Genomic DNA, 144,179 nt, shown 5'->3' with positions numbered 1-144,179 from the left:
ATAACCGCCACGTCTTCTATGTGTCCATCTTCAGACAAATGTCATCATCATCGGCACCATCCTATGACTAACATGATGATGTAAGAAAAATAACCGAAAAGTAAATATACCACAAAACTCAAAAAATTTAGGTAGGTAAGTAGGTATATTTGAAACTAGCTGTCCTCTACGGTTTCACCTGCATCCCGTGGAAAGTACTTCCGATACACGGATAAAATTAAATTCATTTTGCCTTTGCCACCCCGGGACAGTGTAGCTGCCTAAAAGAGAAAGAATTTTTATTATTTATTAAAATTTATATAAAATTTCAAAAACGGCCACCAAATACTAAGTAGCGAAAATAATATATATTTAGTGTCTTTGATGACCATAAAACTCTCAAGCGAAATCTCAACTGCTAATTATTATGTAGAGAGTCCCGCCAATCGTTTTTTCTGGCTACAATTTGCGATAATACCTGATATGTCGGTCGCTAAACGATTTTGACAGATCAAGGATATATTTCTGCACTAAGTTTGTAGCCTCATGTGGCTTTTGTTGACATAAAGGGCTTAAGAAGAAACAAGGGTGGGTTTAAAAGAAATAAATAAAATATATACATTATTTGGCACTTGAAATATCTCTATATATAAAAAAGAATCCCTATATCTCTTGGTCACGCCATCACGCGCAAACAGCTGGACCAGTTAAGCTAAAAATTAGAGGGGAGATAACTTAAACCCAGGAGAAGAACATAGGATAGGCTTTGTCACCATCCGGCTACTTGAAGCAGTTATCTCGGGACGCGAGTGAAACCGCGGGCGGAATCTAGAAATTACAAAAAAAAACTATAAAAAGAAGGTTGTGCCAAATATTCTCCAGTTCAGCACTTATGCCAGTCAGTAACAGCTAGTAACTATGTGAAGAGCTCGTCAAAACCACGTGGATCGCTCATAAGGTTAAGCAACCATGATTGGGTGACCTCATCTTGTCATGACGAGTTCTTCCGTGTTTCGGAAGGCACGATAATCTGGCTTGTCCTAACTGTCATTTGAAATCTTTGGCAGTTGTTACTGATAGTCAGAAGCCTGAAAGTATTGGGTTGCCCGGGTAACTGGGTTAAGGAGGTCAGATAGGCAATCGCTCCTTGTAGCACACTGGTACTCAACTGCATCCTCTTAGACTGGAAGCCGACACCGACATAGTTGGTTTTTAGGTCGGTTCAGTAGTTTCAAGCAAGGAAGGTACAAACAAACCAAAAAAATATTTCCTCTTTAGTATATTCATACAGAAAAGCATAGATTTAAATAAATGATGGCAGTTTTAACACTTTTAAGTTCACACCCAAGTACATTGAAATCATTGGCAGAATAAATGTATTATATTAATGCTATTCTTTAGAAAAGCTTATTCATAAAATCTCAGGTAGGTAACATTTACTAGTGAATGTAGCTTTTTAACAAAAGACTGAGGTGACAAAAACATTTTTGGCATTTCCTGTTGGGTAAAGTTATTCAAGTATTTTTACACAATTTGCTATGCTTTGAAATATAGCTTGACTAGATTTTGCCGACGATTTCGTTTGCGTTTTGAGGGAACTGTTGATTGAACTAGGTATATTCTTCTGATCTGGGGCTTAATTCTGCTAATTTTATTGAATCGATACGATTGTAGAGCGGACTGTAGACCAACGGCAGACCAATGTCAAACCGAAATGTCATTGGAATAAGATTGGTCTTAAGTATATTAGTAGCAGAATGCCCGCTTAGGTTAAAACTGCTATTGAGATACAATTGTTATCCAATTGTCACATTATTAAATTAGCAGAGTCAAGCCCCAGTTCCTACTTAGGTACCTACAGCCAAGTGGTGGCAAGTCTCATCAAAATTAGACACAAAACCTTCCAAAATTCACAGATTCGTCCATTCTTAGACCGAACTCGTATGTGACTCGTGTGTTTGTTAATAAACTTCCTCATAGTCAAATTGCTATACTGATTTTAATATAATTTCGTGTGCAGAAAGATGACATCACGTGTCTAGACAACTACAGTCTACTTTTTTATCCTAGTGTCTAGAGAGTTCCCACGTAAGTATCTAAGACGCAGCCACGTAACGACGCTAGAGTTAACTAAAGGGCTGCTGTTAACTAACTATCAATACTTGCTAATATAAAATAAAGAGGAAAGATTTCATGGTTCGTTTGACTAAACTACTTTGCTGATTTTAAAAATTCTTCACTCTTCCCGAGTACCTAACATAGGCTATATTTTATCCCGGTACAGACAGTAGTTCCCACGAAAATATGGCCAAAACTACAGGAACCAACTAGTATGTTAAAAAACCTACCTACAGATGACAAAGCAAGGCTTAATTCAATTATAACAATATTTACCTATCGCTCGAAGAACATAATATAATATAGCATAGCGGCGGCCATTTTTTTGTTTGTTTTTTTTCAAAATGCCGGTTCATTTAGTTCTTATTGTTGTCTGTGGTGTGTTGTATTCGGCTGGCGAGGGGATCGGACATTCGTATTATAATAACACGCTTTTATTAGGTCGATCTGTATGTAACGATGTAATGGAATAAATGGTTAGTTAGGTAACTAACCACCGTCCAAGAATCGTAGCATCCTGAAAATTGGCAGCTACTGCTACTGTCGAATTATTCTGATGATAAAGTAATTTCGTTGGTAAGTAAGGACTATCTAAAAGCGAAAAACTTATCAAATCGGTCTGATCTGAGATTAGCTCTTTCAAGGAAACAAATATACAAACTTCAGTTTTTTTATTATTAGTGTAGATATCCAGGCACAAAAATGGCTGATCATTATCTCCCGAGCATTTTCTCAACTATGTTTTGGTCGGCTTCCATTTCAACCGGATGCAGCTGAGTACCAGTGTGCCACAAGGAGCGACTGCCTATCTGATCTCCTCAACCCATTTGCCCGGGCAAACCAATACCCCTTGGTAAGACTGTCGTCAGACTTACCGACTTCTGACTACACGTAACGACTGCCAAAGTTGTCCAATGACAGCCGGGACCTACAGTATAACGTGCCATCCGAAACACTGAGCCACGGCTGATTACTAGCAGATAAATAATTTACTACTTATCACTACTATGTCCATGTGACTCGCCAGTGTTCTACCAGTAATGTTTACCCAGTCGCGGCTACAGTCAGACGACAGAAGGCGGACTAGCTTGTCAGACGTATTTAGACGACTTCATACACTGTAGGAAGATACGTTATAATGTATGTACAGAGCATAGATAGATGTACTGAGCATTCTGTTCAGATCTGCGCTGCTTATTTTTGATGAACATACATTTAAAAAATCTCCACCATCTTGGAAAGTCGGTTAAAAATGGGGGTTAAAAATTCTAGAGACAGTTTTTGAAATAAGTAAGTTCCTGCATGATGGCGATTCCACGCATCTGTCATTGTTGGTATCGAATGTTGGTCTGAAACTCTGAACAAATGTACCCTACTATCAAAAAAGGTAGTATGTTTCAAACTTTCATCGAATTAGAATTGCCATATGAGAAATTCTGTAGGTCTCTACGAACGTGGCTAATAGAAGAGAGCTTCTATTCTGTAGAGGAGTTTATAAGAAAGTTTTCGTCTCATTCCTGTCATTTAAGAAATGCATTGTGATTTCTCTGATCATATTTTGAATTATTGTGTTTCTTTTGTTTGAGTCTTACAACTGATAACTTTAGTCTGTGTTTTTCTTTTTTTCTGACAATATTTGCATGCTGTTTTATAACTGCGGAATGTGTCTAGCACTATAATTAAATTTTGTACCAACTCTTGTACCACATTTTATGCAAATAAATGAAATTATTATTATTATTCAATAAAAATCATAACTTATTTATTTAGTATTAAGGCACATCAACATCATAAAGACAAACAATTATAAGAGACACCTTAATAAGAGTTAACTTTTACATAATTAAAACAATACAATGGGTAGGTAGGTATTATAATCATTTCAATTAAGGCGACGAATTGGTCAACAATAATTCCATAACCGGCATGCGCATATAAGGCGCCAAAAGGGGTCGTCTGAGCGGGGCGAGGATAACAATACGCGCGCTAGCTTATAACTAAAAGTCGTAAGCGACAAAATGGTTTTGTAATTTTATTATTTAGAAATGATAATTTGATAAAAATTCCTTCTACAATTTTAAAGAGTATGTATATACTCAACTACTAAAAAAGTTAAGAGGCTTAAATCGGTCCCGTTTGCCCATAATATGTGAATCTCTTTTTAACAAGAGGTATGTTTGATATATTTTTCTCTGTTATAAAAGTTACCTAATCATGTTTCTACGTCTAACAAAATAAGGTTTATATCATGAACTTTCAGGTAACCAAGTTGTATTTTGATCCGTTTTGTATTTACTGAGAAAAATTGAGATCCTTGGCGCCAAAAATTCCAATTCGTCCTCTTAATGTCAACATCATCAATAGTCTAGCCTTTTCCCAACTATGATGGCCGTTGGGGTCTGCATTCTGCATCCAGTCAAAGTTTCCGACTTTTTGGACTGCTGCTGTCTAGATATTCATGTCTGTGATGGTTGCTTTTCTCCTTCCATCCTTGGGAACTAACGATGACAAGCTCAAACTCAAACTCAAAAACGTTTATTCAAATAAGGCTGATAAATCAGCACTTTTCGAACGTCAAAAACAAAAGACAGCCCCCAAAACGCCCGGCCTTCACCACTTCCTATGTGTTTTTGCTGGTAAGAAGGAGTGACGCAACAAACTCCCCAGCAACACATGTCTGTCTATTAGCTGGTCACCTATCCACGGAAGCGCTGCATAATCTGCTTATGATCATTTGGTCCATACAGCTTTAAATTAGTCGAATATCCTAAGTATATTGAACCCTGCCTTCAAGAGACTTTTTTTTTTTTTTTAATTATTATTCTATTTTTTTTATTTCTTTGTGTATGTATGGCTTGTGTCAATAAATATCTTTTCTTTCAAAAAAAAAAAAAAAGACCAAATAAATTATTTCTCAAAAACTCATTTTGAAACATCGGTCTAAAATAAAATATAAGTAACTTGTGTAAGTGAAAAAAAATAAAAAATAAATACGGAGCAAAAATTGATCCCAAGAAAATACAATTAGTCGCTGGAAAATGAAAAGATGTGTAATTTTACAAAATGGCTGCCAAAAAAAGTTTAGTAGGTACCTACTATATGTCACATATACTTACGAACAACATTTTTGTACATACAAGCCAAAATCATCCTAATATCTGAAACATAAAGTTCGTTTTCAATTGACACTCAATTGTATCGGCGAAAATTTCTCCCATTCATTTGTCAGAGAAAATACGACTTTATATAAAAAGACTTAAGGTTGATTTTTGATTGTTAAAGTGTGGTATGAACAAAATTTTTCGGGCACGGCCAATTAAAAAAATCTTGTTGAGAAAAACGCCTGGATTCAGATGAAACTATAGTGATTTCCCGCGGGTTTGCCTGTGTGGTTTATTATTAGAGTCTTTGGGAATATTGCAAAAAAAAAATCTCTTCTAATATGATGATGATGATGATGTCCTCCTAGCCGATTATCGGCTACGGCGGCTGTTCTCATGTAAGGAGATATTATAGTGCACAAGCATTTGCGCAGACACAGGTGCACTCACTATTCCTTAACTCTCATAGCCCGATGGGACGGTAATCCGACACGACCGGAAAGAGATCAGGCGCACATTTTCGTGCTCTCCGATGCACGGGTGAATCAATCACCAACTTCCAGACTACGGGCTGCTTTGTGAAAGTCTTCTAAAACCCACAAAGCGATTTCGGCCCGACTCGGGAATCGAACCCGAGACCTCGTGCTCAGCAGCCACACTTGCGACAACTAGACCAACGAGGCAGTTATCTCTTCTAATATATTCAAACAACGGCCACTGTTCTCATATAAGGAGATCAGCCAGCTGCGCAGGACATATCTGTGCACGAGCATTTGCTTGGACACAGGTGCACTCACTATTCCTTCACTCTCATAGCGCGATGCGACGACAATCCGACACCACCGGAGAGAGATCACAAGTAGGACCGACATTAACGTGCTCGCTCTCCGATGCACAATATATGTAATTGCCTACTTGAAGGGCGGGCGTTTTGGGAGCTGTCTTTTGAAAATTTGACCTGTAAACAGTGCTGATTTTCAGTCTAATTAGAAGAAATGACTTATTTTCTTTTATTTTTATTTACTTATATAAAACATGGGTCCTTTTGCAACAAACAAACACAACAATTATTTATTTAAGTGGAACAATTTAAGAAACTCCAAAGGGTTTGGGATTCCAACGACTTGTATTAAAACATTGTTTAAATATATAAAATAGTAAGATGAACGGACGGACTCGCCCGCAAATTATAATTATAGCGATACTTTTGAAGAGGGTCATAGATTATTGAGCAGAGAAGCCAACTTTATACAAATATGTTGGGGTTGACTTCTAAGGCCCGGTTGTTCGAAGCTCGGTAACGTCAAGGTTAGGGTTAAATTCCAGTTACAGTAAAATTAACAGGGTCTAAATTCAAAAAGCGTCGTTGAACGTTAAAATTTCATAACAAAAATGTCAAATAAACCGTGGTAAAAATTGACAACGGTAAAATTTTGACTTCAACTTTAAAGTAACGTACGACGAACAACCGGGCCTAATCCAAATAGATGCAGTTGAGTACCATTATTTTACATGGAGCGACTGTCTATCTGACCTCCTCAACCCAGTGACCGGATGACAAGGAATCTTTTCGAAACAGATCAATATTTATTGTCTATCATGAGTACATAATACAGGTGGTAGGTACATAATAAATTGTGAATAGCTATGTCCCGTCCGTAGGGTATAGGTACAATAGTATATGTATGGGGAAGTTAGTAAAGTATTATTATTTTGAGAAGCTTGCATAAGAATGTGGGTGATTTTAGTCCATAAGAGCCTGATACTCCCTTGCCTTCCTACTTTATATTTTACTATATTCCGCCAGTGGTCTTACCCATGTCCCGTAAGAACTTTATACTTCTTGTAACCTGATAAAATTGCCTTACGCTTATTACATTCCTCAAAAAATAGGATTTCAAGGACTGAAAGATTTTTACTAATCGGACCAATAGTTCCTGAGATAACCTCGTTCAAGGAAACAAAAAAACTCTTCATTCAGCAAAGATAACCAGATAGCCAGTGACACTCCCAAATAACGTGCCATTCCAGTGACAAAAAAAATAGTTTAACAGATTCAATTATTACAAACTGTAGGAACACATATTTTCCCAAACATTGTTATGTATTTGATTTCCGCAAAATAACGTCTGATTCCAGTAGTTATTTTGACAAAGCCTAACGTCCCATCTACACCACAAAACTTAATCTATGTTCCAACAGACAGAAGTTTGACATAGTGCGCGTTCCATCTTGCCTGTCATTAGCGGCCGCTAAATGATTTCTGATATGCCTTTAAAAGCGTAGGCAAAGAACTACCAGTATCGTCAAGTAAGTTTAATTACTCTTTGGACTTTGTAAAGAATTGCTACTGTAGAAAAATGTTGGGAAAACTGCTGGGGAATTATCAAAATTAAAGAAAAAGAAGGGACCTGTCAAAAATCCTAGCTTAATCCAAATATCGTCATATCCTACTAGTCCTGCTTCCTACTAATATTCCTACTTTTCTACTAATATCGTAGTAACTATTATAGTAATCTGTGCTAATATCCTATCCTTCTATCCTAGTAATATTGTAAATGAGAAAGTTTGTGAGAATGTATGGATGTATGTTTGTTATTCTTTCACGCAAAAACGCGACTTCGCCCGCGTATAGTTCGGTTATATCGCGTTTCCAAGAGAATTATTCAAAAGTCCGGGATAAAAACTATCCTATGTTCTTTCTCAAGCTCAACTCTATCTCTGTACCAAATTTTAATAAAAACAGGTCAGTGCTTTAGACGTGAAAGCGTAACAGACAAACAGAGTTACTTTCGCATTTATAATATTAGTAGGCATTATACAATTCTGTAAAACAGTAAAAACTATGGCAGTATTATAATCAGTTAAATATTTGTACGAACTTAATAACTCTGTGACTGGTTGAACAAATAAATCCTAAACAAATAATGACGTGGTTTGATCCTTGTATTCAAATGTCTGTAGTTTTTCTGTTATACTTTCATACTTAGTTATAAAGTTAAGTATGTAAATCTACTTATTTTGGTTTGTAGTTGTGTTGTGTTGTGTGTCTAAAATCTAGGAGTTTCAGCCGCGTTTTTAGTGAATTTCTTCTCGTATCGGGATACATTATAGCCTATGTCACTCGAGGATAGTGAAGCTTTCCAACAGAGAAATTATTTTTCAAATTCGGAGCCTTTAGGGTACAACAAACAAGCAAATTATGATTATTCCTTATAAGCCTGTGATACTCACAGAGAAAGTAGCTTTCTATTGATAAAATAAAAAAACTAAAATCAGTTCAGTTCAGTAGTTTCATAGTAATAACCCCCTTAAGCTTATAAACTTGGTACAGAAGGATTTTTAATAAATGAAACACGACTACAATATCAAATTATTAAGAAAATAGACCACTCCCACTATTATATTGCATCAATTTGCACAGCCAATATTGTTAAACAATATTAAAAATACCCTAATTGTACAGAACCCTTTCAAACCCACTTTAATTAACACAAACTCCGTCAATATTGACATTTACTAATAATATGCAACATGAAAAACAATGTATTCTGTAAACAAAGAAAAAACATCTACCTGTTTGTTAACCACGGATTACAAAGCGGAATGCGCTGAGACAACACCCTGGGGCCCGATTCTCCTAATTTTACTTAAGCGACATACGATTCACATTCGACTGAGATCCAATCACGACTCAATTACGATTGAAGCGTATGTGGCATTCCGCTATTTTTTCTTTTAAATAAACGTTTTTATCCTTTTCTGTCATTCAATAATGAATCATTTTGTGTGTTGAGCAAACTACCGTATAGACCAAAACCACCAAAATAGCAGACCAATCGCAAACCAATCGAAAGTTGTTGGAATACGATTGGTCTTATATTAGTAGCAGAATGCCCGATATGGTTAAAACTGCTATTGCGATCATATTGCGATTCAATTTCTATTCGATTTTGACATTATTAACTTAGGAGAATCGGGCCCCAGTACATTATGATTGTAAAACAAAAAACCGACCACCAACACTCAGGTGATAAGTTATACATGGTGTTCAGTAATAAATAATGACATAAAAGCCAATTTTCGGCTGTTCTCATATAAGGAGATCAGCCAGCTGCGCAGGACATATTATAGTGCACGCACATTTGCTTGGACACAGGTGCACTCACTATTCCTTCAGTCTCATAGTCCGATGGGACGACAATCCGACACCAACGGAGAGAGATCAGGCGCAGGACCGACATTAACGTGCTCTCCGATGCTCGGGTGAATCAATCACCAACTTCCAGACGCACAAAGCTATTTCGGCCCGACCCGGGAATCGGAAAGCATCTAAAAATATTTGAGCGACTTACCATAATTTTTAACAATAGGTAACTAATCTATTCTCATACACTTTCCTTTTATTTATCAATTCAGTTTTTCTATACTAAACCAACCTGTATATAAAATAAGGCCTTGTTTACACTGTCGACAGGCTACGTGCGACATTTGTCGTCAAACACGCGACTAGTCGGAATTGCCGACACTAATGTGTAGAGACAACAAACTGTCACTCTAGTGTCAGTAATCTCAATGAATAACTTTTAAGCATATTGTTACCTATATTAATCATCTGTCTACTTTCTAAGTATATCTTAGACACCAATCATCATCATTATCATCATCTCAGGCATAGGACGTCCACTGCTGAACATAGGCCTCCCCCTTTGATCTCCACAGATACCTGTTGGAAGCGACCTGCATCCAGCGTCTTCCGGCGACCTTTATAAGGCACCTTTAGACACCAATAGCTGATAAAAAGGTGAAGGAAAACATCTTGAGGAAACCTGGATTATATAAAGTCTGAAATCACCAACCCGCATTGAGCAAGCGTGGTGATTAATGCTCAATCCTTCTCCGTGTGAGAGGAGGCCGCAGCCCAGCAGTGGGACGATAAAAAGGCTGTAACTTAATCATCTGCCTAGCCTTTTCACAACTATGTTGGGGTCGGCTTCCAGTCTAATAAATGCAGCTGAGTATCAATCTTTTACGAAAACTCTATCTGCCTATCTGTCATTGAACATCTTTGGCAGTCGTTACAGGTAGTCAGAAGCCAGTACGTCTGACACCAGTCTTACCTAGGGGTCGGGTTGTCCGGGTAACAGGTTTGACGAGGTCAGATAGGGCAGTCGCTCCTTGTGGCACACTGGTACTCAACCGCATCCAGTTAGACTAGAAGCCGACCCCAACATAGTTGGGAAAAGGCTCGGCAGATGATGATCTAGTCAGAATTCTTAGTCCTTATAACCTTAAGATACACGGAAGCCATTTTGTTTTTTTTTTTTTCTCTTAATTCCTTGGAAAAAAAAATATAAAAGTAGCCAAATCTGCCAGAAACATCTGTTGTTTTTTTTCTTTTGCTAATTCCAAATTCGAATTTCAAAAGTATAGAGTTACCTTAAAGTAACGCCGAATTACAAAGGCCTTTGAAATTTCGAAAAAGGAACTATTCTCTCGGGATTAAGATTGACGAAGGAACTGTGAAAACAAATTTATTAATGCAGCTGTGTAACAAAATATTACGCAAAAATAGACTTTATGTAGTAGGCATAAGGACTACAAGTATTTTTTCGAACTGTATTTTAAAAATTATCTCTATAAAGTTCTATAGAATTTTGTTTATCAATAGCCAAGTATTTAATGCTAGTATTAAAATTAATTTTAGACCAAAATCGACCTTATTTTTTGCAGCATAAGATTGATGACACATTTTCATAAAAATAAATAAAAGTTGGTTTAAAAATGCGAATTTTAACAGATGTATTTACGATATTCTAAATACAAATTGGATTCGACGCGAAATAAGTAAATACAAAATACTTAGAAGTTTGAAATTGGAACCTTTGGCAACCATCTTTAATTTAGAAAAAAAACTAGATAAAAGCCGAAAATCATGATATTTAAGGATTGAAATTGCAGAAATATGGTTTAGGTTCTGAAACTACTGAACTGACTTGAAAAATTCTTTCACAATTTTCGGTAAGCTACACTCTTCCCGAGTAACATAGGCTATATTTTATCCCGGTACGGGCAGTAGTTTCCACTCATAGATATAATATACTAAACAAGATTGCGCACGCTCAAAATATATATTTACGAAAATGAACTCTATTCCAACGCAATAAGGCACTAAATTGGCTGCATAATACACAGAGGCAAATCCGAGCCGAGAGGGATAGTTAGAACGGAGGCCGTTTGTCACTTTCTAACACCTTGCCAGCATAAAAAAATGTTGTGATCAACAGTTTTGTCTTCCCAAAAAACAATTTTTATTTATAACTTATATTTTTATCTTATTTTAACAATTGTAAGTCAACAAATTAATAACAATCGCATTAATTTATTCGTATTTATTCTTAAAACATAAACAACATAAATTTTTATTTTGCTTTTTTTTATTTTCTAGCGGTAACCCTGAACATTCTTGGCGCGTAATCAGCATTTAAAATGTTGTTTATATTTTTTTGTATTAAATCAATTTAGACTATTAAAATGGTGAAAAAGTGTTGCGTTTATACTTGTAAAAGTGAATCCTATGGGGGTTGCAGTATATCGTTCCACAGGTTAGCTAATATTAACATTTTCGTAAATCAAACAACTAGGGTGCCCGTGAATTCTTGTAATGAGTCAAAATATGGGTGATGGATTTTAAAACTGTTGTACTATTGTTATAGCTTCCCAAAAAATTAAGGAAGGCGACATAAATGGCTTAGCAGTCTATATGTGAAGCAAAAATACAAACAAATCAGTCTTCACTTCGAATCTTCCTGCTTTTATACGGCTAATTCCCGCTAATTTTTAAAAGCCTATATAAGTATCTTAAGGTCACAAACTGCGTAAGTTAAAACTTCAATACGAATCTGTGTTTAATACCTAATCTTAGCAAATTCGGATTTGCCTCACATAGCTTAATCTCATAGTCACCCTATTAGAAAGGGACAAACAGCCTCGGTACTAACTGTTTCACTCGGCTCGTTTTTTGGGTATAGGTCCTGTTTACTATATTATGTCTATGTTTCCACTAGACACGCGTGAAACAGCTAAACTGTTTTTTTCTACTCATAAATCTGTTATTATTTATACTTCTACTTACCCAATTTTGTTTAAATAGCGGATATCGGAACGCAATCATATTGAACCTTACCAATAGTTTTTTCCAACTTATTGTATTTAACAACCAAAATTACTAGAGCTGCAATCTCATTTTATAGGACAACAGAGGTCAACTTATAATGGTTATGTTCAAAATTATGAAACACAACCAAAGTTAGTATGATTCAAATCAATTGAATTTTATATGAAAGGAAAGCTCTATTATATTTGGTCGTATGTGTTACACAGTTCCATTATAACTTGACCTACGATTTCGAACAATTTTCATACAGGTAGAGGTCAACTTATTAGGTACTTGAGAGGAATTGTAAAGGATCAGGGGTCTTCTTAAATTGGTAGGTGTCTTGGTATTCCTACCATACAAAAATGGGTTTTTGTAAACGATTTTGACAAAAGCGTTTTTGAATTCAGTTAGTTAAGATGGTCACAGTTATTTTTTTTGGGTTCTTATTATTATTGAACTTTTGGTTTAACCGCTGTCAAAATTTAACCCGATATGGGTAACTTGTTTAGACTTTTTTGAGTTTTGAGTGTGAAAATATCGCCTAGTAGCCTAGTGGGTAAAGAACCAACCTCGCAAGTGTGAATGTAGGTTCGATTCCAGGTCAGGCAAGTACCAATGCAACTGTTCAAAGTTTGTATGTACTTTCTAAGTATATCTTGGACACCAATGACTGTGTTTCGGATGGCACGTTAAACTGTGGTTCCCGGCTGTCATTTGAACATGTTCGGCAGTCGTTTCGGGTAGTCAGAAGCCATTAAGTCTGACACCAGTCTAACCTAGGGGCATTGGGTTGCCCGGGTAAATGGGATGAGGAGATCAGATAGGCAGTCGCTCCTTGTGGCACACTGGTACTCAGCTACATCCGGTTAGACTGGAAGCCGACCCCAACATAGTTGGGAAAAGGTTCGGGAGATGATGATCTAGTCAACATTTATTGGGTTGGCCGGGTTACTGGGTTGACTAGATACTTAGATTAAGAAAATTGGCTGAAATTTACCATTGCCTAAACAAAGTTGTAGGATAGGTACACATACAATTCATTCAAGTATAGTTCCCACAGGACACGAGTGAAACCGCGGATCACAGCTAGTCAATAGACAAAGATATTCAGCCCGTCACGGAGGAAAGAAAGATAGCGGAGATACCATAAGGAAGGTAGGTCAGGCGCCTTCTTGTAGGTCAAGCAACGATATAATACTACGTCCAAGGCCGATGTCGGCCACGGCAGCTGTTCTCATATAAGGAGATCAGCCAGCTGCGCAGGACATATTATAGTGCACGCACATTTGCTTGGACACAGGTGCACTCACTATTCCTTCACTCTCATAGCGCGATGGGACGACAATCCGACACCACCGGAGCGAGATCAGGCGCAGGACTGACATTAACGTCCTCTCAAGCAGCGTACGGTAGCCGTGATCAGTTACTAGAACTAACGAGACGTTCGGGTTCGTTGTCAAATCAAAACCAATCTATCGAAGGTCTTGATTAATTCATCACCATCCTCCGAGCCTTTTTCCCAACTATGTTGGGGTCGGCTTCCAGTCTAACCGAATTCAGCTCAGTACCAGTGCTTTACAAGAAGCAACTGGCTATCTGGCCTCCTCAACCCAGTAACCCGGGCAACCCAATACCCCTTGGTTACTTGTGTCAGACTTACTGGCTTCTGACTACCCGTAACGACTGTCAAGGACTGTCATGTCTTGATAAATTGGTGATTTTATTTTGATTAAATAATAAGGCGTATAAGGGCGGAGCTAGTAACGTTCTTCGTCCCCCGCACACCCGCATGTTGTCGCGCTACTTTCTTAGGAGATTTTGCGTTATGACATCTCCGCTAGTCATTTCGTTCTCTGTGGTTCTTCACTATAATGATAAATAACATTATTAAGTTCAAATATATGTGACTGGCTGTACTTAATCTTTACATTTGTATCTTTACTAGAAGTGTGAGCGTTATTTTAGTAATAAGGTTCCGCAGTTAGTTACGTGAAAGTTACGGAGAATAATATGTCTAGATAGTTGAGTAAATAGGTTAGCAATTTTAAGTCGTTCCTCCCGTTTATATGAATGTTAATAATGAAACTACATTCCGCATATGGATAAAAAGCTTTTAGGCTATCTAGCTTATGTTACATTGTTATATAATATGTGTTCATGTCTTTTCTCAGGCCATGAAGGCCAAAAATTTTACTACTTAAGGCGTGAAAAAGCGACAGGCACTTAGGCAGAGTTGGTTTTGCATGTATTATATTTTAAAGTTTTCATACTGAAGAGGGGCTCGTGGCTAAAAAACAGCCTCACGAGTGAATCGATGAAAGGTAAGCAACTCATGATGCGTTTATGAGTCAGTCAAAACAAGCTTCTCTGTATTTCCGAACATAAAAAATATTCTGTATTTTTTCTAGGTTGGTATTAAAAAAAAATCTATAAAATCAATTCACCTTCCAAGGAACCCTAAAACCTAAAATAAATAAAGCATAACACAGCTAGTACCCGCTGAGACGGTTTGGTCGTGTGACGTCATATTAGTAACTCGCTAGTGATTAATCAAAATAAATAATAACTATTATACTTAACTGGGAATGAATAGTCTTGATACTTTTCATTTAAGCGCCAGCAGAGCTTTTAAAGCTGAGAAAGGATTGATAATATACTATTTTTCAGTCACACTTCCATATTACTTTGAGAAGTATGTCTTCTCAAACCATCACGCCATCACCTACAGCTGAGTACCAGTGTTTTACAAGGAGCGACTGACCTCCTCAACCCAGTTACCCGGGCAACCCCATACCCCTTGGTTAGACTGGTGACTTACTTGCTTCCGACTACCCGTAACGACTGCCAATGACAGTCGGGACCTACAGTTAAACGTGCCTCCGAAACGCAATGATTGGTGTCTAAGATATGCAAAGAAAGCAAATACAAACTTAAAAAATAAAAATTAAAAGTATCAAAATCAAAAGTTCCGACTACAAATCACATAATGAAGCGTTTTGAGTCGGAACTAAACAGAGCCGTTTCATGGAATAGCATGCAAGACATACATACATAGTACACATTTAAAACTTTATTATTTATCGCACTGCTAATGTGGACTGCAAAAATAATAGATATGTATGTCTAAGCTAACAATGGCAGCCGATATTCGGCCATCGGCTGTTCTCATATAAGCTCAGCCAGCTGCGCAGGACATATTATAATGCACGCACATTTGCTTGGACACAGGTGCACTCACTATTCCTTCACTCTCAGCGCGATGGGACGACAATCCGACACCACCGGGGAGAGATCACAAGCAGGACCGACATTCACGTGCTCTCCGATGTACGGGGTATATCACTCGTAGTTTCTGAGTTAGAAAAACAAACTTTTCAGCTTTATAATATTGCTATCCGTTTTCCCGCGGTTTCACCCGCGTCCCGTGGGAACTACTGCCCGCACCGGGATAAAATATAGCCTATGTTACTCGCAGATAATGTAGCTTTCTTATGGTGAAAGAATTTTTAAAATCAGACCAGAAGAAGAGTTTTTGAATGTATCCATTACAAGTAAAAATACAAATATTTCCTTTTAATAATATTAGTATAGATTTGTATAGATAAAAGTTAGGATACAGAATAAATAATAGTTAGGACCCATTATCATAATTTTACAATATAATAAAGACTTAATATAATAAAAGTAATATATTTTATGATAATATTATCATAGTTTATCTAAGATCTTTGTGATTTAATCATATTAGGTTTTCAATAGTTGTGTTTATAATAAATTGTAGTTTCAATATTTGTTCAAATATTAACTATTTTACTAGTTAATTCCGTCTTGTGGGAACTACCTACTGCTCGTACGGAAACAACATATACCTAGGTAAATAGCCTATTTTACTCGGAGGTAATGTACCTTCCCAATCAGTACAATAAACAAACACATGATAGAAAAAAAATATAGAAAAAAAAACCTCATTATTATCTACTACCCGTTTTCCCGCGGTTTCACCCGCGACCCGTGGGAACTACTGCCCGTACCGGGATAAAATATAGCCTATGTTACTCGGGAAGAGTGTAGCGCCCCAACAGTTTATTATAAGCAAAGTCTGGAACTACTGAAAGATTTTTAAAATTATTTCTCTATTGGCAAGCTATACTATCCCCGGGCCACATATTTAGGCTATATTTTAACCGGGCGCAGGAAAACATAATCATCCTCCGAGCCTTTTTCCCAACTATGTTGGGGTCGGCTTCCAGTCTAACCGGATGTAGCTGAGTACCAGTGCTTTACTAGGGTGCAAGAAAACAACCAGTAATAAATAAAATGTAGACAGAATAAGGTGACAATACTAGTGTTTCACACTTGTGACTTAATTTTAAGAGTTTTATAACGTGTCATAAAAACTTATATGTAGAGGTTTTTACGTTCCAGAGGTCAGTGGGGACAGACATGCATACATATATATATCTTTTGAATACTAAGTTTACCTACCTGAGTATAATAAAAATAATACCTACCTACTTAGCTGTTTCTAGAATCTATATCTAATATTATAAAATCGAAGAGTATGTTTGTTTGAACGCGCTTATCTCAGAAACTACTAGTCCGATTTGAAAATCTCTTTCAAGGTTAGATAGCCTATTTATCGAGGAAGGCTATATGCTACTTTTTATCCAGATGCGGTAAGTTGTTACAAAGGAATTCGGGTGAAATCGCAGGAAACAATTAATAATAAAATTCGAGCTAAAATACAAAAACGTTAGATAGAGTGTTTGTTAGTCTGTCACACACACAACTGCAAAACTAGTTTGTCCATTGATTTGTGTAATAAATAATTATCTTATTTAAATAATTCGGCAGTTACGGGCTCACTTCACTAATAAATGGCTTTTCACATGAATTTTGTAATACACTTTTTGGAGAAGGCATTATTAACTTACCCTAGTGTAGGGCTGCCATCCGTCCGGGTTTCCCCGGATTTGTCCTCGTTTGGAGGCCGTCCGGGGACCGTCCGGGCGGGCTTTCAAGAAGTGTCCGGGGAAAACCCGGACACTTTTCATGTAAGGAAGCACCTCATTGAATTTAAGTAAAATATGTTAATAGTAAATGGATTACAAATTAGGTATTATTTTGTTTAAAAAATCGTACTCGTTCGGGGAAAAAATGCGATTTACGCCAAATGTCCGGGTTTTTTAAATGTTAGTCCGGGTTTGGCGAAATTCAAGATGGCAGCCCTACCCTAGTGGCTTTAACACCAATTTCTCGAGTACAAGTGTGTGGGTTTAATTCCAGATCAGGCAGTCAATAACTTTTCGAAGTTACCTATATGAACTTCCATGTATATGTATGTATATCTCATTGCCTAGACTTTTCCCAACTATGTTGGGGTCGGCTTCCAGTCTAACTGGATGCAGCTGAGTACCAGTGTGCCACAAGGAGCGACCGCCTATCTGACCTCCTCAACCTATTTACCGGGGCAACTCCTTGGTTAGACCGGTTCTCAGACTTTCTGGCTTCTGACTACCCGTAACGACTGCCAGAGATGTTCAAATGACAGCCGGGACCACTTTATCGTGTCTTCCGAAACACAGAGGAACTCGTTCTGACAAGATGGTCACCCATCCAAAGATTGCACCCAGCTTTGCATCTTAACATAGTTGGGAAAAGGCTAGAAAGATCAGTCAGAAAATATGCACAAAAATTTGCTTTTTTGTAAAAACGATGTAAATGACCAACTTACAAAATAAAATATTTGATGATTTTATCCAAATTTCCAAAAAAAATACTTATAAATACCTTGTCTAAACTTTTAAACACCTTCGCACGTCGAAGTAAAATGATTTGTCAAAATGTTATATGCGTCTGCCATTTTGAATTGAATAATGTTCTAGACGCAACCGTTTGACTCGACCATTTGTTATAAAACTATATTTAGTTATAGCGTGTGTAAGAACTACTATATACGTGGTTCATGTTACAAAAATGTTGGGAAGTTATTTTGTGTAAGAGGTACTCACCAAAGATATATAATACTTAACTTTAAAACGGCTGAGCAGATTTTCATGAAAAATATGTCGGGACACCTTTTCACACACGGTTGGATAGCCCCATGCTAAGTTATTAATTAACTTGTGTTATGGGTGCTAACACAACTGATAAACTACATATAGCTACACATATACATATTTATAAATACATATTGTAACACCCAGACCACGGCCAACATGCATGCAGTGCTCATCACACAAATGTCAACCGATCCGGGAATCGAACCCGAGACCTCAGATTCTGCAGTCCGGCTTGGTAACCATTGCGCCATAGAGGTCGTCAAATTCCTAAGAATCCCTGCTAAAAAAACAGCATTCAACTAAAAAAAGCCGTGTGGAAGTCGATTTATTTGTTTCAGAGCTATGGTGTCACAGACATACACGTAGTGTTCAAACATTTTAAAGCACCATCCATCCTCCGAGCCCTTTTCCCAACTATGTTGGGGTCGGCTTCCAGTCTAACCGGATGTAGCTGAGTACCAGTGTGCCACAATCAGCGACTGCCCCCCTATCTGACCTACTCAAAGTTACCAGGGCAGCCTAATATCCTTTGGTTCCGTAACGACTACCAAGGATGTTTAATGACAGCCGGGACCTATAGTTTAACGTGCCATCCGAAACACACTAATTGGTGTCTAAGATATACTTAGAAAGTACATACAAACTTAGAAAAGTTGCATTGGTACTTGCCTGACCTGGAATCGACCACACTCATACTTGTGGGGTTGGTTCTTTACCCACTAGGCCACCACGACTTTTTTCTTTCAAAGACTCCTCTAAGGAAACGGCTAGCCAGATGATGGTACACAGGTATTTAGTGTATCAATATACCGGGTGGCAGTTTACTAAGCTTTAGTGGCACGGTCGTCACTTACTGGACCTCCAAGCAAGTGGATTGGTGCATAGAGTAAGTATTTGTAGAGGAGACTGTTTTGAGTTTAGTATTATGCCTATTTTAAGTTGGCATTATATAGGGTCGGGCCGAAATCGCTTTGTGGGTTTTCTTAAACTTTCACAAAGCAGCCCGTAGCAGACTAGAAGTTGGTGATTGATTCACCCGTGCATCGGAGAGCACGTAAATGTCGGTCCTGCGCCTGATCTCTTTCCGGTCGTGTCGGATTGCCGTCCCATCGGGCTACGAGGGTGAAGGAATAGTGAGTGCACCTGTGTCTGCGCAAATGCTCGTGCACTATAATATGTCCTGCGCAGCTGGCTGATCTCCTTAAGTGATCATCAGCCGCCGTGGCCGAAATCGACCGTGGACGCCATTATACATATAGGCATGATCTTTTCTTTGGAAAAATATTGTTCTTATATTTTTGAAGCACTGGTAATATAAGTAGTCTTTTTAACAGTCCAACCAAGCTATTATTTGCCTTGATTGGGTTTACGTTAATCGCTCAATGGATGAGGGCCAACCCCTCGGTCCCTAGGTAAACGAGTTGACTATTGAGGTATTTTTCCTTTTGAATCGATACAACAACCTATTTTGTAGAGTATTTGGATCATTTATTTTCTCAAGAGGACCCAATTACAATTACAATGTATGATTTAATAAAACTATGTTTCCCTACTTTTCACGCAAAAACTACTGAATGGACTTTGATGACACTTGTATTTAATATAGCCGACATATCAGAATAATCTATACTAATATTATAAAGCTGAAGGATTTGTTTGTTTGTTTGAACGCGCTAATCTCAGGAACTACTGGTCCGATTTGAAAAATTCTTTCAGTGTTAGATAGCCCATTTATCGAGGAAGGCTATACGCTACTTTTTATCCGGGTTCATGTAGAGGTTCCCACGGGATGCGCGTAAAAACCGCGTGCAGAGGCTAGTATAACATAATTATATAGGCTCTTTTTATCCATGTGCTGGAAATAATTCCCTCGGGAAGCTGGTGTAATTGCTGGCAGAATCGTCGCAGGTGAAATCGCGGAAATAACCCTATGCTTACATTAATGACCACTTTAAATCCCTCACTTATTTCACCTTGCAATAAAAGTAGGCATAAAACCAGCCATAGGTACAAACGTTTGTCGGCATGTCGGGTCTACATATTAACTCTTTGAGTGGCACTTATCAAAAAGCCTTAAGATTCTGATAACGGATGATTCATAAGGTATCGTTTTTTATTTAATGCGCCTGCCATTAGGCTGTGTCCTAGTGGTGAACCTTTAGGAGCCCGTGAGCGGTGTTGAAAAACCCTTAGGTATTTTAAAATGAAAACATAGGTACCGCACTTTTTTTTTTATTATTTAATCGTCTTTTTTAATATAATGTGTTGGGGTTGTAATTGGCTGGTGGACCCAGAAGATAAATGAAATCATTAGTAGTAAGTTTTATTATCGAACAATAACTGAATTTGGTTCGGATTTTTAAAAGCTGAGAGCCGAAATAGAGAAATTAACGAAAACGGTTTTACGCACATCCTGTGGAAACTACTTCCCTCCCCCGTATAAAAAAAGCTTCCCAAGAGTTTTCAAATGTATTCAGTAGTTCCGGACGCAGACGAAAATGCACCGAATTGAGAACCTTCTCCTTTTGGGAAGTTTTTATAAATCGGTTGATAAAATGTTTCCTTGTAGATTTGGTTAGGATATCAAAATACGATGTTATTTTATTCAATTACTATAAGAATGACATTGACTTGATTTCATCATCACACCTCAACTTATTACACTCTTTCCCCAAAATCACATCTACTTTTACCTACCGAACCCATATCGAAAATCTGGATCACTTTTACCATAAATACTCATGTAATCGGTCACCCACCTTCTTAAGTGCCCGTAGTAAAGTATACACGTCTGAAAGGACATAACTACACAGCGTTATCGAAAACTGTATGTCTGTACGTCACCTTCATAATACCAAACGGTCAAGCTTTTTTTAATGTGGTGCTTATCTCAAAAATGTGATGGGGGTATTTTAATTTGGCAATGTTTGGTGATTTGGATAATTGTTTACTTGTAATTTTGAATAACAAGCTGTTTCTAAAGGTTTTGCTCGTATTCTGTGGGAACAATTTTGCGCACTTGGATGAGAGTCACCTTTCATCTTCGTCGGTAAATGAGGTTTGTAAGACTAGAAATTATTTTTAATTCATGCCAGAAATTCTTGAGGTAAGAACGATTTAACAATCTCTTCAGTTTCATAATAGGCACATGATGAGCTTTTTAAATAAGTACTATTTTTTTTTTTTTAATCACCATTTACCATTAGTTCTTGAGGTTAAAGCGATCAAACAAACAAACTCTTCAACTATATAATGGATAGATATATACTACTACTTTTTTATAGGTACAAGTTGAAATAGTCACAATTTTGATCCGACAGTCCCCCTTTTGGTAAAACTAGTGGTTAGACTTTCTGGCTTGGACTGTGGGATTGTTCGCGCTCATTACCGCGGCGCTGGTACATAAAGGGCTTAAGAAGGAACATGATGGGTTTTCCTCACGCTGCACCCATGGCGGGAGGGGTCATTTGATGATTTCCCATTAAAAAAGAGTTTCTAGCTTTCACGCCAAAACTACTGAATCGGTTCAGTGGGTTAATGAAAGGTACCTAGATACCTATAATAAATACTTAGGGTACCTAGAGTGATAAAGGACATAGGGTAGTCTAGAGCCTGAGAAAGGACATAGGCTACCTTTTATCCAGATGCGAGAAGTAGTTCCCTCGGGACGCAGGTGGAACCCCGGGGAACCGATAATAATCTCCATAATATGAGCTTTTCATAATCCCATGAGTAAAATTTTGACAGCTGTCAAATATGTCAAAATATGTAGGTATTAATACCTTTTTTGCGAGTTGCCCAGAAGCTTAGAATTTATTAATTCAATATTGGGTTATAAAAGTAAAGAGGAGGGGGCTCATGGCTAAGTGACAGCCATACGGGTCGATGATGACGAGTTCCTCCGTGGTTCGGAAGGCACGTTACATTGGTGGGTCCCGGCTGTCATTTGAACATCTTTGGCAGTCGTTACGGGTAGTTAGCAGCCAGAAAATGTGACAACCAGTCTTACCACGGGGTATTGGGTTGCCCGGGTAATAGGGTTGAGGAGGTCAAATATTCAGTCGCTTCATAAGGCAGACTGGTATGCAGTTAGACTGCATCCAATTAGACTGGAAGGCAACCCCAACACAGAAATGGCTAGGCTTAACTAGACTATGCATATGATGGGGAAGTAACTATAGGTATACCTATGCTCATATTATAAATTTGAAGAGTTTGTTTGGCTGATTTCTCTTAGGAATATTTGAAAATGATTTCAGGTTTAAAAAGTCAGTTAAGTTTTCTCAGCAATTTTCTTTATACTTGTTATAGGTATACTTACTCCTTACTTACCTGATTCTTGGCTGGTCTGGTATACCGGTCACATCCTGGAATGCTTATAGATTCCTGAATTCAATCTTAGTTGTGGAATTTCAGTGTTTGAGACGTTGGTATTGTTTTACGTATTACGCAGGCACCATAAAGACCCGATTGAGATAAAATGTTTCTTTGGAATTTCAGTTTTGTCTACAAACTAATAAGTACTAAGCTCTTCAAAACATTTAAGTATCTTTTGGTATTTTCTTTTTTGTCAGCAATAGTGCATTCTTTTGAACCTTTAAAGTTGTTGAATTATTTACTGACTAGCTATTCCCCGCTGTTTTACCCGCGTCCAAAGAGAGTTTGGTTAATCAGCCGCCTACCAGTAAAAGACCCATCCAAAGCGATTCAGCCATTTCAGAGATTTTGGTACCTATGTGTACTATCCATATTTCATATACACTTAGTAAAATGCATTTATTCAAATATTTCAGACAGATACCTACTCGAATCTTAGTTGTTTTTCTAAATAAATATTTGTATTGAAAATCTCGCAAGAGTTTTCTTGCTTGTACAGGGAAAACAGACAAAACACACACATTATTATTTGAATTTCAATTTATTTTCATTTTATTTGTAGGTACATACATTTTTACAAATTATTTACAAAAAACATTCATTTTATTTAAAGCTTGTCCTTAATTTGAAAAAAAAAACAATCACGTTTTAAATTAAGAAATTACCGAAAAGACTATATTTATTTTTATTATAAAAGTGAAAAAGTACATAAGTATGGGCAGTTTGATTTCTTTCACATATTTTCTGAATTTTTCTTCGCTTGAAAATATTATTAGTCCACATTTATCGAATAAATTATTGTTAATAATATACATATTTATTTATTTATACAAAATTAAAAAGTTACCTATCTAGAAAATATCACGATATTCGTTGTTAGATCGAAAAAATATGCTTTTCTCACTTGGATACAAGTTTATAATCGTCTTATATTTTTTTATAAAAAAGCAGATTATTATTTCAATAAAATAATATAATGAATAAAAACTCTTTATTTGAACATTATAAAATGTTATTTCAGTGTAATTCAGTCCATACAATACAAAAGATTTTCTTAATAAAATATATTTTTTCGATCTAACAATATCAACTGGCACATTCATTTATTTATTACAACTAATCGTATAGTTTTTACAATAAATAATAATTATTATTTGGCATCAAAATAATGTTAGAGTATCACACTTTTTTCTCGCACTAACGAAAACCAATACAATATTAAAATCAATAATTTTTGTGATCATAATTGAAAATACAATATTTATTTATTTATTCAATAATCTTTTATTGAAATAATAATACACTACTATTATTTATTGAACCAATAATGACAATTTGTAAAACTGATTTTATTACTGTCAGTTTTCAGTGCGAGTTCACAAGAAAAAGAGTGCTATCTAAAACTCATTTCACATTTTTCAACTTGATTCAAAACTTTACCTATTCTTTCAATTAGAATCTTAGAATTCTTCTCCGGCAGAGAAGGAAGAATATCCCTAATGATCACCGAATTCTTTTTATGGAACATATCACTCAATAGCGAGCCAATTGATTTTAAACTGTAAAGCTTTTTCATAGAGTCTATAGTCCTTTTTCTGAAGACACACAAATTGTCTAACATTAAACTATGATAGACATTATACTTCTTCAAAAGTCTATACCCGTGTAAGAGTCCTGATTCATTGTCTAGGAAGATTAGAAGTCCACTATCCATTTTCTTAGCTAAATTATGAGCAGGACCGTCCATTATATTGACATTCCATTGGTAATTGAAAAGGTTATTGACTATCCGATCCAAATTGGCTGTCAAATAATCAAAAATGATCAAGTCTGACCACTGAGCTAGTTCCAAAAATCTATCTACAGTCTTCTTGTTAAGTTTCAAATCAATATGGCTGAAATTCTGTTGTTCCTGTTTCAATTTCAATTCTTTTACTCTTAACTTGTCTAATAGAAGCTGTTTAGAAATATCTGTATCATTTTCTCTGAGTGACATTTTAAGTATGTCTAGTTTATTCAGATGTCTGTTTGTAGGTCTGAATATATCAGGTATTGACGCGGATTCTAGACTGGGTATGTACTGTGTTAACACTACAGCCCTATTACTACTCCATTGGGCACTAGCTATATCGTTTGCCACATTTTTCCAAAGCCTATCTTTCAAATCAACGATTCTAATAACAGAAGGGGCTAGATTCGTCAGATTTAACAATCTTCCTACGTAGAAACTGAATATTTCTCCTTGAATCTGGTCTGTGTTTTGCCTGTATCTGACACAAGCTTGCACCCCATCCTTGAAAGTGACTAGCCGGTTCTGCATTCTCCCACATCCAGGCTCCATCTTCACCACTTCAGCATCATCTATGTACTTCTCCCAGATTTCTGAAGAACTGTCTCCGTACCCTTGAGGCATGGCATCTTCGATCTGAGGTCCCCAGTACACATTGTCATACAGAACTGTCGCTCCATCTGGTATGAAAGTCTTATTCAGAACAATTGCATGTCTATCACTTTTCGTGTCCTTTAAGATATCCTTCATAACTTCTGTCAATCCTTTTGGATATATATCTTTATTGTACTTATTCTCCTGTCCTGTGAAAGATACGGCTAAAAATTTGTTCTTTTCTGTCTTAATTTCTGGTTTAACTGTGCTGATATCTCGAGGTATTGATCTATCTTTTACTAGTATTTTTCCTTCGTATTGTCCACTCATTACTACTATCCCTATTGCTAGACCAAAGATAAAACTTAGAATTACACTTAGAAAACAGTAAGTTACTTCTTTTCTGTAATTCTTTTTAGTACTAAAGTCGTTGTATATTACATACGGTCTATTTCTGAAATCTATAGTACTCATAGTGTTTATCTTTTCCTTTACATTGATATCTTTTAATGTTGGTATTCTTTCGTTAAAAGATTGAGTGGGATTGAATTCTTCTTTTGTTTTGTCCATTTTTCAATTGTTTTTTTAGTTGTTGCTCTTTATTCTTCAACTGCTGGCATGGTTTTAGTTACTGTAACAAAGAAAAAATTTGAGTTAATTACAAGAAATTTGACTAAAGATTGAATGAAAGCTTGGAGAGGTAGTTATTTCAGTGTTTGGGTTAAATCAAAACACTATAATCGTTTTTATAAGTCGACTAGCTTCCGCGCGTGCTCTCACTCGCGTCCTGTGGGAACTACTGCCCGTACCGGGATAAAATATAGCCTATGTTACTCGGGAATAGTGTAGCTTTCCAACAGTGAAAGAATTTATCAAATCGGTTCAGTAGCTTCGGAGTCACAAGCAAATAAAAAAAAACCTTTTTATTACATTAGCGCGGATTAGTAAATAAAAAATAAAACACTTAACACTTCTACCTAACAATTTATAATAAAAAAGGTGTTTATATTCTCAAAAAAACATTAACTGACTGAATGATTACTAAATAACTAACTGTGTAAACTGTGGGCGGGTTAACCGTACTGTGGGCGGGTTTTAAACCTACAATTATCTTTAACCTTCCGATTTAACTGTGAGGTTTAAAGAGTATTGTTTCTTTTTAACTGACAATTGTCACAAAACTTGGTTAAAAATCACGCCCCCTTTTAAAAATATTAGTTTGTTTTAAAACAAATAAATATGAAGAAGAATTAAGTTGTGTTTGAACGCGTTAATCTCGGGGACTACTGATCCGATTTGAAAAATTCTTTCAGTATTAGATAGTCCCAGTTACTTTTGCAGGACGCGAGTAAAATCGCACGAAAAAGGCTACCTAGTATTTTATATAGGTACGAATATACGAATGTTTGAAATTCCATTGTACCACAAAAACTTTTATACGTCTGTTCAACACTTGTCAAAAAAATGACAGATTATGACTTTGAAAAAAGGTCCGTTTTGCTGTTACAGTTTTTTTAAACAAGTGTTCAACAGATGTTTCAATTTTTGTAGTAAGGTTGTTTTTTAATGTATTTTAAAAAGCAGGTCTGACCTAAGAATCCATTGTATCCGGACGTTATCAAAGTTACATACCTACCATCATAAAATCAAATACAATTTTTCAAAATGACTCAAAATCAAAAATAGGCTATTTCTATTTGGGCTCGCATACCGAAATCAGCGGGAACCAATATAAATATATCCATTGAAAACATCTTAGATCATATAACCTACTGGATACGCCACTGTCGTGATTCCCTCAGGGAAAGATAATAAGACCACCCGTCGACCATACTAAGTCCCTATCTACATGTGGACCTAAGTAAAGTTTATATTTATTTTAGTTGCTAAGCTAAATATGTCTTATTGAAATTAAGCTATGTGTCTGGCCGTTTTTTAGTACAGTTTGTAATTTTGTCTTTTTGAAAACAAAAATTTTATAATAGACATTATTAGTTCAATAAATAAAATATAATAGTGTATTATTCATTCAATAAATGATTATTGAATACATAATATTTTCAATTTTGATCACAAAAGTAGGCTTGATTTTAATAATGTATTGGTTTTCAATAGTGCGAGAAAAAAGTGTGATACTCTAACATTATTTTAACATGGAAAAGTGCTAATCTAATGAACCAAGGTTCAATAAATGACTTGACTTTTGACGGTTCCAGTTATTAAAATGCTCTAAGAAACACATATACCTTAACAAGACGTTTTTTTGTGAACGACCAACGTCGAAGAGTTATTTTTTTATGTTTTTTTCTTGCGCTCAATTTAGAGATCCGTACAGTGGCTAAATTTAATTCGATACACCTTGTTTGGACGTTTTTTTTTAATAGTCATAGTGATGCCAGGGGGTGGCCTAAGCAAATTGTAGAATTAAAAAAATCGGCCCAGTGCGAGTCGAACTCGCGCACAAAAGGTTCCGTAACAGAGCAAAAATGAGCAAAAAAATCACGTTTGTTGTATGGGCGCCCCCCAAAATATTTATTCTATTCTAGTTTTCAGTATTTGTTGTTATAGCGGCAACAGAAATACATCATCTGTGAAAATTTCAGCTCTCTAACTATCACGGTTCATGAAATACAGCCTGGTGACAGACGGACGGACGGACGGACAGAGAAGCGAAAACAATATTGTCCCGTTTTACCCTTTGGGTACGGAACCCTAAAAAGGTATTTTTTTGAAATGGTAGAGATTTTCGTGTGTGAATCGAATCGGGGTTGGGATTGTCAATGAATGTTTTTTTGAAAAGATGTTACTTGTTAGTTTCGGTTTGTAATCGTTAATAAGGTCTTTTTAAAGATTTGTAGTTAATTAAGGGTTTTTTGTAAGACGATATTATGATAGGAACCTACTTAAGTAATGGTTATGTTACTCGGCGAGGCAAAATAGTTTAAGATGGTTGTTAACCCAACGTAGTTAGTTATATCTGTATTTTTTAAGGTACCTGATGTGTTTATTAAATAATCTTTGGAAAATACGAAAAACCTTTATAAATTAAAAATATTTTTCTTGGTAACAGAATGCATCTGACTAGCCAAGTGAAATTCATAATAGAGAAAAAAATATTAGTCTATTTTCTTTCTAAATGTATTTAAAAAATAATCGCATCAATACTCTACATTCTTTAACTCCATTCAAAAAAAAAACAAAAAAGTATAATTATCTAAAAAAAACCTACGGAACCCTTTACTTCTTAATCAAACACGCTTCACCGTATTTACCTTTTTTTTCTCATGTCAGTTTGTAGGAATTTTGTTCGACACAACTCGGGGACAAGAAACGACCCTTTTTTTATAAAAAAAAAACTCTCTTTAAATAAATTTGTAACCATACTGATTTGGGCCTAAACAACTGTTTTAGAAATGACTTTTGATTTATTCGTTTCCTTGTTGACCAAGTCCCAGCTGTCGTTTGAACATCTTTGGCAGTCGTTACGGGTAGTCTGAAGCCAGTAAGTCTGATACCAGTCTTACCTAAAAGTATTAGGTTGCTAGGTAACTGGGTTGAGGAGATCAGATAGGCTGTCGCTCCTTGTGGCACATTGGTACTCAGCTGCATCGTTTAGACTGGAAGCCGACCCCAACATAGTTAAAAAAGGCTGGTACTTAGTCAGACAAAGATCCGACTCCAACAAAGGAAAAGGCTAGGCAGATAACCCAAAAAATTAAAACAAAATTAATTCTTTTTACATACAACAAACCAGTTTTTAGATTTAACGATAAAAATGAGTGACAGTGACAGGAGACGTTTTTTTGCATACAATATGGCCGCCGATCAATATTTTTATGACATTAAGAATTATTTAAAAATACCAGCTTATTGACGCTTGGAACTACCGGTTGTCAAGTTTGTAAAATAAAAGTAAGACTGTAAGACAAGCGGTTAGACAGAATTCAGATGTGTTTTTCGACTAAATTCTTTTGGTGACTTCTCATTATTGATCAACTTCATAAAAGAGTATGTATGTTTAGGCACGATTTGGCTGAGCCGATTTATATCAGCATAGTATTGGTCAGACTTATGAGAAGGTTTTGGGTATATTATAGAAGTCAGATAGTTTAAGATCAGATAAAATCTATTCTCTAGGATACACAGGGTTTCAATCTACTCCAATCTAGGTTCAATGGAAGAATATTTGCAGTGTTAGACAGTCAAATTATCGAGAAAGGTTGCAGGCTACTTTTACCATGAGGCGCAAAGTACTTCGGTAGTTCCCACAGGATACGGGCGAAACCGCAGGCGGAAGATAGTTTATTTTTTAAGCATGGCTTTCTAGGTAGGTGTCCTACATTATATACCATCTCAGTCCGGTGGTGTCGGATTGTCGTCGCATCGCGCTATGAGAGTGAAGGAATAGTGAGTGCACCCGTGTCCAAGCAAAATATGTTCTGCACAGCTGGCTGATCTCTTTATATGAGAACAGCCTAGACCTACTACCAATGTATAGTTACAGTAACAGCCTTTTTATCGTCCCACTGCTTTCAAATGGAGAAGGACTACAGTACCATATAGGTACCATATACATAGTTATAGTAAAATTTCTATGTACATTTTTGTTTTTTTTTTCTCTAAATCACGACTCAACAAAGTATTTGAGCCAATCAAAGAAATATAGAAATCGGTAACATCAAATGTTTGCAGTTCCATCGAATAGAGATCGCAGCTGCAGACAAAATCGTTCGGATCACAATACTGATCAATCGATTCGACGAAACGATACATCTCGAGTAGATTCACAATCGATACTAAGTGGCACTGTGTAGGGGAATGCGGTATTTCAAGTCTGGGCAATAATATGTGGCATATTAAAGTTACATTTTATAATTGCTTGCAACGATATGAAAAAATATTTCTTCATCTGCTTAGTCTTTTCCCAACTACGTTAGAGTCGGTTTCCAGTCTAATCGGATGCAGCTGAGTACCAGTGCTTTACAAGGAGCGACTGCCTTTCTGACCTCTTCAATCTAGTTACCCGGGCAACGCAATACCCCTTGGTTAGACTGGTGACAGACTTACTGGCTTCTAACTACCCGTAACGACTGCCGAGGATGTTCAATGACAGCCGGGACCTACAGTTTAACGTGCCATCCGAAACACAGTCATTGGCACCCAAGATATACTTAGAAAGTACATACAAACTTACTTAAAAAAGTTGCATTGTTAGTTGCCTGACCTGGAATCGAACCCAAACCTTCATACTTGAGAGGTAGGTTCTTTACCCACTGGGCCACCACGACTGATAAAAAATGTACCTTTATAAGAAGTAATATTCGTTTTTGTTAGATAACTTGTTCTACTGCAAAACTTGCACAATGACACAAGAAATAAGATAGGTACCCCACGATTGTAACTCCGTGCGCTCAAAACCTTATTGTTTGTATTTAATTCATATCCGGGTCCGGGTCAAGAGGGTAAGCGACAATCCGAGGCTAGGATTGTGATTGGTCGCCATTTTTGGATATATTTAGTGATCCTATTATGTTACAAATTATTGTAAACGCCATTTGTATGTTTAGATGTTTGTTTCTGTCTCATGCAAAAACTGCTGGATGGGTTTTGATGAAGCTTATCTTATCTGTATGTTACAGATTTCATTGGATTTGGCATTATGGCCAGTTTTTATCCGGGTGCAGGAAAGAGTTCCCTCAGTACGCAGCCGGAAGCTAGTACGTATAATGAAGATTTATAACCAGTAGCCCATATCCTTTTTCAGGCTTCAGACTATCTGAGTTGTACCAAAAATTATAATCAGTTAAGCAGTTTTCGCTTGAAAGCCCGACAGACTGACAAAGTCACTTTCGCACAAAATAAAGATCACATTTGCTCGAAATAAAAAAACGAGACATAACCAATGCACATCATGATAAAAACAGTTACTTGAAATAAATGTCAAGTACAACACTTAACCAACTTCGAAAAAAACGGTGTAATACCTTTTGTACCAAACAGTCATGTCATCGACATTAACAAGTAGAAAGTTCAAGTCAAAATAACTTACTTATTGGGTAGGCAATTAAAAGAAAATATTAATTAATAAAATTATGTATCCTGTATAGAAATATGTGAAAGTTTTGTTCGTTTGTTTATCAATTACAGTAATGCTTGATTGGAATTCTATGAAATTTTTGTAGCATTATCGTAAAGTGTTACTTCTACGTTTGATATTTTTCTTATACTCATTCAATCAAAAGTCATTAATTCAAAGTAGGCTGAAAATCAGCACTTTTTGAACGTCAAATTTACCAAAGACAGTCCCCAAAACGCCCGCCCTTCACCACTTCCGATGTGTTTTTGCTGGGAAAAAGAAGTGGTGGAACAAACTCCCCAGCAAATTGGCACCACAGACATATTAAAGCTCATTTTCACCGATAATATAAACGTCAGTTACCCGCTTTAAAATCATGGAATCTAAGCGTAAGTAGTAACTTTCAAAAACCGTTCGGAAAATCTCCTAGTACGACCCTGTTTATACATTTAGGTTGCCGACTTCTAGACCGATACGACAAACAGTTTTTTTTTTTTGTTTTTAGAATTTTTACGACGGTTTCTTTTTGTAAATAGTTTTTATTTTTAACTTTCCAGTGATAAGCATATTTGTCAACCCCTCTACTTGATGACAATAGGACCATTTGGGAATAAGTACAAAAAAAAAGAATTTTGCAAATCAGTTGGTAAACGATGGAGATATGCCGACAAATATATATAAAATACAAACATCCTAATAAAGAACCTCCTCCTTTTTGAGATTTCATTTAAAAAACGCATTCAAATTCTATGCGCCACTAGTAGACGTTAACTGCGAATATAACGTCCAGTGTGAACATAGCCTTAGAATTCCTGAACCCTAAACATCTATATGAATTTTGTTGGCATATTTAATGTATAGTTCTTTAGAAATATTATTAAAGAAATACAGCCTTACTACAAAAACTTTGAAACGTCTGTCAAATAAAAATATCAGATTATGACGTTGAAATAATTTCCGTTTTGCAGCCACACTTTTTTAGACAAATGTTCAACAGATGTTTAAGTTTTTGTAATAAGGCTGTATTTCTTTAAAAGTAAAATTTCTAAAGAACTATACATTAACTACTCTAACGAAATTCAGTGAACACGGAAGCTATGTACCTACAATACTATATTTACGAGCTAACTTCACGTGGGTGGACACAACCACGAGGCATTGTGGGGAATATTAAACCGAAGTAAATCTATTGTCTAAATTATTGACTAGATCTTAACTTTAGATTTGATAAGCTGTAGGTAATAGGTATGGTTTTAGACAGTCTGAAATTTCGTCTGACTTATGGATAGTCTGACTTGGCTACCTATCTATTGAGTTTTAAGAGATAATCTGTATTAATATTATATAGATGAAGAGTATGTTTGCTTTAACGTGCTAATCTTAGGAACTAATAGACCGATTAGATAAATTATTTCAATGTTAAATAGCCCGTTTATTTAGGAAGGCTTTGTGATATTATTTAGCCGGGTGCACGAAGTAGTTACTACGGGACGCGGATAGACCCGTTGGTGAAAGCTAGTCTGTAATAAGTGTCAAATATTCCTTTTTCTACTAAGAAAGTGGTCATGATCACCCATCAACATACTGAACGGGTTAAGCAAACTCTACATATTGTCAGAGTCAGAAATATTTATTTGTTAAACATAGGTATTTTAGCAAACTATTCAGTAGATACAACTGTTTATATGTCTAAACTAGAATATATTAATGATCCTACTGTCACAAAAAAAAAACAGTTTTAACAAACACAAACTTCAAAAGTAAAAAAAAATAACCTACCTACATGCTTAAATATATCATTCATACCAAAAGTCAAACGCGGTAAGTCTGTACAAAAAACGATGAATTCCTACAAAAGGTAGGGCCCGAACAATGATATTATCTATGCTTCGATCCCGACCGTTCTTTGTAGACAGTGATAAATTGATCAGACGGGTCGGTAGGTACAATACTGCATGATTTAAAGGCTGGTGATTCATCATCTGGCTAGCCGTTTCCTTGTGGTCGGCTTCCAGTCTAACCGGATGCAGCTGAGTACCAGTGTGCCATATGGAGCGACTGCCTATCTGAGCTCCTCAACCCTGAACAACCCAATACTCGTAAGACTGGTTGTCAGACATTATACCCCAAAGACTACGAAACTACTGAACTGATTTGAAAAATTCTCTCACTCTTCCCGAGTAACATAGGCTATATTTTATCCATGTACGGAAAGAAGTTCATATGAAACGCGGGTGAAACCGCAAGCAATAGCCAATTCATAATATTAGTAAGATTATAAGCAAGGCTGTCATTGAACATCTTAGGCAGTCGTTACGGGTAGTCAGAAGCCAGTAAGTCTGACAACCAGACTTGCCTAGGGGCATCGGGTTGCCCGGGTAACTGTGTTGAGGATTTCAGATAGGCAGTCGCTCCTTGTGGCACACTGGTACTCAGCTGAATCCGGTTAGACTGGAAGCCGACCCCAACATAGTTGGGAAAAGGCTCGGAGGATGATGATGTATTATAGTCAAGGAGTTACCTACTCTTTGAGCCTCGATCTGTATCAATAATTATTTGAATTAAGCTCATCGACTCTTGCACTATCATGGTGATGGTACAAAATTACTATTTTTTGACAATCATTCTGAAATCTGTACCATCTGTCTTTTTAAACTTGGAGTCAATGAAATCGGGACAGTTTCTATATTTATTTATTTAATTTTGTATTAGGTACGAATTTTCAAGCATTTTTCTCAAAAAGGGATATTATTAACTTCTGAGTATGTCTGTCTGTGGCGCCGTAGCTAGTGTAGCAATTTAATTGCTTGTAGGGTAACAAAAGCAAAAAAGTAAAAAAGTCGTGGTGGCCTAGTGGGTAAAGGACCAACCTCTCAAGTATGAGGGCGCGGGTTCGATCCCAGGTCAGGCAAGTACCAATGCAACTTTTCTAAGTTTGTATGTACTTTCTAAGTATATCTTAGACACCATGGACTGTGTTTCGGATGGCACGTTAAACTGTAGGTTACGGGTAGTCAGAAGCCAGTAAGTCTGACACCAGTCTAACCAAGGGGTATCGGGTTGCCCGGGTAACTGGGTTGAGGAGGTCAGATAGGCAGTCGCTTCTTGTAAAGCACTGGTACTCAGCTGAATCCGGTTAGACTGGAAGCCGACCCCAACATGATTGGGAAAAGGCTCGGAAGATGAGGGTAACAAAAGTCTTTGTATACTTCTATGCTAATATAATACAAAGGAATCATTTTTCTGCATGTATTAATGGACGGAAACGCGATACATTTTTATATGTAGGTTAGATATGTATTTTTTAGTTAGCATTACTTTTTATACCATCCGTTTCTCGCGTTTTCATTCACCTGCATAAAATATGGAACGCCTGACTTCCCAACTGTTCGGAAACCTCTAGAACATAGGAACGACGTCGATGGAGGCGCCACCGGCGATGGCATCGGAGGGGGGACAGCGCGGCGCGGGGGGCAGCCACGTACGAGGATCGCGGGCCGCTCACACACCTTACCGATCAGCTGTGAAAATTGTACGCGTCGCGCGCCGTTTAATTATATAATTTGTTACAAATCATCCGTTGGAATAAACCAGTACCTATATTTCGGAAACAGCCTCAGTCATTTCTACAGCCCAAGAATTCTCCCTAACAAAGTGGTCCTTCGCAAGAAAGAAAAAACAACGGAGGCAGGCGTGCAGTGACGCGTGCGTGGCGATTTTGCAGCGCAGGAAAAAACCAACGTGGCGCACACGTCTCCAAGAAATATATCGACGAGAACGGATAACTGTGGCTACGGATCGGTAAATAGTGTGTCGTTCCAATTAATCATTGCCCTTTATCACTTCTTAAATTCTTCCCGCTTTGTTGGCCATTTAAATCTGTTCCATTTTTTTTCCCCATATTTATTAGTCATCGCATTCATTTCGTTGCACATATTTCAAGCCTGGTTATCGCTCAAGCCTATTATTGTAGGTGCATCGCTGCATAATTAGTAGCAGGCAAAAATAAGAAACCTGTTTACACGGATACGTGTTAGCTTGACCGCTAATTCACTCAAGGTCAACATCTGTCGCTTTGCAATTTATTCAACGCAGTGCTTGCTCATTAGTTACGAATTAACGTAATTATTATTTATTTGAATAATGGACTCTAAACTTAAAGAATTAGTTAAGAAACGTGCAAGCTGTAAAGCTAAACTTACGCTTTTCAGCAATTATTTAAATGTAGTCCTTTCTTGTTCACGATTAAGTGATTTACAAGTAACAGAACTGGAAACCCGACTTGATAAAATGGATTTATTATACAATGACTATGATAAAATACAGGGGGATATCGAGCTGCTGATGGAGGACTCCGCCGAGGCATTGGCTGATCGCGAAGCCTTTCAAAACCAATACTTCTCCTTGGTGTCATCGGCGCGCGAGGTGCGACGTCAGCATAGCGAGCGAAGAGCCAGCGTGTTGGTGAGTTCCGTACAAGCTTCAGATAATAATGACGCCACACAGTCGAAACATAGTGTTGTGAAATTACCACAGATTAGTTTACCACATTTTGATGGAAGCTATCAGCATTGGCTCGAGTTTAGAGACACGTTTGATTCTCTTATACACAAGAACACATTGTTGGATGACATAAGTAAATTTCATTATCTGAGGTCCTCGTTAAAGGGTGCTGCTGCCTTAATTATTAGAAGCTTGGATTTTAATTCTGGTAACTACAGCATCGCCTGGGATTTATTGACGAAACGTTACAATAATAATCGTCTTTTGGTAAATAATCATGTTCAATCGTTATTTAATGTCGATCAAATAGAAAAGGAGTCCAGTAAAGCAGTACGTCATTTAGTCGATAGTACTACAAAAAATCTCAGAGCTTTAACAATTTTAGGACAACCGACGCAGCACTGGGACACCTTAATTATTTATATAATGGCTCACAAATTAGATACTAAAACTTACGTTCATTGGGAAGAATTTAGAAATACGTTATCCGAGGCACCTACATTGTCTAAATTTTTAACTTTTTTAAATAACAGGGCAGACTTGTTGGAATCAGTTGAGGACTCTGAAGCTATTAAAAACAAGACCTCAAACAATAAATCAAATAAGCAAAAAAGTTTTGCCATAACATCAACTGATAATAATAATATTTCAAATAAGGTTTCGAGCTCAAATTGTCCAATGTGCAAACAAAGTCATGTTTTATTTAAGTGTGATAGTTTTCGAAAACTGACGTCAGATGTTCGTAATCAGAAGGCTAAAGAATACAAGGTTTGTCTTAACTGTTTAAACCCGGGCCATTCCGAACAAAAATGCAAATTGTGGGCTCGGTGCAAGTATTGTAAGGCAAAACATAATACACTGTTACACGTAGACAAAGACAGCGAGCCGACTACCAGTAGTCAAATAACAGATAATGTTACTTTAACTGCCAAAGCTATACAGAATACTACTTCGTCCACCGTATTGCTTTCCACAGCGAGGGTGAAGGTGCGCGACAGCAGCGGCCGCAGCCACGTAGCGAGGGTGCTGCTGGACAACGGCAGTACCGCAAACTTTATAACTGAGGAGCTGTGTGGTAAGCTGGGTTCACTTAAACGTAACGTAAACTCCAGAATAACGGGTATTAACCAGCAAACTTGTAAAAGCACACAGTCTTGTTCCTTAACCTTAGAATCTTACTCGGGTAAATTTAAAACAACAATTGATTGTTTAGTATTACCAGAGATAACCAAATCATTACCATCGACATTAATTGATATAAGTACTATTCCACTTCCATCAGGCATCTGTCTAGCTGACCCTCACTATTATAAACCGTCAAGCGTAGACATTTTACTAGGTGCTGAACAGTTCTGGAATATTTTAGGTACTAACACAATAAATCTAGGCAAATGTCAACCTAGGTTATACGAATCTAAATTAGGATGGCTTATTTCTGGGTTTATTGCGCAACCTAGTCCATCCCGTGACCAACCAGTGTGTAATTTTGTGCAGGAAATAAAACCTGAACTCACTCGGTTTTGGGAACTAGATTCAATATCAGAAAAACATTCGTTGTCAGCCGAGGAACGTGCATGTGAGGAACATTTTTTACGCACTACTACTCGTGGCGAAGACGGGCGTTTTATTGTTAAAATGCCATTTAAACAGTCACCAGATGTTTTAGGTGACTCATACCAAATGGCGAAAGTTCGATTTCTTTCGCTCGAACGTAGGTTTGAACGTGATCCCTTATTCAAAGGTAGGTATATCGATTTTATGCACGAGTACTTGCAATTAGGGCATATGTCTGAAGTTAGTAACTCAAATGATAACATAAGTTACTATTTACCACATCACGGTGTTACGCGCGAGCAAAGTACTACAACTAAATTAAGAGTTGTCTTTGACGCGTCAGCTGTGACGACTTCAGGTATTTCTTTAAATCACCTACAAATGATCGGTCCGACTGTACAGGACGATCTTTATTCTATTTTACTTCGTTTTCGAAAACATAGATACGTTGTATCAGGAGATGTAGAGAAAATGTATAGAGCTATAGATTTAAATAAATCTCAACGCTCTTTACAAAAAATCCTATTTAGATTTAATCAACATGAACCGCTTAAAACCTTTGTTCTTAATACAGTTACTTATGGCACCGCTTCGGCACCATACTTAGCGACAAAGGCACTCGTAAGTCTCGCTTCACAGGCGTCTAATGATGACGTAAAGCAAGCTATACAACGGGACATGTACGTTGATGATTATTTGGGAGGCAGTGACACTGAGTCAGCAACCATACTGTTATGCAAGGAGGTGAGTTCGATTTTAGCATCAGCTCAATTCAAATTAAGAAAATGGCAATCTAATAGCCCACAAGTGATGAAGGCTATGTTGTCATCCCTTGATCAGAATGATAATAACATTCTGGATTTAAATCGTAATCAATCTCATAACACTGCTAAAGTATTGGGCTTAAACTGGGTTCGCGATTTAGATCAGTTAACTTTTTCTATAAATCTACCTCCAACTAATAAAATAACTAAACGTTACATTTTATCTTGCATTAGTCAAATCTTTGACCCATTAGGGCTAGTAGGGCCGTGTGTCGTATTGGCAAAGATAACAATGCAAAAATTATGGTTAGAAAAATGTTCGTGGGACGAACCGGTTTCTCGTGACACTCAAGAATGTTGGTCGTCATTCGTCACTACGTTATCGTGTTTGAATAATTTAAACATACCACGGCATGCATTTAGTGTTAATCATAAAATAATTGAGTTGCACATTTTTACAGATGCATCCGAGTGTGCCTATGGGGCATGTGTGTACGTTCGTTGCCTAAATAATGATGATACTATAACCGTTCACCTTTTAACTTCGAAAAATAAGGTAGCTCCCATTAAACATACAACCATACCCCGTCTTGAACTGTGCGGGGCCTTGTTGGGAGCAAGACTGAGTGCAAAGGTAGTAGACTCACTAACTATTAAAATAAATAAGTGTTATTATTGGTGTGATTCGACGATAGTTCTCTGTTGGTTATCTGCATCGCCGAATAAATTAAAGCCTTTTGTTCGTAACCGTGTCAGTGAGATACAAGAAAGTACCGGGGAAAATTCTTGGAGATACGTGTCGTCGAAAGAGAACCCGGCCGACTTCATATCTCGCGGGCTGAGGGCCGATCAAATCGGCACCTGTAAATTGTGGTGGTCGGGCCCAGAGTTTTTAAAATTAGGCGAAGATCGTTGGCCTAAAATGCCAAATACGGGTTCTAATTCCGACATACCTGAATTTAAAGTTCATTTAGTAGATAACTGTCAATCAACTCAATCAGTTATCAGTCGTTTGATTAGTAATAAATCTAACATAAACAAATTAAAACGTATTTTCGCTTATGTACTTAGGTTCATTTTTAATTTAAAAAATCCTAACAGCAGGTTGTGTGGTCATTTATCCTGTGATGAATTAAATGAAGCATTTACTGTTATGTTACGTTTTAGTCAAATGGAAATGTTTTCTGACGAATACAACACACTTAGTTTAAAAAGGCCACTATCCAGCAAAAATAGGCTTGCTTCACTGTCTCCATTTATGGATGATCGAGGTGTAATTCGCGTAGGTGGCAGGTTAGATAACGCTAACTACAGTTACGACACAAAACATCCAATATTGCTAGATAGTAAGCATCACATTACGAAAATATTATTTCGTTGTGAACATCTTAAGCTTATGCATGCAGGGCCACAACTTCTTTTATCACACATTCGTCAAACTTACTGGCCTTTAGGAGGTAGAAATTTATCTAAAGGTACATTCAGAGAATGTGTCAAATGTTTCAGATTTAGGTGTCAAGCGGTGCAACCAGTCATGGGTCAGCTACCACGCACGAGGACACAGCTTGAATTTCCGTTTTATAATTGTAGTGTCGACTACGCCGGACCAATGCTGATAGCTGACCGTAAAGGCAGAGGTGCCAGACTCATTAAATCCTATATCTGTGTGTTCGTCTGTTTGGCAGTAAAGGCTGTTCATCTGGAGCTTGTGACGGATCTCACCAAAGACGCCTATCTTGCCGCGTTAAAGAGATTCGTTGCTCGTCGGGGTAAACCACACAGTATCCTCTCTGATAACGGCACAGCTTTTGTGGGCGTATTTAATGAGCTTGCACAATTCTTGGCTAATTCAAATTTAGAAACCTATTTTGCACAAGAAGCGATAAAGTTTAGCTTTACTCCTCCTTATAGTCCACATTTTAATGGTATAACAGAGGCCGCCGTTAAGTCTACAAAAAGACACTTAAAAACCATTGTTCATTCTTCTCATCTAACATATGAGGAGATGAACACATACCTAGTCCAAATTGAGGCTATATTAAATTCCCGTCCCCTTGTTGCTCTTTCTTCGTCTCCTGACGACCTTACCGCTCTCACTCCTTCGCACTTTTTAATTGGACGACCGCTAATATCCGTTTCTCAGCCGCAGGTACACTCCGTCAACATCACTCGATTGGACCGCTACAAAAGAATTGAGCATCTACGGCAACACTTTTGGAACCGATTCAGTCATGAATATGTTGTCATGTTGCAGCAGAGAACCAGATGGCATGCGTCCACAGGCGAAATTAAGCTGAATCAGTTAGTTCTGATCAGAGAGAAAACGCAACCACCACTACATTGGCTATTAGGCCGTATCGTCAAGGTGTTTCCTGGTGCTGACGGCATCACGAGGGTGGCGGAAATCAAAACCAAGAAGGGCAACATCACAAGGGCCTTCAACAACATATGTCCTTTACCTATTGAAGACGATGTTTCAACCCGGGCAGGATGTTCGGAAACCTCTAGAACATAGGAACGACGTCGATGGAGGCGCCACCGGCGATGGCATCGGAGGGGGGACAGCGCGGCGCGGGGGGCAGCCACGTACGAGGATCGCGGGCCGCTCACACACCTTACCGATCAGCTGTGAAAATTGTACGCGTCGCGCGCCGTTTAATTATATAATTTGTTACAAATCATCCGTTGGAATAAACCAGTACCTATATTTCGGAAACAGCCTCAGTCATTTCTACAGCCCAAGAATTCTCCCTAACACCAACAGTGAAAGCAGTTTTCAAATCGGACTAATTTCTCATATTAGCGCGTTCTAACAAACAAACAGCTTTTTAATATTAGTATATGTAAATTATAAATATTGTCTCTCGCTACCATACACTAATGCACCGTGTATGGCACATACACGGTGTATGCTACATGCACGCGTGTATATATTATCGCTTATGCCTTTGGGCGCTCGACAGCAAAATAAAAAAGTTGGCCCAGGTAGGCTTCAATGATACGAGCTTGACGGTTTTTGGTAGCGATGGAAGAAAAATACGGTTGAGACATAAAGGAATATCAAAAGTAACATTATAAATAAACAGTGTGCTGAAACTGAAATAAACATTGAATTGGATTAAGAATCCCAAAATAAATGAATTTTTTAGGTTTTTTTATTATTTTTATCCTCTTATATTGTTCTTTTTAATTATTTTTACAATGTTTTTTTATGCAATAATACTTTAAAAATGTTAGTCATAATTTTGAGAAATAAATAACTTTAATAATTATGGATTAACCTAAGCATTTTTTTTTTGTTTTTTATCGTAATTAATTCTGTCTATGATTTCAATACATAATAATATGTACTTACATAAGAAGGATAGCAATACTTATGGCTCTTTTGAATTTTCCAAAATTCAAATTTACCTACATAAGTAATTTTACCCACACAACAATAACTTTTCAATTTCAAAACACACTCTTCACTTTAATCTTTAAAAAAAGAGTCCAAAACTCTAAAATCCTTTGGTCCCCTGCTGACGTTACTCAGTATCTCTGTCAGGAATAGTTGGAATTCCTGCGCAGGCGATGTTATCAGTGCGGGTTCGATTCCCGACCGGTCGGTTAGATGTCTCTATAACACTGGCCATCACAAATATTGAATTTGTTAAGTTTAACAAAAATATTCTTTGAGTCTCGACAAAATTTTAAGGTACCTGCTATAAGTATTACTATAGGTATTATCAAATCATCTGCCTAGCCATTTCCTAAGTATGTTGGGGTCAGCTTGCAGTCTAACTGAATGTAGCTGAGTACCAGTGTTTTCCAAGAAGCGACTGCCTATTTGATCTCCTCAACCCAGTTACCCGGGCAACCCAATACCCCTTGGTAAGACGGGTCGTACTTACTGGCTTTTGGCTACCCGTAACGACTGCCAAAGATGTTCAAATGACAGTCGGTACCTACAGTTTAACGTACCTTCCGAAACACAGAGAAACTCGTCATGACGTAAACGGTCACCCATCAAGGTAAACGCAGCTTAACTTCAATCGATGTTTAAGACAAAAAAGTAAAAAAATCGTTACGATATAAAAAATAACTTATTTGACATTTGTATAGGAATTTTAATATGTCAAAGTCGACCCCCTTGTGTGAAACCTCTTATGAAAAAAGGTCTAAATTTACGACAGTGTACAAATAAATGTTTTGTGTAAAAAAAAAACAAAAAAGAACAGTTTTTACGACCTTCTTTAAATTACTTACAAACAATATGTTAATTTTGGATTTTTATGTCTCATGTTTTGCTACTGATACATTTTTTTGTATTTTGTGTATCCATACTAGCTTCCGCCAGCGGTTTTACCTGCTTCCTGAGAGACTTATGCCATCTTCGTCAACTAAAATTAGGGGTCCCCTAAAAGCATTTAGGGAACACTTAAGACGGTACAAAATAAAATTACCATAATATTCGTTATTAAATTACCTACCTATTAGTTTTGGTTGCATATACAAATAATAGTTACTTTACGAAGAGATGCATCTTATTAGTGAATATTTCTCATTTCTGTGGTTTTTGTTGTGACCCTATAATATGACATTATTCTGCTTAAAACTAAAAAAAAAATTACCATTCAAGAGTCAAGAATGTCTAAAAATTTATGTATTTTTTATTAGTTGGTATTTGTTTTAGACAAAGAGAAGTTGACTTCAAAAAACAGTACAATAAACGGCTTCCGCTGCGTTTTGCTCGGGGACGCGCCTTAATACGAATTTCGTTTTCACCAAAGTTTAAGTGTCCCTTATAACCTTTATTATTGGGAGAGCCCTTATTCTAAGTGACACTTAGTTAGGGAAACGTTAAGACATTGTTGGTGAAAACGGGCATAATTCCTTCATATGGATCAAAAGTAGCCTATAGCCTTTCTCGATAAAAGCTCTATATAATAAGCAGCTAATTCTTCCTCGTATTTATCTATGTACTGATGAAAACCGCATAAAGAGCCGTTCATTAATTTTTGAGTTGACCGCGAACAAACTGGCTCATGCAAAGTAGGTACATATATTATTAAAAAAATACCTACCTACATACTTTACTATTTTATGTAAAATCTCATATTGATAAAAACAATACTGAACTTCAAAATTGTGAAATCATGTCCTCCTTTCGCGTACGTGGTGACTAACGCTCACTCCTTCTTTGTATGAGAAGAGGTCGCAGCCTGCACGTGGGTCAGTAAAAAAGTAAAAGAATCAAGTCTATTGACAAAAGACACCCATCATTTGTCTAGCCTTTTCCCTATATTAAAGTCATCTTCCAGTCAAACTAGATATAGATAAAAACCAGCATCTACTTACCGTATCGACTGTCAAAGATCTACTAATTGACAGTCTTGACTAACAGTTTGACATATTATGACAATTTAATAACTATTAATAATCATGTAGGCATATCTCTACTAATATTATGAGCTTGTATGTAGTGTGCTATCTATGGAACTGCTAGATCGATCTTAAGTTTATGTCAATTATAGAAAAGCTTCGACATCTTAAAGTGCTACCTTCTTTCTCTATAAAATTGTACAGCAACGAGTCCTCGCGATTTTATCCGTGTACTGAAGAAACTACTTTCCACACCTGGATAAAATTTAGCCTATGATTACCCAGATGTATGAGCTATATAACTGCTAAATTCCATCAAAATCTGTCTAATAGTTTTTACGTAAATGAGTAACAAACTTTCATGAATCACTTAAAAAATTACTTCGAATAAACTATCACCTAGACTTTGCTTCACTCAAAAACATTTAGTTTTACAACCTAAAAATTCGTAATACCTAACTTTTTCTGCACTCTACTTAGTGTTTTAACAAAAACTTAAAACGTCTAGTTTCAAACCGGCATACCTATATGTCGCAGTTGTAAAAACGCCAGCCAAGTCACTAATGACTAAGGAATCTCTTTGTGAGCTGTAGTTCTGAGAAAACGATCGGACTAACAATTATGCGTTTTGCCCAACCCGGACTCCGAACCTTGGACCGCGCAAAATTCTCATTGTTACTTTTTAATTGATCGAAATTATTCGTTAGGTTTTTCTTTTGTGGTCGTTTTTTTTTTTTTGCAATGCAGTGTATGTTCTAGTTTTTCTCTAACCTAATATTACTTAAAAGAGTTTTACTTACTAGAAACTACTAAAAAGTCTTGGTGGCCTAGTGGGTAAAGAACCAACCTCTCAAGTATGAGGGCGCGGGTTCGATTCCAGGTCAGGCAAGTCCCAATGCAACTTTTCTAAGTTTGTATGTACTTTCTAAGTATATCTTAGACATAAATGATTCTGTTTCGGATGGCACGTCAAACTGTAGTCCCCAGCTGTCATTGAACATCCTTGGCAGTCGTTACGGGTAGTCAGAAGCCAGTAAGTCTGACACCAGTCTTACCAAGAGGTATTGGGTTGCCCGGGTAACTGGGTTGAGGAGATCAGATAGGCAGTCGCTCCTTGTGGCACACTGGTACTCAGCTGCATCCGGTTAGACTGGAAGCCGACCCCAAAATAGTTGGGAAAAGGCTAGCCAAATGGTCATGACGATTGCACGCAGCATGCGAAACTGCAATTTAAGAGGTATCAGTAAAACTCCTATATATCTCTTAACCTGGACATTTTATTTCAATTGTAAGTGCCCGGCATCGAACCTGGGGCTTTACGACGGACAGGTCATATGGCACACAGTAAAATAGATAGCTTACTTACTTATATACCTATCTATATAAATGTATGTCTGTATGTGCGTTTAGAAGAGAGTTAAGTAGCGGAATACCAACTATGACAAGTTTGAGGTTCGATTCCTGACCCAGTAAGGGTGATAAATTAAACGTTATTGATATCTTAGGTTGGTCTATGACACTCGCATATAGCGTGGACTTTAAGGGTCAATCCCCACTGAAAGAGCAGCGGCCGGCAGCGGCCGGCAGCGGCCGTAATGCAAGTGATTGAGCGCGAGCGCGGCGGGCCGCGCGGCGCCGCGCTGGGCCGCGCCGCGCCGCGCTCTTACATTGTCCGTGCTCTTACGGCTGCTGCCGGCCGCTGCTCTTTCAGTGGGAATTGACCCTAATTGGTAGAAGAATTTTCAAAATCGGTTCAGTAGATCGAGAGATTACCACATAGCTAAGTCAAATACATACAAACTACCTCTTCGTCTACTATAGGTACAAATTTAATAAAGAGAAAACAGTTTTTTGTTTGTGTGTACCCTAAAGGCTCCGAAACTAATGAACCGACTTGAAAAATTCTTTCACTGTTGGGGCGCTACACTCTTCCCGAGTAACATAGGCTATATTTTATTCCGGTACGAGCAGTAGTTCCCCCGGAACGCGGGTGAAACCACGGGTAAACGGCTAGTTACAAAAAAAACAAATTTTATTCAGCGTCTTTATATTAAAAGAGATTATTTACTTAATGTAACCGTCATAATTTCACATTTAATAAGATTTTAGACAGAATATTATAATATAACTAGTTTCTAAATAAGTGTTATTATCTACCAATAAACATTTTGTATACAGGCTGTTCTTTTATCAACGAGACCTAAAAGCATTTAATTATATTAAAAAAAAAACAGAAAACTTCTCATCTGCCTAGCTTTTTTTTATAAATAAATAATAATGTCGGGACACCTTTTCACACACGGTTGGTTAACCCCATGGTAAGTTATTAATTAACTTGTGTTATGGGTGCCAACACAACTGATAAACTACATATAGCTACATAACTATGTTATCTATGTTATCATAGTAAGCAGAAAGTCTAACAACCAGTTTTACCAAGGGGTATCGGGTTGCCCGGGTAACTGGGCTGAGGAGTACAGATAGGCAGTCGCTCCTTGTAAAGCACTGGTACTCAGCTGAATCCGGTTAGACTGGAAGCCGACCCCAACATAGTTGGGAAAAGGCTCGGGAAATAGAAAACATCTTGTATGAACACATATAAATGTCTATTTAACAAAATAAGGCCGTTACCATACTTACCATACTGTGCGACAATTTATTGCGACAAACTGGTTGCAATTACGACTATTAATATTTATAGTGTTATTTGAATAATTCTTTATTTCTTATTAATATATTATGTAGTTTGTTATTTCTTTTATTGGTAATGGTAGAATGTAATGTGATAATCTATGAGAAAATAAATATATTTCAATATTATAATAGGTACCTAAGTAGTAGGTAAATAAAGTACGCATCTGAGTAACTGACTGATCGAAAAGTGTTTCTTCTTAAGGAAGGATAAGAAATACCAACGTCTTCTAGTTTTAAAATATTGTCATGTTTAAGTACCTAATTTGTGGCACTTCATCATCTCCCGAGCCTTTTCCCAACTATGTTGGGGTCGGCGTCCAGTCTAACAGGATGCAGCTGATTACCAGTGTTATACAAGGAGCGACTGCCTATCTGACCTCCTCAACCCAGTTACCCGGGAAGCCCAATACCCCTTGGTTAGACTGGTGACTTACTGGCTTCTGACTACACGTAACGACTGTCAAGAATGTTCAATGACAGCCGGGACCTACAGTTTATCGTGCTATCCGAAACACAGTCATTGGTGGTCAAAAATATAGCCATACAATTATACATATCTGTCTGTATTTTCGGTAAAAAAAATCGTCGAGTGAGAAAAAATCCTTATTTTATATGTCTAATTTATTTCAATATGTTAATATATACATAAAAAAATGTGTTACCTCTTGTATTTAATCGTATTATATAAACCATGAGTTTTTTTTTCATATTTACTTTTCTATATAAAATTACTTGTTTTCTAAAAATGGTGTTATTTATCACATACGAAAGTAATTTTCAATAATTTTTATGGATTTTTTATGAAAATTCTTCACGGTATTTGAACATATTTTAATTTATTTATACCTACTTAGCAAAAAAGTGTATATTTTTTATTTTTAAGTAGGTGCTTTAAATTAGTATTAGATTGAAGAATTTATACTAATATTATAAAGCTAAAAAATTTGCTTAAACGCGGTAACTAGACAGACATGTTTTACTGGGGAGTTTGTTGCGCCACTTCTTCTTCCCAGCAATGACACAGGAAGTGGTGAAGGGTGGGCGTTTTGGGGACTGTCTTTTGTAAATTTTTGACGTTCGAAAAGTGCTGTTTTGCAGCCTAATTTGAATAAATGACTTTTGATTTTGAATTCCAGTAACTACTGGACTGTTTTGAAAAAATCCTTCAATGTTAGATAGCTGATTTACAGAGGAAGGCTATATTTTACTTTTTCCACGGGATACAGAAATCGGCGGGTGGCATTTTTATGTCATACTATTTCCCACATCCGGATAAATACAAACTCAATGTTATTCAGGGATAATGCCTTTGCACATTGATATGTAATATTTGTGCAATAAATAAGAAATAAATAATGTAGCATAGTAATAAAAAGATTCAGATAGACATATTTTTTGTAAAGTCTAGCAGTTTAGAATTATTTTTTTTCCGAAAAAAACATAAAATGGTTTTTATGCGAAAAAGCATTAGTATTAAAATGTAGGTAATCTAAGTTAATTCATATTGATTTATTATTTAAAACGCGAAGGAAATGATATAAATGGACTTTGTGGACTCGTCAAATTTATTGCTAGTGATGTGATTAAAGACGAATATAGAAACCGAGGACGAAAGCCAGACATAAGCCGAAAAAAGTAATTGTACTTTTTTTAAAAAAAGAATTAATGTTATATTAGAATCGAGACAATGAAATACATATTAGAGGGAAACAATTGTGGTTTACTAGCGTTATTTTTAAATTACGTTATTTACAATAGCTAGTAGTAAATTACGTTATTTCAGAAAAAAAATATTTTTTACAAAAATAATAAATTCTCAAAATAAAAAAGTTTCTTTTAGAGTTAAGATCTGCTTAAAACATGAAATTATCGAGATTTTCGCCATATAGAAACATCAACGCGAATACCACAAAATAAATATTCAAATCTCAAGTAAGGCCGAAAATTATCGATATTTATATTTCCCATCACTACACTACTGATCCGAGGTCAAGAAACCAGTTTCAAAAGACGTGGATTTTTAATATTAAAATGCGATAATTCGTATGACTATTTCACTTAATACAAATATTGATAAAACACGTATTTATTCGCTCAAAAACTATTAACACACACTGCAAACTAGTCGGCCGATAGTTTGTTTGGGCTCATAAATCAGTATGAAGATGAGTGGTAGTACGCACATTACAAAGATCAGGTATTTAGCCGGTATCAGACCGACTGAAAACTTTGATTGGAATCAAGATTATCTTTAAAAAAAAATTGTCAACCGTTGGGTCAACTATCGGCCGACTGTTTAGTGACTGTGCCTGAATACTAAGAATATTGATATACCTAGTGGGTTTTTTGGACACCATCATATATTTTTAGTTAAAATTATTGATTTCATGACACGTCAAATAGAAATTTCACTTCATTTAAACATTTTTGAGATGAATCATCAACATCCATTTTACTGTCCCACTGATAGGCTGCGGTTTTGCTGATTTAATACTTTGTAATCCAGGTTTCCTCAAGATGGTTTTCTTCACCTTTACTCAGTCATTGATGTCAAAGATATAACATGACAAATATCCTCATCTCCCAAGCCTTTTCCCAACTATGTTGGGGTCGGCTTCCAGTCTAACCGGATGTAGCTGAGTACCAGTGTGTTACAACGAGCGACTGTCCTATCTGACCTCCTCAACCCAGTTACCTGGGCAACTCAATAACCTTTAGTAGGACTAATTGCCAAACTTTCTAGCTTCTGACTACCCGTAACGACTGCCAAAGATGTTTAAATGACAGCCGGGACCCATCAATTTATCGCACTGCCTTCCTAAACGCGGAAGAACTCGTCATGAAAAGGCGGTCACCAAAGGTCGACCATACCAAGTGTTGGCTAACCTTACGATCGATCAACCCACGGCTTTGACTTAGCTTAATACAAAATTCCATTCAGTATCTAATCAAAGACTGGAAAAAAGTACCAAAAAATGCATCTCTTTGTCCCCTAAATCTCCTGACCCGACCGTAACAATGTCATGAAGTCAAAAAAATATCGATTTGAAGTCACCGTCACACGATTTTGGTTTACGTGACCTCAAATTTGAAGTCTAAAGGTCAAAAGTCACGATTTTACATTGTTGGACCTCTGGTTGACCGATTCTTCATAATTGATTTAGTTTTGGAAAGTGTTGCTTGAACGAAAAAATTTCTACCATTTTGGGCAAGCTTAAATAATAAAAATGGGCAGTTCATTTCAAATACTTTAAATATGATTCTTAAGTACTAAAACTAATATTAGAAATGCGAAAGTAACTATGTCTGTCTGTTTGTCTTGGCAAAACTGCTGAACTGTAGGACTCTCTCTTTCGTCTTGCCGTAGAGTTTAACCTATCTTTACATAGATAAACATACAGAATACAGACACATTTAGACTCTTCGATATAAGTATTTAATTATTCTGTTGCCAATTCGCTACTTCTCTTAACTTCTTCAAGTAGAGCACATTTCTTCTCTTTGTGAGAAGGGGCCAAAGCCCGAATGAAAAAAAAGTATTTCAACTCTGTATTCAGAAATCAGAACATTTACATAAGTGTCAAGACATTAATTGGTAATCATACTCAGCCTCCATAAAAGTTTATTTTTTTAAATCTTAATTTAGTTCGTCACAGTTGTAAATATGTTGTTATTGAATACCTACATTATAATTATGTTTCGGTTCTGATTTTATCACCAAATGCCTTAATTCGATACATCGTTACTTTATGTAGGTGTTTTTACGCACGTTATTTTATAAAGCAAACATGTTTTTGTTACTAATTTTGAATTTGGACAGTTTTGGGTCAACCTTTTTATCTTCCCACTGCTGGGCTGTGGCCTCCTCTCACACAGAGAAGGAATAAGCGTTAGTCACCACGTGTGCGAGGGGTAAATTGGCGATTAACTAATTATTACCTAATATTGAAGAGGCCTTACCATTTTGTATGTTTGTCATGTAAACAGATAGTTTAAAGTTTATTTCAATAAATTATTTCATACTTAATAGGTACCTCCGCAATGTTTCAAGGTACTTACTTTTTTTTTAAGCACTAGCTTCCGTCAGCGGTTTCACCCTCGTCCCGAAGCCGGATGGTGACAAAAACTATCTTATGTCCTTCTCCCGGGTCTAAGCTACCTCCCCTCTAATTGTCATCTTAATCGGTCCAGCCGTTCACGGTCGATGGCGTGACCAAGGGATACAGAAATTCATTTTTATATATTTACTCATAGATTAGCTTAGACCTAATTTTACTAAAGGATTAGTATATATATAATTATTATTACAAAGCTTAACAACAACAGCACCCAATAGATCACGATTAGCTTAGCATATAAATATCCAGTTATTTCTCAATCGAAGCCGGGTGATAGTCATTAGTCAAAACTATTGTGTAAGCATTGTTCTGACTAACGCTATCGGAATCTAGGCTCACTGTTACCTAACAGTCTAGACTTTAGATGTAAGCTTTCAAAATATGCCTGAGTTATTGTCTAAAGTAGGCGATAAGTTATATCTAGGTATACTAATATATTATAGAGGATTTTTTTATATATTTGTTAATTTGTACCCTAATCCTCTCCTCCAATGACTTAGTTTCGGAGGGAACGTTTAACTGTAGGTCCCAGTTGTCATTTAACATTCTTATCAGTTTTTACGGGTAAATAGTCAGAGTCCTGGTTACTGAACCAACTGGGAACTGGGTTAAAAGTCTAGGCAGATGAATCATCTGCCTTGCTTTTTCCAACGATAGGTTCGGTTTCCATCGGATGAAGCTGAGTACCAGTGTGCTACAAGGAGCGACTGCCTATCTGACCTCCTCAACCCAGTTACCCGGGAAACCCGATACCCTCAGTAAGACTGATTGTCAAACTTTCTGGCTTCTGACCACGAAACTACCAAAGATGTTCAAATGACACATGAAGCGACTGCCTATCTGACCTCCTCAACCCAGTTAAAGCAACCCGATACTCCTTACACTGGATCATACCAGTTGTCAAAATATGACCTAAGTTAGCTCGAATCTATTTACAAATGATATTATAATATGAAGGTAAGAACATTACTTATATTTACAAAGGGAACTAATAATAACTATTCCTTATAAGATATGAATGTTTTGAAATCAAATGGCGGACCCCCCATGCTTAACTTGATCTAGTATATTTATAGCGAAACCCAAGGTTTTCTTGTGTACCCAAGGTTTAATTTTATGATGTAGCTGATTGCCACGGTTTCACCCGCGTCCTGTGAAAACTACTGCCCGTATAGGGATAAAATGTAGCCGATGTGATTTGGGGATAGTGTAGTTTTTTAAGAGTGAAAGAATTTTTTAAATCGGTTCAATAGTTTCGGAGCCTTCAGGGTGCAAAACAAACAACAAAATCTCTTAGTTTAGTGGAAGATGATTTAAATCTTTTCAGGCATTCAGAAATTATGATGGCATAAAGTAAGTTAGTATTCGTATACATACCTACATGACTGAAAATATGATACTACTTTTTTGTAAGTACGCACGTCACAATTAAGGGAACTTTAAGATCATCTGCCAAGTGTTTTCCCAACTATGTTGGGATCGGCTTCCAGTCTAACAGTATGCAGCTGAGTACTAGTGTGCCACAAGGAGCGACTGCCTCACTGATCACCTCAACCCAATAACCAGGGTAACCCAATACCTAAATTTTTTAACATATTTAGGGAACTTGAACACAGTTTGAAAACACAAAAATTGCTTAAGTACGATCAGCATCTAAAATGGCTGAACAAATCAATATTTTCAAAAGTGCCCAACCTAACTAAAACCTGATAACTTTTTCTCATATTCTTGTTAACTTTTAGTAACTTTTTACCAAAACATTCGCTTCCGGCTTTCGCAAGACTATTCAAATGCAAATTATAATATTATACACACATCTTACTGTGCTTTTATAATTTTTTTATGTTCACCAAATAAATGGGTCGTAAATTATTATAATTTATAGTTAACATTGGTTAAAAAGTGGTTTAGGAAAGTTATGGACCGAAGGACCAATTTTTCTGGTCCTTTTCCGTACGTAAAGGGTAAAACGGGACCCTATTACTAAGAATTCGATGTCTGTCAGTCACTAGGCTGTATCTCATAAACCGTAATAGTTAGACAGATTAAATTTTCACAGATGATGTATTTCTGTTGCCGCTATAACAACAAATGCTGAAAACTATAGCAAAATAAATATTTTAGGGGGCTCCCCCATACAACAAACGACTAATGTTAACTATTGGCCGTTTTAGTGGTTTTTTAATAATATTTTGGTCCTGTTAATTTACCAGTAAATTCAATGGTGTTTAATTATGATAATTATGGAATTCTGACTTGATGATATCCCGTGGTTTTGCCCGTTTCTCAAAGCTTGTAATAGTTAACGGTATCGCGACACTGTGTAAGGCAAACATTGTCATTGGTTTAGAACTAACAACTGTGTCCCCCAGTTTCACCCGCGTTCCGTGGGAACTACTGCCCGTACCAGGATAAAATATAGCCTATGTTACTCAGGAAGAGTGTAGCGCCCCAACAGTGAAAGAATTTTTCCAATTCATCATCATCATCATCATCATCAGCCTATCGCAGTCCACTGCTGGACATAGGCCTCTCCTTTTTCCAATTGGTTCGCTAGTTTCGGAGCCTTTAGGGCTTAAAAAATATATACTAGGTAAGTAATAAACTATTGATATTTACAAGGCTTATGATAACTTTATTCAAATACCCAAAATGGTTATGTGGAATGTATGTTTAAAACGGTGATTGAAGATAATTTAATCACCACGGTTGTCGAAATAAATTGGTGATTAATAACTGTAATTTATACCAATACAATAAAGAGGTAACATTCTTTTGTTTTTACCCTAATGGCTCCGAAACAACTGAACGGATTTGTAAAATTCTTTCACTGTTGGGGCGCTACACTCTTCCCGAGTAACATAGGCTATATTTTATCCCGGTACGGACAGTAGTTCCCACGGGACGCGGGTGAAACCGCGGGATATCGGCTAGTATGATAAGTTGGAACAAGAAAAGCTGTTATAGTCTGAGTTCAAAAGTTTATGTTGTAAGTTGTCACATATTTTTTTTGTTTTGATATTTAAACAAATATGTTTTTGTTTGTAAATGATTGTAATATACGGTGAAGAGTGAATAGATATCATAGATAGCTATTGATATTATTCAATAGTTTATAACTTTTTATAATGAAAATTCGATTTTATTGTAAGAACTTAAATTAGTTTTTGTTATGAGAACATTTTTTACGTTTATTTTGTTTATGTTTTAATAGTGTATGTTAAGTTTCATAAACTGTTATATCTTGACAATAGAATAAAAAGCTTAGCTCTGAAACTTTGTAAACGTAAGTAAATATCATAACTTAAGACTTAAACAATATAGGTAACTAAGTATAAAATACTATGAAAAATGAAACCAACCTTTCAGAAAATAAATTCCAAAAAATCTCCAAAGAACTCAAAATCTATATTAATGTCACTATTCACACACACACGTAAGTTTTCAAAAAACACATAAAAAACGTTCAAAAATATCGTATTTTTCTCTTTCAAAAACAAAAAATTGGAAATTCAAAAAATGGAACGCGTTTGCACTCCTGCGCAGCTCGTTTCAAACTAAGAATGCCCGTACTTTACACCGGGGATAAAGACGTATATCTTACTCTTTCTAACCTTCGCTTAACAACAAGAGGGAAAGAGATAGCAACAATGGCATGCATTATGGTAGACTAAGTGGAAGTTTTTTTTTTAATTTCTTATAGATCTTTATAGCGAATGTGAGTTATGCCTCCGTAGTGAATCCATTGACTATAGACTGTAAAACCAAAGATTATTATTGTTTTTTTTTTTTATATAATGCATGTTTGTTTTCTATGGGCGGTTAAAATGATAGGTTAAGCCGAAGATTGGTTTAAGTTTAACTGATTAATTAAAGACTGGTAGTTATAGCAATTTCTTATGTCAGTATTAATTAGTTTTGATGTTTATTGCGTAATATTTTTGTAGTTTTAGTTAAACTTAGTTTATGGTATAGGTAAATACATATGTTTTTCTGCGGTTTTAGCCGGTTATGTTTCCGGAAACGAAGTACCCGTTCTTCTTTATGTGTCAATCGAATTTTATTGCTTTTTGTTTTGTTTGAACATAGCACACTATACTTATTTGTAAGATCTACATTTTATTTTACCTATGTTTTACAAATAATAAATACTTTGACTTTGACTTTCAGCAATGGTTATACATATAAGAGAGAGTGCATAGAAGACATTTATTTTTGTAAATGTTTGTAATACCTATTAATTACCTGAGAAATAATTATCATTATGTTACTTTCCATTTACTTTAGCCTACGGCTTCGCCTGTGTCTTGAGGGACCTATTTCCCGAACCCGGATAAAAACTAGCCTGTTTATTATTTTGATCATTAGGTAAGCTGCACTTATTGATGACAAGATTCATAAAAATGTCTTCAATAGTTTTTAAACAAAAGAGCATCAAATAATCTTTTGGAAACCAGTGAAAAAGCTAGGTCATAGTATAGTTACTGTTACAGCTTTTTTTATCGTCCCACTGCTGGGCTGCTGCTTCCTGTCACACGGAGAAGGCTTGAGCATTAATCAACACGCTTGCTCAATGCGGGTTGGTGATTTCAGACTATATAGTCCAGGTTTCCTCAAGATGTTTTCCTTCACCTTTTATCAGCCATTGGTGTCCAAGATATACTAAGAAATAGTATAGTAGTCCGGACTAACTAGATACGGGGAACTAACTCTATGAACCGGTCGATCGTTTGGTTAAAACCACATCAATAACAGTGCATCTTGTTTGGATAAATAATAACGTCTCGTTTGTAAGTGTTTTTACAATGGTAGATATAAAAATGTGCTGTGTCGGTATAGGTGGATAGAAAAGTGTTTTATGAGTAAAATATAATGAATTATTTTTGATATTAGATGTTCTTGGGTTTTATGTAAACGAATAAGTATTAAAAAATAAGCATTTTTTTATTAAAAAGGCTCCGAAACTACAGAACATATTTGAAAAATTATTTCGCTTTTGGAAACACATAAACTTTTTGAAAACACTATAAAAAAGTTAACATAAACTAAGTATATTTTTTCCGGGGGCGGTGAAAAGTTCTCTCGGAACGCGGAAACGGCTAGTAAGCTATATAACTGACAAGTTTCATCTAAATCTATAAAGTACCTACTTTTTTCGTGAAAGAAACTAACATCCACCCACACATATGTACAACCAGTACAAACTTTCACATTTATATACTAAATAATGATTTTTCAATAATAATTGTAACATGTCAAGACCAACATTCTACACCACACCAAAATTCCCCGAAATTTACTCTTAATAAAGAATTAACAATACATTATTATGAGAAAGTGTCATTAAGGTCCCCGAATTCTCATTATTCCCCAATCTTGGGGAGCCCGGGACTGTCGGTGTCAAATTAACATAGCATCCGTGATGAATCTTACACCTGGGAGCGTTAGGGTACAGACATACTGAGGCAAGAAGGACCAGGATTTTGGAGTTTCTGGTCCTTTTGTACGAAATGCAGGAAAAAGTTTGGGAGGTTTTAAAAAAGAGGTTTGTGTTTATGGTAAATTGAGAGCGAATGGACTTTTTTGTCATCAGTCGATTCAGCGATTTATCGTAAAAAACATATAAAAAAATAGAGTCAGTGAAGTGATCTATGTAAAGTATGTAAGGATTATTGAATTGAATTGTCCTCAACGATATTTTCAATATCGTAAAGTTTCTTGTAATGTAATTGATACAAGCAAAAAAACTTGAATTGGTAACTCTTTGCATACTACATCATAAGGACCAAGTATAGTTACCGGCACGGATATTGAGCTCTCGGCGGAAGAGTGGGGATCGCTTTGCGCACTGTACACATAAGGCAATAAACCAATAAATCGCTTCTGCGCAGGTGAAGGTCAGGGCTCAATATCTGTGCCGATAACTATAAGAGCTGCAATTTTTTAAGAAGTGACTAATACCCGATTGCTATAAAACAAAACCCGTTTTTTTTACGATTGGTACTTTTTTGCCTTTTAAGCCTCTTAGAATAAACGTCAAAAAGCTAGCGTTCTTAAGCAAAACCAACCGTTTCTTTTTCACACCAACCAATAAGTAAATATTTCGCAAAATTTTAGCCAACACACACCACTATGGAAACGCCTTAGCTCATCAATCATTATCCAAAAACTCCGATTCATTGATATAATTAGATTTGGCGAAAAAAAAATAAAAAAAAAAACGTCAAAACCAAGATGGCCGACCATTGTACTGTTTGAGGTATATTAATGATATTTTTGACGGATTTTAAATAAAAATTCTGGTCTTAATACTTGATTAATTACTGCCAGTACAATATTAGGTGTCTTTACGGTAATTATGAAGAATGGGAGAGCAGTCTGGATTCATATTAATTAGTTTTTACTTTTAGATTAAATTTTGGGAAAAAGGACTAACACGCGTCGTGCGAACGAATTGGCTAAATGATGAATGTGCGTGTCAGAAATTTTGGCAGTTTCTCTCGTATCTTGAACACCAAGGTAGCTGAGGAATTTAAGTATTTTGCATAAGTACTGCTTTATTACTAAAATATCTATAATTTGACAAATAAATCACTTTTTGGTTTTACCCACAACCTGAGGGAGCAACTTCTTGTCCCCTAAAATATAGCCTATCACACGCAAAAATATCTAAGCACTAGCTTCCGGCTTCGCCCTCGTAGAGTTCGGTTATATCGCGTTTCCAAGAGAATTCTTCAAAAGTCCGGGATAAAAACTATCCTGTGTTCTTTCTCAAGGTTAACTCTATCTGGTGGTTTAGACGTTAAAGCGTAACAGACAGACAGACAGAGTTACTTTCGCATTTATAATATTAGTAGGGATCACACTCAAAAATAACTAAAACTTCTATTGGTACAATATTTTTCAAAATTGTTTCAGAGATAGTTCCGTACTTACAATCTCATAAAACAAAACATTATCTCTATATCATTAGGCTATGCATGCTTTTAGTACAGTCATCGTAGTTTCATAGAAAAATGAACATTAAACTGCCGAATTTTACGTAAAAGTTAACAAAAAACAATCATTTAACTTCTAAAACATTGAAAAGTAACTAAAACCCAACAGATTTCAAACAATGTAGGTACCCTTCATATCTTTACCGACATTCTTGAGCCATGTTTCACCGAAAACTTCTGTCCTTACTCATTTAAAAACTTCAAAAAAAAAAACAACACTAAAATGTAGGTAGAGTCCGATTTTATCTTGATTAGTCGAACATATAGAACCTTTTTCCTTTGAAAGAACTTTTAAAGGTTAACTGTCATTTGTTATTCGTAAAGTCGTGGTGGCCTAGTGGGTAAAGAACCAAACTCTCAAGTATGTATGAGTGTGGTCGATACCAGGTCAGGCAAGTACCAATGCAACTTTTCCAAGTTTGTATGAACATTTTAAGTATATCTTAGACACCAATGACTGTGTTTCGGATGGCACGTTAAACTGTAGGTCCCGGCTGTCATTGAACATCTTTAGCAGTCGTTACGGGTAGTCAGAAGCTAGTAAGTCTGACTGACACCAGTCTTGCTTAAGGGTATTGGGTTGCCCTGGTAACTGGGTTGAGGAGATCACATAGGCAGTCGCTCCTTGTGGCATACTGGTACTCAGCTGCGTCCGGTTAAGCTGGAAGCCGACCCCAACATAGTTGGGAAAAGGCTCGGGAGATGATGTCATTTGTCATTGGTCCTTTTGTCCGAACGCAAAAAATGACCTATGACGTATTTTCGGTTTATTGTTCGAAATATGAACAGGTTTTGACCTGTCTTTAAAGGTGAACTATGGTTTAGAAATCTAGGATTTTTATACGTTGGTTGTTTTGCTGTAAGGTGTCTTATCTTCTTTTTCCATAATTCTCTGTCTGAAGTTATATGTCTTACATTGTGGCATATACCTATTTTTTTCAGCCGGTTCTTTGGTCGTGACCATTTCTACATAATATCCATCTGTGTTGTCTGTATGTAAGCTCGTCTTGTAAGGAGAGGTTTTAAAAATATTATTTAATATCATAATATGTTGAAATAGCAGTGAAAGATATACGAGCGCTCGGTATGTAGTATTATACCCGAAATCCCACGAATGACTCTATCTCTTAGTAAACCGCATAATAATCCGTGCTGTAGTATTTGAGTTTTTAGCGAATAGATCGACAGACAAGGACTTTTTTTGGTAATAAGGTAAATAAATATTAATTACATTTAGAGAGTCTGCAATATTTTCACCAAATCATTATAACTTTTAAAGCGGACCCATTTAAACAGCCTATTTCTATGTTTTCATTAATAAAGAAAAACATTAGTATTAAACTAATCTAAACTACCTAATTATATTCACAAACAGATTCTTTAACTATTCAGAAAATGCAAAAACATTTAAAAATCTATATAGCCTTAATCATTGTGAAGTTTTGTCAGCGACTGTACAAAATAATTTTTATTTTGACAGTGCGTCGATGGCACTTCGGATGCCAGTACGTACAGTACAAGTAATATGAAATCTTACTATCACGCTTACTCTTATAAGGAGATCCTACTAATATTAAATTAAGGAATCAGGCTTTACTTTGCGGAAATCCGTGACATGAAATGTGAGGAAAAATATGTGGCGTTAATTCCGCGAGAAAATAAATAGCGGCTCGGATGTTGTACCTACCATTTTCATACAAATATGACTTCGACTGCTATATTATAATAGCAAAGGTTTTTATGTATGGATGTTTGTTCCTCTTTCTCGCAAAAACTACTGGATGGATTTTGTTGAAAATTGGCAGTAGGTAATATAGGTAGCTAAATATCACATTTTTATAGGCTACTTTTTACCCTTTTTACGGGAAGTATTACGTACCTTCGGGATGCGGATGAAACCGCGGTCTAATGGTAGTGTCATTACTCACACCGTAGTCGATAGGAAGAGTGTAGCTTTCTGTCTGTGAAAGATTTTTTCAAATCGGATCAGCGGTTTCGGAGCCATTAGGGTATAAACAAACAGGACTGTTTTGTCTTCAACAAAGCAATAAAAGTGAAATCTCTATTACCTATACTGTTTACAAACAAGACAGTTACGTATTACAAAACTATTTAAAAGAAGGCCGCTTCCCAAAGTTTTTACATGTTACAGCCTTTTACATAACTCCAATAAAATAATTAATATGCGAAAATAACAAAAGAACAGTTATTTTCGCCTTTCAAAACCAAAAACAAAAGACCAATTCACTTGAAAATTAACTGTTACCCTTTTGTGAAACACTAGAACCGTTTAAAATAAATTTAAATTAACTAAATGAGTCATTTTCCAAAACAATAAATTTTACACCAGTCGAGCATCGAACGCCCGGTCTATGCAGTCGTAAAACTTTAACGGGATCATAGGAAGTTATACCGTTATGGGTAGCTATTGAAAATATCCTTTGTTTTACGAATTGGTTCTTGTTAAGAGATAAACAAATTCTATACTAATATAATACCTATAGAAAAAAAAACATTTTTTTTGTCTGTACCTACCCTAAAAGCTCCGAAACTACGGAATCGAAAAAAAATCACTGTTTGGAAAGCTACATGAGTATGAATAATTTACTAGCCCGATTTTTGAAAATTATTTTACAAATAGAAGCTACGTTATTTTTGACTGTCATCAGCTATATTTTAGCCGGGTACAGGAAGTATAGTGAACCTCAGAACGTGAACATAGAAGTCTTAGTTTTTGGTGTCAACCTAGCCTTTCCTCTACTATGTAGGGGTCCACTTTCAGTCAGTAACTACATACTCAGTCATTTTACTACTTCGATGGTCTAGTGATCGACAATTTCGGACCAACCCGGGTTTTCGAAACTTCCACGAAGCAGCCCGGAGCCTGGAAGTTGATGATTGATACACCCGTGCATCGAAGAGCACGTTAATGTCGGTCCTGCGTCCTGATCTCTCTCCGGTCGTGTCGGATTGTCGTCGCATCGCGCTATGAGAGTGAAGGAATAGTGAGTGCTCCTGTGTCCAAGCTAATGAGCGTGCACTATAATATGTCCTACGCAGCTGACTGATCTCCTTATACGAGAACATTCGCCATATCTGTCTTAAATCTGCAATACCGTACTATTTTAAAAAAGAGTAACCATGGAGTTTCTTGCCCGTTCTTCTCCACAGGAAGCTACTTTTGGAATGGGCAACTAGAATCAACCATAGTTATATTCTTGAAGTTCATAAGTGCTTGTAAAGGCCTAAATGAAGTAAATGATTTGACTTTGACTTTGAAAGCTTCAAGGGGGTAGGTAGTTACCTAATCAAATTCTTGTATCTACGTTACTGAGAACTATACTTACTTCTCATAATAAAGAACTCAAATATGCTTTAACCTCTTCCGACACGACGGGGACAGATTATGTCCTCAAAAAAAGAGCTATTTCCAAACAAAAGTTTTATCGTAAACTGACCTGCCCTAATCTTTGTAAAAAATGTGGGGGATTGTGAAGCGGTCAGTTTTTGAAATGGTTCCGTAGGTTTTGAAGATGGGAAAAACTGTTTTATTTATTTATTCTGTTGCTATTCAAATTCAAATTCATTTATTCAGTAAGATATCGGAGATCCACTGTATTAGTAACAAAACAAATAGACTTAAACCTATGTTAACCATTGACACACATTTTTTTTAGCTTTAGCTTTTTTAACTAATTCTATGAGTTCTCTATTTATATTGGAAATGTGACACAAGCCGGGATTTAGTATTACATAATCTGTACTTTATATTATTTTAATGTTATACAACTGTAGAGTTTGTTTGCTTGAACGCGTTAATCTCAGAAACAGCTGGACTGATTTAAAAAAATGATTAGTGTTAGATACCCATTTATCGGGTAAAGCAATAGGCTACGTATAAAGTTAATAACATTAACTTATTACAAAACCTCTGGCGGAAGCTAGGCTAAATAACGGGTGTGTCGTTCACAATCACATTAAATTCTATCGCATATACTTTATGATATTCTATGGCGAATTGTAAAAAACTAAACTAACTAACTGAATGGATTAGGTTATCCTAATCCATTCAGTGGTTTGGCCACAGGAGTCATTTTTCGTTTTTATAATTTACAACATCATGTGTAAAGCAGAGATAAAGTTAGGAGTATCGAATGTTTTGATCAGTTGACAGCTGTCAGTTTTCAAGGGAGAATTTCAGTTATTTGTAATGTCTGACTTTTATATGGTGTTCTAATTTTCGCACATTTTTATTCTATTTACTTTGTTTGAAAAATTCATTTTTTTATTTTTACGTATTTTTCTTTTTCCTTTGTGTTTATCGACATATATTAACCAGTATATTAACGCATTTCATTTAATGTGATTATGAACGACACACCCGATATATTATTTCTGATTATATATTACTTACACATGATTTAACAAATCTACAATAGGTAGGTATTTTTGCTCTTATATTACATAGCTGTAATCTTCATATTTTAATAAAATTATGCCCACCAATAATCACCCAAACTCCACAAAAAAGGGATTTTCCTCACGGAACCCCAAAACATGAGTCACACTGCCCCCTCGGGGTTCCGCGTAGAACTACTTATTATGATAAATGATCGTTAGAAAAAACGACTCTAAGTTCAGTGGACACTTTGTTATAAGGTACGACTATAGTGCTTAAGCGGAGCGACGAGCTGGAGCGATTTTTGAAAAATGCTAGTGACTTTCTGCCGTTTTAGGGAAAATATACCTATAAGTTAAGTTAAGTTAAAAGTTATATACCTGGCAGGAGCTGGATGCGAGCAGCCGAAAATCGATCTCAGTGGCGTGCAGTTGGAGAGGCCTATGTCCAGCAGTGGACTGCGATAGGCTGATGATGATGATGATAATGATACCTATAAGTTAAAGATATAAATGATAGTAAATAGCAAATACTTATCTAATGTATATTGTATATCCAAATAATTTATTACTACTATCTAGCATTAAACGCCTTCCTCTCTTCTAATTATTTTGCTGTGGCCATCAGGGTCCATAATTGTGACTATCATTTTATTTTTTCCACCTAATGTCAGTAAGTATAGGTACATTATGGAATACAATAATATGCGATACTTCCTTCCAATACTATAGAATCAGCCTTTACCACTGATAGATAACTTGGTTTTTTAAGGCGACGAATTGGTCAACTATAATTCCATAACCGGCACGCGCATCTAAGGCGCCAAAAGGGGTCGGAGCGTCTGAGCGGGGCGAGGATAATAATACGCGCGCTAGCTTATAACTAAAAGTCGTAAGCGACAAAATGGTTTTGTAATTTTATTATTTAGAAATGATAATTTGATAAAAATTCCTTCTACAATTTTAAAGAGTATGTATATACTCAACTACTAAAAAAGTTAAGAGGCTTAAATCGGTCCCGTTTGCCCATAATATGTGAATCTCTTTTTAAAAAGAGGTATGTTTGATATATTTTTCTCTGTTATAAAAGTTACCTAATCATGTTTTCACGTCTAACAAAATAAGGTTTATATCATGAACTTTCAGGTAACCAAGTTGTATTTTGATCCGTTTTGTATTTACTGAGAAAAATTGAGATCCTTGGCGCCAAAAATTCCAATTCGTCCTCTTAACCGAATTCGAAAAGGAAGAGGTTTTTAGGGGATAGGATTTAGAGAGGGAAAGCAACGATTGACGCGGTACTTCCGTGGATGGTTGACCATCTATGCTATAACGCCCGGAGAGAGATCAGGCGCAGGACCGACATTTACGTGCTCTCCGATGCACGGGTGTATCAATCACCAACTTCTGGACTACAGGAATTTTGAAAGTGTCAAAAAACTCAAAGAGGAAATCGAACCTGAGCCCCATTCTACGGCAGTCTCACTTATAACTACTAGACCGACAGGGGAAACAGTGAAAAATAAAAAAATAAGCTTATATATGTATATTTTATGCTACTGTTTACATGACTAAGTTTCTTTAGAACGCGAGCAAAACCGCGGGAAACAGGTAGTCTTTATATTCGCATGCAACATTGTAACTGTGGTTTTAGATCATACATAGATTTTATTGAAGTGACATTCAATTTTATAGACCTATTAGAAATTTCCCGCGGCTTCACCCGCGTCCCGTGGGAACTACTACCCGTACCGGGATAAAATATAGCCTATGTTAGTCGGGAAGAGTGTAGCGCCCCAACAGTGGAAGAATTTTTCAAATCTGTTCTGTAGTTTCGGAGCCTTCGTGTAGTCAGAAGCCAGTAAGTCTGACACCAGTCTAACCAAGGTGTATGGGGTTACCCGGGTAACTGGGTTGAGGAGGTCAGATAGGACAGTCGCTCCTTGTAAAGCACTGGTACTCAGCTACATCCGGTTAGACTGGAAGCCGACCCCAACATAGTTGGGAAAAAAGGCTCGGAGGATGAATTTCGGAGCCTTTAGGGTACCTACAAACAAAACTATGTTTTCTTTTTATTATATTAGCAAGATATTAGTATATATAGAACTATAGATATACGCAATGGCTAAACCGCAAACGATGCGCAATTGCATTGAAAGTGTACAATATGGGACCCGCATTGAAAAACAATTTTTACGATAAAAAAACACTCGATTTTAATACATTTTTTGTTTCAATATAAAACCAAAACATAGTATACTTTATTACGAAGCTATAAGGTTTCAATTGTAACGTGGGTTTTTGGGTAATTTTAGTCATAAATATAAAATTTTGAAACCCGTATTGGATTGGTATGGATAAGACTTTAATGGCTAATTTTACGCGAACGAATGTTTTTACAACGTTTAAAGATATTTTTGCGAGTTTTTATTACTTTCCAAATGTTTATAGTCTTACAGTGCATACTGCAGACTAAACAGTCGGGCGACAGTCGACAGTAATTGGCAAATTGTTTTTAAAGAAAATTTTTATTCCAATCAAAGTTGTCAGTCGGCCTGATACCGGCTAAATACCTGATCTTTGTAATGTGCGTACTACCATTCATCTTCATACTGATTTATGAGCCCAAACAAACTATCGGCCGACTAAAAGTTTGCAGTGTGTGAGTATTATTATATTGGAATGTTTTTGGAAGGAAAGAAAGAAAGAAATGACCTTTATTTTTACGGAAATTGTGAAGAATATAAAGATACATTGTATTAAAATTTTTGTGACTAAGGTGTGTGACTTATTAAACCGGTATTTTGCCTGATTTTTGTATAGTGTAGTTAATAAAGATTTTGTTTACATATAAAAAAAAAACTAATTTTGAAGTACCCAAGTATGTTGTGTTGTGTGTTATCATACCAAAGTTTTGTTATTTTTTGCAGTTTATTATTTAATGTGACTTTTTGTGTTCTGCTATTTTCATATTGTGTAATTGTTAGTTTCTAACCTACATTTATTACTCATATTAGTACATTGTTCATTTCATTCAAATGACTTACACTATTGAAACCTTGGGACCATGGGGCCCAAGTGCCCACAGACTCTTTCGAGAAATCAGTAAGCGATTAGTGGAGTCCACGCGTGACCAAAGGGCTGGCCTATACTTCGGCCAAAGGATATGCATTGCCATCCAGCGTGGCAATGCAGCCAGCCTTTTGGGCACGATCCCAGCTGACAGCGATGCGGATGAATATTTTGATACTTAGTTTTAATATTTCCCTATCATAAGATCATTTGTAAAACTATTGAATAAAAATTTTACCCGTTCTAAAAAAAAAAACTTTCATCAGGGACTTACACTATTTATTTATTTATTTTATTTATTGCTAACTCTGAAACTGCTGAACCTATTAGAAAAATATTTTAGCTGTTTGGAAACTTCACTATTCACAAGTGTCACAGACTGAATTTTTTCCAGGCTCAGCATGTATTTTCTACAGAACTTGGGGAAAACCGCGGATAACAGCTGGTACAAAAATAAAATCAGGATCATAAGTAAATTAATCTTTATTGTATTGATTGTGTTGGTTACAGGTGTTAGTAGGTATATAGTTACAGTACAACCGTCAGCCATCCATATTTCATCAGATCATACACATATCATATCAGGAGGATATATCTTATCACTTTAGCTAACTTTTTTACAATCTTAAAATGCCTTCACACAAACGATGTACTCCTTAAGTCTTCCATCATCAGAACCTTCATCCCCCGTAGCGGCAGCAGCCTCTAACTAAGACATGGAGACATGGCTCAGGGTACAGATATAGTACGACAGGTCTTTGTAGCTACATATGTTTCTGTATTAGGAGAAATGGTGTTTATCTGTTTGTATGTTGATTTCTGAAGTGAAGAAAATAATTTGGATCTATTCCCAAAACACTGAAAGGCCCTAGGCCTAGCAGGACTGAAATGGGCTTAGAAGTCGGTATCTGCAGGTCTATTGACTGTGTTTATTTTGCCATCGACTTCTAGAGTGATATCAAAAGTTTTATCTTATTCCTTTCAGTGTTTTGTGAAGTCGGTTTTAATATCTATTCTGTAAAAATGTTCACGGTTGAATACACTCTTTAATTAATAATATTAGAAACCCGCGACTTTTTCCGCTAAGAATAAACGCAGTATTATTTCTTAAAAAGCTTCGTCTAACTAGAATGCTTGATCCGAGAGCCTGGATTCTTAGTAGCTATATTCCAACTATTAAACCAAAAAAACTTTAATTGTACTTTTACACTATAAAAGTATATAACAAATTAAAACTTACCTAACATATCAAGAAGTCAATCGTCTAATTACCATATCTCTTAAGCAAGGAAATCACATACTGAGAAAATTACTTTTCCACGTCACGGTAAACGTTTAGAATACGAAGCGAATATTTTTTGTGCTGGCAATACAGAGTAGGTAAAGAAAGATGAGCGGAGATGCAATAATGCAGGTAGGTCAGCCGCCTTCTTCTAGCTCAAATAGGTACAGTGAACGATCAGTTATGAGTGAACTAATGAGGTGTTCGGGTTCTTTGAGACATCTGTCAAAGATTTTTGGTATTACAAAAAATGACCGGGTCCAAAGAAGGCGTATAAGGGCGAAGACAGTAACGTTCCTCGTATCTCGCACACCCGTATGTTGTCGCGTTACTTTCTCAGGAGATTTAGTATGAATGTGGAAGGATGGAGACGCAGAGGTAGACCGAAGAAAAGATGGATTAATTGCCTGAAAGAGGACATGAAGCAGAAGGGAGTGAATGTAAGTATGACGTCTGACAGAGAGGAATGGAAGAAAAGGACATGTTGCGCCGACCCCAAATGACTTGAGAACAGGGCAGGAAGATGATGACTTTCTTAGGAGATTTTCCGTTATGTATGGCACCTTTGCTTGTCATTTTGTTCTCAGTGGTTGGTAACATCTTCTAGAGAAACAATATTATCGCAGCTAGTTAACTGTTTGTTGACTTGGCGAAGCCTTGTAAGGGCGTTGCGGTTTAGTTTTTATAGAGAAACATACAGGGAGGGAGTGAGGACTGGTAGAATCTAAAAATTAATCGGGAATGCATTTATTTAAAATAGGTTGAGGAACAGGAGTTTTCGAACATCGAATATAATATAAGGCACCCAACTTTCATCACTTCCAATGTGTCTTTGCTGGGAAGAAGAAGTGGCGCAACAAACTCCCCAGCAACACATGTCTGTCTGTTAGGAATTATGTGATAGGCGGGAAAGAGAGAGGTGGGTTCGGCAGTTGGTAAGCGATTGTCGTCACCCATGGAGGTGGCCAACAGCAGAGGAGTTGCTAGTATGGTGCCGGTCTTTCTGAAGGAAGGATCTTGGGAACAACGAGAAATTGATACCCTGGAGTTGGTGGGGGTGTTTTAATGGGAAAGGGTTTCTCGTAGGCATTAAAATTCACATTTTATTTCACTTTCGCCGTTTCTTTTATTTTCGCTTACGTCCAGAATCGTGCATCTGGTTAGATCTTATTGATAAATAGATATTTCAATATTTTTTTTCTGGTTAGACCGAATGTCCTCACAAATAAACGAACTATATCTCTTCCGGTTAGAAACTTCAGTATATACAGATAGATAGATTCAGTTAAGTACCTTCAAACTATGATGAGTCGCTTAAAAATACAAATCCAAAATACTAGAAATCCAAAATACTAGCGTTCTTTAATCCGTTCCTGCAAAACATCCAAGAACATACATATTACTATATTAGTCCCGTAAGTAAGTATATCCTCATTTTTCTTCAACGCGCATACTTACAAACTCTTCCCTAGCGAATTGCATAGCTTATTTAGTCAAGCTATTTGTAGCTATAGGCATTAATATGTTTTTTCGTGTGAACTTAGCATATGTGGGTACATGCTTCGTTTTGCATAATTAGTTAAGACTATTATCTTTATTTGGATGGTAATAAATTCCATTCTAATGGGATTCCCTAATACGATGTAATTATTAGTGCGTATGGTGTCTGACTCTGAATAATACCTATGTACTACCGTTTTCCAATTAGATAAGTTGGAGTCGGTTGCCAATTGTTTCAGAAAAGTTACACTGCCACTTGGCTGCCATGGAATCGAACCCTGCGTACTTTAGAGGCAGGCGGTTAAACCCCTGGAAAAATAAAACTTATTTCAAAAATGTAAATATTTTAATAACCAATAAACCTATAACAGTTATATAAACCGAATTTCAACAATATTCCTAAAACCTTCTCCTAAGTCTGACAAATTCTATGCTGAAAACTGCATCAAATTGGTTCTGACAAATGAGACGTAATTGCTGCATACCTACATACAGGAACCCTTTTTATGAAGTAAGTTAATAAATATAAAAAATCCACACTATTCTTTCGATATCTTCAAACGCACTAAAATAAAGGGACACTCCGATATAATTGAAAATATGTATTTCTCGAATTTGTATATAAATTATTATTTTGTATGTGTGTTACAAATTATGACTGTTTCTCAGAAACTTTGCCCAAATTTCGCGTAAATATAGGTACTTGCAAGGTTTTGGCAAATTGGGTGGGCAGTTAGTAACGCAAACTGCAAACTTTTAGTCGGCCGATAGTTTGTTTGGGCTCATAAATCAGTCGACTGCCTCGTTGGTCTAGTGGTCGCAAGCGCGGCTGCTGTGCTCGAGGTCTCGGGTTCGATTCCCGGATTGGGCCGAAATCGCTGTGGGTTTTCTTAAAGTTTCACAAAGCAGTCCGTAGTTTGGAAGTTGGTGTTTGATTCACCCGTGCATCGGAGAACACGTAAATGTAGGTCTGCGCCTGATCTCTTTCCGGTCGTGTTGGATTGCCGTCCCATCGGGTTATGAGAGTGAAGAAATAGTGAGTTCATCTGTGTCTGCGCAAATGCTCGTGCACTATATACTTAGTATGTCCTGCGCAGCTGGCTGATCTACTTATATGAGATAGAGCCGTGGCCGAAATCGGCCGTGGACGCCATTGAATCAGTATGAAGATGAATGGTAGGTAGTACGCACATTACAAAGATCTGGTATTTAGCCGGTATCAGACTGACTGATTGATTGGAATCAAGTCGTTCTTTGAAAAAATGTTGTCATCGACTCAACTATCGGCCGACTGTTAAGTCTGCAATCTGTGTGTACTCTAAAGTCTGAGATGAATGAGTGTTATATTATAATACAATATTTATGAATGAATCGCTATTTGTTTTTGAACAGTTTTAAAGTAAAGAATAAGCCAGTAAGTCTTGATGACGTATTTACATTGAAAAGAGCTTAAATATGTCTGAATCATCATTTTAAAAATAACGGTGTCTGCGCCCATCTTCTGAAGTGACTTCACCCATAACCGGATGCAGCTGAGTACCAGTGTGCCACATAGAGTGACTGTCTATCTGATCTCCAAAACCCAGTTACCCGTGCAACCCGATCCCTATAAGACTGGTTGTCAGATTTACTGGCTTCTCACTAGTAACGATTACCAAAGAGGTTCAAATGACAGCCGGTACCTACATTTTAACCTGTCCTCCGAAACACAGTTATTGGTGTCTAACATATACTTAGAAAGTACATACAAACTTAGAATAGTTGCATTGGTACGTGTCTGGCCTGGAATCGAAGTATCGAACACACATTCACACTTGAGAGGTTGGTTCTTTACCCACTAGGCTACCACGACTTTTTTGACGCGACCATATTGAACGTGCCTTCTAAAACACAAACTTCCGTATTGTTTTGAAATACTTGAAGCGTTAATATAATCAAAAAAATTATCCCACTGTGAAGGTTTTGAACCCAAAATAAAGTTAGTAATAAAACTGTTATATTTATTTGAAGTTTTTGTTAAAGAACATTGTTTTTACGACCCCTGCTGGGGTAAGGATTATTGCTAATCTTATAAACAGTGGGCTCGTGGCTAAGTTAACAGCCAGATGAGTCGATCGACCATAAGGTAGGCAAAGCTTGGTGCGGACAGTCCGTGGATGGGTGACCATCTATTTCATAAAGAGATGTATGTTTCGATAGGCACGTTAGTGGGTCCCGGCTGTCATTTGAACATCTTTGGCAGTCGTTACGGGTAGTCTGAATCTAGAAAGTCTGATAACTAGCCTTGCCAAGAAGTATTGGGTCGCCCGGGTAACTGGGTTGAAGAGGTCAGATAGGCAGTCGCTCCTTGTGGCACACTGGTACTCAGCTGCATCCAGTTAGACTGGAAGCCGACCCCAACATAGTTGGGAAATGACTAGTCAAGCCAGATGATAGAAGCAGTTACTAACTTCAGAGCTGGTACCTAAGTTCTTTGACAATAACATGTACCTACTATAAAACCCTTAAACCCATGGCAATGTAATAAAGAAATACCTCCCTTAAGATCAAAAGATGTTCAAAACCAAAATACCCCAGGACAGGATAAAAATTAATTTTGACAAGCTGAAACTCGAGGGGGTCTTAGTCAATCAATAAATAATATCTCAAACTATTTCATAGTCCGCCATATTTATTTATGGTAAAGCAGAGATAGGATCGTAATTTTTTCTCTCTGGTCATAGGGACACAGATGTCAAAAGGACCTTCTTTTTTAATGTTGTCTATGAATGAGTTTTTATTTGATTCCGTTGTGGATTTTGAAAGGGTTCTGCAGTATTGTGATTTACCTTTGCTTGATAGACAGTTTTATAGAAGCAAAAAAATATTTGGGTTAGTCTATTTTGAATATCTTTCTACTCGTGCTCAAAGCTTATGTTTTATGCTTTTTAAACAAGGTACAAATGTTATCTGAAAATTCATCAAAAGCGAAATTCCTATTTTAATAGAACTTCAGTATCAACACTTATTATTTTACATTGAAATTGAAATACCTAAAGCTTTTATTTTAAAAAAATAGTCCTTTGCAGGCCTGTATGTACTGCCGGCTCGTGTGAAAAGTCGAGCCAGGAATCGAACCCGAGATCATGAAACCACAAAGCGATTTAGACCCGACCGACCCGGGAATCAAACACGAGACCCTACGCACAGAAGTCGACCCCAGCACTACTGGACCGATACCAAAGTCAAAATACCATTTAAAAAAAACCACGGTGAACCCCAAATTTTAATATCAACCGATATCAAAGTAAACATCCTAAATATTTAAGTAATATTCATTTTTATATTTTTACGATGCACAGGACGTTTCAAAAAGAGATATTGCTATCCCTCTTTTATTGCTAACGTTAGAAAGAGATGCAATAACGTCGCAGGCACAGGAACAGAAACAAAACTGTGTGTGGTTGTTTTTTTTTTGTTTAGGGTTCCGTGGGAAGGTTGGGGAAACGATTTGAATGAGTTGGATGGGTCATGTTAGGTATTTGTCAATGTAGTGTAATTAGGAAATTGTGTTTTGTGCTTATGTTCGTAAATAAACTAGAAAGTAGTCGCAGATTCGCCCTAAGATAAATTATGCTAAAACGTTCGTTATTAATTACTGTAGGTATGTTATAGGAAAACTGCGTTAAGATATTCTTTTTTTAATGTTTTGACGTGAAAAAGGTTTTAGTAGGAAAATTAATAGAATGGCAGCTTTCTATCCAAATGCAGAAAATCTACACCTTTATATTACAATGCTGAAGGATTTGTTTGTTTGCTTGTACCCGCTATATTCTCAGGAATTACATAGCCGATTTCAAAATGTATTTCAGTGTTAGATGCCTTTTTACTGAAGAAGGTTTACGTTTGCGAAGAGAACTCTCAGGGTATGTGAATGTCACCGCTGACAAAAGCTGGGTTTCTTATATTATTTTTACTAAAACTTATTAATACGGAACCACAAAACCATAACAAAATCGTAACATAGCCTTACAATATTATCAATATAAATAAAGTTGGTGCACCACTGCGAGAGTAATGCGCCTGAGTTTATCACTCGCTTTTATGTTATACAATATCACTTATTTTTATTATATTATAGCCCTTTTTTAACTTAAAAATATTTAGAATAAAATTGAGGAAAAATGATGTTTTATTTGCTGGAACTAGGCTCGTGTAAGTCATTTGTTAAAAGTAGGCTGAAAATCAGCAGTTTTTGAAGGTCAAGTTTTCAAAAGACAGCCCCCAAAACGCCCTTTACCACTTCCTATGTGTTTTTGCTGGGAAGAAGTGGTGGATCAAACTCCCCAGCAAAACAATTCTGTCTGTATGGTTTGAAGAACTGGTAAATCGCTGTAAGGGTATATGTGTTTCTATCAAAATCATTGACATCAAATCCTATTCAAATCATTATCCTATTTCCAATATGTTGGTGTCGGCTTCCAGTCTCACAGGATGCAGCTGAGTACCAGTGTGCCACAAGGAGCGACTGCCCTATCTGACCTCCTCAACCCAGTTACCCGGGCAACCCAATACCCCTTGTTTAGACTGGTGTCAGACTTACTGGCTTCTGACTACCCGTAACGACTGCCAAAGATGTTCAAATGACAACCAGGACCCATCAAATTAACGTGTAAAAAATCATTATGGTCACTTAAACAAATGACCGTCTGATTTCAAATCGTGTTATTAACTAAATATAATTAGAATATTAAGAATAACATAATCAACGCAATTATTAAACGCCATAAAAGTTAGGAACGCGAGTTTGACTGTCGTTTTGGTTATAAAATTGATTGCAATGTGAATATTTAGGTACTTTGAAAGTTTTCTCTTAATTATTGCGGACTAAAATTTTCCTTTTTAAATAAAATTCTACTAAATGGTTACATATCTTAAGAACTGCATTATGTATATAACATTACTATTAACCTACTAGTAAAGAAGAAACATTTTCTTGTTAGTAGGTACCCTAAAGGAAACCGCTTTGAAAAATTCTTTCACAGTTGGAAAGCGACACTCTTCCCGAGTAACATAGGGTATATTTCATCCAGTTACGGGCAGTAGTTCCCACGGGACGCGGGTGAAACTGCGGGAAATAGCGAGTCCAAAATAAAGTTAATTTCAATTTATTTTCCTCGAAAACAGAATTCCATTTCAGTTACGTCATTTTTGCCGCGCAAAATCAATTTCCATAAATATGACAAAATGTCAAAAACAATGAGTAAACGCAAACGATTTAAATCGACTAAGTTTTGATAAGAAATCGACTAAAAAGGAAAAATGTTACCATAAACCTTTTTTTGTTTTGTTTTTTATTTCTTTCGTCTTTTTGTAACGGAATATAACTTTTTATGTGTTATTAAATTATTATCTTTTGATTAAATCAAATTCATGTTTCCTTTTTGCCTTATGTGACCTACATCATCATCTTCATCTCCCGAGCCTTTACCCAACTATGTTAGGGTCTAGTATAATCGGATGTAGCTGACTACCAATGCACCACAAGAAGCGACTGACTATCTGATATCCTCAACCTGGTTGGCTGCAAGACTGGTGTCAGACTAACTGGCTTCTGACTACCCGTAAAGACTGCCAAGGCTGTTCAATGACAGCCGGGACCTACAGTTTAACGTGCCATCCGAAACACAGTCATTGGTGTCTAAGATATATTTAGAAAGTACTTACATACAAACTTAGAAATGTTGCATTGGTACTTGCCCGACCTTATTGCCATTTAATAAATGATTGAACTTCTTACTTCAATACTAACTAACTTAGATTTTTCCTTACCTATTAAGTAAGCAAATATATAACTACAATTAAATTAAAGTGTTCAATAAAACAAACAAAGCCAGGCGAGACTACTAATATTATGAATTCTTAACAAGTCCTGCGAATACCATGTATGTCATTTAAAAGGAATCGCAAGCGACGCCACGGGGCGCTGCGATGTCATTTGTAAAATTATTTATATCTCAATGTTGCCATACAAAATATGCGATTTTTTTTGTTTTCAACCTTTTTCTTTTTAATTTATTGAGATTAGATTATGGTTCTTTCTAAGTATGTTTTTGACACTACTGAATAAAACTGAAGGATAATAATACTATCGCAGAGCAGATGGCCGATGGGGTCGAAAAGTGCTGGAGTGGAGACCACGGACTAGCAAATGCAGCGTAGGACGTCCACCAACAAGGTGGACAGACGGCCTTATAAATGTCGCCGGAAGACGCTGGATGCAGGTCGCCTCCAACAGGCATCTGTGGAGATCTAAGGGGGAGGCCTATGTTCAGCAGTGGACGTCCTATGGCTGAGATGATGATGATGATAATATTATGAGGAAACCTGAACTTAAAAGTTTGAACTCGCTCAGTCCTTCTCTTTGTGAGAAGAAGCTTTTACTCACTTCATCACCAGTAGTGATCCGATCTTTCAGCAAGGCTTAGAAAGTTAGGGCGAGCGTTTCGAAGCTGTCTTATGGAAAATACTGATTGAATAGCTGAGTTTCCGCCCTTCTAACTTAACAACTACTTCTACTAAACATCCTAGCCCTACCTATCAAATTATTTAAAAAATCTCTGAGTCTATTTAAACGAGTAAAGAATGCTAAAATACTACGAAAGAATGCTCTTGCTCTCGTCTTGATTCCATCCATCCTTTTTTTTTTTTTTTTTTTGTTGTCGCTGTGCTAAAAATGCTATTACGCATCCCCTTCCCGTCGGGGGACGGGAGAGGGGTATGTGGGACTCCCCGGTAAAATCGTTTCGGGTATACCCACTAAAAAGGCCCAGCGGCACTCCGACCTCGCCTGAGTGGAGGGGGTCTGGGAATCTATGGCGTCCAGTCCCCCACCGGCGATTGCCCGCCTTACGGCAGGCCCCTCATACCTCCCCCTAGTGGAGAAGGGTCCTTATAATGGCCGGAGCGCAGGGGTTGATCCTTGTGATGCAGGCGGTGGCGCCCCCGCGCCTGTCGCCTGCTGATCGCCCCCCGGGGCGGATAGGGACGGACGTCGTGTTTGTCGTCTTCTGCCCCTTCTTCGTCTGCGGAGCGGCACCGCGAGAGGGTCGTTCTCCCGCATGCGCTCCGCCGCTTCCTTCTGTGACATGATGTCCTCACAGAAGGAGGCTACTGCTTCCCATGCCTCCTCACTTCCCAGCATGGCGGCAATCACGCTGGGAAGCGAGAGGTCGTTCCCGACCACTGCCATCAGGGCGCGGCGGGGTTCAGCCCACGATGAGCACACCTGAAGTGTGTGCTCTGCCGTATCCACCGTGGCTTCGCAGTGGTGACACTGTGGATTCTCCTCCCTCCCAATCCGGTGCAGGTACGATCCGAAGCAGCCATGCCCGGACAGCACCTGCACCAGACGCATCGAAAGGCACCCGTGCCGCCGATCGAGCCATCCCTTCAGGACAGGCCCGACGGCATCCAGCGTCCAGCGCCCGTACGTTGCCGAGGCAAGGTCTTCGGCCCAGTGCAGTGTTATTGCCTCCCTTGCCTCCTCACGCACCTCTTCCTTTTCTATCGGGTCTGGGCGCCAGTTTAGCGCCTTCTGCGCCACCGTCCAGTCGTACACTCTGGCCAGCACCCATGCCTCGAGCTCCCAGGGAGGGGTTCCTGCCAGAACGCACGCCGCCGCGAAGCTCACCATGCGATACGCCCTCGCCACCCGCTGTGCAATGACCCTTTGTGGCCTGCGGATGGCAGCGGCGTTCACCCGACTGGACAATGAGTCTGCCCAGATTGGGGCCCCGTACAGTGCCATACTTTTGAGTATGCCGGCGTATGATTCCATCCATCCTCCGAGCCTTTTTCCCAACCATGTTGGGGTCGGCTTCCAGTTTAACCGGATTCAGCTGAGTACCAGTGCTTTAAAAGAAGCGACTGCCTATCTGACCTCCTCAACCCAGTTACCCGGGCAACCCAATACCCCTTGGTTAGACTGGTGTCAGACTTACTGGCTTCTGACTGCCCGTAACGACTGCCAAGGATGTTCAATGACAGCCGGGACCTACAGTTTAACGTGCCATCCGAAACACAGTCAATGGTGTCTAAGATATACTTAGAAAGTACATACAAACTTAGAAAAGTTGCATTGGTACTTGCCTGACCTGGGATCGAACCCGCGCCCTCATACTTGAGAGGTTGGTCCTTTACCCACTAGGCAACCATGACATTTTCTATCATTGCTCTCGTCTTGATTCAAACAATGTAAAATTACCTAAACGCTCCCATTTTGAAGAGCATCTATGAAGTTGTTTGCTGGTTCTTCTATATAAGACCTAGTCCTTGGAACCGACCTGTAGGTCTATATAAACTAAACACCTTTGACTAGGTCCGTTTAGTCAAAAGACACGAAAATGAAGTTATTTTAAACTACTGATTAAAAACGAATCATAATGTCAAGCAACTAAATAAACAAACTTAATTTGATAATCATTAAGAACTCTTTACAAACACACTACTAGCTCGGTATAATCGTAGGCTGTATACAAAAAGTGCCGCTAAACCATCCTTGTAAGTTGTGTTCGAGAATGTTGGGTTTTGCCGTTTTAGGGCACACGACACGATTGCGACTTGGTTATAATAAGCAATGAACTTCAATTTCAATTATCAAAAAAACTAGCAAACAACAGACTTATGATTTTACATGAATCTTGTAAACCAAAAATATGCACTATACATATACGTAATTGGAATCTGTAATGTCGGTCCTGCTTGTGATCTCTCCCCGGTGGTGTCGGATTGTCGTCCCATCGCACTATGAGAGTGAAGGAATAGTGAGTGCACTTGTGTCCAAGCAAATAATCCCGATATAGGAAGACATCATCACTCATATAGAAACAATTGAACCAGATATGAAAGAATACAAGACTTCTCGCACCTGGATTTCGTAATAATCGTAGCTTGAAATGGCTTATATTCCGGAAAAAAAAACTTAGGTACTTTCACACATCCTTGATAAATACTAAAATATTCTTGAAGTCGGACCAGTAGGTAATTCCTGAGATATAAAACATCACCTATAGCGATTACCATAGATTATTATAATTATTTCGCTGGGTAAATAATTCAAATCGTATCGCATCCGTCCCGTGCCCTCTAAAGCCCGCATAGCTCATATTATTGATGAGTCTAGGGCAGCATACACGGAATATCTTACCCGACAACAAAAAAACGTCCAGTTATGTATTATATTATCAATGTCCGTCGTTTTGTGAGCCCGTATCTCAAAAACGGAATCTTTGTTTTTTATACTTTTTTGTATATTTTAGTTGATAATAATCAGATCTTTTGTCAGGGAGCGTATTTTTGTGGCTTTGTAAGAGTTTAAGGATATAATTCATCATTTTTGAAATGGTGTGTTTGGAAGGGTAAAGTGGGCCGAGGTATTTGTATTTACGTAAATACCTACAATAAAAGTTTAAAAGGGTACCATTTCTCATTCGTTGTGGGTTGGGTAAAATAAAATGTTAATCGTGTGTACCAGTGCGATTTTTGTGACAAATATTAGCACAGATTACTATATTAGTCACTACTATATCAGTTCTAGAATTGCTTCCAGGCTAATAGGGCAAATTCAGAGACAACATAAACGTCAATTTTTTTTTTCTTAGAACTACTGATTGTTCTGAAAATTGTATTTGAAAGTTCATAATAAACAGTTGTTTAAAACAAAACTCGCGTTCATGTTAGGCCTTTGAACGAAAACCTCGTAAGTGGTTTACACTTACTAGTTCACTTAACTTTTCAGGTCAAAGATAGGTAGGTACCTTAGTATTAACAAACTTACAGCCAGTTTCTTCATCAAAAGTAAAAGCCAAAGTATAAGTCAAAGTAATGTCTAAAGTAAAAATAAATTCATTTTTTCTATTAGTTTTGCTGTCACTTTAGCCTTGAAAAAACGAATTTGACCGTTACTTTTACTTTAGACGTTACTTTGACTTTTACTTTTGATGAAGAAACTCGCCGTTAGTAGAAAAGAAATTGCATTTACGAGATTTTAACTATTGCCTTTATCTGCATATTTTTTTATACTTAGGTAAATAAACTATAAAATAATTAGGTAACTCCGTTTTTTTTATTCGCAATACTTAAAGCGAACGGGGAAGCACCGAAACATGCTACCTACATTCAACAACTCTTCTATGAAGTCGGCTAAAAAAATAAATAGTTAAATACTTTTTCAACATTATGTCAAGCTTTTAATATGCAATAATTAGTGAAAACACCGGCGTAAGTAAGTATAGTTGACACGAAAACCATGTCTGCCAAAAAATGTGTACTTCTTGCGTTTCACAAGAAAAATGTATGAAACGAGTTCCGACTTACAGTGCACTGTTTTTGGGAGATTTACGAAATGTGCGGACGCGGTAATTGTTACTTCCTTACTTTAATAAATGCAAAAGAAACTATATAGCTGTATGTCTGGTTTTCAGGCCAAAACTACTGACCGATTTAAATGTTACACAGGTAGCATCTTTAGCAGTCGTAACGGGTAGTCAAGAGTCAGTAAGTCTGACACCAGTCTAATCAAGGGGACCTTGTGACACAATGGTACTTAGCTACATCCAGTTAGACTGGAAGCCGACCTCAACATAGTTGGGAAAAGGCTCGGAAACTGATGAACTCTATAGGTGTATGGCTGGCTTTCGCGCCAAAACTACTGAACTGGGGCCCGATTCTCCTAAGTTAATAATGCCAAATCGAATAGAAATCGAATCGCAATATGACCGCAATAGCAGTTTTAACCATATCGGGCATTCTGCTACTAATAAAAGACCAATCGTATTCGATTGACATTTGATTGGTGTGCGATTGGTCTGCTATTTTGGTGATTTTGGTCTATACGGTAGTTTGCTGTGCAATCATTTTGCAATAGTTAATCATTTGCAGACAAAATGATTCATTATTGAATGACAGAAAAGGATAAAAACGTATATTTCAAAGAAAAAAATAGCGGAATGCCACATACGCTTCAATCGTAATCGAGTCGGGATTGGATATCAGTCGAATCGAGTCGAACGTGAATCGTATGTTGCTTAAGTAAAATTAGGAGAATCGGGCCCCTGATGGGACTTTAATGGGATCACAGGTAGCCTAGTTAGAGCCTGAGAAAAAATATAAGCTACTATGTACCCATACCCAGTTGTGGTTCTCCCCCCGTGACGTGAAAACACGAGTAAAAGAGCTAGTAGGAAATTAAAATCTACGATTTTGTCGGTAATGTCACGGGCTGCTTTTCCTCTATATACCTGCATAATTACTAGCGACTTCCCGCATCTGGATGAAAAATAGCTTATGCCTTTTTTTGGGCTCTAGGCTACCTGTGATGCAAACTTATTTTAGTTAAATCGGTACAGTAATTGGCGACAAACAGTGTTATTTCGCATTTATAATATGTATTACAAAGTAAAGATCTACACACTCCAAAAATCTTCACAGCTCCAAAACGCCTAAATATTTGCTTCACAACAAAAAGCAAACTGCACCAAATAATGCTTGGAAAAACGCTTAAACGTTACTCCGAACAAGAAAACCACGTTCATTACTTAACAATTACTTCTCAAACTACCAAATTATATTGAACTATACCACCTTTAGTTTACACACAAATTTCAACCTTAAATCTTAGAAAATAAGGTGGTTTTTACCCGTTGTGTGAAGCTCAAGCAATTTTGGTACTTGTTCAGGGCCAAAATATGGTTTTTTGTTCCAAAATTACTTGTGAAGGTGGAGTCAAGCAGGCCACTCCCAAATAATGATATAGTACTAATTTGTGGGTTTACTCGTACAAATGGGGGTGGGTATTAAAGTTATTTTGTATGTGACATGTCAAGGTAAAGCTGTGAAGGTTTTATTTTGGTGACTGTTTATTTGGGTGACCCGTTTCTAGGGGGGAGGTTGATGATAAGAGGCGTTTTGCGGATTCTTATAAGATAAACGTCCGTTTATATGTATACTATGATAATAATTGAACGTGAAAATTTATAGAAAACGTAGGTAATGGTAAATTGCAATTATAAAACAATATCGTAAAGAATTGTTTGATGTAGCAGTAAAATTATGAAAATAGTAGAAAACGTGTTTTCCGTAACTTGGACCTTAGTAGTTTTATCTAACTTCTTTTATGTTTATTTTAAGAGGCAGAAAATACCTAATCTTTGTCTGTCTTGTTTACAAACACTGGAAATCTTAGAAGAAGCGAATAAAACCAATAAGTATTCAAAATTGCGGGATGCTTTGTGAATGTTGAAATGCTCCCCGCATCCCGGGGGAACTTAATCTAATCTTAACTGAAACTGAAGAGGAAAACTTTGTTTCTCTGTAATGGATATGTCATAGGAAAATAGCAAAACTCGTAAGTTGATCAATTTTCTAGGTAGTTGATCAACTCTGAAAATAATAAACGGCATTTAAAATGTACTATTAATGTATTATCTGCGAATAGCATAGGCTATATTTTATCCCGTAACGGGTAATAGTTCACACGGGACGTGGGTGAAACCCCGGGAAAACGGCTACATATCGATATGTTAGGTACTATACACATAAACCCACTTTCTTTTTCCGACGTTTTTACCGAATTGACCGTCTCCGTGAAGTGCAGGGTTTTATAACGACCCTAGCTTGGTCCTGTTGTAACTACCCGTAAAGACTTAAACTTAGGAGAATCGGGCCCCTGGTTGTCTTTGACAGTCGTTACAGGTAGTTACAATAGGACCAAGCTAGGGTCATTATAAAACCCTGGGGCCCGATTCTCCTAAGTTTATAATGTCAAAATCGAATAGATATCGAATCGCAATATGATCGCAATAGCAGTTTTAACCATATCGGGCATTCTGCTACTAATATAAGACCAATCGTATTCCAAAGACATTCGATTGGTCTGCTATTTTGGTCTTTACGGTAGTTTGCTCTACAATCATATTGCAATCGTAAATTATATGCAGACAAAATGATTCATTATTGAATGACAGAAAAGGATAAATACGTTTATTTCAAAGAAAAAATAGCGGAATGCCACATACGCTTCAATCGTAATCGAGTCGGGATTGGATCTCAGTTGAATGTGAATCGTACGTCGCTTAAGTAAAATTAAGAGAATCGGACCCCAGGTGGGTCCCGGCCACGGGCGACCTCTTGTAAGTGGGCGGTTTCCGCTGAAAGCAAATATGGGAGGAAAGAATGTATTTTGTATAACATATGTATGCTAGTTTTTAAGGTATGGGCCATTTATCATCCTCCGAGCCTTTTTCCCAACTATGTTGGGGTCGGCTTCCAGTCTAACCGGATTCAGCTGAGTACCAGTGCTTTACAAGAAGCGACTATCTGCCTATCTGACCTCCTCAACCCAGTTACCCGGGCAACCCGATACCCCTTGGTTAGACTGGCGTCAGACTTACTTAAGGTATGGGCCATTGATGCCTGAAAATAAAAATGATTTGATTTGAAAGAAGTCAGTAATTAAACCGTTGCACAAAAAAGACGACAAAGAAGTAATACAAAACTACAGGCCAGTTACTTTAATTCCAATTATTTCCAAAATTTTTGAAAAACTAATGTACACACGTTTAGTAAAGTTCCTAAATAAACATAACATATTATCAGAAGAACAGAATGGATTCCAGAAAAATAAGTCTACCACGCTGGCCACATTTTCGCTTATAAAAAGTGTAACAGAAGCGATCGATAAAAAGAAGCGTGTTTCAGCAATATTCTCTGATATGTCCAGCGCAATCGATTTCGTAGATCATAAAATTTTAATACAAAAATGTGAATATTATGGGATTAGAGGAAATGCTCTACAGTGGATTGAGAGCTACTTAAGTAACCGGAAACAATGTGTGGAGATTACTGGCATTGATGTAACTTAAACTGTGCCTCAAATAGATCAACCTACGAATTTAACAGATTTGGAGTTCCCCAAGGGAGTGTGTTGGGGCCACTCCTTTTCTTGATCTACATAAATGACATTCCAAAAGCAACTAAACACAAATATACGTTATTTGCAGACGACATATCTGTCATTATACCCGATCCTAACAATGACATCGATAACTATAAACTAATACTAAAAAGTGCAGTAGAAAACATAACAAAATGGCTTGCTGAAAATAACCTAACCGTAAATATACACAAAACAAAATTTATACAATTCCGTAACTACAAAAGTACACATCAAAGTTTAACAATAGTTCACTGTGAGCAAGGTATAGAAGAAGTAAATGAAACAAAATTTTTGGGTATATTATTAAACAAAAATTGCAATTGGAAAGCCCAGGTTAATAATGTGTGTACGCGAATAAACAGATTTGTCTATGCCCTTAGAAAAATAAGAAAATTGGCAAGTGACAAAACGGCTTTGTTGGCATATCATGGATATGTGGGATCTGTTTTAAATTACGGTATACCTATTGTTATGGGGTAATTCGACAGATATAAATAGGGTTTTGATCTCTCAGAAAAAATGTATACGAGCAATATGTGGGATGGGGCCACTAGACTCTTGCAGGCCCTTATTTAAAAAACTAAAAGTTCAGACTGTTGTTGGCCTATACATTTATGAAATCGCTGTGCTTGTTAAAAAACATGGCCATCTTTTTGAGAAAGCGAATGTTAATAAAAAATATTCATCTAGGGATCCTACCAGATTGATTGTCCCAGGTAAATCCACAACTCTGTTCAAAAAAAATTGCAGTTGCATGGCAGTTCAGATTTATAATAAAATTCACAGACATTTCCGAGAGATGACACTTGCAAAATTTAAAATTAAATTTAAGAAATGGCTAATTGACAAATGTTTTTATTCAATAGCTGAATTCATGTCTTGTGCGTCGAGAAATATAGAAAGTTATTTGTAATTTTTTTTTTTTTGTTTATTCTCATTTATTTATATAGGTACATATAATTTGGTTTGTCAAATATGCCTAGAGACTTTGTTGTAATATTGTATTTATTGTTGTTGACTTGTTTTAATATTCAATATTATTTTAGATTTTTTTTAATTGTAATTCCACATTATGATAATGGTCATAATAATATTTGCATGCCGGTTAAACGGCGAGACATGTGAAACACATACCTACTGTAACATCTTGTAATACCATACCATGTTTCTAGCAAATAAAATTTCTGATTTCGTATAAGGGCGGAGCTAGTCATTTCCTTGTCCCCCGAACACCCGCATTTTGGCGTCGCTAGTTTCTTAGGAGATTTTGCGTCATTTCGTTCTACATGGCCTTGTCTTTATCAATTGTAGGTAATTACTAATATTATAAATGCGAAAATAACTCTTTCCGTCAGTTTGTTCTACTGAACTGAGTTAAATAAGGTCAATAAATAATTAAAAGCCACAGAGAGCTATTTCTATAACAGATTACTTTTATCCGGCTGCGGGAAGGGGCACCAGCGGAGCGCGAGTAGAACTTCCAGGAATAAGTAGTGTCTCAATTTGTCCAGGAATAGGTGTAAATAAACAACAGTAATTTGTGTAAAAGCATACTTTATTCTTAATGTTACTCAACTTTCTTTACATTATTTCACAGCTTTGGTCTATATAGAGCGCGTTAAAATATAACATATTTCTCTCCGCCATTAATATCCAAAATACGACCGAAAACAAATAATTACAAAATAACACAAAAAAATAACTAAATACGCGCTCTTTCTTCCTTACAGCTACGTTCCCACATTCCTTACTTATCTTAATTTCTAGAGTAAATAAAAGATTTTTTTTCATCAAATCTAAAAAAAATGTTATAAAAAAAATCTAGCGATCTTCCTACTGTGCGTTCGAAAATTCAATATATTGTACTCATAAAGAAAATTCTAAAAAAAATGCAGATACAAAAATTCGGAAAATATTTCAACGAGCACCAAAATTATTAAAATTAAAAAAAGTCAAAAGTCATGTTTACCCACCTCCCATAACTTTAAACTTATAAAACTATATAATTTCTTAAAAAAATGACTATTGATCACCCTACTTTTAACAATCAAAAACGAAAAAAAAAATACAAAAATTAAAAAAAAAACAAGACTTTGGCAAGATTTTTTCTTTACAAAATTCAAATTTTTGTTGTGACCAATTTTTTTTCTTTCTAACCTACCATTTTTACACTTTTTATTAATTGCCACGTAAATTCGATAAATTATCACTTTTAAAAAATATCTCCTTTTACATTATAATTTCTTTTAGAAGTTTTAGCAAGCATAATTTTCATTTTTGACCAATAGTTTTTAAATATAAAAAGTTGTTAAATTACGAATGACATTTTGCACTTTTCTATTGAGATAGTCACTGGAATTGACTTTAATTTTATTTTAATTTTAATAAATCAATAAAAAGAAATGTAATAGTAGTAGTACATTTTTAAATATCTTAGTCAATTTTATATTAAAACTAGCCGTTTTCCGTGGGAGCTACTGCCCGCACCGGCATAAAATATAGCCTATGTTACTCGCAGTTAATATAGCTTTGTAATGGTGAAAGAATATTTAAAATCGGTCCAGTAGTTTTTTAGTTTATCCATTACAACCAAACAAACAAAGTTTTCCTCTTTATAATATTAGTATAGACTATTTACTAAAATTAAGTTTTAGGAATTTTCACACGATTATACTTCTAGCAGAAATGTTGATTTAAATATTTGATCGAATCGCAGTGTTTTCAATTCATTTGATAAAGTTACTACATATAAAAATTTCAAATAAATCAAAAGTACTATATACCAAGATATTTAAAAAGTGCATTACCATCTAAAATCACCAGAATATTAAACACATACTTATAATACAAAATGGCATTCGCAATATAAACTACGTACGATTAGAAAAACGGAACGTAATGGAATTCTAGTTGCACCACAGTCGCGCTACAGTCGCCCCACTATTGTCCGACTATCCAAAGCTGTTACATAGTTGTCGTCGCTTACGATGTTTTAATTACTAAATATGAATAATAGTTATTTTCAATACCCTATTTATATATATATTTTTTTTATTAAAATTAGGTTTTTTTTTGAAGATCATGGATTGCCCGAAAGATGACATGAATAAGAAGTAAGTGGATGTTAGTATGACGACTGACAGAAAGGAATGGACATTTTTTTTCTAAAAAAAATGTATTTTTGAGAATAAAACCAGTATTTACAAGCTTGTCAAGTCTCAGAAGTTTTTTAAGCCACAAAAAAATCGATTATAACTTAGTTACTTTTTCTTGATCATAATGCAGAAAAATAAGGAAGATAAATAGGTTGTTGAAAATAACCGTAAAACTATATTGTTACAGTTAAATGGTAACTGATGACTCAATATTTAGCTAGTTTGACTATTCGTTTAACTAGTCTAGTTGGTAACAAAACTGACTAAGTATCTTGTACGTTAAAAAGTTAGTTGATTATATTTTTAATAAGAAAAAAATACTATCTAAAATGAATGATGATGTACTTTTAACCGACTTCCCAAAGAGGAGTATTCTTAATTCATCGGAACATTTTATTTTTACAATCATTATTAAGACTGACACATAAATGTTTTTTAATTGCGAAATATCGGATTTTTTCATTTTGAAATGAAAAAATATTTTTAAATGGCTTATCCTTTTCACACGAAACCGCATAAAAAGAGTAGGGGTCTGTTTTTTAATAATATAAGTATTAAATTTATTTTTTTCAATAGTCAGTTATAATTCAATCTCCCTAACCAAAGTAACTTACTTTTATAACAAGTTATTAGTGTCAAAACATCGTAAGCGACAGCAAAAAAATAATAAAATGTATACAAAAGAGCATTAAAATGGCAAAGACATGTACGATACTGGTAACTATCCGTCATTAATTAAAAACTATTCATTGTTTTACAAAATAATATCAAAGTTTAAAAAAAAACTTTTCGGACGAAAAAAGTGACCTATTCACAAAAAAAAAAATAATCAAAAAGTCATAAGATATAAAAACCAAATAAATAATTAGCACTGGCAACATTTTTGATAGAAAAAAATAATGTTATAACAACATTGGGCCCAATTTTTTTGCCAGATTTTTTTCAAATTTTTGATGAAATTTTAGCAAAAAAGATAAAAAAAAATGCAATCTTAGGTCACTTTTATCCAAACAGTCATTTACATTAAAAATATGCGAAAAAATAACTTGGATTGTGTATTACAAGTAAACGGGACCTGCCTATTCACTTTAAAATTGGCATAATTTTTTCGACAATTCCAAGAAATTTTTCACATTACAAAAAAATCACATAAAACATATTTTATATATATTATTATTTTTTTATATAATATAACAAACAAAGAAACTAAAATACTAAACAAAACAACGGTGAAAATAATCAGATTTAGATTTAAATTATAAATAAAATATTAAAAAGATACGTTTTGACTAAACGAGACGATTTTTTTCTTAATTTTAAGAATGGCAACAACACAGTATTTATAGAAATAATTTATATTTTTTATAAATAAATATCAAAATACACCCTTCTATGTAATTTTTACATAAATAAATATTTTCACATAAGAAAAATACAAAAAAGTCACGTTATTTGTCTGGCCTTTTCCCAACTATGTTCTTTACCCGGGTAACCGAATATCCCTTGCTAAGACTGGCGTGTCAGACTTACTGGCTTCTGACTACCCGTAACGACTGCCAAAGATGTTCAAATGACACATATTCTTTGATGAAAGTGTACAATCTTTACACGTCTCGTCAAATATCTTTGCGGCTGTTAAGTTTTTACACTTAGAACACTTGTCTGATGTCATCTAATATAACGCTAACTTCAGAGCAGTCATTTTATTTGACGAGAATTGTAAAATACATGAAAATTTATTTGATCATATTTTTTTTCAAAACGCAAAATATTTTTTTTACACAAAAGAAGGGCTCATGCAATTTGATAAATAAATAATTTTCAAATGAAATAAATACTTTGATTATTATTAAATATATAAAAAAGCGACACAATTATCCATTTTTTCCCGACGATTTGTACAATTTTTGCTTTTATTCATTTATATTTATATATTATAATAGTAATTATTATAAAGATATTAATTTACATTACTATGTTATTATTGCGTTTAATATAAGACGGATTTAAATATGTTTTTTTATTTGTATTTTAGAACCCCAGTGAAGGAATTTTCTTTAATTTAATTCTAATTTAATTTCATATCGCAAAGCTGAAAATTTTGTTCGTTTGAACGAGCATATCTCTGGAATTACTGGTCAGATTTGAAATGTAATTCGATTTTTAACGTCTGGAAAGGATATAGACGTAAATATGTTTCTCCTTCAAGGGGTACCAAAATACAAAAAAAAATACTTAAAACATTCCGAAAAATTCGACTTATATTAAACTCAAAATTATATCACAAGTAGCATAGTAATCTAACGGTTGGTCCCTCGAAAAATGACTAAATAATAAAAAAATAATATTTAAAAAATAAATAAAAAACATAGTTATACTTTATTTTCGACAAGGGACCGCACGCTTAATATTCAAAAATATATTATTATCGTAACCATTATTAATAATTATTAAAAAAATAATAAAAATAACCATCTAGAGATTACCTATAGTGTTGTCAAGAGAATTATATTTTTACAATAAACCTTTTTTTATATTTAAATGTTTTTTGCGAAACTTTGGAATGTCTCATCACTGGAGAATTCTTGGGATGTCCTGGAAAAATAAAAAATACACTTATTTATTTACAAACAAAAACAATTAAAAAAATATGGATTATTTAAGGCAACCCGCCCACGTCCGATAATTCGGTGAACGATTTTTTGTAGAAGAAAAATATAACACACTGATAGTAATAGTGCAATGCACACTTCTTAAAAAAAATCGGTCAGAAAATCCTTGTCGGAACGTCCTATACAAAATCGGTCAGATTTATCTATCTTACAAAAAGTATGCCGTGAACGGCAAGCCTTGTAAGAGGCCATTTAATCTGATTTTCGAACTTACAGGTAATTTTGTAACTGCTTGTATTTCATAAAAGCTGAGACTTTAGAAGTACAATTTTTCTGCAAGAATTTTGACTAAAAAGTACTTTGAGAGAAAAAAAATATTGTTGTGTAAAAGTATTGTTTGAAACAACTTTCAGTGTTAGTAATCACGAAAGGCTTAGGTGCTTTCAAAGTGGGGAAAATGTTGATCCGATTGATTAAAATATTTCAGTTACATAACTAAATCATTTACAACTTTTATCAAGCTTTTAAAAAGTTTTATACGGGTGTGCGAAATATAGACGCGGGTGAAACCGCAGTAAATGTCTAGTATTTGTTGTTATGTTGAGAACATCACTAGGCCCGGGCGACGCGGGGCGTCACGAGGAGCACGGCGTCATCGTCCACCGTACCGAGCGCGCACGACCGCGCATTTTCTAATAATTGTTAATTCGGTCATTCCTAAGTGTTGTAATTATACAGTCCACTATTATACTTATTAGCTACGAAGTTACTGGAGTTTTGTTCTACCAACACCCGTAGGATATACCACAATTTCCGTTTAGTTACATACCTCATATCTATGCAGTATGGGACTACTATTGTAGTGCGGCGTCTCACTATAGAAAAATGGCCGCTTCATTGTATTTTGCCCTGAAAATAAAAAAAATAATATTTTAGCAATTGAAAACTCAAAAAATCTCTCTGAAAGACTGGAAGTTGGACATTCAAATAAAAAATAAATTAAATAATAGGAAGTACAATCATCTTCCGAGCCTTTTTCCCAACTATGTTGGTCGGCTTCCAGTCTAACCGGATGTAGCTGAGTATCAGTGTGCCACAAGGAGCGACTATCTGACCTCCTCAACCCAGTTATCTGGGCAACTCAATACCCTTTGGTTAGACTGGTGTCAGACCAACTGGCTTCTGACTACCCGTAACGACTGCCAAGGATGTTCAATGACAGCCGGGACCTACAGTTTAACGTGCCATCGGAAACACGGTAGTACAATAGGAAGTATAATATATAATAGGAATAATAGAGAAAAATATAAAGATAAAGTATTGTCAATTTCTTCGATAGGTGGATAGGTTCAAAATCAAATCATTTATTTCATTTAGGTTTTTACAAGCACTTATGAACGTCAAAAATTATAAATAAGGTTGATTCTGGATGTTCTCGCGCGCGTGTTGTTCCACGCGCTCCTCCAAGAGCGGCCTGTCGCGCCGCCGGGACTGTTCGACAGAGATACCGCGGCGCTGGTACATACGCGGCCTATGACGGAACACGACGGTTTTTAGTCAGTAAGAGTCTGACACTCCCTCACCGCTGCTAACCCACAGCGGGAGGGCATTTGATAATTTCTGACGTCGTTAAAAAAAGGTTGATTCTAATTGCCCATCTTGACAAACTTCTTCAATTTCATCGGCAGTCGTTACGAGTAAAAAAATATTAATGACAGCATAGAACTTCAGAGTGATCTTAACCGACTCTCTGATTATTGCACAACTAACAAGTTAAAATTAAGTCTACCCAAATGTCATATCATCAACTTCAGTAAAAAAAAAACTATAATAAAACATGATTACACCTTATGTGGCAATAAACTTAACAGAGTAACGAATCTTAGAGACTTAGGAATACTATTTGACTGTAAACTACACCTCGATCTACATATAGAAAATATCATAACCAAAGCGTTTAAAATGTATGGCTTTGTTACCAGAGTAGCAACTGACTTTAGGCGTCCAAGCACTTTTTTACATCTGTACCGGTCTCTTATTCGTTCCCAGCTCGAATACGCTTGTTTGATATGGGATCCCCTATATCAAAAATATAAAATGGCCATTGAAAGAGTACAGCGAAAATTCTTACGAACCATGCAATTCAGATGCCAACTGCCGCGTTTGCCTTATAACAACCTTTTAGTTAAGTATAATTTACTCTCACTTGAGAAGAGACGAATGCTTCTGCAAATAATGGTTTTGTATGAACTTTTTCATAACAAATTAAATTGCATAGAACTAGGCAATGATGTAAAATTTGTCGTCCCAAGATCAATTCATCGTCGTGGAGTGCGCGTTTACCGGTTGTTTGATCAGGCACCACACCGGACAAACGCGGGTAAGCGGGCACCCATTGGACGACTCATGCGATTGTACAATGAACATTTCATGGATATTGATCTATTTACTTTAAAGAGAAATGATTTTCGCATAAAAGTTATTAATGTACTGAACGACATTGATGTTTTTATGTAGAGCCTGATTGGTCTAGTGGTCTGAAACTGCAAAGATGTTAGATTAGTTATTATTACTAAGTTAGCAATAAGGTTTTCTCATAGCATATATTTGTTTGTTAATATGTGGAAAATGTTGTTGTTACTGCATTGATTTTGTTTAATACAACCTCTTGTTACTTTTTATACACAGAACTATGTAATGTGGTATCGTTTGTTTTCCCAAATAAAATAAAATTAAATAAAGTAGTCAGAAGCCAGTAAGTCTGACACCAAGGCATATTGGGTTGCCCGGGTAACAGTACTGAGCCGACTATCTCTGAAAACCAGCGCTGGGACTCTGTCTCGTTTCGGGTATTATTTTAAAAGGAGTACATAGGCAACTACATAAGGAGAGTACATAGGCAGAGTACATAGTACATAAAGAAGTACTTACATAGGCAACTACATAAGGGGAGTACATAGGAAGAGTATTTAGGCAGAGTACATAAAGAAGTACATAAGGGGAGTACATAAAGGGAGTACATAGGGAGAGTACATAAGGGGAATACATAAGGAGTACACAGAGAGAGTATATAAGGGTACATAAGGGGTGTACATAAGGCAGAGTACATAAGGGAGAGTACACAAGAGATTACAAAGGGGCATGACAGTACATAAGGGATTACTACTGAGCATGGTATCAGTCGCTGGATGCAGGTCGCCTCCAACAGGTATCTGTGGAGATCTAAGGGGGAGGCCTCGTCCGCCGGCTGAGATGATGATGATGATGATATCAGTTAACTATAAGGCTAGGCAGGTGGTAAGGAGAAGTCGTGATAGCCTAGTGGGCAAAGAACCAACCTCTCAAGTATGAGGGCGCGGGTTCGATCCCAGGTCAGGCAAGTACCAATGCAACTTTTCTAAGTTTGTATGTACTTCCTAAGTATATCTTAGACACCAGTGGCTGTGTGTCGGATGGCACGTTAAACTGTAGGTCCCGGCTGTCATTGAACATCCTTGCCAGTCGTTACGGGTACTCAGAAGCCAATAAGTCTGACGCCAGACTAACCAAGGGGTATTGGGTTGCCAGGAGGTCAAATAGGCAGTCGCTCCTTGTGGCACACTGGCACTCAGCTGCATCCAGTTACACTGGAAGCCGACCCCAACATAGATGGGAAAAGGGCTCGGAAGTACAATAAGGGATTACTACTCAGCTTGGTATCAGTTAACTATAAGGCTAGGCGGTTGGTACTTACAGAGTTGCGTATGGGCAGCTAGTGCATTCTGTTTGGCGATGAGAAGTTCTGGTCCGGGTCGGGACAGCTGCTCATAGTAACCTGCTGTAGGTAAATAATATTATATTAATATGTATAAATCTATACTTCTATCCTAATATAATTTAAAAAATATATATATATTTTTCGAGCACATGTTTTGTCTGGATTAGGAGAATATTTTAGGTAGGTATATCAACTGACTAAAAATACTACTACTACTTATAAACCCATGGAGAATCGCAGTACAACACGTGTTGTATTTGTCCGCTATTATAGTTTGCTTGTATCCTATTGAACCAATTTGAAAATTCTTTCACTGATGGAAAGCTACACTACCCAAGAAACATAGGCTATATTTTAACCCGGCACGGGCTGTAGTTGCCATGGATGGCGAGTGAAACCGCGAAGCAGCTAATAAGATACAATATCTACTACAGTTTTTCATACTATTATTATTATTATTCTTTATTGTACACAAAAACATTTAAAAGACAAACACAACACAGAGAAGACATGTACAAAGGCGAGCTTAACCCAGAACTGGGTTCTCTAACAGCAAACCTTAGAGCGATAGAGAGATGCGATAGGGAAGAGAAAATATTAAGTGCACAACATTAAACAAAACAAAGATGAAACTACATAACATAAAATATATACCTATAAATAAAACATAAAATATAATAAATAAATAAATACATACATACATACAAATAAGGTCATGTTGACAGGAAATGTTCTTTAATTCGTCTCTTGAAGACATCTAACGATGTGCTGTCACGTATACTGTGAGGCAGAGCGTTCCAAAGCCTCACAGCGCGAACAGTGATACATCATCACAATCAAAATTTTTTGTGATCTTTCATATTAGTAGCATTAAAATTTTTAATTTTCAAAAGTGCTAATTTTCATATTTTTGTAAATAAATATATTTAAAGTATTTACCTGTAACATTATTATGATTGTTTGACTGGTAGTACGGGCTGCCTTGTGGCTGCATCACGTTCTCACATCCTGCAAATACAAAAACATAGTGTTTTAAAATTATAGTAACGAATGATATTTTACATGAAATTATTCATGGTCAAGTTATACCAAATTCAAAGATTATGTTAACTGACCATCTTCCGCCTGCGGTTTCACTGGCGTCCCGAGATAAATGCTGCCCGTAGCCGGATTGAGGGGAATTTATTTTTATTTACTTATTTATTCCTAGAAATTTAAAACTATCCTATGTCCTTCTCTCGGGTGCAAGATCCCTTCTAATTTTCAGAATAAACGGTTCAGCCATTCTTAAGTTATAAGTAGTGTAACTAACACGACTTTCTTCTATAAAATAAAGCAGATAATAATCTCGCGATTCAAGAAAACATTTGTTTTGTTATTTATTTATTTATGATAGGTAACTTCACAGCTTACAGTACATTACATTAAATCATCATACAAAACATTACGCCAATTATGAAGTACTCTAATACAACAATAATGATAATTTGTCGAAAGAGTGGCGGATAACAGGCAATGCACTATTATTATTTGTTGTGTGAATGAGTGTGTGTATTTGTGTTATGAAGGTAGGTGTTGTGATGTGTGAATGTTGATGTTCATCTAGCTGTCTGGCTCTAATGGTGCGACTGAGTCAGTATTGTGATGATATCTTTTTTAAAACGGTTTCGTGTGGAATTAAAGGGGTCAAGTGTTAAGAACTTTTCGTTGTATAATGCAGGAAGGCGCAGAAAGGGCGACATCTTCATGTAATTAGTGGAGGCCGAAGGAACCGCTAACAGAGTGGTGTGTCTAGTGCGTTTGAGTGGGACGTTGAATATAATTTTGCGAAGTAATTGAGGGCAGTCAAATTTATTATTGAGTAGGTCATATAATAACAACATGTCATTAATCTGCCGTCTCTCTTCCAAAGTATTAATTTTGTGGTAACGATATCTTTTTTGGCATATTTTTTTATTCTTTTTTAATGAAATAGTTCGCTACAATGTAGTTACTTTCAAGCGTACTATCAAACTGTTTTCCGTGATGGACATTTGCTCCAAGCTTCATACATTCTTACCCAATCTCATTTCTAATTACCCAGTTAACTTTAACTATAAGTTTAAACTCACCAGTAGGAGTATCAGGCTCCTGTTTAACCTGATGCTGTATTTGTTCGAGCAAGCGTTGTTGTTCGATCAGTCGCCGGCTGTTGTACATGTCCGCGTCTGGAAATCGCATCGGAAATAGTTTAGTATTACGTTATTTATTTATTACAAAATGTATACAATTACAAAAACACATACCCAGTTAGGGCGCAGCAAACTAACTTAAAACTAGATAAGTGGGTATGTACAATTCTGTATTAGGTAAATTTTACATTATATTATAATATCCTATCCTTTATATATCATATATCATTGTTATATAATTTAAACTCTTAAAATTTTAGATTAACGGCCAATTTCAGCGATTACTTATAGTGTCTGATAGCATAACAGGAACTTATCTGAAAGATAAATTATAACTTTAATGTTAAGATAATATCTGGCAGAAATCATAAGCAGCCTGTATCTGGTAGATAACATTAACTCGTTATCGTCCTGCTATAATCCCAATTTTATAAGTGGTCGATCAGTTAGTATAATATACTAACAAGAAGTGTATATAAGCTAACTACTACTTTATATAAAAATCTATTCTGTTACCGGCGCCACTTTCAAACTTACTCTTATTACTCATTCCTCACTCTATCCATTCGCGTGACTCCACACATACCTCTTAACATTCTCATCTCTGCCGCATGCAATTGTCTTTCATTCGTCGCTCTTGTGGGCCAGCACTCTGATCCATACAAGACACCAGGAGCGCGATTCTCCTAATTTTACTTAAGCGACATACGATTCACGTTCGACTGAGATCCAATCACGACTCTATTACGATTGAAGCGTATGTGGCATTCCGCTATTTTTTCTTTGAAATAAACGTTTTTATCCTTTTCTGTCATTCAATAATGAATCATTTTGCCTGCAAATGATTTACGATTGCAATATGATTGTAGAGCAAACTACCGTATAGACCAAAATAGCAGACCAATCGCAAACCAATCGAATGTCGTTGGAATACGATTGGTCCTATATTAGTAGCAGAATGCTCGATATGGTTAAAACTGCTATTGCGATTCAATTTTGACATTGCTATATGGTTAAAACTGCTATTGCGATTCAACTTAGGAGAATCAGGCCCCAGGTCTGACCATAGTCTTGTAAATTTTCCCCTTCCCAAATACCTATCTCTAAAAAAATAGAATACTGGAAACGGCCGTTATAGAAGAAAAATAACTATCTAGGAACGTCCATAAAAGTCAACAAAGATTGTTATTACTAAATACGGACATTATTTTCGCTAAAACATTAACATCATGTATCCGCGATCCGCGTCCCGAGTCAAAACATAAAAGTTTATGACTTAAACTTATAAATATTATAGTAAATGTGAACCAGGTTTTACTATAATAGTAATAGTAGAAAATATTACAAACATGACTTTTTTCTAGTGTAAACAACTATGTCATCGTTAGTAGTATTTTAAACTATGTTTTTCTAGTAGTTTTGCCTGCGTCTTGACGGAACTTTTTGACATAAATACCTAGATAGAAACTAGCATATTTTAATGTTGTAAGCTGTATGTATCCCTACTAATATTATAAATGCGAAAGTAACTGTCTGTCTGTCTGTTACGCTTTCACGTCTAAACCACTGAACTGATTTTAATAAAATTTGGTACAGAGATAGAGTTGACCTTGAGAAAGAACATAGGATAGTTTTTATCCCGGACTTTTGAAGAATTCTCTTGGAAACACGATATAACCGAACTCTACGCGGACGAAGCCGCGGGCGGATGCTAGTTGTTATAATATATAAAGAAATACAAAACAAATATCGGTAAAAAAACTTGTATTAATATGAAGTTTCGTTAAAATCCATTCAGTAGTTTTTGCATGAAAATGAAACAAATACACAAACTTTCGCCTTCGTAGTGTTAATTCTGACATTATATACTTTCGTTTACATGTAATTAATTTGGTTATCGTTATAGTTAAATAGTGAAACCTATCATAAGTATATCAAACTTATATACATAAATACGCGCATACATTCTTTCACAATTTCGTTTTTATAATATTAGTACTAATACTAAACAAAATTTAAAAAGGTTGTCATTTAAAATCCTTGACAGTCGTTACGGGTAGTCAGAAGCCAGTAAGTCTGACACCAGTCTAGCCAAGGGGTATCGGGTGTCCCGGGTAACTGGGTTGAGGAGGTCAGATAGGCAGTCGCTCCTTGTGGCACACTGGTACTCAGCTGCATCCAGTTAGACTGGAAGCCGACCTCAATATAGTCGGGAAAAGGCTCAGAGGATGACATTCTTTCATAATGTTAGTACTGAAAAAACAATTAAAAAACTCACCTAATTGTTCTTTATTCCTTTCATAACTCGAAATAAACTTATCATCTTCAACGTTAATATCAATTTCCTGCTTTATATGGTTTTCGTTAAAAAAGTTTTGATTCTCGTTAATTCTATGTTGTTCTTGCAACATTTGCAAATTATGTTGCTGGTTTCTCAAAAGCTCAACGCTGTCTGGATAATTTTGAAACGGGTAATCCGGACGAAAGGACTTGTCAAAATTTGAATACATATCGTTGACTTTCTGGTAATTTTCGACCGGTTTCGGGAAATTTTCTAACAAAGGTTTTTCATAACCGTTTAAGGATTTTCTTTCTAGAGCATATTTCTCAGCTTCTTTATTATATTCTTCATTTGTTTGTGGTAAATAATCATCTTGTTTGTTTGTGTAGTCTTTCGCTTCGTATTTTTTGTCAAATTCCGGGTCTTTCTGATAGTTGGAATATTCTAGATTTTCAGGGTATTTGTCTGAAACTTCGCTGTAACTGTTGTTAGGTTGCGAGTCGTCATCTTCTGATTGAACGGGGTCGGTTTGCATAAATGCGTCCTGTTTTTTTGGTTTCATTCCCAAATGGGCGTGGTTTGGTATCTGAGGGGATAAGTTCATGCTGTTTATTGCTGGGTAGCGGTAGGCTAGCTGAAAAAGATAAAATAGAAGATTATTAACGTTTCTGGTACTCACAAATTGCGTCATTAATAAATTCTTATGACGGTTATTATTATGGTCCATAAACTAAAAATAACTTTAAATTAAACATCAAGATAGGCAAAATGATACAGCGTTTTCAGACACTATTTTATCTCTATTAAGGCCCAAGTTCACCGTCAACACAAACGTCAGTTTTCTTAAAATAACTATTTACTATGAATTTTCGCGTTTAAGTTATTAAGTTGTTACCGCGGCCCTGGTACATAAAAGGCCTACGATGGAACACGACGGTTTTTAGTCAGTAAGAGTATGACACTCCCTCACCGCTGCTAACCCACAGCGGGAGGGGTCATTTGATGATTTTTAGCGTCGTTAAAAAAAGTTTCAAAGTAAGTTCAATTGTTTTGGAGAAAAACTGACGCTTATCTTGAAGGTGAAAATGGGCCGTAGTTTGTTATAGTAGTTTAAGGTAAATGTTACAGATTTTAGCTAGTGCTATTTGATTTGACGGCAGACGTTGTTACAATTAAGAGACTGACAGGAGGGTTTAAGAGATTTCTGACACTATGTACCTTTTAGAAATGATATTGTAGGCTAATTAAATACTTCTCCTTTTTATTCTAAGTCTCGTATAACGCCGGGGTGCGGGATTGTTCGCACGAATTACCGCGGCCCTGGTACATAAAAGGCCTACGATGGAACACGACGGTTTTTAGTCAGTAAGAGTCTGGTTAACCTAACCCACTGCGGGATGCAACCCACATTTGATGATATTTGACGACGTTATAAAAATAAAAAAAAGTCTCTTAAAACGGACCTACTATTAGAGATTTCATAAGAAATAAGCTGAGCCTTTACTTGATTGTTCTTTATTTATTCTCATCTGTATAACAGAGTACATAAACTATTAAATAAATAAAACTCACGCTATTGTCCTGTGGGTCACAAGCCATATGTGTCTCGTTGGGAGTAAGGGCACTGTGTGTGTGTTGTGCCAGGTTCAAGGACCATTTGTCTGGTTTCTCACTGAAATATACAAGAAAAACTATTATGACTATAACATAATAATGAAAATTGTAACAGAGAAGCTAGCCCTGGCACTACTTTTTTTCTGGAAGCAGGTTAAAAGTTACGGTGGACTAATGTGTTAAACACCCAAGTTATATATAAAAAAGAAATTTCAGGTTCCTCCGTGATTAACGCTCAACCCTTCTCCTTGTGAGAGGAGGCCGCAGCCCAGCAGTGGGCCGAAAAAAAGGCTGTAACAGGTTCCTCTGTGTTTCGGAAGGCACGTTAAACTGGTGGGTCCCAGCTGTCATTTGAACATTTTTGGCAGTCGTTACGGGTAGTCAGAAGCCAGATTTACAAGCAATCTTACCAAAGAGGTACAGTCTTATGGGGTATCGGGTTGCTCGGTAACTGGGTTGAGGAGGTCAGATAGGGCACACTGGTACTCAGCTGCATCCAGTTATACTGGAAGCCGACCCCAACATAGTTGAGAAAATGCTCGGCAGATGATGAGAAAAATTGAACCACTTTGTAATTATAGTTATCGGCACGAATCTTGAGCTCTGACCTACATCTGCGCAGAAGTAATTTATTGGGTCCCTTTTGTGGTATGAAGTGAGGCGCGGGGGCGGGCTAAAGCGGTGATTGGCTCACAGCGCATCGCGTCATAGCCGTCACTCGGGATTGGTTCTTTGCTAATAAATCACTTCTGCGCAGATGTAGGTCAGAGCTCAAGATTCGTGCCGATAACTGTAATATTGGTAACATTTTTCTATGCCTGGTAACTGGTTTGACGAGGAAAATTGATGTCACATGAACTTTGAACATTAATGACTAACGACATACGTACAAAATTACTAATATAGCTTAGAGAGTAATGTGACCACTTCTACGCAATTGGTTAACGATTATGAACTTTCCTCAAGAGGTTTTCCTCTGTATGGGGTTTTTCTTGGCATGGAAATTATTGTACATCCTGAAAACTTAGCTCACGTGATAGGGGAGTGAATTTATATAGCCAAATTATTGATTGAGTTGATAAACATCTGTTCCATACTCTTTCTAATAACATATAACATAATTAATTAGAAACCGACATGAAAAAAAATATTATAGGACTTTTATCATAGGAAAGCTAACCTATCCCCGAGTAATAAAGGCTATATTTTATCGAGGTACAAAAGGAAGTTTCCCAGAGAACCCGCGTGAAAATATTCAAGGCACACCTAAATCAAAATAGCTCAATGTTTCAAATGGTCACTGTTTCAATCGACCCTCTGTTTCAACTAATTCATGAATGTCGTCCTTCTTTCCCTTTCTGACAGACAGAGCGGCTCTAAATCGAATACATTAGAGATTTAGTCCAACCATTATATTATGTACAATGAATGCTAATAAATAATTGAGCATTTCACAGACCCTTTGTGCAAAAGCCACCAATTCTAACAGCCCCCTGTTTCAACCCACCCCCAGTTTCAACTCACCCATGGATATCCTCCTTCTTTCCCTCCCTGTACTTGACGGTGCGACTCTTCCTGATCACCATGACTGTACCATCAGGGTTCAGCTTGGGCAGATTCTGTGAAGGCACCGCATCCTTGCTTAACGTCTTCCATTGACCTGGGGAACGATGGGTGAGCGTTTAATATTAAGTTATCTCTTGGCAATGGAGCTTCTTGTCCGTTCTCTGTAGGAAGCTACTTTTGGAATGAGCAGCTAGAATCTATATTTCTATATCTAATCTATATTTTTGATATTCATAAGTGCTTGTAAAGGCCAAAATGGAATAAATGACTTCACAAGGTTTAAGCTCGAGTACACCGACTACATAAACGTCTGTTGTGTATGAATAACTACATTAAAATTTTCATTTTTACGTACATAGTTGCTTTAAGAAAATCGGACGTTTATGGTGTCGGTGCACAATCACATAGGCCTTTTTGTACCCAGTAGCTTTGCTTTTGCGTAGTGACATAACAATGAAATGAAATTATGAATAAAATCGAAATAAAACTATGCATGTGTGATGCTAAGATTAGGAAATTTAAATGACAAGATAAGTAAGAGTAGGTTTCCTGAAATCTACCTAATGCATTCTCATATTCTACAGAGTATCTGAATTTATTTTTGCAAAAAATGAAAGCGGAAATAGCAAAGCAAAAGACGTGCATGAAACATCTCAAATAATGAACAAAACTGGCTGACATAATTTGGTCAATCACAGTGACTGCTCTATCGAACACTTGCTCGGCTAGCTTTTTATTTTTTAACGATGTCAAAAATCATCAAATGTCCCCTCCCGCTGTGGGTTAGCAGCGGTGAGGGAGTGTCAGACTCTTACTGACTGAACACCGTCGTGTTCCGTCGTAGGCCTTTTAAATACCAGGGCCGCGGTATCTCTTTCGAACAATCCCGCAGCCCGGGGAACTAGCTGGCCCCATAACCCTTCTTCAAAGTCAGTAAAAACACTCAAAAGAAAGTCTCTGAAAACAACATCAAAATTGGTCGTTATAAGTTTCGAAGGACAAATCAATATGTAGTTTTCATATTCGTAAGAGGAAAAGAAGGTTAGTGAAAAAAACTGTTACTATCTCTGTCTTGCAATCCAATAGCGATGATGTCATAATTTTAATACGTGCATCTTTTTCCGTTTATTTTAGTTTTATACAACTTCGCACACTAGGCTACGAAAATCTTATTGAAACTATAATAAAGAAACCAAATGCCACGAGCAAATTCATAGTGAACAGTTGTTTTAAGAAAAAAAAAAAGATCCCGACGAATTGAGATCCTCCTCCTTTTTGGGAAATCGGTTAAAAACTGCACTGTTGGCAAACAAGGGCCTAAGGTAGGCCCTTGTTTGTCTTCGATATAAGTTGATTTTGGTTTCCGAGCCAAACATAATCTCCTAACCTTTTTCCAACTATATGTTGGGACGTACGTATAAAGTAAATCTGTCTATCTGTCTGGCTTTAATTAAAAACTACTGAACTTTTGGCACACAGATAAATCTACCAGCCCGAGAAAGGACATAAGTTGCAGGAAGTAGTTCTCTTGGGATGAGAGTGGAACCGCGGGTAAGAGCTCATCATCATCAAAGATCATCATCATCCTCCGAGCCTTTTTCCCAACTATGTTGGGGTCGGCTTCCAGTCTAACCGGATGTAGCTGAGTACCAGTGTGCCACAAGAAGCGACTACCCTATCTGAACCGCGAGTAAGAGCTAGTATAATTGTTCAAATTATATTGTATGATGCACGTTAAACCAACTTTGACTGCGACAACAATTGCAATTACAAAACTATAATAATAACCTTATATCTATCCTTTACTTAATAAAATAAAACAGCAGTTAATAATAATATTACTAACACATACAAACTAAATGAATCATTGATCAAAGTTCTACTGTCAATGTGTGTGTACGTATGCATGAGCCGATGTAGGAAACTGCTGCGCCGATTTAACTTAGGTTTTACCCACGCAGATAACGTTTTTGAGGATAATTCATGAATGTGAATTAAATGTTATATTGTTGGCATAATTAGTATCGAGTTATTGTTTTGTATTGTTATTTTAATTTAAGTTCTCGGTTAATTTTGAAATATTTAGAAATAATTGTGTAGTTTTAAACCATATAAGATAAAAAATACAAAACTTAATCATAAAACGGCTGCAATATTTTTTCGTAACTTTCAGCAAAGAAGCTTTTAGAAAGTTTGCAAGAATGTCTGTATATGGATATATTTGTAACTCTTTCACGCTAAAACAACTGGATGGATTATGATGCAATTTTCCAGGTTTCTGAAATGAATTTGATTTTGGAATTTGATCGCGCTGGTACGCTATTTGCTCCGGAAGGAACATGGTGGGATTAGGACTAAATTCGACACTCCCTTCCACTAAACACTTAATAGGGTCAATTCATCATCCTCCGAGCCTTTTCCCGACTATGTTGGGGTCGGCTTCCACTCTAACCGGATGCAGCTGAGTACCAGTGTGCCACAAGGAGCGACTGCCTATCTGACCTTCCCAACCCAGTTGCCCGGGCAACCCAATGCCCCTTGGTTAGACTGACATAATAGGTTCAAATGAGGATTACATTTCCAAAAAAACCGCATATAAAGATCTAGTCCAATGGAAATTAACGCTGCATTTTTAGACACACAGATAGAGTGATTGATAAGCTTATCTAGAATACTATTGTAAAAAATATATAAATTATGGATCGGATTTTCCTTATTTGGCGAACTTTAAACGACAATTCATCATCATACATTGATATTAATTTTGAAAAAAACGGCGAGTTCAATTAACACTCTAATTTAATTATTCTAATGCCCGTTTTCACCAACAACCTCTTACCGTTTCCCTATCTAAATGCTACTTTTAATAAGGACCCCTCCCAATTTGACACCTACCTAAATTCATTTTCACCACACTTGTACATGGATCCCTTAAGTAAGTGACAGATTACTAGTTCTACAAACGATAATGCAAAGTCGATATTTTATCGATAAAATGATATTTCTGTACTTCTTAAGAAATAAACGTCTATCGAGTATATATTACTAAAGCCTGTGAGTTTTTTTTTCTTGTGGTGTTATTTTAATTTAACTTAAACTACATTACGCTATGTTTTATGCAATAAAACAGTAAAGAGGTTTTCTATAGGTGAATTTTTACCTATGTCATTCGCGTGTTTGTCAAATTGACTGATGTGTATGTGTACATAGAGTGAGGTTAATTTTGGGTTTATTATTGTTGAATAGATAAGTTTATTTTAGCAGAGAAGAGAAAACGAGGATAAACCTTTCTTACAGAAGAAAAAGACAAGCTAGTGAAATTTCTGACGTCTCATAGCGACACAATATTAAACAAAAAACGGATGGGACCACGAACGAAGCCAAAAACAAAGCTTGGATCCAGTCACAAATAGTTTTAATGCGATAGGAACCGTTTACAGGTAAATGTGAATAATATCTGTGTATAATAATATAGTGTATTATATAAGATATTGCCGTTCAACTGTGTTCCTTGTTTTACTGTGGGCTTCATTGTATTTTTGTTCTCCATGAGTTGATGGATTTAAGTATGGGGTTAAAATTATAGATTTATTTATATTTATTTAGTTTCAGGTGGTGCGAGAAATTGGAAAGACGTGTAAAAACATGCTGCGCCCAGCCCACCCCAAATTGAATTGGTGCAGGAGGATGATGATAATGTTTGGTACATCATATGAGGACTAATATTAAAATATTTGTTTACTATCTTTGTTTTAATTTACATAATTTATTATTTTCAATGTTAGCCTACTTCTTTGCACACTGTACACATAAGGCAATAAACCAATAAATGGCTTCTGCGCAGGTGAAGGTCAGGGCTCAATATCCGTGCCGATAACTATACCGCGGCTAGAGCGACCTGAGCGATATTCACTGCCGCTGTGGGTAGAAGTACATACCGCGCGAGAGCAGCGGCATACATCCCGAACATCAACAGTAATATTATCGCATACCCACTGGGTTTTCTCTGTCGCAGGTGGTAGCGAATACCGCTTAGGTCTGAACAGTCATAATGATATACATACACATATAGTGACCTAGCAAGTGCATTCATAGCAAGTGATAACCTATAATCTTATAAAAAAGTCATGATCATCGTACTTATTTCTCAGTCATCTGCTCTTTCACGTAAGATAGGTACGTGGTCTTCTAATGATTATTATTTTACATATCCACAACCTCTACAGCTTCTAAACTTTCTAAAAGTTTACGTTTCATTTCACTATCCATCGCCAGAAACGGTTCAAAATATGTTTGTATTCTGTCATGATAATGATAGGGGTTGTTTAAGCAGGCATCAATCGGGCCCCCAAGTTTAAGTGAAATTTTAAGGTTATAATTGACACCTAGGCTTTGGTGAAAATGAAATTCTTATTAAGTGTTCCGTAAATGCTCCCTAAATTTAGGTATTCGTTGGTGAAAACGGGCATAAGAGTCCTGAAGGAACCACAAGCCGGGTATAAAATTGCGTTTGACGGTGTTCAGGGTTCCAAATATCTCCAAACATTTCATCTCGATTGGTTGAGCCGTTCAGGCAACGTAATGTTAAACGCATCACGCTGGATTCAAACCCGCATTTCAAATGATGACTGGGTTACGGTTGCAAAAAACTGGGTTACGGGATTGTTCGCGCGAGTTACCGCGGCGCTGGTACATAAAGGGCTTGAGAAGGAACATGGTGGGTTATAGTCAGTTGCTGCACCCACAGCGGTAAGGGGGTCATTTGATGACTTCCCATCAAAAAAAGCTCATACCATTTACTTTTTTAGTCATTTACATTTGAAACTGATCTGAACCAGAAAATTATGCAATACTGATAAAAAAATTGATGTTTTGAAGGGTCTAAGCATTCTAACTACCATCTAACTAGTTCCCGTTATTACACTAACCATCCCCAACAGCCTTTAAATAGATGAACCTACAATGACGTACATAATGACGTCACAGCCCAATCGACAGTCACGAGACATATCACACATCACCTGAACTGACCTCACAATGATATACGAATCGATAAAGAGTTTATATATGGATATTTTTATGACAAAACAGAGCTGATAGTCGGTTTTTTGTATGTTGATAGAATATCAACGGTATAGACGTCTTCGGTAGAAGCATAATCTGCCTAGACTTTTCTGATGTTGGGGTCGAATACCAGTCTTAACCGGATTTTATAGGAAGTACAGTCTTCGAAGTAGTTTTGCAATAGAAGCATGCATTTGACCAGCTTTTTCCTATGTTAGGGTCGGCTTCCAGTCTTAACAGATTTTACAAGAATTAGTTTCCTGTGGAAACGGTTGAAATCGCTGGCGGAAGGTAAGCATCATCATGTGCTTAGTCTTTTCCCAACTTTGATAGGGTCGGCTTCCAGTCTAACCAGATGTTGCTGAGTACCAGTGTACCACATAGAGCGACTGCCTATCTGACCTCTTCAACCCAGTTACCTTGATGTTAGGGTTACCTGATATCACTCGGTAAATCCAGTTTTCACTGGATGCAGCTTTGTTATACATGGAACGGCTGTCTTTTAAGTCTCCTCAACCCAGTTGCCTGAGCTATCTGATGCAATGAGTATGTTGAGTAGGAATGAAGACGGATGGAGAGGGAGAGGTAGACCAAAGATGAATAGATTGCCTGTCTGGACTTGATTAAGAAGGGAGTAAATGTTAATATGACGTCTGACAGATAGGAATGGAAACGGAAAACACATTAAACTTAAATAAATTGGGAATAGGGTAAAAGGAAAAAAAAGCAGAAGTAGTCTACATTCTCAAACTGTTTTCTAACTATATTATAAAGCTGAAGTGTGAAGTACAAATGCGATTTGAAAAATGCTTTCACTGTTATATAGTCCATTTTTGGAGGATACTTTATTAGCTTTTTGATCCGATACGCGAAATAACCCACGGTACGCAGGTGAAACCGCTGGCGGAAACTAGTAACTTATACATTCCTTCGTTTCAAAACTACGTAGTTTTAATAAAGGAATACGTCATGAATTTTATCTCGGTTAGTGTGCTACAAACCACAAATAAACCGCGAACAAAAGTTTCACAATATATTATAAAACAAAGGTCTGTATCGAGACCCTATGGCCTATACTAATATTAAATAATACAGAATATTATATGAAATAAAGGAATAAATAAATAATAAAATAATGATGGGGAGTTTGTGAGTTTGTAGGTACTAAAAGCTCAGAAACCACGGAACCGATTTTAGCCCGGAATCTGGAAGTTTTGCTTGTGATCTCTCCCCGGTGGTGTCGGATTGTCGTCCCATCGCGCTATGAGAATTAATGCCATTGTCAGTCAACTCTATCAATTTTCTTAAAAAAAAACTCATAATTAAAAATTTTTACATCCAATTTTTGACGTAAACAGTTCTTTCAAGAAACAACGGACGTTTTTACTGTCGGTCAGTCTCTTTAAGTTGCAGAAGCAAACGAAACCGCGAGCTAACACTAGTATTACATAACTGATAAGCCAGCAAGGTCGTTAATACAAAGAGCTTTACGTCACGGGTCTTTCCCCATTTACCGCAAGGCAATTGGCCACAACATCGCCATATATTGCATACCGATAATATTGTCCTCAATAACATTTGTGCTCATTGGTAATTAATTTCGTTTTAATAATAATTTGCAGTTTTCAGCCGAAAATCGATCTCAGTGGCGTGCACTTGGAGAGGCCTATGTCCAGCAGTGGACTGCGATAGGATGATGATGATGATGATGATGAATAATTTGCAGTTTATTTTTTCGGAAATGACTTAAAAGTATAATAGGTAGATCTGTATTTTATATGTATTTCGTTTGTATGAATGGAGTTTAGCCCAGCTCTTCGTTATATGCCTATCCTGTGCTATAGCTATAGCCCCAACTATGTTGGGGTCGGCTAATCGCCAGTCTAATCGGATGCAGCTGAGTACCAGTGTGCCACAAGGAGCGACTGCCTATCTGGCCTCCTCGGTAAGACTGGTCAGACTTTCTGGCTTTCTACTTTCCGTAGCGACTGCCAACGATGTTCAAATGACAGCCGGTACCTACAGCTTATCGGGCCATCAGAAATACGGACCCAAAGGCTCCGAAGCTATTGAACCGATTGCCGATTTGATTGTTGAAAGGTCTTTTAACCTACAGACAGACATGTGTTGCTGGGGAGTTTGTTGCGCCACTTCTTCTTCCCAGCAAAAACACATAGGAAGTGGTGAAGGGTTTTGAGGGCTCTCTTTTTTGACGTTCGCAAAGTGCTGTTTTGTAGCCAAGTTTGAATAAATGATATTTGATTTGATTTATTAATTCTTTAACTGTTAAAAGTTACGTTAACCCCGCGTGACGCTAGCAAATTTTGGTGGCCGGTTATGCAGTTTGGCTACGTGCGCTCTTATACTTAACTTCCAAATTATCATTCGTCTAGAGTCTAGGTCATTGAAAATTTTAATTGAATTAAAAATGCACATGCATTGAATACAAACAGGGTCAACAAATAATGCGAAAAAGTTAAAGTATATCAAGTGTTTCTGTAAGTAACTGTTAAAGTCGGGACCTTTTTTTTAACGACGTCATAAATCATCAAATGCCCCCTCCCGCCGTTGGTTAGCAGCGGTGAGGGAGTGTCAGACTCTTACTGACTAAAAACGGTCGTGTTCCGTCGTAGGCCTTTTATGTACCAGCGCCGCGGCAACTCGCGCGAACAATCCCGCAGCCCCAGCCTTCGGGACCTTCTGTTTGGGTTCTATGTCATGGTGACTCATCGTCATCCATGTTTCGGAAGGCTCATTAAATTGGTGGGTCCCGGCTGTCATTGGAACATCTTTGGCAGTAGTTACGGGTAGTCAGAAGCCAGAAAGTGTGATAACCAGTCTTACCAAGTAACCTGGGCAACCCGACACCCCTGGGTAGGACTGGTAGTCAGACTTTCTGGCTTCTGTCTTTCGGCCTTCTTTGTAACGACTACCATTTTTTTTTCTGACGACAACCAGGGCCCGCCAATCAAACATCCCTTCCGAAGCACAGAGGAATTCGTCAAGACAGACCACCCATCCACGCTATCATTGCTTAACCTTATGATCGACGTGCGTTACTTAGCCACAATCTCCTAAAACGATATTATCCAAACATATGAATAATACATTCGTCATTAGATAATGCGATCTAAAAATAAATTGACATATCAAAATAATCTTGTCTTTAGGTATCTTTAAACGTAGATATATACTGAAATGCCATAATTCTATTTATTTGATAAGAATTACAGACCAAATTGGCGTACCAATCATACATTTTAGAATCAGCCCCGTTTTTTGTACAGCCCACTTAAAAGAGAGGGGAGGAGTTAATTTTATCTATTGAAAATATAGCCTTTGTGTCTATCAAAAATAAACGCCTGACTTGGTGACTAACTGCGGGTTTTAATAACCGATCCATCCTTCGTTTTTTGATAAGAGATTGGAAGACATGCTGCGGGATTGTTCGAAAAAGTTACCCCGGCCATGGTACATAAAAGGCCTAAGAAGGAACATGATGGGTTTTCGTCAGTAAGTCTGACACTAATTTCCCATGAAAAAACAAATACCGAAAGACATAATTTATATGAACCTAATGTTAAAATTCGATTTCCAATCGCAAAAAAAAAAACCTTTGGATCGGTTCTTGTAACTTGCAGTTACCATACGTCTTTTCTCAGACTAAATACTATCTGTGTTCTTTTCATTTTCAATCGCTTCAGTAGTTTTGATTTTGACGGACAGAATGACTTACTATCTTCTCTATAGTTAATATTATAGAGATCTATTATTAACACGCTTATATTAGCTTCACTTGTAACTTGTAACAGTTGTATGTAACTATGTATGTAAGAAAATCTTGGGATCTTAATTTGACCCACTTCCCAGTCTTCGATTAGGATGTAATTTAGCACACGCTCTGAGTTCTGATGACAATACATGACTAGCGTGTTTTTTAGTTTTCAAAACTATTTTTGTTAATTTGCTTATTAGAGATGGGAATTTTACCTATATGGGGCTACTGCTGAAATTCAATATCCAATCGTAAACGGGAGATAGATTAAAGAAATCTATAGAATAAGCTATAAGGAAATAAAGATTGTCGAATAAAGAAGAAAATTAACACTGACGATTTCACAATATTATACACGAAATTAATTACAGAACATAAAAAACATCATTTTCCTGCAAAATTGAACGCGAATTACGCAACTGCCAAGATAACATATACGTATGTGATATCGTTGGTTAACCTTATCTGTGCATCATTATTTTTTTAAATAAACAAATGATTTTAATAGTATTTTAAACAATATAATACTAATATTATAAAGCTGAAGGAATAGATATTTACAAATCTACAAATATAGAAAAGATAGGCGTCTTCAAACCATACAGACAGAATTGTGCTGCTGGGGAGTTTCTTCCACCACTTCTTCTTCCCAGCCAAAACACATAAGAAGTGGTGAAGGGCGGGCGTATCGGAGGCTGTCTTTTGAAAATTTGACCTTCAAAAAGTGGTGATTTTCAGCCTACTTTGAATAAATGACTTTTGATTTCGTGTTAGTTACACTACTTATAACTGCAGAATGGCTGAATCGTATAAGCTGAAAATTAGAGGGGAGGTAGCTTGCACATAATAGGACATGAGCATGAGATAGGTTTAGTCACCATCCGGCTACGGGAAGCGGGTGAAACCACGGGCAGAAGCTAATTTACAATAAAGCTAAAGAGTTTGTTTTGTTAAACGCGCTAATCTCAGCAACTACTACGACGATTTGAAAAATTCTTTTAATGATAGTATTTTATCGAAGATGGCTACTTTTTAATCAGTTAACAGCTAATGACAAATTAACAGTTACGTGGATCGATCAAAGGTTAAACAAGATAACTTTTGGCGCGGTAAGTCCGCGGATGGGTGATCATCGTCATAACAAGTTCCTCCATGTTCCGAATGGCATGCAAAATTTTAGGACACGGCTGTCATTTGGACATCTTTAGCATTCGTTACAGGTAATCGAAAGTCAGGAAATCTGACAACCAGTCATAAAAAGGGGTATTGTGTTGCCCGGGAATGGGTTGAGGAGAACAGATAGGCAGTAGCTCCTTGTGGCACACTGGCACTCAGCTGCATCCATTAAGACTTTAAGCTCTCTTCAGAAGCCAGAGAGCCTGACAACCAGTCTTAGCAAAAGAGGGGACATCGGGTTGCCCGGGTAACTGGGTTGAAGAGGAGAGATAGGCAGTCGCTCCATGTGGCACACTGGTACTCAGCTGCATCCATTTAGACTGGAAGCTGTCTTCAGAAGCCAGACTCTTTATTTTTTTTTTTAACGACGCGACGTCAAAAATCATCAAATGCCCCCTCCCGCTGTGGGTTACGCGCGGTGAGGGAGTGTCAGACTCTTACTGACTGAAAACCGTCGTGTTCCGTCGTAGGCCTTTTATGTACCAGGGCCGCGGTAACTCGCGCGAACAATCCACTGGAAGCCTACAGCATTGTCAAAATTCTATGTAGATGACTTATTTCACCAGTTAACATCGAAAATCTGTAATTTCCCAAGATTCCTCAAACTGACAGTATTTATTTTAACATTTCCTCCTTTATAATACTTGTGAACCTTTTCCTTTAAGAGATATAATCTGAATTCGATGACGTCATTCTTTATGTGCACGTGCGCAAAAAGAACTACTTCGTCATCTGGTTTTCTTTATTTATTTGATTTATTTTTTATTAATAATATTTGTTGTACATTCACGCATGCATCATCTGGTCTCAAAACTAGATCTATACTAGTATTATGAAGAGGAAAAAAATGTATTTTTGTTTGTAATGGATAAACTCAAAAACTAGTCGACCTATTTTAAAAATTCTTTCACATAAGAAAGCTACATTATCTGCGAGTAACATAGTCTATATTTTGTACAGGTACGGGCAGTAGTTCTCACGGGACGCGAGTGAAATCGCGGGAAGAGGTTAGTAGCTGATAAACATAACCCAAATATTTTTAGGGTGACGTAACTAAAGGGAAAAGTTAAACCATATTACTAAAACTTCGCTGTCCGTGTCTGTCTCATGAAACATTATAGTAAGACAGTTCCAATTTTTAACGAAAGTGATATTTTGTCGTTTCATAGAAAACTAGCTTCCGCCCGCGTCGAGGTCGGTTATATCGCGTTTCTAAGAGAACTCTTCAAAAGTCCGGGATAAAAACTATCCTTTTCTTTCTTAAGATCAACTCCATCTCTATACCAAATGTTATTAAAATCAGTTCAGTGGTTTAGACGTGAAAGCGTAACAGATAGACAGACAGACAGAGTTACTTTCGCATTTATAATATTAGTATAGTAGGGATAGGGAGGTATGGGAGTCTATTTGCGGATCACGTATGTTACGGAACGACAATAAATTTGGCGAGAAGCATACCATTGTGGACGATATTAACGGCAACCCCAGCTTACGTTGCTACAATTCCGACATTGACAGAGGCTGGCAGGTTTGAGAGAGCTTCGACTAAGGCTTTTTAGGTTAGTTGCACCCCATACAGGAAGATTTTAAACGAGCAGTTTCTATGAAATTTTCATATTTTGAGAGTACGGCAGACTATACCTCTACTACCTCTACTCTAGGTTGTGGGATTGTTCGCGCGAGTTACCGCGGCGCTGGTACACAAAGGACTCAGAAGGAACATGATGGGTTTTAGTCAGTAAGAGTCTGACACTCCCTCACGCTGCACCCTTCACGGGAATATTTGATGATTTCCCACCAATATAAAAGGGTACTGTTGACCACAACCGGATATAATATAACCTTTTTTGGTTTTCAGGTCTGCATTTGCCGTGAGTGCGTGATGGCCAAATAAATCATTTGTCAAAATACTTTTTTCATTGTAAGGACTCTTTTTCCCTGTGATAAAAATGTCAAATGATAGTTCAAGAATAACCCAGATTTATATAATTGTGTTCGCAATGGGAAAGCCCCGAAATATATTTGGAGGAACCGAATTGTATTAGTCATCCCAAATTATGCTTCCACACTAATATTATAAACGCGAAAGTTTGCACGTTTCTATCTATGGATGTTTGTTCCTCTTTCCTGCAAAAACTACCGAATGAATTTTGATGAAACTTGGCAGTTATATGATGATGATGATGATGTCCTCCTAGCCGATTATCGGCTACGGCGGCTGTTCTCATGTAAGGAGATTAGCCAACTACGCAGGACATATTATAGTGCACGAGCATTTGCGCAGACACAGGTGCACTCACTATTCCTTAACTCTCATAGCCCGATGGGACGGTAATCCGTCACGACCGGAGAGAGATCAGGCGCAGGACCGACATTTACGTGCTCTCCGATGCACGGGTATATCAATCACCAGCTTCCAGGCTCCGGGCTGCTTTGTGAAAGTCTTCTAAAACCCACAAAGCGATTTCGGCCCGACTCGGGAATCGAACCCGAGACCTCGTGCTCAGTAGCCGCACTTGCGACAGCTAGACCAACGAGGCAGTTAAAGCAGTTATATACCTTGTATATCAGAACAAGATATAACCTATTTTCTACCTTTTTTACAAGTTCTTCCTTCGGGAAGAGGGTGAAACCGCTGGCAAGAGGTAGGTAATACATAAATATTAAACAAAGGATGAAGAGGTCTAGTCGTAGGATCTCTCTAGGTGCGAGGGCCCTAGAATGGGACAGGCGCCGAGAATTCAAAATATCATGCATGCTTTTTGATACTAGGCTCGAAAATGTATAAAATTATATTGAATTGTATATTCAATCTTAATAAAACTGTAGTCTTTAACATGGATTATTTGAAAGATGACATGAATAAGAAGTGAGTGGAAGTTAGTATGACCGTCATACTATGACGGCTGACAGGGAGGAATGGAAGCGGAAAACACATTGCGCCGACCAATAACGAAATTGGGAACAGGAGTACAAAGAAAATTCTCACGAAACAAAAACTGTTTAGCAAATATTAGTATCTAGGAAGAAAGTTTTTGGAACTAGTAAAACAAATCTAAGTTTTAATGATAAAGTAATTAAAAACGATTACAATACAATAATTATTACAAATTCGAGCCACAAACAAAATTTAATCACACACAAATATTGTTGTTTACTTCAATATACATAATTGATTTAAATAACAACAATTTATTTAGTCCTGCCTTTGACGTCCGCCAATAATGGGAAAACCCATAGATAAGTAGCAGAAAGAGGGAGTTATATATGACTGTGTATATATTTACGTATGTGAAACGTATTAATAAAAATATAGAACGGACCACGGCTGTCATTTAACATCCTTGGCAGTCGTTACTTGTAGGCAGAAGCCAGTAAGTCTGATGCCAGTCTTAGCGAGGGGTATTGGGTTGCCCGGGTAACTGGGTTGAGGAGGTCAGATGGGCAGTCGCTCCTTGTAAAACACTGGTATTCAGCTGTAACTGTTTAGACTGGAAGCCGACCCCAACATAGTTGGTAATAGGCTCAAGAGAATGACGATGAACGAACCTCGTATACTTATATCATAAAAAGTAAGTTTGTTTGCACCCTAAAGGCTCCAAAAATACTGTTCCGATTCGAAAAAATCTTTCATTGTTGGAAAGCTACACTCTTCTCGAGTAACATAGGCTATATTTTATCCCGGTTCGGGCAGTAAATCCCACGGGACGCAGGTAAAATCGTTTAGGAGTAGCATAGAGATCTAAACATGACTACAAAATATTTACTTACGTATTTATAAATATGTATATAGAACGAATCACGCCAAATGTTATATTTTTATTAATAAATACAAAATACCTGTTTTGATTTTGATAATTTTAAACTTAAAAACCACTGTTCGCATTCTAAGAATAAGTTAATAAAATTAACTGACGTATTTGTTGATATTTAAAATTTTTTTGAGAGGAAAGGTTGCAAGCGGTCTTAGGATCCTACGTTTCTCATCATCTTCTACGTAGCCTTTTCCCAACTATGTTGGGGTCAGCTTCCAGTCTAACCGGATGTAGCTGTCTAACAAGGAGCAACTGTCTATCTGACCTCCTCAACCCGGTTACTCGGGCAACCCAATACCCCTTGGTAAGACTGGTTGACGTCTTTCTGGATTCTGACTAAGCGTAACGACTGCCAAAAATGTTCAAAAGTTTATAGTGCACATAAGTAACATTCTTTCTAGTAATATTTTCAATATAAATATCGTTTGTCATTTAAACAAAAGTCGTATGCTTCAAGCGACCGAGAGATATATCTCTATATAAGAAACGTTGGGAGAGTCCTAATTTATTTATTTAATAATATTATGATGGAGATAAAACGTTTTAAATCATGATAATTATGATGGTTTTCCTGCAAAAGAAACTAAATATTAACTATTATAATAACACCCCATTCCTTCCTATAATGTAATAAACATGAAGCATCGAAGCTCACCATCATCTTCCGAGCCTTTTCCCAACTATGTTGATGTCGGCTTCCAATCTAACCGGATGCAGCTAAGTACCAGTGTGCCACAAGGAGCGACTGCCTATCTGACCTGAAGCATCACAGCTGTTCCTGTCAAATAATTTTGCCGCTTCGAATGTGGCTACAAGTGACATAGTTGCATTTCTGAATTGAGGTCTTACAAACAAATGCGCAGATTTATATGACTAACTTCGGAAACTGACTGTCATGGTATGGGCATGTGATGCGGAGGAATGAGGATCGTGTTGTCAGGAAGGTGATGAGCATGAATGTGTATAGATAAAGTGTAAAAAAAAAAAAACAAATAAACGATGGATGGATTATGTGAAAGTCGACATGGCTAGAAAGAACTGAGAAGATGGCTGACAGAAGAGTATGGAAGAAGAAAACATGCTACGCCGACCACAAATAAAAATTGGGATAAAGGCAGGAGAATAATGATGTACAAAGAACACAGTCCTACGTTCTGTCTGAAAAAATATTAAGCTGATTCCAATGAGGTTTACATTATCATCAGGAAAGCGACTGCCTATCTGACCTCCTCAACCCAGTTACCCGGGCAACCCGATACCCCTTGGTTAGACTGGTGTCAGACTTACTGGCTTCTGACTACCCGTAACGACTGCCAAGGATGTTAAATGACAGCCGGGACCTACAGTTTAACATGCCATCCGAAACACAGCCAATGGTGTGTAAGATATACTTAGAAAGTACATACAAACTTAGAAAAGTTGCATTGGTACTTGCCTGACCTGGGATCGAACCCTCGCCCTCATACTTGAGAGGTTGGTCCTTTACCCACTAGGCCACCACGACTTTTTTAGGAACATATATCCATGCATAGTATACGCATACGTCCTTAGTATAGGTAAAATAAAATACAGAAACACGTGAACTGAATCACAGTTATTACCTCATTTGGAATAACTTCTAGTTTGATTGTAAAACAATGTCATCATCATTATACCTTTTCCTGAAGTCTCTAGTCTAAACATGTCGTTTGTACTAAATATCTTGTTAGGCTTAATAACTCATAATATCTTTTTTTTTTTAACGACGTCAAAAATCATCAAATGACTCCTCCCGCTGTGGGTTAGCAGCGGTGAGGGAGTGTCAGACTCTTACTGACTAAAAACCGTCGTGTACCATCGTAGGCCTTTTATGTACCAAGGCCGCGGTAACTCTTTCGAACAATCCCGCAGCCCCGGCAGGGCTTGGCCCTCCCTCCCTCCTAAAAAAGGCTCCGAAGATACTGAATCGATTTGAAAAATTCTTTCACTGTTGGACGCTACACTCTTCCCGAGTAACATAGGCTATAATTTAAACGGGTACGGGAGGCAGGTGAAAAAACCGCGAGATAACAGCAAATTTTAATAGGAAAACAAACAGATACAATTTTTCCATTTTACTTTATGAAACTATTACGGATTATAGCTTTCCAGACTTTATTGATTATACCGTATTTAAATAGACCTCGGTCGTAGATAAGACTGATACGAATGTCAAAAAATATGAGTCACAGCTTTAATCTAGCCAAAACATTACTTATGTCATATTATCATATCATTTATATTATCACAAGTATCACCTTAGTCATCTATTTATCATTCTTTATCGCAATCACAGACAGTTCAGCTGTTTTCGACTTGGCAACAGACATACTGACTGATGTTGTGTAATATGCCTTTTTAAGAGAACAAAAAAAATCGCTTATCGCCTGCCCCCGTTTTGCAGAAAAACAATTGTTACTGATAACATTATGGTAAGAAATAAAAATATACTTGTGACGTCAAAGGACAATGCCAGGGTGTGGGCTCAAAGTTTGCCCAGCAGTGGGAGTAGTTTCAGCTGGTTCCATAGTGCACTCTGAACACGAAATCCAAATATTTTTAAAATCGGTCCCAGAGGTCCCGAGAAAAACCGGTTCAAATGGTCTCCATAGATAGTCACTTAACAAAGCCTGAGCCATTTGCCCAGTAGTGAAAGTGGTCGAAATAGGTTCTTTACTGCACTGTTAACACGTAATCCAAATATTTTGTAAATCGGTCCTAGAGGTCCCGAGAAAAACCGGTTCTAATGTCAAACTTGAACAGTCAATTTATAAAGCCCAAGCCATTTGCCCAGTAGTGGAAATTGTTAAAATAGGTTCCATAGTGCACTCTGAACACGAAATCCAAATATTTTTGAAATCGGTCCCAGAGGTCCCGAGAAAAACCGGTTCAAATGTTCTCCATAGATAGTCACTTAACAAAGCCTGAGCCATTTGCCCAGTAGTGGGAATGGTTAGAATAGGTTCTTTACTTCACTGTTATCACGAAATCCAAATATTTTTGAAATCGGTCCCAGAAGTCCCGAGAAAAACTGGTTCTAATGTCAAACTTGAACAGTCAATTAATAAAGCCCAAGCCATTTGCCCAGTAGTGGAAATTGTTAAAATAGGTTCCATAGTGCACTCTGAACACGAAATCCAAATATTTTTGAAATCGGTCCCAGAGGTCCCGAGAAAAACCGGTTCAAATGTTCTCCATAGATAGTCACTTAACAAAGCCTGAGCCATTTGCCCAGTAGTGAAAGTGGTCGAAATAGGTTCTTTGCTGCACTGTTAACACGAAATCCAAATATTTTGGCAATCGGTCCCAGAGGTCCCGAGAAAAACCGGTTCAAATGTTAAACTTGAACAGTCACTTTATAAAGCCCAAGCCATTTGCCCAGTAGTGGGAATGGTTAGAATAGGTTCTTTACTTCACTGTTGTCACGAAATCCAAATATTTTGGAAATCGGTCCCAGAGGTCCCGAGAAAAACCGGTTCAAATGTTAAACTTGAACAGTTACTTTATAAAGCCCAAGCCATTTGCCCAGTAGTGGGAATGGTTAGAATAGGTTCTTTACTTCACTCTTAAGACGGAATCCAAATATTTTTGAAATCGGTCCCAGAGGTCCCGAGAAAACCCGGTTCTAATGTCCAACTTGAACAGTCAGTTTATGAAGCCCAAGCCATTTGCCCAGTAGTGGGAATGGTTAAAATAGGTTTTTTACTTCACTCTTAAGACGGAATCCAAATATTTTTGAAATATGTCCCAGAGGTCCCGAGAAAAACCAGTTCTAATGTTAGCCAGCCATTGTTAGCAAGCCATTTTAAGCAGCCACAAACCTAACAACCTCTTTTCTTGAAATAACATTCAGATAGATAGTGGTTTCACTGTTAACAGGATAAAAAAAAAAAACAGAAATAGACGTTTAAAGGTAATTGTTGTTTCTCTTGCTTTTCAGTCTCTATCTACCACAATCAGTCCTAAGTTCGAGTAGCGTCATGCAATTAATATCCTTAATGGCAATGGAAAAATCTTATCAAGACGAATAAAATAAGCTCAAACACGAGGTAGTAAATAGATACCGTTGAGGAGTTCCCTCGTCTCACTGTCGTCTCCATCGTCAGGTCAGGTCTTAACCTCCACAGTTTTGTGGTGTCGGAGACATATACCCGAATTACAAGTTTTTATTCGATATGTGCTTACAATTTCCGAGAGTTCCATAATGTTTTAAGGTTTCTATCACCAGACCCTGGACCCTGGAACTATAAGTCGGTAAAAAAAAATCTCGTTCAATACCTCGTATTTGTCGATTAATATTATAATGCATTTCAATTAAAGTAATAAAAGTGGAATAGTTAAGTGTTCGTAAGCATATTTTTCGTAGTATTGAATAAGAGTCAAACCAGTTTTTCTCAGCACTCCTGGGATAGATTTCGAAATATTTCGGTCTGGGACCTATTATAAGCCTATAGAACATAATACACTATGCAGTTACTGTGGGCAACTCTTGAGCCCAACTTCCATACAAAGAATAGCATTGTCCTTTAGATGTTTATTCTCTAAAATATTCCAATTTATTTTATTTACAGACAGGACTTATCTTTTTACTTAACTAGCGACCCAGTCAAATACGTAATAATTGAATTACAATTATATTTTGTCTATTGGTGAACACCTCGTGAAAATTCGTTCAGTAATTTTCAAGATTATCATGACCATACACACTGTCAGATGAGGCAGAGGACTTTTTTATGATGCACAGATTCCGAATGTTACTAGAATGCAGTTGACCTTGAGATCATACCTAAACTTCTATACTAATATGATAAAGAGGTAACATTTGTTTGTTTGTACCCTAAAGGTTCCGAAACTACTGAACCGATTTGAAAAAGTCTTTCACTGTTGGTCAGCTACACTATTCCCGAGGAACATAGGCTATATTTTATCCCGGTACGGCCAGTAGTTCCCACGGGATGCGAGTGAAACTGCGGGAAAATAGTTATGTACCTATAATTTTATTTTCGTAGTCATAATAAGCGAGAGCTTACAATGCCGAATTGTTATCATGTCAAAAGTATGATTATAACACAATTTTTGAAAGATTATGATATGGTTGAATGCTAATTTTAATACCTAAAAATACCTAATTATTTGACCTTTTATAGATATTGGTAAAAGACTTTTCGCTGTGGGTGCAGCGTGAGAGAGTGTCAGACTCTTACTGACTAAACCCACCATGTTCCTTCTGGAGCCAATAGTGTACCAGAGCTATGGTATATCTCTTTAGTACAATCCCAATGTCATTAGATTCTTTCTAATCTTCTTCTTCTTTCGTGTAGATGACATGTCTTATAGTGAGACTACACATTGTCGGCCCATTATGCCGCCTCAGCGAGAGCACGGCCGGATGCGCTCATTAGGTCCTCCCGCGAGCAAGTTTCAGGGCACAGTGGACATGCGATGAGGTGGGACATGGTCTGCACAGCCCCTAATAAAATTAATAAATTTTCTTTCTAATAAAATAGAATAAATGTGACGTTAGATTTCAAATTGAAGTATGTCCAAAATGCTTTAATTCATAAAAAGTGATTTTCTTTTCTGTTCGGGTAAAACTTTTTATTATCTGATTTTGAGGGTGGTGTGACTATCAAAAATCGGATTCTCTATCATCCTTTCTATCATTGATTCTATGATTTTTTTTTACAGATTACGAGAAAAACGAATTTTTAATTTGGATTTAGGTTTATTTTGTCAAAATGAACCACGTCCTTCGGACTTAGCTTTATTTGATCTAACAGAATACTGGACTTAGTGCAGTTTGAATCAAAATATGATGCCATTTTGAACGATCACGTCGCTCTGATTGGCTCAGTGCGACTTGCTGCGTTTTGATATAACATGTCAAATGGACTTGGTTCAATTTGAAAAAAGGGGTGTGTTTTAAACTTATTTTGCTTAAAAACTACAGCGACTTGGTTCAATTCGGTAAAATATTGTAAAAAATACTTCCCCTGCCTTTTAAATAAGAATAAAAGCTAACTTCATGTCAAAAGTGGACTTGATGTGATTTGAAATCTAAATTCACAAATAATGTAGCTTAAAAAAAATAAGCAAAAAAAAGGCTACAAGTTTGTTTCGATAATTAAAAAAAAAACTGTCTGACTGATCAGTATAATCTTATGCCATGCATTAAAGTTAATATTGGGTTTTAGAAACTTTTACAAAGCAGCCCGGAGTTTGAGAGTACATAAGCGGTGTTACACCCCCGTGCCTGGGAGGGCACGTGTCGCCGGCGTCCCCGAATGCTACTCAGTAGCAGTCGTTGTTACAATTCCACGTCAGAGGCCGTCAGGCGGATTTGAGAAAACTCTGACACTAGAATCATTCATGTTCCTTTTGGAGCCCTTTATGAACCAGGGCCGCGGTAACTCTTTCGAGCAATCTATTCAAGCATTTGACTAATCTAGACTTCGCTTAGAAATTGGTCCCTCACTGCAAATTACCCACAACGTTATATAGTCATACCCAGTATGAATAATGTATAATTTCACTGTTACCAGTAGTTTTCCTTATCCGTTCTTGCTTGCAGTGAAAACCCAATTTGAATAGCGTTTGATAGTATTTGCCTGATTATTGCTATCCTTTTTAGGGTTCCGTACCCAAAAGGTAAAACGGGACCCTATTGTTTTCGCTCCTTCGTCCGTCCGTCTATCACCAGGCTGTATCTCATGAACCGTGATAGTTAGAGTTGAAATTTTCCACAAGGAACAACTGCCTATCTGACCTCCTCAACCCAGTTACCCGTGCAACCCAATATCTCTAGGTAAGACTGATACCTATAGATGCGGTGATAGTAAATACCTTTTAAATCCCCGAAACTATTAAAGACACGAGCAGATATCGAATTGAATGATTGATTGGCGCTCTTTGAAATCAATTTAATAGTTTTATCAATGTTTATAATATCTTTATTAATCATTATCTCTGGGTTTTTCATGTTTGACAACAACTAGGCTGTAAAATTTAAAATAGTTAGTACCCTTTCCGGTTTTTTGAACAACAGTCAGCTATTATTCTGATTATTTTCTGATTAGTTATTTATTAATCATCACCAATTAATAAAAAAATATATTATTACTAGCTTCTGTCAGCTGTTCCATCTGCCATATAAAAACCGGCCAAGTGCGAGTCGGACTCGCACACGAAGGGTTCCGTACCAGAGCAAAAATTACGTTTGTTGTATGGGAGCCCCCCAAAATATTTATTTAATTGTAGTTTTCAGTATTTGTTGTTACAGCAGCAACAAAAATACATCATCTGTGAAAATTTCAACTTTCTAACCATCACGGTTCATGAGATACAGCCTGGTGACAGACGGACAGAGGAGCAAAACAATGGGTCCCGTTTTACCATTTGGGTACGGAACCCTAAAGAGTATTGACACGCTCGTCTTCCAATCGTGCGCAAACAAATCGCAGTTAGGCTTTGCAGGAAAAGATATTATTCAAAAAATAATAATATGGTAGAAACAGTCCTACCTAGGGGTAATGGGTTGCCCGGGTAACTGGGTTGAGGAGATCAGATAGGCATTCACTCCTTGTAAAACACTGTCTACAAGCCGACCCCAACATAGTTGGGAAATGGCTCGGAAGATAAAGATTAATAATAGCGTAGAATAAAGTTTATTAATATTAAGGTTGATCAAAATCCATCAAATCGTTTTTGCACATACACACAAACTTTCGTTTGGCGCTATGAGAGTGAAGGAATAGTGAGTGCACATGTGTCTGCGCAAATGCTTGTGCACTTTTATATGTCCTGCGCAGCTGGCTGATCTCCTTATATAAGATAAGAACAGCCGCCGTGACCGACAATCAGCTAGGAGGACATCATGATGTCCATGTGTCCTCGAAGTGATTTTCCCTTTATTTTTTTTTATGGTAACAATAACTTTGAAGTCACATTTTGACCAAAATGAATTCAGCAATCACTTCAAAAGACTTAGGAATTAAATTAAACTTTGTTCTCAGGTTTTGATTGTTTCTTGAAATTATTTGCTGTTGTTTTTCAAGAGTCACGTCAGAGGCCGTCAGGCGGATTTCAGAAAACTCTGACACTAGGGCATGTTAGGTGATTAAACCTGCAGCTCACTCGATAAGAAGTTTTCAAGTACCCAATTAATCGATACTTTTACGATAATTTGTAGTTTTTTGCAACCTGTAGGCAAAACCGCGGGCTTCAGGTAGTTAATAATCAGTCATTAAGTAGTCGATTTTTAATTGATTCGATAACAAAACAGATATCATCGAAGGATAAACAGTCACCATAGGATTTACCCTGAGTTTGTAAGTTGCTATCAATCAAATCATAATCATTATTAATTGGGTACAGAGGTCTGACCCTGTAATTACATAATTTGCATTTAAGACCTTATTAATTGCTAGGGAGTTTGTTGCACCACTTCATCTTCCCAGCAAAAACACATAGGAAGGGGTCAAGGGTGGGCGTTTTGGAAGCTGTCAGTGCTGTTACCACGGCCCTGGTACAGAACGGGCTCAAGAAAGAACATGGTGGGTTTTAGTCAGTAAGAGTCTGACACTCAGATCATAAGAAAACCTGTACACGATGAACTGCAGGTCCTGGCTGACATTTGAACATCTTTGGCACTCGTTACGGGTAGTCAGAAGCCAGTAAGTCTGACAACCGGCTTGAAGAGGTCGAATAGGCAGTGGGTCTTTGTAAAAACTGGTACTCAGCTGCATTCGGTTAGACTAGAAGCCGACCCGAACGTAGTTGGGAAAATGGTTAGGCAGATGATAAAGTACCTATTTTGTGTAGTTACACCGCATTTAGTAATTTCTACTTTCCCTGAATATTATAATTAGCATCCAGGTAAATAGTATAGAAAAACAACCAACTACAACCAATACTTTTTGGGTATAACCATGGTGGTTATACCCAAAAAGTATTGACGCAAAACATTATTGAATTCACAAGGAAAAAACAAATTTAATTTCGGGAAACAAATCTGTAGATATTGTTTAGTATAATTTCGCAAAACAATGCAAGCAAGTTATAACATGTATTTTTGTGTTAAAATGAAATTATAAACATGTTTTTCCTATAATTCATATTAAATTAAGTACCTAAAAAAAAATTAAACTGGCCCTCGAACAAAGTCATCTTCAGAAATTATAGAAAAATAATAACACCCCATTTATCAAAGAATTTTTTATTCGAGTGCAAGAAAGAGTTCTGCCGGGATTGTTCGCGCGAATTACCGCGGCTCTGGTACATAAAAGGCCTACGACAGAACACGACGGTTTTTAGTCAGTAAGAGTATGACAGTCCCTCACCGCTGCTAACCCACAGCGGGAGGGGTCATTTGATGAATTATGACGTCATTAAAAAAAAAAGTGCAAGAAATAGTTATCTCGGGAAGCATATGAAGCTGCGGAAAACAGCTAGTATGTACCATATCTGAAGGTAAAAAAAGAATCGATATGTAGATGATATTACTCTTTCGCGCAAAAACTACGTAACAAAATCAAAATTATAATTCAAAATAGGCTCAAAAACAGCGCTTTCCAAACTAAAAAATTACATGAGTACCCCCAAAACGGCCACCTTTCACCAATTGGTACGGACTTCCGAAATCACTTCATGGGTTTTAGAAACTTTCACAATGCAGTCCAGAGTCTGGAACTTGGTGATTGATATACCCGTGCATCGGAGAGCACGTTAATGTCGGTCCTTCGCCTGATCTCTTTTCGGTCGTGTCGGATTGATTGCCGTCCCACCGCGCTACGAGAGTGAAGAAATAGTGAGTGCACTTGTGTCTGCGCAAATGCTTGTGCTCTATAATATGTCCTGCGCAGTTGGCTAATCTCCTTACATGAGAACAGCCGCCGTAGCCGAGAATCGGTTAGGAGGACATCATGATTAATGTCGGTCCTGCGCCTGATCTCTCTCCGGTCGTGTCGGATTGTCGTCCCATCAGGCTATGATCGGAATCCGCGAGATAAAATCATAACTTTTCCAGCTTTGACGTAGTCGGGTAAAAAAAGTAAAGTCTGAATATTAAATAGTGTTTGAAAACTGTTCAGATTATTAACTAGTTCATATTAAAATACTACGTAACCTTGACTCGAGTATAGGGGTCAAAATTCACGTTGTTTTAAATGCGTTTCATTTTGTATACGTAATTTGGTCTCGATTCTTTATCTGGCTAGTCTTTTCCTTAATAGGACTATACTAGGAGTTTTCCAAGGTTTCACCGGCGTCCTGTGGAATCCACTTCCCGCACCCGACTAAATTATACACAACACCAGTGAATATTAGGAAGCCACAATTATCAGGGTACGTGAAGGCATATGAAACCTCGGAATGCAGTTAGTCTATATATATTTTATACTTCTATGTTCTATACTAAAACAATAAAGAAAATACCTTTTTTTGTTTTTTAGTTTAACAACGCTAAGATACTTCAAAACCGATTTAAAGAATTCTTTCACTGTTGGGGCGCTACACTCTTCCCGAGTAACATGGGCTATATTTTATCCCGGTACTATCAGTAGTTCCCATAGGACGCTGGTCAAACCACGGGTCGAATCAGCTAGTAATATATAAATTATTACGTATAAAACAGGATTATATCAGCAACCGTTCAAAGAATTTGAGAAAACCCGTTAATTAGTCATTAATTTAAAATCTAATTTCGCAGCATATTTAATATACCAGGTAAATGATAGGAAGTGGAGTTTTCCTCAACGATTTAAAATTGAAAATCCTACTTATATTATAAATGTGAAAGTTTGTGAGTATGTATGGATGTATGTTTGTTATTCTTTCACGCAAAAACGGCTGGACCGATTTGATTGAAATTTGGTATGTAGATAGGTGATACTCTGGATTAACACATAGGCTACATTTTGTCAACACACCACGCGGGCGAAGCCGCTGGCGGAAGCTAGTATTCTATATTATTTGAATGTGGTAGTATAAAAATGCAGATACATAGGTAGCTACATAAATTGGACACAAACATACACACTGATATATCTATCTATATTTATTTATTTGTCTTTTCAAATATCTTTGCCTCTCAAAGTTGGGATACTAGTGACTGCATAATCTGCCTATCCTTTTCCCAACCCACATGAAGCGACTGCCTATCTGACATGCCTTCCGAAACGCGGAGGAACTCATTATGAAATACGATAAGATGGTCACCCATCCAATGACTGACCGCACGTTTGATAACAACAAATAAAAAAGAAAAGAAAAAAACTGAATTGGTAAAAAGGAATCAATAGACTTTCAAAAAGTTTGTTTGATCAGCTCGAACTCAAACGGCAAAAACGACACACATTAAGTTACGAAACAGCGACAAATTGTAAAACTTATAAATATAAATAATAAAATATTTATTAAACAACAATATACAGTATGAATTTCCTAGTAAAAACATTAAAATAATAATCCTCTATTATTAATATTAATTAATCAACTCCTATTGTTTATATTTCATTGCATAATTTTAGGGAAATCCCCCATTTATCGGAGGAAACCATAGGATACAATTGACGTGATAAAAAAAAACTAACTGTTCCCTGCAGTTTCACCCGCGTCCCGTGGGAACTACTGCCCGTACCGGGATAAAATATAGCCTATGTTACTCGGGAAGAGTGTAGCTTTCTAACAGTGAAAGAATTTTTCAAATCGGTTCTGTAGTTTCGGAGCTTTTAGGGTACAAACAAACAAAATATGTTCCTTCTTTATTATAGTATAGATAGATAAGTTCTGTTGTTTACATGTGCTCGGAATTAAGTTACATACTGCTATTGTGATTTGCAAAAACTTTACGTAGATATAAAACCGGCCAAGTGCGAGTCGGAATCCCGCACCAAAGGTACCGTATCATCCCTACTAATATTATAAATGCGAAAGTAACTCTGTCTGTCTGTCTGTTACGCTTTCACGTTTAAACCACTGAACTGATTTTAATAAAATTTGGTACCGAGACAGAGTTGACCTTGAGAAAGAACATAGGATGGTTTTGATCCCGGAATTTTAAAAGAGTTCTCTTGGAAACGTGATATAAACGAACCCTACGCGGGCGAAGCCGCGGAGCGGAAGCTAGTTATCTATAAAATGGCCAATAACATCTCGTTTGTTGCATGGAAGGGAAGCCCCTAAAATATTTATTACATTCTAATTTTCAGTATTTGTTGTTATAGCGTCAACAATAGTACATAACCGGTAAGAAATTTAACTGTCTATCACGGTTCACGAAATACAGCCTGGTAGCAGGGCGGACGGACAGCAAATCCTTACGGTGAAATGCACCATTTAAAGTTTACAACAACAGAAACATTTTCATTTAAGGGGTATCGGGTTGCCCGGGTAACTGGGTTGAGGAGGTCAGATAGGCAGTCGCTGCAAGTGGCACACTGGTACTCAGCTACATCCGGTTACAACCTTTGTGCCTCGTTGGTCTAGTAGTCGCAAGCGCGGCTGATGTGCTCGAGGTCTCGGGTTCGATTCCCGGGTCGGGCCGAAATCGCTTTGTGGGTTTTCTTAAACTTTCACAAAGCAGCCCGTAGTCTGAAAGTTGGTGATTGATTCACCCGAGCATCGGAGAGCACGTAAATGTCGGTCCTGCGCCTGATCTCTTTCCGGTGGTGTCGGATTGCCGTCCCATCGGGTTATGAGAGTGAAGGAATAGGGAGTGCACCTGTGTCTGCGCAAATGCTCGTGCACTATAATATGTCCTGCGCAGCTGGCTGATCTCCTTAAATGAGAAGAGCCGCCGTGGCCGAAATCGGCCGTGGACGCCATAAAAAAAAAATCCGGTTAGACTGGAAGCCGACCCCAACATAGTTGGAAAAAGCTAGGGAGATGATGATGAACAATCGAACCATTTTCAGCTAATTATCTGAAATATTAAAGGGCTCTTTCAAATAGGCATGGTGACTGAAAAAAGTAATTAGTCCGTCTTTTAGTTAGATATCCCTAATATTGGACACGTATTTTTTATTTTCTTTCACAGACAAATATCAACGAAGATACAACACAATTGAATTTTGTATTACGTCACTTCTACGTACAAATTTTACATAGACGTGACGTCACAAGCCCCACTTTTAATCTTTGTCGAGCTATATCTTAGTAAATATTAAATGTTTTTTAAAAATAAAAAATACGTGTCCAATATTTTTGGCCTATCTAAAATGCAGAATAATTAGGATCACTATTTTTTTACCCTGTCATCACGTCTATTGGACGTTTCTTGCCGGATCGCTACCGTGCGGCTTATCAATCGTTCGCGACACCGGAATAAACCGGAAATAGGCCAAATACTTGCAAAATTAAATGTCCATTTCATGCTTAGAACAATTTATTTAATTGACTTGACCTTCAGATTAAAGTATCTAAAATTCAGACATTGGTCAGATAAAAATCAATGATTGCACATTCATAATTTATAAAATGTCAATATAAATGTAATTAAGACTAATACAATCATTTCGGATCGATAAGATTGCTGCTGTAATCAAATTAATCTAATGTAAGTTTAGATTATAAACAATTGCCATTCATTTTTATTAACTCATGCGCTCAATTGCTCTCGTCAAATAAGTACGCGGGTGTGAAGTTAGCTACAGTCCGAAGTTAGCTGTACGACGTGTGACGCATGCGCAAAAAATTCGTAAAATTTTTACTGTTGCGCAGGCCAGTAGTCAACTTCGGACAAGCAAAGCTTCTAGACAAGATTTGTACGAACAAATACGAAAAGAGGCGTCTTTGAAACGGCTTATTTCAAAAATATTACTGACTAATTAAACACGGTGCTAAACTTAATTAGGAGAAAATAGACGGCGTCCGATTTCAAATAATAGTGCACGCACATTTGCTTGGACATAGGTACACTCACTATTCCTTCACTCTCATAGCGCGATGGGACGACAATCCTACACCACCGGAGAGAGATCACAAGCACGACCGACATACGTGAAACAGGTGATAAATTCTAAAACCCATAAAGCGATTTCGACCCGACCAGGGAATCTAACACGAGACTTAGTGCACAGCAGTCGCGCTATGCGACTACTCGGACTACTAGACCAAACAAAGTGTGCAGTAGCTTTGAGAAACAGTAAAAGGGTAATTATTGGAGTTCTATCTAATGTCTGTAATTGATATGAAAGTGCTTATTTAATTAGGTCACTTTCAATCAACATACTTGACTATGACAGTATGACATCTACAGCCTTCTCAAGAGTAGAACAGTCAGAAACAGTGAGAGTCATTTGAACACCATTGGCAGTTGTTACAGATAGTCAGAAGCCCGATAGTCTGACAACCTGTCTTATAAAGGGTTACTGTGTAAGGTACCCCGAAAAGTGGGATGTGGATGTCTGACAAGCACTCTGGTACTCAGCTGCATCCAATTAGACTGGAAGCCGAACCCCCAAATACCTCGGATACCATAAATGTCCCGAGGAAACTACTTCTACTAAAAATAGCCTATATCCTTTCTCATGCTCTAGACTGTCTGTACCTATACTGTATATCGTTGAAATTGGATCAGTGGTATTGGACTAGAAGCCCCTAGATAGGGTTATTAAATTTTTTAAATATAAGTAAGGATGAAATCTCATTTACTTGAACTTTTTTCTATGTAGACTGAAATAACAACACATTTCATAGATAATGTTCTTATAAGATCCTATGTTTTGATTAAAATTACATAAAAATACCTAAAATATAATTTTAATGAACCAAAATAGAAACTGCAGCTTCTAGTTTCATCTTTTTTGGAAAAAATAATCCATAGTCTGAACATGAAACATGCAATAAATTGACCACATTTTTAAAAATTAACTTTAAAAACATTCAAAATAGTTTACAAATGGACTTATTAACATAAATTATCTTAACCAACTGGTTTAGTTTCTGTCAATTTTCTATTTTAAAATCAAAAAGACTTACGAGTACAGTTTATATGAATTTTAACTAAATTTTCAAGCTGTACATGTATTTTTCAAGCTTTTTTGTCTTTATGTAGAGTAATTGGAATTAAAAAACTTATTTGGAGATGATTGGTCAAAGTAGGTACTAATCAGTTATAAACTTTTCAAGAAAGGTGGTTTTCAGTTTAACCTGTATGTGTGGATGAATGTTTGAGCGTGATTATCTCAAGTTTAGCTGAACTGATATTGATGTGGTTTTCAGCTTAATATACAGGGTTACTCGTAAGTAGTGCGCATCCTTTCATGAGGTGATAATATAGGTCAATATGAACAAATTTGACCATGGCATACACTGGGTAAAAGTTAACCTGTTTCAAGATAAGCGAATTTCAAGATCTTTTCTTAAATAGTTGTCTAGGTACACATATAAATTTTTATTATTAGTTAAAACTCTCGATATCGCAGATTTTTGTGTGTTTATTTACAAGTAACCCTGTATATTAGACTTAGGAGAAGATTTAAGATATATTATTGCAGTTGTAATCTTAAGTGTTTGGTGTAGAGTGATGAAATAACAAAACTTATTTTGAGAGCAACAATGAAAATTTGATTGGTCAAAGTTGATTCTTATTAGTCACAAACTTTCCGAGTCTAACAAATTAAGTTAGCAAGGTTTTAAAAGGTTACATGAATCATACCAATAAGATTACAATTGGAATACATACAAATCTTAAAAAAACATGCATTTGGCAGTTTGCAACATGAAATAACTGTACAAAAAAGTTATAATAAGACTTTTCTGACCAAATCACTCCATCATTACTCATTATCTGCCGAAATTATGCAAAAAAAAAAAAACAATAGCGATAAAAATCGTGTAACATCGAAGTCGGAAAGGAAAAAGTATGGTTAATCGCATCAAAATGCATTGTGACCCTTGTAAAAAGCAAAACAAATATACTGGTGAAACTGTTATGAGTCATCGGCGAAGGAAATATTATTAATGTTGTTACCAGAGATGGAAAAACCCAAAATACCTTTATTCTTACCCATAGTTGTGACGTTATAATCGGCCTGGGTGAAATGCAGGCTGCAGACTTTTGAATACTTCGTATACGGCTTGCCTCTCTTCAGAATTAAGTTCCACTTGTCTGCCATAGTAACGTCACGAGGAAACCGATGAAATTTCACGTTTTTCGTTTTGCCGGCAAGCGACGTGCATTGAGGGACCGTGCAATAATATCCCATCTTTCTTTCGTATTTGGTTTCCGAAACTTATGAATGTTTACAATCGGCGGAACGAACACAACACATCGATTTGGATTGTAACCTCTCGTCCCGGACACTAATATGTTATTTATTTTACTTGTTGAAAACGTTATCACGTTGGTTTGGAAAAAAATGGAATCATCACAGCGTAGCCTTGAAACATTTGACATCTATATTTCCCTTCCCACTTTTTTTGTGAAAAAAATGGCCACTCTTAATGACCATAGACTTCCGACTGACGGCGATGCTTTCAGTGTTGCCACCTTGGATTTTTATAAAGCGCTAGGTCAAAAGTAAAATGTCGCCAGATTTTACAAACTTGGAAAACGAAAAAAACACCAAATAACGCTATATTATTGCATTGAAATTATCACATTCAAGAAAATTTTTAACGAAGGAGTATGTTGTATGTACGTGCCAAAATTCGACAAAAATATAATATTCTCTACAGCACAAAATTTATTTTAAAAATTATATTTAGTACATAATCTAGAAGCAATGAAATAAAACAACATAACTATGTTGATTTGTTATTAATTTGTAAATAATCAGTACAATATGAATTAAGACTTAAGAGGAACAAATAATACAATTAAAATTAAAATTCAAGGTTATCAAATGTTATATCTTCCATAACATCATCATAATTCACAGAGGCCGAAACTACTGCCGATGACGTCGACGTGGATGCAAATGTTGTTGCTTGTGGTTGATTTTTAAAAGTGTACTTAGTGTTTTTTCCAATAGCTGCAATGACATCGCTTGGTAATTCGTAATTGTAACATTTTGCATCAGTAACTTTTAATCTATTTCTGATAAAAATTATCGCATTTAGAAGAGGACCAGCCATCTTGTTCCGTAGTTTATTTTTTACGATGTTCATGACACTGAAAATTCTTTCGATACCTGCATTAGATTGGGGTAAAGATAACGATGATATGGCAAGATCAACTAGTTCTGCAAAGTCATTTATACCCGCTGCGTTTCGGTAATCATCTGCCTCAACCCAAAATTTTATAACATCGTTTGTATTTTTCCATTGGACAAAACAGATATTGTGCCACTGATTCAATATCTTGTCAATGTCACTAGCAGTATAGCCAAGTTCTTTAGCTAGTTCTGAAATGGAATTATCCTTACCTTGGCGGAGTATTATCTCTGGGTCTAATTTTGACATCGATTCCAGCACATTGTAATTGGTCGGCAGTCTTTGTTGAATTTCCTTGGCTAGCTTTACATTAAACTCAATACAGCGACGTTTTATGACTAATATAGTGTCAGCTGTTAACGATGTTTTTCCTTGCTCCGATTCAAAGAGGTAGCCCATGTATGGGACCGGGTTAAGGTGTCGGTCGATATCAATATTTAAAAAATCCTTATCTGTAATAGCTGCATTCGGTAACAGAATCCTGTTGCAAACTGAACGTAATAGTGTAATCAGCACATTTAATAATTTAAGAGGATTTGCACTTTCGCTTTCAAAGCTTTTCAATGCGATCTGCACATCGTTTAGTACACTTTTCAAAAATAGCAAATATAAATAACTTGATTCATCCTTGTATATAGAATATAATAGATCTGCAGTGTAACATCGATCTCTCATAAGCCCAAAATGTAAAGTCAGTTCTTTCCACTGTGCCAGAATTCTTTGCACCGCTGGTTCAATGGATAACCAGCGTGTGTCACATACCTGCAAAATTTTTAAAGGTGCTTCACCACAATTAATAGTTTCGTAAATTTCATGATATTCATTTTTACGTTTTGTTGAGTGGGCAAACCAATTGTACGTTTCTCTAATCAAGAATTCAATATTTCTTGGTAGCGTATGTTCTGAAGCGTGAGATACAGCAAGTTGTAAAGAGTGGCAAGTGCATCTGATAAGAATTAAATTAGGTATATCATTTTTCAGGATTTTATACACTCCATTATTAATTCCAGTCATGACTGACGCATTGTCTGTTCCCAATCCAATCATTTTATTTTTATTTAATCCATATTTTTGTAAGCAAGAAAGAAGGGCTTTAACAATACCAACTGCATCGCTGGTTTCAAGTTGTTCTAGAGCCAGAAACGAAGAAACTACTTTTTTTAGTTTTCTACTGAAATACCTGATTACAATACCAAGTTGCTTGCTCGTGCTGATGTCAGTTGATTCATCAATGATAAGACTATATTTTTGCTGTCCTATATCCTTTATTAGTTCTTCAGTAAAATGTGGTGCCAAGACATTTTTTATAACTTCAGTACACTTAGTACGATGCATTTTTAAGTCGTCCGTTGCTTTTGAGTCAGGGAAAGCCAATTTCACTAAATCTGTTAGATGATCAATACAGGAAACTGAGCTATGTTCAGTAATGTAAAGCGCGAGCATTCCTTCAGCTTTGCGCGATTTTAGGTTGGAAATCTTCTCACTATCGGGCTTGAATTGTAAAATCTGGTTGCCAGATATCACTTGCATTTTTTGTTTGTGCTTCTTTGTTTCAGCATGTCTTCTCAAGTCTACCAATTTTGCTAATAATTCTGCCTTACAATATGTGCAAAAAGCCTTCGTATCATCACCAGGTAAAGGTTTAAGCCAGGATTTGAATTCGTCATGAGATTCCCACTCCTTTCTATATTTTTGTGCATAGTTTTTTTTCTTGGATGGAAATTCCATTATTGGATATTATTGAGCGTCACGACTTCACACACTGTGACCTTTTAAAAACGACTTGATCAAACTTTTCGCGTTTTCGACAGCGCGAACTAAATTCAAGACATAGAATGACAAGATTCACAGAAAACATTAGCAAACGACTGCGCTAAGGGATTCCCCGGTCAAAGAGTAAGCATAGAACAATATGAAATTCTGACTGTGCTTAGGGATTTCCCGGCCATAGAGTAAGTAGAGAATAATGGTGGGTAAAAATGTGTTGCCAGATTTCGTACTGAAAAAACCCCTAAAAACCACTAAAAAGAATAAAAACGCCATGGTTTTTAAAAATACCACTAAAGGCTTTCAAAAACCGCTAGTTCTGGTGGAAAAACCACCAAGGTGGCAACACTGGATGCTTTTATTCGTCTGAACGCGATAGTAGAGAATCATTGTGCTGGGATAAAATCGACTACAACTATTTTTGTTTATTTTGGTATTTTCAACTTTTCATAAACGTGTAAAATTTTAATGCTGGACTAGAACTGCCAGCAGAAGTTCTATAAAATGAACATGTAACAATGTGTTTTGTTTACTGAGCGAAATACAAACTAAAATTCTCGATTAAAATGGAATCCATTCTACTTAGTTTAGTCGATCATAGACAACTTTATAACGTTTCGGATACTGGCAACACAGCTCATTTTTTTACAAATTTTGATAAATGTCGGAGCTTGGTGTTTATGCGCGAAGTTTTGTTTGTTTTTCTATAAAAAAATACAACTGTTATAATAACAGTATAATTGCTTAGATATGTTAATTTGTGTGATTGGACGAGTTTCGCGCTAACAAGATGCCTTACTACTGCACCGTGCCGCGATGCACATCCATGGCTGGGAAGGCTAAAAACGTTTCTTTCCATCAATTTCCCAGAGATGAGGAGCTTGCTAAACTGTGGAATAATATACTTAAACGAGGGAAACCTTATACAAAGTACTCTAAAGTATGCAGCCTTCATTTCAAGCCAGAGGATTACACAATAACAAGCGCTGGAAAAAATAAGGGTAGGTACCATTAGCACGTTTGATTTTATCAAAACCGACCAAACATACCTACTATTTACGAGTTTTAGCAATAAACCTACTAGTCGTAAGCGTTTATCTTGTACTTAATTGCGAAATTAACTCAAACTTGTTGTTTTACGACGTTTTTTCCCACATTATTAATGAAAGTACCTACAATATGTTGCTATGTTTACGAAAGTTTATTTACTATCAAACGCTGGGTATTTTGATGAGTTGCATTCTTGAATTGTGATAATAAATAACATTGAACATTGCATACATGTTATCTTGTTGTCTATTAATGCTAGACTAGCTCCTGCCATCAACTTTGTATGTTCAATACATACAAATGTTAAACTAAGCTACATTCGCGAATAGTGTAGCTTTCTGTTACTGCCATAAATTGCCACCATTAATGAAGAATTGACATAATTTTATCAAAAGCCATCAATTTTACTTATCATACCATATAATAATTACAGTGGTCAGTTTTGGAAATAAAATAAAGGTATTTGATTTGTAAGCTGTGTTAAGTCTAAGATAACAATACCTTCATAGATTCTTTACAAAGGTATTTCTGTCAATTATATAAATGTTTCATCCTCTCTATGAAATCTATCTTTTGCTGTGCCTGACAGGGTCTATAATATTTTCTATATTTTTTTAAACATACCATCTGTTTTACATTACATTATGAAAAGTATTGAGTTATACTTCTGAGCACATACTACATTTCAACTGGATATGATTGTGTATTCATATTATATGTAACATTGCAGATTGCAAATAATATGCTTTACCATCAGAGCGCTCTCACACAAACAGATTTTTTTTATACTTTTGCATGATTTGGCCTATTTGATAATGTAAAAGAGTAATTTTAGCAATAAAGATAATACTAGCCATATCCCACAGCTGCTCTTGTATCCTAAAGAAACTTCCTCACACACCCAAATAAAAACTATCCTATATTCGTACCACCTGTCTCCATGTTAGATTATATATCAATCTTTACTACCATATTACATAAGCATTAAGGTATGATTCCGAACCACGCTGCACGCAGCAGTGCTGCCGCGACACTTCTGGTCCCCGTACAATTTCTATTGGCTTATATGAGATTACATTCCGAGCTAGGCAGCATTGTCGCGGCAGCAATGTAGCGGCAGCACTGCTGCGCGTCAGTGTCGCCCTACCGCCGCGACAGACCAGTAGTGACGCGTCTGCCGCCGCAGCAAGAGTACCTACTTGAATGTTGACACGTAAATTGACAACAAAAGGATGAATTTCTCTGACATCTTGTCAACTCAACGTAAACTAACGAATACACAACAACGCATCACCACGAACAGAGCGACACTGCCGCGTTGCTCGGAATCAGCGCGGCAGGCAGCACTGCTGGGCAGCACCTTAGTGGTAGCACTGCTGCGGCGGCACTGCTGCGTGCAGCGTGGTTCGGAATCATACCTTTACATATGCCATGCAACCAAACCTATACATATAGTAAAGGCATGGTTCACTGTATATATGTCACTGGAAAATAACAAGACTCGTAAGTTGATCAACTTTCTAGGTAGTTAGTACGGCTAGGCACCGTAAGTTGACCAATTAGCTAAAATTCAATGCGTTAAATAGTATATTTCAACTACCGTTTATTATTTTCCGAGAGCTAATCAACTACCTAGGAAATTGATCAACTTACGATTCTTGTTATTTTCCGGTGACATATGCACACCCTTGCTGCATGTGCGTATGCATTAGATTATAATTACATTGTGCATCCAAGCCTCTATTAATTGTCTCATGAAATTAACACTATTTTTCCAAACATTTTGTCTGCAAGGTAATGTTTGATTCCATAATTTATATAAACTCTTTATTCACATGTATAAATTAAGTAATTTTATGTTCCAGGACAATGGCGTACTCTACGTAAAGATGCAATACCATCTCAGAATCTACCTTCAGACACGCCAGCTCCCTACACTAGAAGACAGTCGGGCGCCTGGGTGCCTGATAATGTGCCTGTGATGAATCCTCAGGTATGAACTCACTCACTTATGCTCATTGTCACAAACTCACTCATCTCATCATGTATGAGTGTGTACTTTTAGCTGCATGAACTGAATATTATGTTCACCCACTGTCCATATTCAATAGAAATATTAGAAAAATATATTTTATTTGTGAGAAGAAAAATTTCTAAGCCCAAAAAACTAAACCAAAAAACTTAAACCAATAAATTTATTACTATAACTTGAGATTATAAAACTTTATTGAACACATTAACAAACACATACAGATATTTTGATACTTGTGGTTTGAATAAGTTATACGCTCTAATGATCCTATGGGACGCAGCAAGATAAGATGACATAGAAGAGCACTTTATTACTACTTTTACGTTATATTTCTTCTTTCAAGATAATAATTAATAAATAGGTGAAGTACTTAATACACATCTGAATTATACGCACACTAAAATCTACGTTGGTGTGCCCTGCCAACCGATTTATTTTGCCGAGTGTATATCGGGAATCGGACAAACTCACTCACTAGCCGCCCAACTCACTAACTCACTACCCTAACTCACTCACTCACATTTCAGTTCCAGCAACAAGCCCAGCAATTAGCTCAAGCTATCTACATGCAGACCATGTTGGCGATGCAGGCCGCCGGCGTGCAGGACGCTATGGGACTCGCTAATTTGTCTAATGGTGAGTTATTTCAATATTTAAAACTAGCTGTTTCACCAGCTACCCAAGGAAACTACTTCCTGAACCCTGAGAAAATATAATCTATCTCTAAAAGCTTCCCAAAAATGTAAGAATCATTCAAATTAGTTCTGTAGTCTTGGTGCAAACTAACAATCTAACAAAAAATAGAAAAAAACTAGTGATTTTCCCGCAGTTTCACTCAGGATAGAATATAGCCTATATGTTATTCGGGAAGAGTGAAACTTTCCTATAGTGAAAGACTTTTTCACATCGGTTCACTAGTTTCGGAACCTTTAAGGAACCCACAAAAAAAATGTTCTGTATTTGTTTTAATATAGATACAGTAAATTAGTTATTTAACTACTAGTTTCTGACAGTGATTTCCCCGCTTCGCGAAGAAACTAATTCCCGCACCTGAATATAAAGTAGCCTTTAGTTTGTTATTCTGATGATAAGCTATGTTACGGCCAAGTTTCATTGAAATCAGTAATCACGTGTGTGTCACTTTCTATGTAAATTTTATTTACAACTGTGAATACAAAAATAAACCGCCCTTTTTGCAGGACTCCCACTACCCTTATCAACCGAAGAAACACCACCTGATGTCCCACCCAAACCAGAAAACAACCCAGAAACATCTGAAAACAACCAAACCAACCCAGACTCCCAGACCAGAACGGACCACGACAGCAACCAAGAGAAAAAAACTTCATACCAATGCGAAGAATGTTCAAAATGTTTTAAAGATCCGGACGTTTTCATCCTTCATAAAAGAACCCATCGGAACGACCAAAATTTGAACGGCAAAGAAAATTTTGACCTCAACTCTATTAAGCCAGAGATGCTGAAATCGAACCCTATACTTGCTAATCTCCTGAAAAATACTATGGAAAGAAACATTTTCTCTTCGAACCTTTTCGAAAAGCAGCTAATGGTAAGTTTTTCAAATATGAATAGTTTTATGAGAAGTTACGATGAAGATTGTGATAATAGTGACTTAAGTGAATCCTTAGACGATAGTAATAATTTAGTTATAGATGAAAATTTAGCTTAGTTTTGTATTTCTAGATCGGATCTGCTGAAAAAATACTCAAAGATATTCGAAAATCGTGATACTGTATAAAAATATAGTAATTTCTAATACCCTTGCATTTGACTAAATAAATATAAAATGTAAAGTACCTAATTTAAATTGTCAATGCACTGCTGATTCTCAAATCCTATCATCATCTCCCGAGCCTTTCCCCAACTATGTTGGGGTCGGCTTCCAGTCTAACCGGATGTAGCTGAGTACTTGTGTAACATAGAAAGTAAAATCCACAATATTTAATTGAAATAAATGACATAGGACTATGTTTTACTCTTCACTCATTTTGTATTAATTTAGTCAAATCGCTTGATGGAAAAAATAAATCATATTTTTGAGTTTTTTCAGCAGAATTGATAAAATAAGACTGTATTTTGAATATAATACACTTTTGTATAGACAAACTGGTAACAACTTAATATTTGAATATACAAAGCTAGCATTTTTTATAGTGTTTTTAGTATGTTCAGGATTATTTTTTAAGAAATATTTTTCCAATGCAAAAAAACTACAAGTCTGTTAGTAACTATTTTTCAAATTGGTGTATTTTTTTTTTGTTTATCCAAAAACGGAAAATTATTTTATATATCTATATAGTATAGTTCTCATCAAATAAGTTTGCAGTCCCGAATTTAGCAACAAGTGATTTTGTAATAGTTAAAATGTACGAATGAAATGCTGTAATAGCATTCATCAAATAACTATTCTTCTCTGAAGTTAGTTGTTTGATACATGCGCAATAGTGTTTTGTTCATACATTTTAGTATTGCGCTGTCACTAGTAACCAACTTCAGATTGATATGAAAATTGAAAAATATTCACCTCATTTAAATTTCTGTAATCTGAAAAGAAAATTAACAATATTATTATTCAAAAGGCTTTCAAAATATTTGAAAATAACACCATTTTGAAAAACAGTTGAAATAAAATCATAACTATAAACATTATTTTAAATGCTAGTAACACTACTTAATGTAATTTACATATGGCACCGCGCACCGCCGCGATATGCGTTGAAACGGATTTATAAATACATTGGTCTGTACGAAATCCACAATCTTTTTTTTTATGAATATCGCCCGATTATAATATGTTCTTTTATAACATATTACTAACGGCGTCCATGGCCGATTTCAGCCACGGCGGCTGTTCTCATACAAGAAGATCAGCCAGCTGCGCAGGACATATTATAGTGCACGAGCATTTGCTTGGACACAGGTGCACTCACTATTCCTTCACTCTCATAGCGCGGTGGGACGACAATCCGACACCACCGGAGCGCGGTGCAATGTAAAAATTATTAACTCCAGTTTGTCATTAATTGTAGATACCCACCTTTTTTATTATAGAACGATGTATATTTTTTGTACCTTTTCTAACAATTAGATATTGTGTAGAAAGTTTAGAAATAAAACATTATTTTTTATGAATCCCTTAAAAATACATTTTTAATGTGGATTGGGTATAAAAATCCATAATAATGTTTAATTCTTATTATGAGGATTTTTTTATTGAGGCAACTTATTCCTATTTTTTTTACTAACTAAAATACTGTTGTTTTTTGTTCTAAAGAGAAATTTTCTTTGCGTTTTTTATTTGATTCTAATAAGTCTGCTTGTCGTCAACAAGTTAATATTGATTTCGTCCAAATTTTTAAGTACTGCAATTAATCAGTATTGGTAAAAATACTTACTTAAATATTTATTCTGTATTTTTAGGCTGATTAAAAAATAACTCATACACATAGTATGACAATAAAAAATAAAGCAACCACCGAAATGAATAAAAAAGTAAATAATTAAAAAAAACAGCGAATTTTTAAAAAAGACTGTTCTCCACCGATTTACGCAGAGCTTTACCATTTTTGGTGAAACTCGTATTAATTAAATATTTAACTAATTATGAAAAAAAACTAGATTTTAGATAAATAGTTTTTTTTGTGTATTTTAGTGCCTTAGATTCTAGCTGTTATTAGGTATATTTAACGAAGTAAACATTTTTGATTTTGTATAAAAACTTAAAAAAAAAACTTAGGATTTTAGAGAAGTATTTAGACTTTGAGAATTTTTTGAAAACTTTTTCTGAAAAAATTTATACGACTGTATTTTTTTATGGAAACTCAATAGTTTGTATATATTTTTTTAATATTATAAGAATAATTTCATCTTTATAGAAGCGAACGTCAATGTTACTTTTTGTGGTAAAATTATATACTTCATGCAAACTTAAAAAGGTACAAAAATAATATGAATGGAGATTTTTTTTTTATCAGCTCACTAGCTATTGAGTTGATCCCTTGCAAACATACAGAAATGCAAATATTTTATAATTTAAGTTCTATACATATTGTTTGATACTAAAAATTGTTTTAATTTATTCATAATCGCTTCTATACAAGATTATTATTCTTATATTGCAATAATTAATGTCATGTTTTATTTAATAGGGGTTTGACAGAGCATAGAGTTATAATAAAAAGTAAATCATCATCATCATCTCAGCCGTAGGACGTCCACTGCTGAACATAGGCCTCCTCCTTAGATCTCCACAGTAAAAAGTAAATATTAACACTTAAAAGGGAAATTCAAAATTATTTATTTTTTCAAAGTAGACAGAAAATCAGCATGCAAAAAACAGACTCCAAATCGCCCGCCCTTCACCACTTCCTATGTGTTTTTGCTGGGAAGAAGAAATGGTGGAACAAACTCCGCAGCTATGTATTACACATAGTTACATACACAACAATAACTTTTAACTATTTCCTGTTTAACTATATTTATACGCAAAATAACCTTAATTCTAATATAAGTTAAGGTTATTCCCCACGTTTTAAAAAAGAAGCATTAACTGCATTACACATACTTGCATACGCAATGCATTTTAGTTACATCATACTAGCTGTTTCGTAGCACGTGTAATGTGTATAGTGAAACTTTCAGTTGTTTCGGAGCCCATAAGTTATGGTTACAGCCTTTTTATCGTCCCACTGCTGGGCTGCGGCCTCCTCTCACACGGAGAAGGATTGAGCATTAATCACCACGCTTGCTCAATGCGGGTTGCTGATTTCAGATTATATAGTCCAGGTTTCCTCAAAATGTTTTCATTCACCTTTTTATTAGCCATTAGTGTCCAAGATATACTTAGAAAGTACATACAAACTTAGAAAAGTAGCATTGGTACTGGCCTGACCTGGAATCGAACCCACTCTCATATACTCGAGAGGTTGGTTCTTTACCCACTAGTCCACCACGACTTCTATACCATAAGTTACGAACAAAAAAATGATTCTTCCTTACCGTATTAGAATAGACATAAGCTTTCAATCTTCTTCCGTTCGGAAATCAATTGATTCACCATTTTCATAATATCTTTCTAAACTAACAAACATCATCTTCCGAGCCTTTTCCCAACTATGTATGTTGGGGTTGGCTTCCAGTCTAACCAGAGGCAGCTGAGTACCGGTGCTTTACAAAACTAAGAAACTGTTAATGAGCAACTACAAACTTGAAGCTCTGTTAATTCCCTATTATTATTATTTTTCTACTAATTCGTCCTTGTTTTGAGCCATTTTTACTCGACTGCCCAGAAGAAGGGTTGTGTTTTTAACATACATACAAGTGATGCGTACAATTGTACCTAGTGGGATAAATAAATTATCAGACAGGGGCCCGATTCTCCTAAGTTAATAATGTCAAAATCGAATAGAAATCGAATCGCAATATGATCGCAATAGCAGTTTTAACCATATCGGGCATTCTGCTACTAATAAATTACCAATCGTATTCGATTGACATTTGATTGGTGTGCGATTGGTCTGCTATTTTGGTGATTTTGGTCTATACGGTAGTTTGCTGTACAATCATATTGCAATCGTAAATCATTTGCATACAAAATGATTCATTATTGAATGACAGAAAAGGATAAAAACGTTTATTTCTAAGAAAAAATAGCGGAATTCCACATACGCTTCAATCGTAATCGAGTCGGGATTGGATCTCAGTCGAATCGAGTCGAACGTGAATCGAATGGCGCTTAAGTAAAATTAGGAGAATCGGGCCCCAGGTCTCGTCCATACAGAACAAAATGACTAGCGGAGATGTCATAACGCAAAATCTTCTAAAACAATAGCGCATTTTAATCATTATCGAATTTAGTTTAGTCGTTCTGGATCATATATATAGTCCTACATAAATACTAGTACCTCGTTCAATGCTTAAAACTCCAATATTTTTGTTCATTTTTCTAGATTTCAGAAATAGTAATATTTTTCAAGATTTTTATACAATTGTACGCGTCACTTGTATCAAGGGTGAAATGGCAATTAATGATAGATTGTTCTCAATCGAGTTGATTAAAGAAATATTCCGCGACCGTTATAAGAATAATGTCGTACATTGACCTTTATATAGCTGTCTCTTTTACACCTGCATGATATTATATTACTATCCCGCTTGCTGGGAAAAGATGAACAGAGGTGCTATAAGGCAGGTAGGTCAGGCAACTTGTAGGTCAAATACATACCAAAACGGTCCGTTACGAGTGAAGTAACGAAGTGTTCGATTATCTGTCGAAGATTTTTGGTTTAATTTTCTTTCGTCTATTATATTGCCGTCCTGTTCGCACGGTAGCTTCTGAGCATGTGTGTGAGAGAGATAGCTATACGTTTGTACGTTCGCGGAGTATTAGTATGACTGATTTAACATTTCAGTATTTTAAGGAAGACTGTATTTAATTTGTTTTGTAACCACATTGATCTCTTTTGAAATAAAAAAAAACTGATAAAAATTATGTTTGTATTAAATAAAAAGTATTATTGATACCTTTTTTGCTTGTTTTATTTCAATTAATTACTTGTGGCTGTTTCCCGTGGTTTCACCCGCGTGCCGTGGGAACTACTGCCCGTACCGGCATAAAATATAGCCTATGTTACTCGGGAAGAGTGTAGCTTTCCAAAAATAAAATAATTTTCCAAATCATCTATCCAGTTTAGCAGGTCCTACCTAGTAACTAGCTGTATGCTATGTACTTTTTTCCGTGCGTGAAATAGTTCCCATCGGACGCCGATGAAACCGCTGGCAGAAGTTAGTATAACTAGAAGGGGCTGCGGGATTGTTCGCGTGAGTTACCACGGCGCTGGTACATAAAGGGCTTAAGAAGGAACATAATTGTTTTTTTTTTTTGTCAGTAACAGTCTGACACTCACGCTGCACCCACAGCGGGTTCATTTGATGATTTCCCATAACGGATAAAGTATAGTTATCTAGAAAAAGATAGCCAAAACAAAATTGTGCGCAATACAAAATATATCTAGTCCAAAGTACCTAATAAACGATCTTAACTATCATTTTGCCCTTGAAAAACATTAAAATAGATTCAGCTGTTACGTATCTCAAAAGAAATAAGATTGGCAAAGATTACCATTTAATATTACGGAGATCAGAAACAAGTAGTTCTATCCCTTTCTCTCTTTAGGACATTACTAATAATTCTGTCCTTGTCGTTACCAATATATAAGACGGGATTTCCCCTTACCACAGAGTAAAGAGCTTTTAATAAAAGCTCACTGATTGTGAAATTAAAGGTGTTCCCAGTATCTAATATTATTTACCATTTTGGTAGAAATCTTTGAAAAGGTATTTATTTTTAAATAGGAAATATTTAAGTAATTGTTGGTTAAGAGATAAATTAGTAGGTATTTAAACCTACCCGGATAAAGTATAGCCGGGTATGTTATTAGGGAAGTAGAGTAGCTTTCATCAGTGAAAGAATTTTTAAAATCGCTTGAGCAGTTTAGGGTACAAAAAAAATGTTTCCTCTTTACTATATTATAATAGTAATAGTATATATATTCTACTCTTTATTACTTAAATCGTTGAGGATGATGATTTAAAGTTAGCGTCATTAATTATATCAAGACACCTTTTCACACACGGTCGGTTAGCCCCATGGTAAGTTATTAATTAACTTGTTATGTGCTAACACAACTGATAGGTAAACTACATTTGTACATGGTTACATATGTATATGTTTATAAATCGAGACATTATAACACCCAGACTACGACCAACAAGCATGCTCATCACACAGATGTCGACCGAACCGGGAATCAAACCCGGGGCCCGATTCTCCTAATTTTACTTAAGCGACATATGATTCACGTTCGACTGAGATCCAATCCCGACTCAATTACGATTGAAGCGTATGTGGCATTCCGCTTTTTTTTTTTAATATGTAAACGTTTTTATCCTTTTCTGTCATTCAATAAATAATGAATCACATTGTCTGCAATTTACTTAAAATTGCAATATGATTGTAGAGCAAATTACCGTATAGACCAAAATCACCAAAATAGCAGACCAATCGCAAACCAATCGAATGTCGTTGGAATACGTTTGGTCTTATATTAGTAGCAGAATGCCCGATATGGTTAGACTGGTATTGCGATCATATTGAGATTCAATTTCTATTCGATTTTGACATTATTAACTTAAGAGAATCGGGCCCCCCCGGTACCTCAGGTTCAGCAGTCCGACATGGTACCTAACTATTGCGCCATCGAGGTCGTCCATAGCTAGGTAGTTGCTTTCTATATACCACGTTTTATAATAACATTTGCAGGGGTTTTCCCGAGAGTATAAAATATCTATCATGCCACATGTAGAAGAAAGTATTTTTTCATTGTAGGAGTCGTTATCAACTTAATGCATCTAGATTTTTAGTATGTAGACTATGTAGTCATCATCAGCCTAGCCTTTTCAGAACTATGTTGGGGTTGGCTTCCAGGTGCCCGATTCTCCTAAGTTAATAATGTCTAAATTGAATCGCAATAGCAGTTTTAACCCTATCGGTTATTCTGCTACTAATATAAGACCAATCGTATTCCAACGACATTCGATTGGTTTGCGAGTGGTCTGCTATTTTGGTCTCTAAACGGTAGTTTGCTCTACAATCATATTGCAATCGTAAATCATTTGCAGACAAAATGATTCAGTATTGATGACAGAAAAGCATAAAAACGTTTATTTCAAAGAAAAAATAGCGGAATGCCACATACGCTTCAATCATAATTGAGTCGTGATTGGATCGCAGTCGAATGTGAATCGTATGTCGCTTAAGTAAAATTAGGAGAATCGGGCCCCTGTCTAACCGGATGCAGCTGAGTACCAGTGTGCCACAAGGAACGACTGCCTATCTGGCCTCCTCACCTCTGTTACCCGGGCAACCCGATACGTTTGGGCAAGACTGGTTATCAGACTTACTGGCTTCGGACTACCCGTAATGACTAACGAATATGTAGGTAGGTATAATAGCACATTGAAGGAGATTTTACCTATGTTCAAAATTTGATTTTTTTTGGCTCAGGAAATAGGGCTTTCCATCATTATTCCTCATCATCCTCCGAGCCTTTTTCCCAACTAGGTATGTTGGGGTCGGCTTCCAGTCTAACCGGATGTAGCTGAGTACCAGTGCTTTACAAGAAGCGACGGGGGCAACCCAATACCCCTTGGTTAGACTGGTGTCAGACTTACTGGCTTCTGACTACCCGTATCGACTGCCAAGGATGTTCAATGACAGCCGGGACCTACAGTTTAACGTGCCATCCGAAACACAGTCATTGGTGTCGTAGATATACTGAGAAAGTACATACAAACTTAGAAAAGTTGCATTGGTACTTGCCTGTCCTGGAATCGAACCCCCGTCCTCATACTTGAGAGGTTGGTTCTTTGCCCACTAGGCCACCACGACATCATTATTCCTATACGTACCTAAATATTGAAAGGCTATCAGAGGAACTTTTCTTGAGTGAGCTGCAGATTTAATGATTTAATCATCTAACAAGCTCTAGTGTCAGAGTTTTCTCAACTCCGCCTGACGGCATCTGACGTGGAATTGTAACAACGACTGGTACTATGCGTAGCGTTCGGGGACGCTATGCGTGCCTTCCAAGCATTTCTAAAACCCAGAAAGCTAT

At 36.6% G+C, this 144,179-nt stretch overlaps 4 protein-coding genes across 6 annotated transcripts; 2 read left to right on the top strand and 2 right to left on the bottom strand.

Annotated features, from left to right (window-relative positions):
- Positions 1–23,772: 23,772 nt before the first annotated feature.
- Positions 23,773–53,798, bottom strand: LOC124643760 (extracellular serine/threonine protein kinase four-jointed). The gene is made up of 2 exons (XM_047182833.1): positions 53,615–53,798; positions 23,773–25,810 (listed from the first exon to the last, which is right to left on the bottom strand). Exon 2 carries the CDS (start codon positions 25,747–25,749, stop codon positions 24,190–24,192), a length of 1,560 nt encoding a protein of 519 aa, XP_047038789.1. The 5' UTR covers positions 25,750–25,810; positions 53,615–53,798; the 3' UTR covers positions 23,773–24,189.
- LOC124643761 lies at positions 34,639–40,792 on the top strand. Of its 2 annotated transcripts, none has more exons than XM_047182835.1 (2): positions 34,639–35,719; positions 40,331–40,792. In XM_047182835.1, exons 1-2 carry the CDS (start codon positions 35,399–35,401, stop codon positions 40,589–40,591), a joined length of 582 nt encoding a protein of 193 aa, XP_047038791.1. In that variant the 5' UTR covers positions 34,639–35,398; the 3' UTR covers positions 40,592–40,792. The 2 variants fall into 2 exon arrangements, with proteins under 2 accessions (XP_047038791.1, XP_047038790.1); XM_047182834.1 differs by having other exon boundaries at positions 34,639–36,833.
- Positions 53,799–83,014: 29,216 nt separating the features above from the next.
- LOC124643665 lies at positions 83,015–128,941 on the bottom strand. 2 transcript variants are annotated; one of them, XM_047182687.1, is made up of 9 exons: positions 128,476–128,941; positions 98,592–98,727; positions 97,026–97,125; positions 95,451–96,087; positions 93,113–93,208; positions 91,941–92,009; positions 90,978–91,061; positions 88,074–88,153; positions 83,015–87,227 (listed from the first exon to the last, which is right to left on the bottom strand). In XM_047182687.1, exons 1-9 carry the CDS (start codon positions 128,684–128,686, stop codon positions 87,204–87,206), a joined length of 1,437 nt encoding a protein of 478 aa, XP_047038643.1. In that variant the 5' UTR covers positions 128,687–128,941; the 3' UTR covers positions 83,015–87,203. The 2 variants fall into 2 exon arrangements, with proteins under 2 accessions (XP_047038643.1, XP_047038644.1); XM_047182688.1 differs by having other exon boundaries at positions 128,488–128,940.
- A 3,127-nt stretch (positions 128,942–132,068) lies between these two features.
- LOC124643859 (THAP domain-containing protein 11-like) lies at positions 132,069–137,257 on the top strand. Its single transcript, XM_047182978.1, has 4 exons — positions 132,069–132,403; positions 134,318–134,445; positions 135,012–135,120; positions 135,684–137,257. The coding sequence occupies exons 1-4, from the start codon at positions 132,193–132,195 to the stop codon at positions 136,172–136,174; spliced, it is 939 nt and encodes a 312-aa protein (XP_047038934.1). The 5' UTR covers positions 132,069–132,192; the 3' UTR covers positions 136,175–137,257.
- Positions 137,258–144,179: the final 6,922 nt, after the last annotated feature.

Source organism: Helicoverpa zea, chromosome 28 (assembly GCF_022581195.2).
Source record: "Helicoverpa zea isolate HzStark_Cry1AcR chromosome 28, ilHelZeax1.1, whole genome shotgun sequence".
Lineage (NCBI taxonomy): Eukaryota > Metazoa > Arthropoda > Insecta > Lepidoptera > Noctuidae > Helicoverpa > Helicoverpa zea.
This window is presented reverse-complemented; position numbering and strand designations above follow the sequence as displayed.

What these genes read in the sequence shown, in the direction of transcription:
- LOC124643760 (XM_047182833.1), bottom strand. Translation starts at nt 25,749, where the DNA reads ATGGACAAAACAAAAGAAGAATTCAATCCCACTCAATCTTTTAACGAA.
- LOC124643761 (XM_047182834.1), top strand. Translation starts at nt 35,399, where the DNA reads ATGGACTCTAAACTTAAAGAATTAGTTAAGAAACGTGCAAGCTGTAAA. An exon ending in TATAACTGAGGAGCTGTGTG is followed by an intron (nt 36,834 to 40,330) that starts GTAAGCTGGGTT and finishes GTCATGTTGCAG; the next exon opens with CAGAGAACCAGATGGCATGC.
- LOC124643665 (XM_047182687.1), bottom strand. Translation starts at nt 128,686, where the DNA reads ATGGGATATTATTGCACGGTCCCTCAATGCACGTCGCTTGCCGGCAAA. An exon ending in AAGGAATAAAGAACAATTAG is followed by an intron (nt 93,209 to 95,450) that starts GTGAGTTTTTTA and finishes TGCGATTTCCAG; the next exon opens with ACGCGGACATGTACAACAGC. An exon ending in GGAGCCTGATACTCCTACTG is followed by an intron (nt 92,010 to 93,112) that starts GTGAGTTTAAAC and finishes TTGTATTTGCAG; the next exon opens with GATGTGAGAACGTGATGCAG.
- LOC124643859 (XM_047182978.1), top strand. Translation starts at nt 132,193, where the DNA reads ATGCCTTACTACTGCACCGTGCCGCGATGCACATCCATGGCTGGGAAG. An exon ending in AAGCGCTGGAAAAAATAAGG is followed by an intron (nt 132,404 to 134,317) that starts GTAGGTACCATT and finishes TTTATGTTCCAG; the next exon opens with GACAATGGCGTACTCTACGT. An exon ending in TGCCTGTGATGAATCCTCAG is followed by an intron (nt 134,446 to 135,011) that starts GTATGAACTCAC and finishes CTCACATTTCAG; the next exon opens with TTCCAGCAACAAGCCCAGCA.